Below are 144,179 nucleotides of genomic sequence, written 5' to 3' on the forward strand. Positions count from 1 at the left end.
CAGCTGAAGCATCACGAGCAGAAATTGTTGAAGAAAGTTGATTTTATCAACTGGGAGATTGACAATAATGAACACATTCTCAAAATAATGCGTAGGTACAACCTTAGAAAACGCGAAGAGTACATAGCCTACAAGCAACTGGTAGCTGAAGTTAGAAAATTAGCCGAAAAGTTAAAAGAGCTTGACACGAATGACAAATTCAGAAATGTGAACGTCATCCGATTAGTTCAGAAATTGTACTTGATGGGAGCTATTCCTTCTGACAGGAGTTTTGCAGCTGTTGATAAGTTAACTGTGTCCTCGTTTTGCCGCCGAAGACTGCCAGTAGTGATGACAAAACTGAAAATGGCCCAAGATGTTCAAGTCGCTACTCAAATGATAGAACATGGTCATGTCAAAGTCGGAACTGAACTGGTAACTGATCCTGCATTTTTGGTGACCCGAAGGAGTGAGGATTTGGTCATGTGGACTGAGAATTCCAAATACAAGCGTCACATTGCAACATACAATGAGCAAGTTGATGACTTCGATTTAATGGACTGAGGACGATGCAAGGCTAACTAATTTTTTAAACTCGGCAGAATGTCTCCTGTAGAGAATTATGAAGTTATGAACCTCTTTTCGAAAATGATGTGTTCGAGATGATCGCTGGAAGAAATTGAGACTTGTGTCTTTCTTTAAACTAAGTAGATTGGCGATTTTATTATTTTAGCTTTAAATCTTTTCCTTGAAGTTCCAGTTTGTTTAACATTACGTTGCAAAAACTTACATTTGCTTCTAGTAAATATACTCAAAAGTGTCGCTGTTAGGCACAACCATGTTTTAAGATTGGAGATGTAAGCGTGTGGGTGGACATTTTGGACATTTGTGACATTATGCAAATTTAGTTCAAATTTCCTCAAAGTGTGGAAATATCCGTCACAATTGTCCAGGATACCTGCTTATAGCGTTGTGTAGGAGATGGTTTTAGACCTTCAAAATGGCATGATTCAACGAAGTTGTTGGAAAGGTAACAAATTGCGGTCCCAAAAACTTTACGGGAAACTTTTACGCCCTTGACGTTTTGCGTGATCTAAATTTGTCTCATTCACAATTGTAAACAGCTAAACTCATTTGACTTAACTACTAAAAGCCAACTGAAAAGAGAATGGCAATTGGTGTCACCTTTTCAACTTAAAATCGTTTGAGAGTAATTCTTCCGACCTTAGTCGGATATGTTTATCGAATGTTCAATTCTAAAATCGGTTTCTGGTTTTTGCCGCTATGTACTTCTTTTATGTTTTAATTGAATGCATGTTCCTTGTAGCAATAATTGTAACAGAAAATTTTGATTTTTTCTCGACTTTTTTGGCTCCGGTTTTTTCTCATTGGCTATCGTGTTTTTGCTTCTCTCTCTTGCTCGTTCAGTAGTCCAGCAAGATTTTTATCGAAAGACAAATCTCTTCAGTGGACTTCAATCACCAGTTGGGATATGTCGTTTGAGTCTCATTGTGAGGTTGAAGCCCATTTTTGCTTATAAAAAGCAACCATTTAGCAGAGGGCGATGTTTTCACCTTTTAAAGAAAACTAATCTATTGTGTTAAAAATTGAGTAAAATAATTGGTAAACCTCTTAGAAAAGTCAAGAGAATTGCATGAATATTTTCAAGTAGGGAAGTTTTATCACGCTCAGCAAGTCGACGTAAAATTTTATTTTTCTTGTTTCATATTACAATGGTTTGCTTACTTTTTCAAGATTTTTTCTTCACAAGATTGTGTGCCTCACGAAGTAGCAAATTCGGGGTCTGAATAAGATAGAATATAATTCGAGGAACCTTTCAGCAGTTCGAGCCCAGCCATAGTCGCGACTGTCCTCGGCTCTAAAATTTGCCAGCCCTAATATTGTAACACATTGGAATCACCGTTTTAAGCAGTCTTAAGATTATATTTGCCGCTTTATGTTCAAAAGATGAGGGATCACATGTTCACCACAAAAGTGCATCATTTTAATTGATATTCATCCTCGGTCGGTTTTACCATTAGATGTCACAATGTTTGTACACTCATGAAAACTTGGATCACTCATGAGATGACAGAACATCTCCAGGAAAAGCAGGGTCATTTCTTAAGTTGTACACTGAACGTCAAAAGTGATTCAGCTCGATTATTATTCTCCCAAGCAATCATTCATAGATTTTGTCTCTCTTACATTTCTGACTGCTCCTCCACACCAGCCACAGCCATAATTTGTAAACGTGTGTGTCTTTTAATGCAAAATTTTTGCTTGACCGTTTTGACTTTTCGAGTGACTTTTACGCCCGTGACTTTTTGTGTTTCTCGTGATCTAAAATTCTCTCTCAATCACAATTTCAAGCAGCTGAATTCAATTAACGACAATTTAATACTCAAAGTCAAATGAAAAGTGCTCCGAAACTGGTGCCATTTTTCAATTTAAATCTTAGTGGTATTTGTTAACCTCTAATGTGGCGATTTGCAGCCCACTATTGAACTTCTTAGTCCCATTTAGGCTCCCCGACTGAAACAGGCTGCAATTGATTAGAGCTCCCACTAGTCGTTCCAGAGCAATTCTTCTGACGTTTAGTCGGTTATGTTCATTTACTACGTTATACTACGGGCCCTGTAATAGGGTGTATAAATGATAGTTGATCGTGGGGGATTCGAACTGAGATCTAAAGTTGAAGAACGTAGCAGCAGAGATGAGAAATGATAAACATATCTGTTGTGATTGGTTATCAGAGTGCTCAGTTGATAATAGTATCGTAATACTCGTTAAAACACACGTGCACATTTTAAAATGCCGAAAGTCTGCAGTGCCAGAAGTCGCTACCTCATTCCGTCATTCTTAAACGTGCGCGTTTAGTGCTTTAAGCATGGTTACGTGACACTGCAGAAGTCACTTCGATATTCTGACTTAATATTTCGAACCGCTTCGCGGTTTTTGGTAATCGCCAGAAGTTCTCAGTGACTTCAAGCAGAGTCACGTAGCCATTTCTTTTAACTAAAAACAGGGATACTCATGTGAGCGTTAGTTTAGGCTGAACGTAAAATCATCAATTTTATGCGAGTATATTATTAGTCCCCCCCCCCCCCCCCTCAGATGGTTGTACCATATTTTTACATAATGATTTACTATGTAATGGCACGTTCTCTGCAACGGGTGGAGGTGCATAACGTACTGGGGCGCACAAAAGGAAAAGATCCGAGTTCTGTCAAAACGCCGGTGAACAGTCCTTTAACCTACTCTGCTAATATTTTTATAAAAATGATTTACTTGAATGGCCCGTGATCAGTAACGGGGGGGGGGGGGGGCTGCGGAGTGGAAAAGATGCAATCAATTACAGATGGTCATATTCGACGCGGGGAAAAGGGGACAGTTCCAAAGGCGTTACATGTCTAGAGAATCGCATCTAAGTAATCTTTTTGGTACAACTTGGGCATTGGTTTGGGCGGAGAATTTTTGGCTGCTGTTTGACTTTCTCCATTGGTACCTCTTAATTAGCCAAAGGATTACGTACATGATGAATTATCAGCACTGCTTAGTGAATCTGAAAAAAATCTATTAATTGTGGGTTATGTGATTTCAGATGTAGTTTATGGAAATGGACTGTAAATGTGTACAGAATGTAAAAATTTCAATTTTATGAGCCTTCTTCATCAGATAATAGTTTACAAGGCCCATTTTCTTCATTAAATCATATCTTCGTCATCCTTGGCATCAAGCTGCTGTCATATCTGGTCTGTCATGGGAAACTGCTGCGATCCGGAAGTCCAGGAAACAAGGGAAGAAGCGGTGAGAACTATGCATTAACTATGTACGGTGTTAATCTTAAGTGTTCTTTGCCCATAGATTCCCCACAGCTCAATTGTAGCCCATTTTAGTCAACTACGGTAATTGATGAGGTCCTATATATCAGTATACAGTTTTCAGTATAAGTGGCAAAGCTTTAGTGTTGGGGGGGGGATGCTGTAACAGAAAACATTGTTTCTTCATGGATCATATGTTTCATAGACTAGAATTTACTCCAGTGGCAGATCCTATATATACACCAATTACTGTTTCAATCAAGGTTACGTTACTGCTAAAATCGTTTTCAAATTTTGACTTAGACACGCTACGGGGTCACGCTGAGTTATGTCACATTTTCGCATTGACTTCATCAGAGTCAGGTCAGGTAACAAATATTTAAAACACTCACGTGCACATCAAATGCCGAATGTCTGCAGTGCCGGAAGTTAAAATGCCAGAAGTTGCTACTTAGCCAGAAGTTGAATTTCGTTGACTTTCGTCATATTAAAACGTGCGAGTTTCGTGTTTTAAGCATGGTTAAGTGACTCTGCAGAAGTCACTTCGAAATTCTGGCTTAAAATCTCGAGCCGCTTCGCAGTTCTCGATAAACGCCAGAAGTTCTCAGTGACTTCAAGCAGAGTCACTTAACCATTACTTAAAACATGCGCGTGCAAGTTTTCAAATGCAGAAAGTCGGCCAGAAGGTCCTAAATGCGTTGCCAGAAGTTAACTTTAAGTATGTGTTGAGTGACTCTGATTAAATAACTGAGAAAAGCTGGCGTTAATCGAGAACCGCGTAATGGTATTAGATATCAGCCAGAATTTCAAAGTGATCTTGGCTGAATTATGCAATTTGAAATCTTCAAAATGCCGACAGTTTTAAAACTGGCATTGCAGCCGTCTGGCATCAAACTGGCACTGCAGAGATCTGGCAGCAAATTGGCATTGCACAGATGTGGCATCAAACGCATTGCAGAGATCTAAAATTTTAAACTTTTTTCATTTTGGAGAGGCAATAGTGGAAAATAGCCAATTTATTTGTTGAACTTTTGCATATATCCAGTTATTAAATTAACGGATCTATTCTTTCGGCCCCCGTAGCGTAGTGAGCATAAATCTTTTATGGCCCCCAGGCGCACGTGCTATTTGATTGCATAGTAACGTGCTATATAACAACATATAATTTGTAACGGGGTAAAAAGAACACTGGGGGGGGGGGGGCGAAGCAGAATAGATCCAAGTCAACTTTGGTAATGTTGAGTACCCAAACGTCTGTTTAAAATTGAGATTTATCACTTTTTCTTTTCAATAAATTGAAACAAGGAAGTGCCAGTTTCAAAATGCGAGATCTCCGTATTGCCAGATTCTATAATGCAAGATTTTCCTATACAGATTGCCAAATTTTAAAACTTTGCCCAATGCTTGTTTAATTGCTCTCAAACGAAGTTTGTTGCAATTATAAAATTGCTCTCAAACGAAGTTTAGCAATTATATTAGTCCTGTCGGTCTTTTTTATGCAATTTTTCGCTTGACCAATTTTTTGTCTGACGCATTTGACTTTTCGTCCTCAAAAACGGGATAAACAGATAACCCCCAGCGGGCATTAAGTGCTCTTAGAGCCTTTCAGCTCACTAGTCTTCAATTATGCTATTCACAGAATCTGTTTTCGAGACTTATACTCGTGGTATGAAGGGCGGTTTTTAGAGATTGACCCCCCCCCCCCCCAATGTTGCCACCCCCCATCAGCCCCCTCACCCACCCGGTGCACCCCCCCTGCCGCTGCGCTCACTTACGCCCCTTCAATTTAAGCTAAAGCTAGCCTCACTAAATTGTACCTAGCTACTGACAAAGCTAACCGCTCTCCGGTCGTTAGAGAGCTTTTCGCCCGACGTTAGTCGGTTATGTTACTTAGCTTGGCATGTTACAACTTGCCAAGTGCGTCTTTGAAGCTAGGGTAAGTCACTCTGCTAAATTTTATTTGAAATTCAGGCTCATATATTTAACTGCTACGTGTTTCTCAGCTTTTCTCAGTGACTTATCAGAATCACGCAACCTATACTTAAAACACCCACGTGCATATTTTAAAATTCCGAAAGTCGGCAGTGCCAGAAATTAAAATTTCAGATGCCAGAAGTTGCTACTTAGCCAGAAATTGGCTTCCCTTGGCTTTCGTCATTTTAAAACGTGCGCGTTTCGTGTTTAAGCATGGTTAAGTGACTCTGCAGAAGTCACTTTGAAATTCTGACTTAATGTCTCGAACCGCTTCGGAGTTCTCGATAAACGCTAGAAGTTCTCAGTGACTGCAAGCAGAGTCACTTAACCTTTACTTGAAGCGATGGCGTTCCAAATAACATAATTTAGTAGCCAAACGTTTGTAGCTGGAATTTTAATCTTAGTTCTTGAGATATATGTTGATTCGTTCCAATCGGTTCTGATTACGTGACATTATACGGATCTATCCGGTTTCGGCTCCCCTGTGTACTTGCGTTTTTAGTTCATTCTCTATTCGGTTTCACCTCACACTTAACAATTATGAGGTGGTATAGACAATCGGCACGGGCATCTCGTAAAGTTTATGTGCCCTATAACTAAGGGCGGAGCAGAATTGATCAATTATGGAATTCGGTTGGGGCTTAATGATTTTAAGTGTTTCCTTGCAAAACTTCTTTCATCGACCCATTAAGCTGGGGTAACAAACTGAAAAGATCCTATATGACTTTTGAAGCGACTGCACGCTTGTCTCTTAAAGTTGCATATTATTTATTTTTAGTGAAAAGATGACACGGGCGTTCGGGGGTTGCGCGTAATATGAACCCACTGAGCTGGTTGAAGGTACGGAACAGATGAGAACACCAAAATCTCAATATAATTAAGTTGCCAATGATCCGGGAAGCCGAAGGCAATTAGAGCTGGGAACCGAGAGTACTCGGGTTAATGAAGTATTTCCGAAAGTGTTTTGCTAGTTTTTTAACGTACTGCTTGTAACGTGTAATGGCAATCATGGTTTTTTTCAATAGGAACCGACTCTTTTATAAAAGATTCCAGCCTTACCAGATAAGGAGACAATTCTTTTTTTTTTTACATAGCAGGCAGATTTTTGAACAGTAATTTGTTATCGGCTAAAATTAGAGATCTAGAGTTTAATTAGGTACTCGTTAATCCAGCCTAATTGGATCTTTTTCACTGGTAATGGTCATTGTTAGACGGTCTTCATGTTAAGTGTTGTGCAGAACGATCGGAGGAGACGTACAGCGGAGGCAGCTGAGAGTCGTCGCAATTTGGAAGAGGCGAGGGGCTTGAAGGATCCTGAGAAGGTGAAGAGAGATCAACAGAGAAAACAGGAGATAAAGAGAGCGGCTGAGGAAAGGGAGAGACAAGCGGATGGACAGAAAGACGGCAATATCGTTAAGGACGTTAGTACCGATTAAATTATAGCCAATATACATAAGTGCATATACGCAATCTCTTGGTTTAGACACTCAAAAAGTTCGTATTATTTCTATTGTTGGGGATTCCATTATGCGGATTCTGGATATGCAGACAGAGAGCAATTTTTTTCGCCCCCTTTTTCAATTTTTCAAGTTAGATCACTTCCAATAAACAGGCAAAATTAATTTCTCGAATAGGTTTAAGATAAATACTCAGACTTATAATAGCCAATTGATGGCTGAGACGCCCATTTATAAGTATAAGCAAAGTTGTTACCTTCACTCAGCTTGAGCTCTTCAATTTTTCGTAATGAATGGCTTTTTAATACTGCAGGTCTATGAAGATAGCGGATCTGTTCTGTTTCGCCTCCCAGTGGTTTTTATGACCCCAGTTAGAAATTATATGTTGTTATATTGCACGTTACTATGTAAGAAAATAGTACGTGCGCCTGGGGGTCATAAAAAATTTATGCTCACTAAGCTGGGGGGAGGGAACAGAATAGATCCAAGATATCACAGCTCGCAAACGGCGATGGCGGCTATATTTTTAGATTGATTTGGTTGATTGGTTACGTACCGTGTACCTAATGTCCAACCATCTATGTTGTGTATTATAGTGGCAGTCTTGATCAATGGAATTGAAGACGCTGCAATGGATCTCTAGCCTAATTATCAGCAGGACATCAACCTTCCTCGATCACCTCCATATCAATCACCTTTTGCGTCAATCAGTGGAAGGAAGGATAAATCGGCAATAATTGTTTGTTCGCGGGCATTTGATGATTTTGTATTGTTTATAAATTATAACTCTTGTTGCTACTTGAATTTAATCGTCTAAACCTTTTTAATGTAATAGAAAAACCTAGATTTATTTATTTTCTCTGCTCTCAGACGAATTTTGTAGCAATTATGTTAGTCTAATGGTCTTTTTAATATAATCTGTCGACTGTCGCTTCCATTCGTCGTCTTTAAAAATGGGCTAAACACGTAAAATCAAGAAGACAATGCCGCTAAGCAACTATCTTAGAGCTCTAATACTCTCCCCGAATGCTAGACTCTCTAAGAACAAGTTGGTTACTACATAAGCCAACCACTCGTTGGTCGTGCAACCGTTTGATCACACGTAAGAAGAACTCAAAATGCAAATTTTCTAGGTGACTTCTATCACTCTGCAACTTAAATTTTGTTCATGACGCCATTTTTGGTTGCTTCTTCCTTACGTGGTCTTATTGTAGCTGTCTAATGTGTGTTCTCTCCTGTCAGAAGTAGCTCACCATATACCACAGGGTACACTGGGAATAAGTGTTGGGAAGTCGCAATTTTTGGTAAAAATTTTTAGAAATGTGTGAAGACTCGGAATTTTGTTCTTTACTTCCATTTATCGTTTCCTCATTTCTCACGTATCGTTCTTTAGCATCACTGTGTGTGTGTGTGTGTGTTGTTCCCTCCAATTGTCGGGCTTCTTAGTCAATATTTGCGGCGATGACGCCGACCCTGCGAAGAAACTTCAGTAGTCCGATTTTGTCGTTGAACACTTGTTGGGGTGTTGGGTTTATTCCGAAAATGTCGACACGATATTTCGTCCATTTGGGACAGCTCAACAGGAGGTGCTCTGCTGTTTCTTCTCCTTCAAGCCAGTTTGGACAGATAGGGGAGTCTTCGATCTTCATTTCGCATCTTGTTCTTGCTAGTACTAGGCTTCTCCCCATTCTTAGTTGTTCAATGAGGCGTGACTCTTTCCTTGTAAGTTTGCCTTGTAGCAGCCGCCGTGGCTTCCAGTTCGTGATGCTCAGGTACCAATTCAACGTCGATGAGGGGTTGTGTGCTGCACGTTGGTGTACTTCTTTGATCCATTCCTCTGTGCAGTGGCGATAGATTGTGCTTTCGGCTGCTCCCTGGGGTACTTTGGCTGATCTCTGGTCTTCTCGGGTGGCTTCCTTGGCGATTTTGTAAACTTTCTCATTTCCTTCTAGGCCTGCATGTCCCGTCACCCAGTCAATGATCACCTGTTTCCCGCTTTCATCGATACGTTGCATCAGACGCCATACGTTGGCGACCGTTTCCGTTCTTGCATCTTCTGGGCCGTTTTCTAGGTGTTTCACTGCACTTTGGGAGTCAGTAAAGATGGTGCAAGTTCTCGCCTCATCTTCTTGTACCGCGCGAATTGCTCCTTCTAGGGCTACTAGCTCTGCATGGAATGAAGATGTCCGTTTTCACACTGGGAGGCGTATCCTTTTCTCTCCGGACCCCTTGTAGATCAGGATTCCGCTTCCTCCGTCTTCCGTACCGCTGTTGGCTGATCCGTCCGTCCAGATCTGTAGTTCCGTTTGAGGCAGCTTTTTGATGGTATGTTCCGCGGCATTCCTTCTTTCAGTGGGGTCCGTTCTTTTCGTACAGTCTTTGTGGCTGCGGATGAATCTTATGTTGGTGAGAGATGTCCATGGTGGAAGAGGGCTGATGGGTGACATCCCTTCACGTGGGTATTCATTGAGGTGAAGTTGCGTTGTGACCTGTTCTCATTCTGAGCGCCAATCACGAGTGCTTTTTAGCCGTCTTTGTATGCTTCTGGCGGTGACCTGTCTGATTGGATGTTGGGGGTTGCCTCTTACACCTTTCGAATAACTTGCCTGCTGTGCTTCTGGTTCTGGCAGGTGGTGCTCTGATTTGGAGATGCAGGATGTCTCCATTGGTATTTCTCGTTTCTCCGGTGATACATCTTGACGCTGTCCTCTGGAGGACGTCCAGGTGGTTGAGGGCCGTTTGACATGCTGCTGGCATCCATCTTTCCCCTGAGTTATTGGTTCGGGATCTGATGTATGTCTTTTCGAGCAGTACTAGGTCCTCCATTCTTCCACCGTAGTCTGTTCCGGCGAGTCGCGCCAGTTGCCGTAGGCCGGCAATAGCTCTGTTTTTCCGCTGTTTGGCATCCTCAGTGTACCCGAACAAGCGGTCCATAGTCACACCAAGGAACTTCGGGTGTTTCACCGTTTCCACCTCTGTGTCCTCTAGTCCGACTTTCAGCTTGGTGTTCGCTTCTTTGGGTGAGGTGGTGAACAGGGTGGCCGTGGTCTTTTCCGGGGCCCGCTGCATCCTCCAGTCTTTGGTCCATTCGGAGACGAGGGTTGATACCCGTTCTGCCCGTTTTTCATACTCTTCGACACTGTTCCCCTCTACAGAGGTCGCCAAGTCGTCGGCGAACAGGAAGGTGTGTACTCCCTCTCCCTGCAGCTTCTTGGGCAAATCATCTACATACATGATAAATAGGAGTGGGGCAATGACGCTCCCTTGTGGGACTCCATCTTTCAAGGTTCGATACCTGCCCTCGGTTCCATTGATCCTCACGCGTGCTTGGCAGTCATCGAAGAAGGCCTGACTCCATTTTACCATGCAGTTACTGAGCTCTTTGTCTAGCATCTTCTTGATCAACCCGTTTCTCCAGACGGTGTGGAAGGCTCTGCTCATGTCGAATACTGACAAGCACACTGACAAGACGCGTGATCAATGGGTCTAGCTTCTGGTTTGTTTCTAGCCACCAGTACATGCGGCGGTTTTTGACCATCCGTTCAGTCAGTTTCGCAACACAGGAGGTTAGAGATATAGGTCTATGACTTCCGATGTTCGCGGCTGGTTTGCCTGGCTTCTTTATTGGAATTATCGTGGCTCTTCTCCATGCATGAGGGACCCTCATTTGCTTCCAGCTTAGGTTGATTAGGTCCAAGAGCACCGAATACCCCTTCTCTCCGAGATGTCTCGTGGAACCATATACCGCACCAGGCGCACTGGATCGCCCAGCTGCTCTCCGTATTTCTGCTACATTTTCCGCACGGGTACTTTGCTGGTCCAGGGTTGGGCTCCACGTCCCCAGCTCTCATCAATTTAGAGCGAACCAGGTAGGCTGGGGTGCCTGGTTCACCTCGCCAAACCGCAGTCTCGCAGGGTGAAGGTAGATTGACTTCCATTTCGCTTGACAGGGGACATCTCGGGTAGGCGGAAAGTCGTTGTCCCAGTTCCCGTTTGGGAACCCTTCCCAGTTGCTCCAGGAAGCCTTCCCAGTTAACATCACTCGTCTTTTTATTGTAGTGTAACAAAATTTTTGAAGACAGACGGTGTACAACAGTATGAATAAACTTTATTCTTCCGTCTTATCTATTTTTCTTACGACCATTGATCACGCGTCTTGTCAAAATGCGACTTTTTGGTGACGCCAACCACTCCTCACGCACACAAATTTGTTTGCGTGAAGGCATTCTTTCTGCTTTCTGTCTAGGCTCCTAAGTGAGCGTTGTAATAAATTTATAATCATACATACCTCACTGAATCAAACGACTTATCATCATAACACAAAAAAAAACAAATCTGTTACGATTTACAATGACCTTTGATACAATGACCTTCAGTGCAATCCGAGCAAGATGAGGAAAACAATGATAATTAACCACGTGCTGAAACCAAATATTCATAATTTCAAACGATATCACATTCACTTGGTCTTTTCGAGCTTGAGATTCTTAAGCAGAAAGCGTTATAATAAAGCATTTCTAAGCAAGTGATTCAATTAATGTTGCACCGCAACTTTTGGTCCGCGACAAATAGGTTAAGGATAAAATAGTCAGAGCATTAGACACCAAAAGCATTAACTCTCTCAAAAATTTTAGCAAAAAATCTAAAAGGGGAAACTTAAAGGGGGAGTTAAAAGCGGACCCCCCACTAGATAACACATCCCCCCTCATGTTATACAAGAGGGGGGATTAACTTGCATAACAAGGTTGATTAACCTAATTCTGAGACCCGGTTAAGTTATCTAGTGGGAGAACTATATCTCAAGGGTTACAAAATTTTATTTGAAACTTCGGGGAAAACAATCTCTCTCTCAGATCTCGCAAAGAAATTTTTAGTATAGGTTTGCTCCCCCGAAGTAATAACAATAAGTTCGCGCGCAAAAATGGACCGCATTTTTTGAAAGGGGGATCAAGTGAAACCCGATTTACCATCTTTTGCGTTCTTTTAGTGTGTTTTTAGCTTTCAGCACAGCAAAGTCCACGAAAAAGACAAACGAAAAAGATACGAATAAAGACCAACAACAAAGACAAGAAAAAGACGCCATCAAAGGCAACAGCAAGTCAAAATGTCCAATCTTGAAATGCATAAACAGTCGCGGGGATCACACCGCAGCGTTGCTACAAGGTTTAACAATGAGGCTGAAAATATGTCAAAAGATCGAGTGCTTTTTAGCCGTCTTTGTATGCTTCTGGCGGTGACCTGTCTGATTGGATGTTGGGGGTTGCCTCTTACACCTTTCGAATAACTTGCCTGCTTTGCTTCTGGTTCTGGCAGGTGGTGCTCTGATTTGGAGATGCAGGATGTCTCCATTGGTATTTCTCGTTTCTCCGGTGATACATCTTGACGCTGTCCTCTGGAGGACGTCCAGGTGGTTGAGGGCCGTTTGACATGCTGCTGGCATCCATCTTTCCCCTGAGTTATTGGTTCGGGATCTGATGTATGTCTTTTCGAGCAGTACTAGGTCCTCCATTCTTCCACCGTAGTCTGTTCCGGCGAGTCGCGCCAGTTGCCGTAGGCCGGCAATAGCTCTGTTTTTCCGCTGTTTGGCATCCTCAGTGTACCCGAACAAGCGGTCCATAGTCACACCAAGGAACTTCGGGTGTTTCACCGTTTCCACCTCTGTGTCCTCTAGTCCGACTTTCAGCTTGGTGTTCGCTTCTTTGGGTGAGGTGGTGAACAGGGTGGCCGTGGTCTTTTCCGGGGCCCGCTGCATCCTCCAGTCTTTGGTCCATTCGGAGACGAGGGCTGATACCCGTTCTGCCCGTTTTTCATACTCTTCGACACTGTTCCCCTCTACAGAGGTCGCCAAGTCGTCGGCGAACAGGAAGGTGTGTACTCCCTCTCCCTGCAGCTTCTTGGGCAAATCATCTACATACATGATAAATAGGAGTGGGGCAATGACGCTCCCTTGTGGGACTCCATCTTTCAAGGTTCGATACCTGCCCTCGGTTCCATTGATCCTCACGCGTGCTTGGCAGTCATCGAAGAAGGCCTGACTCCATTTTACCATGCAGTTACTGAGCTCTTTGTCTAGCATCTTCTTGATCAACCCGTTTCTCCAGACGGTGTGGAAGGCTCTGCGCATGTCGAATACTGACAAGCACACTGACAAGACGCGTGGTCAATGGGTCTAGCTTCTGGTTTGTTTCTAGCCACCAGTACATGCGGCGGTTTTTGACCATCCGTTCAGTCAGTTTCGCAACACAGGAGGTTAGAGATATAGGTCTATGACTTCCGATGTTCGCGGCTGGTTTGCCTGGCTTCTTTATTGGAATTATCGTGGCTCTTCTCCATGCATGAGGGACCCTCATTTGCTTCCAGCTTAGGTTGATTAGGTCCAAGAGCACCGAATACCCCTTCTCTCCGAGATGTCTCGTGGAACCATATACCGCACCAGGCGCACTGGATCGCCCAGCTGTTCTCCGTATTTCTGCTACATTTTCCGCACGGGTACTTTGCTGGTCCAGGGTTGGGCTCCACGTCCCCAGCTCTCATCAATTTAGAGCGAACCAGGTGGGCTGGGGTGCCTGGTTCACCTCGCCAAACCGCAGTCTCGCAGGGTGAAGGTAGATTGACTTCCATTTCGCTTGACAGGGGACATCTCGGGTAGGCGGAAAGTCGTTGTCCCAGTTCCCGTTTGGGAACCCTTCCCAGTTGCTCCAGGAAGCCTTCCCAGTTAACATCACTCGTCTTTTTATTGTAGTGTAACAAAATTTTTGAAGACAGACGGTGTACAACAGTATGAATAAACTTTATTCTTCCGTCTTATCTATTTTTCTTACGACCATTGATCACGCGTCTTGTCAAAATGCGACTTTTTGGTGACGCCAACCACTCCTCACGCACACAAATTTGTTTGCGTGAAGGCATTCTTTCTGCTTTCTGTCTAGGCTCCTAAGTGAGCGTTGTAATAAATTTATAATCATACATACCTCACTGAATCAAACGACTTATCATCATAACACAAAAAAAACAAATCTGTTACGATTTACAATGACCTTTGATACAATGACCTTCAGTGCAATCCGAGCAAGATGAGGAAAACAATGATAATTAACCACGTGCTGAAACCAAATATTCATAATTTCAAACGATATCACATTCACTTGGTCTTTTCGAGCTTGAGATTCTTCAGCAGAAAGCGTTATAATAAAGCATTTCTAAGCAAGTGATTCAATTAATGTTGCACCGCAACTTTTGGTCCTCGACAAATAGGTTAAGGATAAAATAGTCAGAGCATTAGACACCAAAAGCATTATTTCTCTCAAAAATTTTAGCAAAAAATCTAAAAGGGGAAACTTAAAGGGGGAGTTAAAAGCGGACCCCCCACTAGATAACACATCCCCCCTCATGTTATACAAGAGGGGGGATTAGCTTGCATAACAAGGTTGATTAACCTAATTCTGAGACCCGGTTAAGTTATCTAGTGGGAGAACTATATCTCAAGGGTTACAAAATTTTTTTTGAAACTTCGGGGAAAACAATCTCTCTCTCAGATCTCGCAAAGAAATTTTTAGTATAGGTTTGCTCCCCCGAAGTAATAACAATAAGTTCGCGCGCAAAAATGGACCGCATTTTTTGAAAGGGGGATCAAGTGAAACCCGATTTACCATCTTTTGCGTTCTTTTAGTGTGTTTTTAGCTTTCAGCACAGCAAAGTCCACGAAAAAGACAAACGAAAAAGATACGAATAAAGACCAACAACAAAGACAAGAAAAAGACGCCATCAAAGGCAACAGCAAGTCAAAATGTCCAAACTTGAAATGCATAAACAGTCGCGGGGATCACACCGCAGCGTTGCTACAAGGTTTAACAATGAGGCTGAAAATATGTCAAAAGATCTGAACACCATTTCAGAAGCAGACAAAAAGTTAAATCGGGCAGCGACACTTCTCAACCAAAAGCAGAATTTTCTGGTAACTTTGAACCAAGAACTTCAACAGAACTTGACGGAGGCGGAAGCACTGGACAATGATGTTCTGGAGTCCGAGGAAGTTGATGACAAGTTGACACAGAACATTGATGCAATCAAACGCTTCACGAAACGTTTTCAGGGACCTTCAACAGCAGCAGATACTTCAACGCCATCTACTTCCACGCTCTCCGTTGCTATGAGGAACTCAGCCAACATCAAGTTACCAAAACTCAATCTGCCAGTATTTTCGGGTAATTATATGGAATGGACTTCGTTCTTTGATTTGTTCAAAGGAGCAGTCATCGACAACAGTTCTCTTCAAGGAAGTCAGAAGTTGCAGTATCTGAAAGCATCTGTAAGAGGTGATGCCGCCAAACTGCTTGCCTCGATACCAGTTACCGATCACAACTTCGACATTGCTATGAACACTCGGATAAACAGATACGAGAACAAGAGGATCATCATTCGCACACACCTGCATTCAATTGTTTCGTATCGATCACTGACAACCGATAATGCCAGAGGCTTAAGAAATTTAATTGAAGCAATGGACGAACATCGACTTGCCTTGCAGAATTTGGGAGAAACAGTCAACATCTTTTTTGTTTACTTGATCAGTGAGAAGCTGCCTACAGAGACAAGAAAACAATGGGAGCTGTCTTCAAAAGGCAAGGAACCTCAAAAGTAGGCAGAGCTCAGACTTTTCTTAGAGGAACGCGCACAAGCACTCAAGGCAAATGCGCCAAATAGATTAGGAGCGGCAAAAACTGAAGTGAACGGGAATCCGCGACATTTGCACACACATTTGGCGACTTCCGAGCAACAATGCGAATGTTGTGAAGAAACGCACAAAATTTTCAATTGCGGAAAGTTAAAGAAGCTTTCAGTAAGGGAACTTGCAGAGCTGATAAAGGTTAGAAAACTCTGTTTCAATTGTCTGCGACCGGGACACAGATCAGAAGATTGTGTCGGATCGAAATGCAAGCAATGTGGTAGAAAGCATCATACTCTTCTTCATCGTGAAAATATTCACAACAGAAACACCAATCAGCAAACAACTAGCGGAACAAGCAGCACTCAAGCAAATGACAAACAGAAGAACAACGCAAAATTGCAAAATTTTAGGATGAACAACGCAAAATTGAAGAACAACGCAAAATTGCAAAATTACAGCAACAACAGCAATCGCAAAATCTAAGGATGAAAACAAGTTCACAGGAGCTATGACTCAATGAGCTTCACAAAACAACCTTATAACTGAATCAGCAGTACAACGGTTACAATTGAAGAAGAAAAGCAGCAACACAATTTTTTGGACTAGGTGGGACGGTTCAAGACAACTAAGGTCGCGTGGACCTTATCTCAACAGATCGTCAACTGTCAAAGTTAGTGCGTCCGTTTTGACAAATGACTGATAATCTGCCATCACGGTTCATTGACACCAGCCAATGGGAAACAGTAAAGGAGTTGGAGCTTGCTGACCCAGACTTCAACACGCCGTCATCAATTGACCTCTTGATCGGTGCATCTCATTATGAAGACATAATGATTTGCAACAATCGACTAAAGGAGCCTAACTGTGGAATAACATATAGGCTATCAATGTTCGGTTGTGTCGTTATTGGAAGGGAACAGACAGACAAAACCTATACAAACGATCTGCAGGCTTTCTTTGTTTCTTCAGAGCCAGAACATTTTGCAGCGTTTTTGGGAAATAGAAGAAGTTCCAGCAGCGCAGCTTTGGACAGCCGAAGAAAAACGCTGCGATAATCACTTCAAGAAAACAACTAGAAGAAGCCCTGAAGGTCGCTTCATAGTGAAACTTCCCTTCAAGAACGAGACAAAAGCATTGGGAGATTCAATTCAAGCCAAAAAACGACTCCGCAGTTTTCTCTTCAGATTGGAAAGACAACCCGACCGTTATAAAAGATACGCAGAATTCATTGGAGAGTTCTTTCATCTTGGACACATGGAGAAAGTTTCAACATCAGAACTTATCAAGCCTGTCGAAAACTGCTACTTTCTTTCTCATCATTGTGTGTTTAAAGAGTCAAGCACTACCACCAAGCTGAGGGTCGTTTTCGACGGATCCGCAAAGACGACAACAGGAGTATCTCTTAACGACAGACTCATGGTTGGACCAAAAATTCAGAAAGACCTTTTCAGCATTCTTGTTCGATTTCGACTACACCAAGTAGCACTTTCTGCTGATATTGCAAAAATGTACAGGCAAGTGGAATTGGACAAGGAAGACAAAGGTTATCACCGATTATTGTGGAAAGATCCAAATTCAGAGGCGATTGAAACCTATCGTATGACTCGGGTGACATACGGCATTGCTTCTTCGTCTTTTCATTCAATTCGACCACTGCAAGTTCTTGCCGAAGAAACAACAATCACTAAACTTCGTTTGTCACTAACAAGTGATATGTATGTAGATGATCTACTTACAGGATGCAAAGTTTCAAAAGCCACAGAGAAGCTCCAGGACGCCATTATTACGCTTCTTGCTTCAGCAGGTTTTGATATACGGAAATGGGTATCTAGCGACTCAAAACTTGTATCAAGACTAGCTGCCACTTTCAGAGAAACGGAGGACGAGAAGATAATTGAATGCGAAGACTATGCCATTAAGACGCTTGGGATAAGGTGGAATCCAAATACTGATCAATTTGGTTTCACAGTAAAACTTGACAAGGGAGCTCCATTTACTAAACGGCAAATCCTCTCAGAAGTTTCACGTTTATTTGACCCACTCGGATGGCTATCACCAACGACTGTTCAACATAAATCCTTTGTTCAACTGTTGTTGTGCTTGGACAAGCTTAGCTGGGATCAACCTTTATCGGACCCAATTCTACAGCAGTACCTGCGACTTCGAGCACAACTGAAGGATCTTGAAAAAATTAGTCTTCAACGGAAGGTTCTCAAGCCAGCCAAGAAATCAGATTTGCAGTTGCACGTCTTTTGCGACTGTCGTTTTCTCAGACAGGCGACAGACAATTTCATTGGAACAAAAATGCAAAGAATAGAGTTGCACCAATCAAATCAGTTTGTGTGCCAAGGTTGGAACTTTGTGCTGTCCTGCTAGGAGCTAAGCTTGTCGAGGCACTGACAAATGCTATTAGCGATGAACGGTTTCCAAATCTGAAGGTTTTTGCGTGGTCAGATTTTACGGTTACAATTGCCTGGCTACAAGATTATCCGAGGAAATGGAAAACATTTGTCGCCAACCGAGTAGCGAAAATACAAGAAATTATTCCAGCCTGTAGTTAGAAAATTGTTCCAACAGAAGACAATCCAGCGGATTGTGCTTCAAGAGGATTATCAGTAGCTGATTTGTTGAACCATAAGCTTTGGTGGATTGGACCAGAGTGGTTGCGGCAACCTGAAAACGCCTGGCCTTCACTTGACATTTTGTCATCTACAGGAGAAGAGACCGAAAAAGAAGTAAAAGTGCAATCTGAAAACGTGACGATGATTTCATCAAAAGAAGATAACGCAATTTTATTGATGATAAAACGGCATTCGTCAATAGATAAAGTTACAAGGATATTTACGTATGTCCAAAGGTTCATCAGTATCAAGAGAAGAATTCAATCTTCAAAAGTGAAACAGCGGTCAACAAAAATGTCGAAAAGCATAAAAGCATTTTCTTCAACGCCAAACGAAAGGACTGATAGTAATGATTTTACGTCTCAACCAATGATCAGGACTTATAATTCAGTCTCCTTACAAGGGAAAGATTTATACGAAGGAAGATTTCAACTGTACAGCTTTATACAGCGAAACTTTCTTCATGAATACAAGATCATCAGGAATCAGCCCACTGAAGATGCAAGCAACAGCAGCAGAGATGAGACAAAACAAAACGTTCAGCAACGTAACAAATTCACTGGACCAGAGGGTGTTGGTGGTATAGGTAGGGCCGGGGGCCCAGATGCTTACATCAACACCAGGATTGTTAAGGGCACGGGGATCTCTTTACTTACCAATGCTCCATAACGTTTAGGTAGGGCCGGGGGCCCAGGTAGTCTTGTCAGCGCCGTTGGCGCAGATGAAGACACGTGCTCTTTTTCTACTGGTTCCCTAGGTATAGGTAGGGCCGGGAGCCCAGGTAGTCTTGTCAGCGCCGGGGGTCTAGATGAAGATACGAGCTCTTTTTCTACTAGTTCCCTAGGTATAGGTAGGGCCGGAACCCAGGTAGTCTTTTCATCGCCGGGGGCGAAGATAAAGATACGAGCTCTGTTTCTACTAGTTCCCTAGGTATGGGTAGGGCCGGGGGCCCAGGCAGTCTTGTCAGCGCCGGGGGCGCAGGTGAAAATGCGAGCTCAGTTTCCACTGCCAATTCCTTAGCTACATATAGGGCCGGGGGCCCAAGTAGTCTTGTCAGCGCCGGGGGCGCAGGTGAAAATGCGAGCTCAGTTTCTACTGCCAATTCCTTAGGTACAGGTAGGGCCTGGGGCCCAGGTAGTCTTGTCAGCGCTGGGGGGCGCAGGTGAAAATGCGAGCTGAGTTTCTACTATCAATTCCTTAGGTACAGGTATGGCCGGGGGCTCAGGTAGCCTTTTCATCGCCGGGGGCGAAGATAAAGATACGAGCTATTTTTCTACTAGTTCCCTAGGTATAGGCAGGGCCGGGGGCCCAGGCAGTCTTGTCAGCGCCGGGGGCGCAAGTGAAAATGCGAGCTCAGTTTCCACTGCCAATTCCTTAGCTACATATAGGGCCGGGGGCCCAGGTAGTCTTGTCAGCGCCGGGGACGCAGGTGAAAATGCGAGCTCAGTTTCTACTGCCAATTCCTTAGGTACAGGTAGGGCCTGGGGCCCAGGTAGTCTTGTCAGCGCCGGGGGGCGCAGGTGAAAATGCGAGCTGAGTTTCTACTATCAATTCCTTAGGTACAAGTATGGCCGGGGGCTCAGGTAGTCTTTTCAGCGCCGGGGGCGCAGATGAAAATGCGAGCTCAGTTTATGCTACGAATTCCTTAGGTACAGGTAGGGCCGGGGGCTCCGGATGTCTTGTCAGCGTAGATGGTGTCGGGGTCTCAAAGGATGATGTCAGCCATGGTATAGGTTGGGCCGGGGGCCCTGGGGATCAGCTGTACATCGTGTCTACCGGGAATACAGACAATTCTAGCGAAACAGTGCATCAATTCAACAAAGATGAAACCAGAGAACGAAAATGTTTTGTTAACGCCTATGGAGCAGCCACTAAGGGGAGACACAGAAGACAAAAATTTCCTAGAAGCAGCAGTCTCAACAGCCTTTCACCATTTTTTGATGAAGAAAATAAGGTGATTCGAGTTGGAGGACGCCTAGCCAATTCAACTTACACAATAGACCGAAATTTTCCTGTTCTTATTCCAAGAAAATCACATATCACTGAAATGCTTATTCGAGAAGCACACGAGAAAAATCTTCACGGAGGACCTCAACTGACGTTATACACGCTTCGACGAACTATTTGAATGCCTGGAGGGCTTTCTGTAGTGAAGGCTATCTTAAACAGATGCAAGCCATGTATCCGATTTGATGCCAAATTGTTACAGCCTCAGATGGGAGATCTACATCGAGAACAAGTAGTGCCGTCATTTGCGTTCAGTCACTGCGGACTCGGCTATTGTGGACCGTTCTACACAAAAAATGGAACTCGAACGCTTTTGAAAACATACGTTGCAATTTTCATTTGCTTCAGTACGAAGGCAATTCACATAGAGCCAGTTATGTCTCTGACCAAGGACGACTGTCTTGAAGCCATTAAAAGATTTGTATCTCGTCGAGGTATTCCTGATGAAATATACAGCGACAACTCAAAAACTTTCATTGGGACCAAGGGAGAGTTGTAGTTTCGACAAGCCTTAGCTACTCACGAGTTTGAATATTTGATATCAACATTCGGCAAGGAGAATAATATTACTTGGCTTACTATTCCGCCGAGAACACCAAATTTTGGAGGACTATGGGAGGCCGCTGTCAAATCTTTGGAACGCCACATGTACCGCAGCATTGGAAGAACAAAACTGTTTTTTGAAGACTTCACAACACTGTTGACACAAATTGAAGCAATCTTAAATTCAAGGCCTATTACGTCCGTTTTAAATGATCCCAATTATGCCTTAGCACTTACACCAGGACACTTTTTGATAGGACGACCAATCACAGCATTGCCTGAACCAAAAACAACAGGAAAAGAAACAATTTCATTGACATGGCAGAGGAAGAGGATGGACAATCTTATCAGAGACTTTTGGAAGAAGTGGTCAACAGAATATTTGTCAAATTTACAACAACGGAAAAAAATGGCAAACGGGACAAACAAATATTGACATCAATGATGTAGTAATAATCAAGGAAGAGAACACACCACCCACTCTGTGGCCAATGGGACGAATAACAAAGGTCTTTGATGGAAATGATAAAATAGTTCGAGTTGTTGAATTGAAGACATCATCTGGACTATTTATACGACCAGTCAAGAAGCTTGTCTTGTTAATGAAAAACGATATTGACATGCCGTCATTAAGATCTGACATGGAAGATGAAACAGATGAAGAATGAACAACAGAGGCTACAGACGAGGAATGATAGCAAGGAAATGTAAATTACAACTGTAGAAAACTGGCAATCAAGAATTGATTGATTTTAAAAGAGTATTAATAAACTTTTGATGGGTTGTTGAGAAATACTATATAACGCAATTGACCACAAAACCGAAAAGCCAGTTTCATTGATACATTAGTTAAGTTGAACCAGATCAAGGAGGCCGGTATGTTACGATTTACAATGACCTTTGATACAATGACCTTCAATGCAATCCGTGCAAGATGAGGAAAACAATGGTAATTAACCACTTGCTGAAACCAAGTATTCATAATTTCAAACGATATTATCACATTCACTTGGTCTTTTCGAGCTTGAGATTTTTAAGCATAAAGCGTTATAATAAAGCATTTCGAAGCAAGTGATTCAATTAATGTTGAACCGCAACAAAATCTAAATTCAAAATGTGCACTCTAAATTGAGAAGAGGTCGCCAAGCTTGATAAATGTAAGGGTATATTACTTGAAAGACGTAAGTGCTTGAAATTTAATTTGAAAAAAGGGTAAATTGGAACCATATTTTCAACCAAAGTTTTTTTCTTTAGTATTGGTGATTTTATTAAACATGTGGTCTCAGTGGTCTATTTCGCGGCTGTTGTCCGGCAGTCTGCTGGCTATGTCCATAATCATGTGTGAATAAAGTAATGAGTCTAGTATAACCTGAATAATAGATTGGACTTAATAATAAAAGTTACCTATGCCACTCAATTTTAAGGTGTAGGTGTAAAAAAATTTGAATTGCTGTGGGTTGAAGTTTGAAGCTTTCATTGTGTTTGAGTGTATTTCTTGAGACAAATTTTCTGTTGACCGTCTTTGAGGTTTGGTTGTAGAGCATTCTTTCGATAGCCCTTCGCGTTTGACTTTGCACGCTTGATTTCTTGATTTTCGCGTGATCTAAATTGCTCTTATTCAGAAATCAATTCTGTTGCTAGAACGAAAGCGGTTACAAGATAGCACTTTTTGAAGAAACTTAACGCTTTAGTCTAGCACGCCGGAGGTTGCTGGTTCGAGCTCTTCCCTTGTCGGAATTTTTTTGAACTCATAGGAATTAAACTGCCCCGCCTGTCGCTTGAGAGTAATTTGTCCGACGTTAGCCGGCTTATATTTATAGTTGCGCATCTAAAAGCTGAGTGAAGTTATATTTTGGCTCTTGGTTTGGTGTGTTGTCTAGTGTGTTCTCTCTTGTCAGTATTCGCTGAACAAATACCTCAGCGTACTCTGGGGTACAATTTTTGGGACCTCGCAATTTCTGCAGAATTTTACAGAAATTTGTGAACAGCTTTTAAGTTTTTCATTTTTTTCCTGTTTCCTCGATTTTCGCGTATGTATCGTCATTCTTCAACGTCAATCGTCTTGTTTTAAGCATAATGTAAGCCAGTAATTGAACACAAGGTGACCCTCAGTAAGTTACGATTAACTGTTTTGGGGTCGCTACTTGTGAGAATTTCCAAAGTCCTAATTTCCTGTTTTTCCGCACTGATTTTAATTAAGAGTGAGGAAACGACATGGAGCAAATTGTTGAATGAGTTTTTGTTCACGTGGGGGCAGTTTGACTTCTGTTTTTCTGTTTTTTATTAAGTTTTTTGATCAAATCTTTTTTAAGGTTTTTAAATGGGTGTTTGTTGCATCAGCTTAATTAGATATCTGTTATTTTATATATTCTACAGCGCGTACGTCTTTCGTAGCTAATCAGGCAATCTGCGATTGTTGATGAAATTGTACATAGTTAAACCTATTCTAAAGAACCGATTATTCAATGTTAAGGCATTGAAAGAGTTTTCTAGATGCGCATAAATGGTCGCAGTTGCATAAATCTAACTCTGGAAATGTGTACTTCGTCTAGACGACAGGTGTCCATCAATTATTTGTCAATTAAAGAGAAGGCAATTGTGTTCAGAAAAGACGGACATTTGCCCGTGTTTGTCGTAACCAAAGACACCTGGGAGCTTATTGGGCAAGGCTGTTTAAATATAAATTCATACACAGTCTCAAATATCGTATCAAACAGGCGTATTTTGTGTCGAAAGCGCACGTGTACTGATCATAGTGCCAGTGCAGAACAAAATAATCAAAAGAAAATCAAATGTTTTGGGGTCGTCAAAGTTCCCTTCAAGTGGTATGAGTCATGTTTAGACATGGTTAACAGAGCCGACCAGTTGACGTATCAAGAGGAACGATTGACCTCAAAACTTCCCTTTCTAAATTGTTACAGACCAAATAGCAGGCCACATTCTGCAAACCAAAGTGAGGTCGGGTTCGTAGTGGAACCGAGCAAATGTTTCAAGTCTAAGTTTAACAAGTTAGGCAGATGTCGGAAGGCATCCGAGACTGATGTGAGTAGCGAAACTGAATCCCAAGTCTCTCAGTGGAGTGGATTTAGAGAATCGATGATCGATACTAATAGTATAGAGTCGTTCAGTACGTTAGAGAAGGTGTTAGATTTAGAAACGAGTGCTGTTTCAACTTCAAGCTGTGCGAATGGGGGCAAAGCTGATGTTTGTTGCAAATCAAAATCAAAGTACCTGTCCAAGAAATGTGAACGCCAGTTTTCAGATTGTTCTTTTTCAATCGACTTTTCCACCCTTGAGGAATCTAGAAAACTTGAAAACGATGATTTAACTGATGAAATTTTGTGTATACGAGATAGCCTGCGTGAATTCGTGAACGGTTTCGAAGAAAAAGGGTGTGAAATTGTTACACAAGGCTTAGATAAATCAATATGTGAAGAAAAGGAGAGCAATAAATTGATGAATGCTAGCTGTCAAAAATTTGCAGTAAGCTCCGCTGTGATGGAGGCTTTGCCTAGTTTAGACTACAATCCTTTCGAAAGCGAAGACTTTGTTTCTTGGGAGACTAAAGTGCTGCATTGTTTTAAAGAGAGTGATGATGTTTATGAGTTTATTGACAGTCTTTAAAAATTAGAAATTGGTGCAGTTAATCTGACCGGCTGGGCTCATCGTAAGAGCTCTGCATAGAATGATTTTTCTTAAGTTCCAATCTTCTCGGTGTTTAATGTTTCGAAGGAGAAAGTTGAAATTGCAGCTCATTAATTTGAGAGAGTTAGAAGAGTTGATGAGAGTTTTTGGTGTTCATGGTTAATTGCGCTGAAGCTAAACCTTATTTTCCACATAGAAATTTAAGCGGTTTATTAAAAATCTATGATATTTTGAAATAATGTGATTTTCATTGAACTCTAATATAGCTGATAAGTGTCATTACTGTGATGGAGGTAAAAATTGAACACAGTGTCTGGAAAATTTTACCACATATAGATTGAAATTGTAACTGTTTGTATTTAGAAATTTAACGTTGATTGATTTGCCATTTTACAGGATTAGGCCTTTACCTTTTGTCAATTGGACACTTATGACCTGCTACCTTGTTATATAAACACTGTGTTTGGAATAGTGTATAAGTATTAGATGTAAATTTTCTGTTCCTTACATTATGTTGGTGGTCAGAAATCCAAAATGACTAGCTTTACTAGTCAGTCTAAAAATCGGCCGAATGACCGAGATCTATTCCGTTTTAGCTCCCCTCCTCCTCCCCCCCCCCCCCCCCCCCCACTCTTTGGGTGCATATCTTTGGGTGCCGAAACTTAGGTGCTATAATAAATAAGTCAACGATTTGCGGTGTAAGGAGGCATAAGTTATTGGGTTCACATGACGTACTGGAGGGCATTAACTAGAAAGATCGAACGCTTCTCACGGAAATAATTGAATCATATGTTTTTCAGAGCTAGCATGGGCAGCATAAAGAACCTTTACAAGAAGGTTCGCCTGGCTAAGAAGATGAAGCAGAATCGTCCTCTGCCTCAGTGGGTGCGAATGAAGACCAACAACACCATCAGGTACAATGCAAAGAGGAGACACTGGAGACGAACCAAGATCAAGATTTAAACTCCTCGTGTTCGATGATAGCACACATGTAGAACATTAGACGATGCACGTTCATTTACAGACATTGAGGACATTTTGGAAGTTTGCTATCGGTTCTGCGTTATATTAACGACTCTATTTTCAGACTGAAATCCGAAAGGACTCAAACCGCAGTCTGATTAGATACTGAGTGTGAACAGATAAATTTGCCCCCAGTTATCACTGTAAATGATATTCGTATATGTGTTATATGTAAATCGAAGATGTGAGTTTAGTGTTGAAGGTCAATTTTGGCACCCAGATTTTTACAAAGTTAGAAGGAAGGCTCATTAATGTGAATGCATTCTTGTATCAAGATAGGTACTTGTGGAGATCAATTGGAAGTACAATTACAAGCCTTCAGTTTTGGGCGAAAAGATGAAAAAATTGCTGGGTTGCTTTTGGAGTGGATTCTCAATATTCACTGATTACACAGTGGTTGCTCAAAATTAAAAACTAAAATTTGTTATTCACCAAAATTTGTTGAGTCAAACAAATGAAAAAAAAGCATTCACTCAATCCAAAAGGGAGCAAAAGTGTCACAGCGATTTGACAAATATTTCCAGGCATGCCTTGCGCTCGAGTGCGCCTCGCTTCCGAACAAAAAGTTTCGGTCAAAGTTCAATGTTTGAATATTATCACTTTTTTTCCCAGGCAGTATACATTACTTGTGAAAACAACATAACTGTCTTTTTTAGGTCTTTTCACAGATTTTCATGATTTTTGAAGTCAAATTGGAGTAATTTTTTTCACGCCGAAACAGAACAGAGCGAAAAAGCGAGTGGTTTGTTGCGTGAAATTTTTTCCCTATAATTTCAAAGTAGTGTGAGGAAACGATATTTGAAGAAAAAGTTAGTTTTCTCGCTAGTGGATTTTTGTTCACATGCGGCACTTTGACTTAGATTTTCTGTGTTTGTTTTTCAATTTTTATTGGATTTTTTTCTAAATGGTATTCCAAATCCATTCATAGTCCAATCTAGGTCTAATTTTTGTTCAGTCAATAAAAATTCTTTGAATTGTAGACCAGGACTTGTCCTGCTTTGTTTTTTATTTCGGGATTTATAATCAGGATTTTTGTTCATTCGTTCATGCAATTTCAATTGATATGCTTGTGTGACGTCAGTTTTCCATCTTTGTGTTGCAATTTTTTTGCATTCGCGGGAATAAGTTTTTGGTTATACGTAACTTAACTCACTCTCAACAATGAGACTCTAATTGAAGTTTATTTGAGAGCAGCTAATGGAAGCAGCAGTGAATTATACAGTGATAGTTAATCAAAATCTAACATCTTATCATTTAAAAAGAATTTTTTGGTCTGTTTCACTGTATTTTTGCGACTGCAGATCCACAAAGCTATTGCCGGCTAATTTCTGAAAATCTGCCAGATATGTTGCAATTTTGTGATGATTTTATCTTCCGTTCAGTTTCATGAATTTGATCTGAACTTGTCAAACAATTACGTTCGAAAAATGTTTATTTTGTTATCGCTAATTGCTCTCGAACGAAGTTTCGTTCAACCAAAAAATTTTCTCTTAAACATTCTTTCGATTTCACATCTTGCGTGACTTTCACGCTTCACCTTCTGGTCTTTTGGATCGATTTGAATTGCACGCATTCAGAAATTAAGTCTGTTGCTAAACCATTGTGACTGGTGACCGTGCATAGACGTGTTGCGTAGAGGTCAATGTCCCCGGCTCTAATGCGAGAGGTTGTGGGTTAGAACCCTTCCTTAGTCAGAAGTTTTTGCACCTTAAAATTCTATTTTCTAGCGTATTCCCCCTTCTCTATTGCTTACTTCGCCAGTCGTTCGAGAATAATCTTCCGACGTTTATGTTGAGTTTTATCTGCAGAACCAAAGTGTGAATCCGATTTTTCTTAAATAAATCTGATTGAGTGCATACAATTCTGGTTAAACTTATTTAAGCAACATTTATCAGAAGGCTTTATCTCTAATTATAATCAAACTCTGTTTTTCTCGTTCAAGTTTTATCGTTAATTTGCATGATACTTATAATAGCAATAATAGCAATGTAACGCTAGTTTGTTTTTTTTTTCAAATTGGCTGCTAGTTTTATAGCATAGCAGCCGAAAATTAATAATCGGGTGCTACGTCTTTCAAAAGCTAACCAAGTGATATTTGTTTTATGTTACTTATTTTTCAAGGCAAAAATAGACTGATAAAGCGTCCTCGTTGCGTAGATCTCCTAATATAGTGTTTGCTTTGAAAGCGCGTGGACCTTCTTGTACTTCAATCAAATCCTTCTGTGCATAGAAAATTCAGTACACCGATAAGCAGTCAAAAAATTTCTCTCCATGATAAGATACTGGACAGAGAGTGTGAATTTGTGTTCGCTGTGATAGAACGTTGGTTAAACTGTTAGTCAGGGTAAGATCTAAAAAAATCACGTTTTATGTTTAAATTATATTAAATTAGAGCCGTTTTTGGAGCGCTATATATAGTGCTATGTTTTGAGCGTCTGATTTATTGATGTACGAAGTTTGACTGCGCGTGAAGAGTAGTAGTTCACAGAAATTTTGGTCCATGTTATAAAAGTTATCTCCGCCAGAACATTGGTAGGTTTGAATAGTATCACAAAAACTTACAAGGCGGCTTGTTAATGTGCGTTCGCACATGATGATCCGACCCGAGCTCATCTACATTTTTGACTTAATTGTCAACCAAATGAAGAGATTACAAAAATAGATGTTTGAATTTAAAAAAAATGCTACATTTTAAGTTAATTAAACACACTAAATTCTGCCTCGATGAAATAGCAATCATAGGTTTCATGCATGTGACATCAATAACTCATCACAATAAGTCGTATGACAAAGAAAAATACATCAAAACCACGAAATTTTTGAGAAAACCCATAGTATCAAAGTCAAAAATTCTACAGTTTTCAACGGAAGGCATTTAATACGCTAAATTATGCCTAGATGATGTGACGACTAGGATTTTTTTCATTCAAAATTTATCAATAAAACATTACAACAAGTCTTTGACTATGAAAACAACAACAAAAACAGGCAAAATCCAAAAGTTCGGTAGAAAATTGAGAGAAGAAAGTGTCGAAGCTATTTAAACCATAAGCTTTTTCTCTGATAACTTTTTCAATGATCCATTGAACGTCTTCACTAAGCCAATGGGAGCTATCAATATTAGGATAATGTAATACGACTTCAAAAGGAACCAAAATTACTAAAAAAAATCCAAAAATTATAAAAACTCGTTCACCGAAGTAAAAAAAACATTAGTTAGAAGACAAAACCGCTAACTAGATAAATTGTTGCTGATGTAGAAAAAAAGCGGTTCTGTCATTACCAAGACTGACTTACAATCCAGCTAATAAGCTTAAGATTGATTTATGTTCAAAAAAAAATAAAAAATTATTTTTAAAGTCTTAACAGCCATTAAAATCAAAAGCTTTCATAGAAATTCAATGAATACGCTCAGCTATGCCACGATGTGAAAACAAGGATGTTTATGACGCCTAGGTAATCAATAGGACATCACAATATGTCTTGTGACAATGAAAAAAAAACAACAAATACAGGCAAAAACCAAAATTTCTTTAGAAAAATGGGAGAAGAAAGTGTTGAAGCCATTTAAACCGAATTTTTTTTCTCAGAAAAAATTATCTATGATCCTTTGGACGTCTTCACTAAAGGAAGATGTAGCCATCAATATTAGGATGATGTGATAAGATTTCAAAATGAACCAATAAAACGAAATGTCCAAAAAAATTTTTTAAAAATTTAAAATCTTGTGGCATTGAAGACGTATAACCAATAGTTATTTGATAAAGCCGCCAACGAGATTAACTTATGTTGAAGTGGTATGAAGGAGTTCAGTCCTGTTTTTACTGAGACGAACTTACAGTTCACAAAAATAAGTTTATGATTTACTTATTTTAAAAAACTTTCGAAAGTTTATTTTCAAAGTCTTAACAGCCACTATCTGTCCACTCACAGCACTAGATAGGTTCACTTAATGCTCTTTAGCAAATCTATTGCACTTTTAGTCAACAAGTTTAGGCCATAGGATCATAAAACTTTAGTAAAACCTCAAAAAAAAAATCAAAATTTCATTTGAAATTACGAAATTTGAGGTACGAGTCCAAAAAAAACATGAGCGATCCCTTCGAAACAAATTTTTTGTTCATTGGGCTTCATTTGATCGTAAAAAAGGTTTGTCATTAACGAAACTTTGATATTAAAAGTGTCTAGTAGTCTCTAGGTGACTTGAAAAAACAAAAAAATTGCAAAATTTTCTAAAAAAGAGCTCCCAAACCTAATTCGAATTTTTTTTATATATATTAAACTTCCCTCTAAGACTAGAACTAGTCTTTATTATCTCCTTTCGTCTATTAAAAACCTAAAATTGATTTACTTTTTGGCGTGAAATCTAGTTATGAATTAAATTTTTCGTAGAAAAAACGTAAATTCGAACGAAAATTACGGTAAAAGTGAACAAAGTGAACCAAATATCCAGTGTTCACATGAAACTTTAAACCTCGATAACTCCTCGAAAAAAACGAAATTCAAAAAAATCTTTTTAATTTCCAATTCTACGCTGGACGAGCTTTTTAATGATTCCACGCACATTTCTCTACGATGAATATATCGGTCGGCCAAAATTCACGGAACAAAAATGAACCCATTTGAGTATATAGTTCCTTCCCCCTCAAGAGCGGTCGGAACAATGATAACTACCGCGCAGTATCCCAGACGATTAACGACCCCAGCTTTCTAAGCACTAAATATATATTAGAGAAACTTTGTTCTGAGAAACCTAAGCCTATTAGGATTCAGAGCCGATGGTGCGTGCGCCGATGCTGCGCCCGAATCGCCAAAGAATTCCCGGAAATCTAAATCATTTCACAAGTGGGGTCGGAACAATTAATCAACGCACAATTCTACGCTATATTGTTCTTAGCTCAATCAAATTGCGCAACTTTTCCTCTACTACATTTCTTTGTAACAAGGACTAGGAGCAGTCATCCGCCTGGAGAACTCGCCCCAACTCAATTTTGAATTTTCAGAACGGCAGATCTGAGCAACCTAAGTTCGACAAAATAAAACCTATCTGTTTTCATGGATGACTTCTAAGACAATAGAAAAGTTTGGAAACAGATTGAGTATGTTAGGCCAGCATTTAGAAACAACGGGAAATAGTTTTTCATAGTAAATCGGAGAGTTTTCTTCAGTATATCCTGAAAAAAATATTCAATAAATTTTGCTTGTCAAAGTTTTTTTGTGAAAATACGACCTCCAGAGGTTATTTGGTAGTTTTTGAGCTTTGGTTGACAAATGCGAAAGATGAAGGCTAATAGAACAAATTTGTTATTTTACTGTTGTGTTAGCAACCTTTTGAATATATCAAAAAAGTCAATGTATTGAGTTTTAGCAAACATTTGAGATTTTTTGTTACAATTTTTTGTCTATTAAACGGAAAAGATTCAAAAGCAGACAACATTAAGTGTGCTTCACAAAAAGAATGCATTCCAAAAGACCTAATTTAGCCGTTCTGTATTACTTGAGTGATCATGATTGATATATTAGCTCATTCTCAAACTTCTTTATAATTGTAGGAAGACCTTTGTCATTTTTTAAAAATCTACCCTTTTAAAACTTTTTATCTTATAATGAAAATGTCTTTGAGTTTTCTGACTGCTTAGAAATAACATTGTGATTTTAATAAACTCTTCACAAAGAAGTTTTCTTCTTCGAATTTGTGCGTTTTCTGCTGGTTCTATTTAGTTACACCGAAAACAGATTGTTTCGGAACTATCCCATACTGGAATTATTTTTGTCAGAAATTTATTATTCTGGCAATATTTCGCCTTAATTTTTGTGGCAGAAAAAGTTTTTAAATACTTGGATTCTGAACTTAACTATGGAAAAATTTTGGTGCATCATTTCTCCGTCGTGATAAAACATATTGGTTATCTTTTGCCATATTGGTAATCTTTTGTAAACGTATAAGTAAACATTTTTATTAAATGTGCATTAACTCTAAGAGGTCAAAGCTCAAATTTGATTAAAAAGTCTTCTTCGGATTTTTTATTTTAATATCATTGTATTGACATTAACTGATCAAAAAGTGTATCACTGTCAAAAATATATTTGAGCAATTTCATGAATGTGAACATTATAATCTCAAATTCTCGAACTCATGAAACGTCAGTTTATGTGAGAAAAAAAACCTCGATTTTCTTTAAAATTCTGCTTAAAAAATTTTTTGACCATCGGAAAAACGTAATCAATTTTCATTAACTTCTGGCGAAAAAAAAACATTTTGGTTAGGTTTTAATTTCTTTTCGAGTTCATCTGAATTGGAATAAATTTATTGGTTTCTCAGGTGAGTTAACTTCCTTCGTTTTTGATCGCTTATTTTCAAAGTTTCCCTATAGTTAGGGTCTCGGGAAATCATTTTTTTATTAGCAGTCTAACATCTCTTCAAAGTTAAATTGATGATTTTTTATACCTCCATCGTCATTGTATTCTTTGAAACTCCGTTTGCTTCATTCTTTGCTCAAGGCTCTCTAACGGAACATTTCTACAGTTTTCTGTGAGATTCATTCAGCCAAATCAACGTGCTCTTAATGGCGATTTGCGATGTTTTGATTAATCTACGAATAAACCGACAGGTTTTGCCGACATAGTTGAAAAAGTTGACCATTAGCTAATATATAAAATTGTGTTTCTCAAGTTATGATTGACCGATTTCAAAAGCTACTCCATAAACAGCGAAATATATAAAAATCGACTAGCGTTACATGCGCGTATCTGTGTTTCCAACCAGCCACCCCCCCCACACCGTGGGGGGGGGGGGGGGGGGGGGGGACTGTGTGGAGGCTATAAAAAGGGGTAAGTTGAGAGCAACCTGATCGCACACCAAAACTAGTGGACAGACAAACTAGTGATTATTTTGTTAACCAATCAATATCTATCTATCGGCTAATTTTTCATTGTCTGCTGAACTCCTAGCCGGTCAATTTCTCCTGAAATATAACCGATTTTTCCATAGGATTGATCCACCGCTTTTATCACAGCTTAACTATCTATGTTTCCTTTAGAAAAAAACCAATAACCTATACATCTTAAAATCTACATTTTTTTGGTTATTCGCCATCTTTTGATGCTCAGTTTCGGTTAAAATCCTCATTCTGAGACGCTTCGAATTGTCACTGTTATTTTGCTGTGAATTTTTCTTTAAAAAACAGATTCAGCGCCACAAACGCATGAAAAAGTGAAGTCTTCAGCTTATTTGTGTAATAGTAAAAAAAATTCATACGCATGCTCGTCTGTTCATACGAATGAATGTGAATTTTATAACTAATTATACACCGTCTGTAGAATAAATCTTTTTGTTGTAATAGCACAGGCTATCTATCTCCTGTACACGATAAGAAAAAGAACAAAGAACTTGTCAAAATTTTGTCAAACTTTAGTGGCGAGTTAAACTGTCTTAAATTATGGAGTGGAATTCAGCGTCTTTACAATTGAACATAATTGAACAATTGTATATTTACCTCAAGGAATTAAACCTTCAAATCTTTAGTTGTTTTTAAATTTTTATCATTCGTTACTAGATTTTTTAATTCGATGAGTTGTTAATCTGTTCCCTTTACCATTCAGCAGTGATATTGTAACTATATATTTATGTCTTATAATTATTTAGATTTTTAGGCATTTCATTTTTATTATAACTTGTGCGTTATCGAGAAATAGTTTTTGGTGCACGGCTTTTAAGAGATTGACAATTTAGGCCTTGACAATGTTAGATATCGAACATGACCTCTAACGAGAAACGTATGCTGTAGAACCAGAAATCAAAAAGGCAAAAAATTGTTTTTCCCATATAATTCTAACATGTCAAAAACGTCAAGAAAAAATTCAGTGGCTTTGCTTGGTTATTTTTTTCTGTTTCATTCAAAAAAAAATGTGCTGGATTTTATTATTTCTTCGGAATAATTAAGTCCCTAATTAAGTATTTAAGGCAAATTTTTTAAATGAATGAAGTGTAAATAAATGGCCCAATGAATACGTTTTTTTTTGAAATATGACCAAAACTCTGTCAAAACTATTGTTAATTTTTTTCCTGGAAGAGGGGGAACAGATTGGAAAAACCTTATAAGAACACAATGATTCCGGCAGCTGTGCAAACATTCGCAGCCATGGCACCCTCTTTTGCCAGAGCGGAGGAACAAACCAGTCCCGAAACGACAGCTGAGAATCCAAAATTTAACGCATGGTCAGAGAACAACAATACTGAAACAGATCCTGCCAGAGACGGTGACACGCCCATTAGATGGAGGGTGAATGTGGGCCAGGGCGACAGAGGTGTGGAACAGAAGAGAGCGGACAAGAAAATGTCGACAGCTATTCTGAAGGAACTGAAAGAGCAGGATGCTGCATCTGCGAGAAGATTAGTGTCAAGGTAGGCCATCAAAAAGACGTTGTAGACATTTCCACACAAAAATGAAACTTTTTCAAACTTTCCTTTTTAATAGCCGCCCTCATCTTCTCAGCCGGCTATTATAGCGCTCCTATTTTTTTTTACAATTCAAAGAATTTGAATTGTATTGGGGCGCTGTCTTTTTACGACTCGAAGAGGAGTATTGGAGAAGTCCTTTTTTTATTTAATCAGTTTTATTGGAGTGATTTTTGAAGCGGGAAATGAAACGCGTGAAAAAATTTAGAGTGATTTTGGTGCTGAACAAAAGTGAAGAGCGGAGCGAAAAGAGAGTGGTTTTTGTTCATACCGCTGGTTTTGAGAGAGCGAGAAATTGATGTGTGAAAAAATTTTCTAAGCGAGCGAAATTTTTTTGTTCACGTGCGGCATTTTAAAGCAGTTTTTTTCATTTATTTTGGTTAAGAGGTTTGGTTATGATTTTGTTTTAATTTTAGGCTGGTTTTGGTAGTGCTTTGAAGGTTTTTGGAAATTCATGTGAATTTTATGATAATTCGGAGGTTTTTAATGTATTTTGCTGATTTTCGGTCTAATTTTTGCGGTTTTTTGACGATTAATTTGTGTTACTGGCTCAAATGGGTATTGAAGAAACCCCTTCTACTTGAGCAAACTTATGATAACATTTGGTTACAGTTTTGTGGGTAAGAATCATTTTTTTGTTGAGAAATATGACAAAAAAATGGCGAAAATTGGAACTATTTTTCTTAATTTTTTTGCAGTTTTTCGTTTTTTGTTCTGTTTTTAGCTACGTTTCTTAGCCTATTATAGCTTGCCTATTGTTTTGCGAGCTACTGGATACCCTATTGGCTGATGGGAATTTTTTTTAAGGTTTATATGCTTTTGAAATTTTAAAAAATTTGATAACCTATTCCAGATTTTCAGTGAAAGTTGTTTTTAAGAGCTTTCTTTTCATAATTTAGCCTAAAGTATTTTTTCAAAATTCACATCAGTGATTTTAGTGGGTACTATTTGTTTTGATGAAGTTATTTTGGCAGAAATAGTTTTTTCGGGATCTCAATTCATAACAAAACTTGATCAGATTTTTTATCATATTTTAAAAGATTTGTTTTTATTGTCTTTACTTTTTGTTTCATGGTTTTGCTTCCAGATAATCATAAATTAGTGAAGGCACGTTTTGTTTGATGAGTAGTTGGATGGCGTTAAAATGGGTTTTTACTTCGAGTCGTTTCCGGAATTTCTTCCGGCTATGTTTTTTTTTTAATATCTGTTCACACATTTTCATGATTTTTGAAGTCAAATTGGAGTAGTGATTTTGGTCACGCTGAAACAGGAAGTGGAGCGAAAAAGCGAGTGGTTTTGCGGCGTGAATTTTTCTCGCTCCAAATTTAAAGTAGAGTGAGAAAACGGTGTTTGAACAAAAATTCGCTTTATCGCTAGTGGTTTTTTGTTCACATGCGGCAATTTCACTTTGATTTTTACTGTTTTTTCGATTTTTTAGATCAGATTTTTTTCTAAATGGTTTTTCCAATCCATTCATAGTCCTTTCTAGGTCTAGTTTTCTGTTTAGTGAATGAAAATTCTTTGAATTGTACGTCAGGACTTGTCCTGCTATGTTTTTTTACTTCGTCGAATAAAAAAATGTTTCGCTTTACCTCATTTTGCCGCCTTTTCAACATTTTGCGTGAAATCTTTTTGACTTCTCTAGGCTAGTTTCTCTCTTCTCTCATTCTGCTAAAAGTGATTTTGAACATCAGTTGCTCAGCAAAGCAATTCAAAATGAACAGAGTCAGTATAAAAAATTGAAGTCAGAAATAGAAACGGGATAAACCCATAAAGCCCTATTTTAGATGCCCGCTATTTGAACGTCGTTCCTATAAATATTAGTTACCTCTCTCTTATGCTTATTGTTATTGATAGTAGCCCCTGTATCCGCTCTCTAAGAAACAGAAGTATGTTCAACTACGAAATGCCATCAAAATAAATTGGACTTAAAAAAATGTTTTTGTACAAAAATCTTTTTTTTTTCAATATCTTCTGTGATTTCAATCCCAATCATGCTTATTGGAATCAATGGCGGCTATTTTCCGGCAATCTGCCGGGTATGTTTTGGTATTTGAATAGCTACATATCAGAATTGTCTTAGTTTTGCATTAAATACATTGATTCGTAGTCGCCAATCTATGCGTATTATCTGTTCAAATTAACACAAAATACAAAGAAAAACTTGGCACTTTTGTGAATTTAAACGTCAGCTTTTTTAATTTGATTATTTGCAGTCGAAAATGGCATTAACCGATCATGCTCATATATATCTAAATCGTCTAAATCGAAAGGCGATGATTTGATCTATCAAATTTTGCTCAAAGAAAACTCGAAAATTCAAATAACTGCACTACCAAAAATGTGTTTAAACAGAAATTCAAGCCAAGATATCAGTGTCAGAGATTTTTGTTGAGATACGATCATCAAATGGTCAAAACCTACAAAAATAACATCGACCATGCTTATTTGCTGATGTAACTTAAATTGACGCATGTTTCTTCACCACATAATTATTCTTAAGACGGGATTAAATTCACGCGCATCGTGATCATGATGATTTTGCATGTGCAATCGTGGTTGCTTTTCCTCAATATTGAAAACCAATACATAAGTCAATTCATACGCATTAGTATTGCGAATTTCACCTTTTGAGTTTAAGTTGTATATATATATTCTTTAACGAAAAAACTAATCGTGGTCAATTTTTGCAAATATGAGATGGCTGCAGAAAACAATGGAATTTTGAAATTAGAGTGATGGTCCTTGCAGTTTCATGGTTGTTTCAATTCAGCAATACATTATAGTCCGAAAAAAAGTAATATACTTTTGTCAATGAATCCGGTTGAAAAAGAGAAACTAGTCTCAAAAATCCTTCAATCACGAGTTTTTATTCTTACCTGACCAAAATGGGGAGAATATAAACGAACATTTCACGCGTGCAAATTTGAAATGGACATTTGAATTTAGAATTATTGAACCGCTGATCTGTTGAATTAATTACCATAGTTATGATAAGCAAGTTAATTATAATTTAATTATTAAAAAAATCTCAAAAATTTTTAAATAAAAACGGTCTGCTTGACATGCATATTTGTAAGAACAATATCTTTTACAGCGTCATTAATTTATCGCAGGTGTTTTGTGACGAAAACAGGGAGGCTCGATAATGTGCGTTTGCACAATGTTCCGACCCCGCTCATCCACGTTTTGACTTGATTTTCTACCAAATGAAGAAGAGATTGAAAACTTGCCAAAAATTGACATATCGTTCAACAAACAACTAAGTAAACAAAACTGGATTAGAGGACCGATGAGACTTGCCGTTTATGGGAGTACTGGACAAGACAAACCAAAAATCAAATAGTACCAAGTATTAACTCCGACCAAAATTCAATCTCCTTAATAAAAAACTTAACAAAAGAAAATGGAATCAGCTAAAATCTGAAATAAACGACGTATTTTTCATTAGATAGGATATGAGACCTGTCGATAACGAGACGCGGTAGCAGGTCTCATTGAGTATCGGTAAAAAAAAGTTATGATAAAAAGTGAACCACAACAATTCCGGCCTGGCTACTAAAAAGATGTTGAAAGTTTGATCGCACCAAAGCTTACAATATATATTGACCAGTGCATCGCCAGAAAAAAATTTCCACAGGAACTTAAACATGCGTTTCTGTACCCTATATTAGACTATCCTGAAAACTGTGAGCAATATCTGTTACAAGTGCGTTCTCCAGGTTTTGTGGAAAATTGATTTTGAGATAAGTAAGACCAATTTCCAACAACGAAGCAGTTTGGTTTTAAGAGCTCCTTCTCATTACAGTGTGCTCTTAAGTTTTTCACAGAAACTGTAGACTTCTAAGTTGATAGCGATTGAGTTGTCTCTGCTTTGTCAGATCTATCTAATAGCTTTGACTCAATTAAACATATAATTTAACAAAAGTTTCTCTCATTTTGTTTTAAAAGGAGTTCTGTTCAATTGATACTGAAATTTACTCAACATTGGTTGCAGAAATTTTTGGTGAAATAAGGGATCTGACCAAATTGAACTCTAACATGGTGTCCCCCAAGTAACTGTGCTCGGAGTTTAACCTTTCAATGTTTACACTGACAATTTGCAGTCAAATGAATAATTAATGCAACGTTGTTAAATGCGTAGATGGTTCCGTAGTTTACGCTCACAACGCTTCTTAGAACAGCGATACATATCAAAGACCCTGTTGAAATAGTTTGTTGTAAAACGATCAAAAAGAGACTTCTTTGTAGACTTCAACAAAGTCAAGAAATTATTTAAACAACACATGCTCTATAACCGTTAGCTGTGAAATGATAACAATGCCATAATGAAGTGAAATATTAGTTTTTCTTGGTGATTATTTTTTGCCAGGGGGAACTAAAAAATATATTCGAAAAATGGCGTGTGTAATGTTAGTAGTGTATGCAGTCAAGAGCGCGTTCCCATTCCAAACAAGAATTAAATTTTTTAATGCACTAGTTCCCAGTCATTTTCGCTATAGGGCTTTCTAATCGAGTGGTATAAAGTGTTCTCTTCAATTTCACTTGAGACACAATTAAGCTGGGCAAATTTAATTTTGGCAGAACAGTCTTGCTCCAGCAGAAGAAGATATGACACATCTCATGACAAATTTATAATATCAAGGTCTTCCATTTAAAAGCTTTTTGAATTTTAAGGATGACTTTTACTGGCACAAAGTTTTGTCGAACAGAGCTCCATTTTCTCTATTTCTACGTGAAAGACAAATCACATTACCTTGACTGTTTTGTCGCAACAGGTGTAGAATAGTGGAATGATTTCTTCATATCCAATCGACTTATTAATAATCTTAAATTTGAAACTGTGAAAAAAATCAGGGCCCATTTCTTTGAGACATTTCAAACTTCTCAAAGTTTCTTGTTATGGGAGTCTATAGTGGAGACACTTTAAATTAAGTTATTTTTAACCATCTTTGTTACAATAAATACCCTAATATTATGCATTCCCACCCCCCCCCCCCCTTCATTTTTAATTATATTATACATTTACTCTACACTCCCGTTGTCAATGTTCCTATATCTGTTTTTGTAATTATGTAATTTTTTTTAAAGAAGAGAGCCGTCAATTTTTCTCTTTTTATTACTGGTCTTGCCTCAAAAACAACACACTGATCGAACTGCAATTAAGCTGTATATGATCAACATTAATTTTAAATCCTTAATTCGATACAACTGAGAAAAATCACTTCAAATTAAAAATTCAAATTGTTTTCATGGTTTTTGTTCAGTCCGTTTTCAATGGTGGTGAAGTTTCTGCTCTTCATTAACCTCTTTTAATTCAGAATGGGTCAAGTGGCTACTATCATTGAATATTGACTGCAAGTCGGGTGAATTATGAAATGGTTGCCAATTTTCTTGACATCGTTGCCACATTTTGCTACCCGACTCTGTATAATACATTATGTACAGGTTGCACATTTCGTCTTCTTTTGTACCCCCAATATAAACGGTGTGATTGGTCGGGTTTTTATACGAACACCTGGCTGCTATTTGGTCCATATTACGGATTGTGATGTTCTCTCTCAGAATCGGGTAAAATGTTTGTCGCAATTGGGGTGACTTCCTGGCTATCAATTTCCAATCGCTGGTATTTGTTTGGTTTATTACATAACCGGATATCAGTCTGCCCAAGGAGTGGGCGTGGGTCCTAAAAGAGGTTCCTGTTTCCTTTTCTCCCGTGAACAAAATTTGAAGTTTCTGTATAGAAAGTAAACCTACTTGTTTTCCGCTGATAGTTGTTTGTATCGCCTGATAACAGGCGGGGGATCATTTCCATTTGTGTCCCCCCCCCCCCCCCCCAGCTTAGTGGGTGCATATTATTTGCGCCCCCCCCCCCCCCAGACGCACGTGGCATATTTTTACATAATGATTTACTATGTAATGGCACGTGCTCTGTAACTGGGGGGAGGGGACACAAACGGAAACGATATTATATTATAGCATGTTACAACCACCCCCCCCCCCCCCCCCCTAGATGTCATAGCCCTCCTCCGCCACCCAACCCTGTTACAAAATGTGTGTTGTTAAATGGCAAACTATTTTGTAATGATATCAGGGGCTCTTGGGAGTTGCAAATAATACGCACCCACTGTTGGGTGTCGCAAACGGGAAAGATGCGAAATTCTTTATACGATTAGTAAGTTGTAAAAATATCAAATACAGAAAGTTTAGATACTCGGGGGTAGAAAAGGAAACCATTCCTGAAAGCGAAGGGTTTCATGCTGATTTTCTCGTTTGGGGCTAAAATTGTGCATAGGATGTCCAGATTTGTTATATTGCTATTCTTTGGGATCCATCCACCACCTGTTGCCAGTAACATTACGTGAGCTGTGTAATTTGTCGGTTTTTGCGCTAAATTCAGCTTCAAACCGGAATTGTCGAAGAGATTTCGATTCTTCGTAAATTTGTCAACATTTGCATAATGGATTTGAAGCGTTAAATACTTGAATTTTGAATCATGTCCGAGTTTGAAAGATACACCCTTGGGCATTGAATAGGAGCCAGCTTGCATTGCTTCTGCGAATATGATTTCGGAATCACCCCCACCGCAAACTGACCCCTTGGGCAACTTTTTAGCTCCTGTTGGATCTTTTTCGTTTAAACGCCTGTGCGATTTGTGACACCCACTGTATGTTAAAAGCTATATGTAAGCATCCCACCGTATATGGAATCCCCGGATCTATTCTGTTTTGCCCCCCCCCCAGTGTTTTTTACGCCCTCCAGTTACAATTTATATGTTGTTATATAGCACGTTACTATGTAAAAAAATAGCACATACGCCTGGGGGGCGTAAAAAATATACGCTCACTAAGGTGGGGGGGGGGGCTAAAACAGAATAGATCCGAGTCCCCCCTCTCAATTTCAGATAAGCCTAACAGTGAGGTGACTCTGTCGCCCTGAAAATCAATCCCTTATTTTAAACCAAAGATTTTTAACCTTGTAGCAAGCGCTACCTTGTAAATCTAAGTCACTCTGCCTGTCTTGGACGCTGTTTTTACTCTATATTGTATAAAAAATGAAAAAAAAACAAGAAATATACTTGCACTATCATGGGAAGAATATTTTTATGACAACTTATAACAGTAAATACTAATATTAGGACAAAGAACGTAGATCGCTTCCGAGAAGCAACTCAGTTCAAGTGCTGACAATATCCCAAACAGTCTTGCATTCAGATAGTTCTTCATAATTTTCACAAAATGTTTTAAACAAATGTCACAAATTGTTTAGTCACACATGCAACCCCTCAAAGTGAAAATTACCAAAGACACCATCTATATATTAATTCTAACTCGAATGCTGTACCACCATCATTAGGCTCCAATCCTCGCATTTTTTAACGGCCCTGAAGCATTCAGCCTGACGTAATGATTTCGTTTTGAGACGAGCTATATTGCCATATTTAAGCTCCTATTTTGATCATTTTTTGGACTCATAAAGCTTGCAGCATAGAAAAAACAGGCCACTAACCAGAAAATTGCTCATTAGAAAGGTCAACAGGCGTAAGCAATAGTCATCAGTAGCGAAGAGAATGAGAACAAGGACCGTCAGGCGGGGGACTGGGGTCCGAGTCTAATTAAAGGCTTTTGTCATATTTTAGCTCTTAATCTAAACATGTTTTGCGCTCATTAAGCTTGCCAAAGTAGGCGAGCCATTGAAGCCATTGATAAAAATTTAACTGATTTCAAATAGGAATAGACTACTGTGTTACCCTCTTTCTCCCTTTTTTTTTATTTTTCTTCGATCTTTCTTTGTTATATTTTTCTATAATTTTTTTCTAACTCGAGTGATATGTCACATTGTTTAAGTGCCTAATCAGCGCATTTTTTGAGGTTTTTTGTTTAACGTAGTACAGGCCTTTTGAAACGCTCAATACCACCAAGTATAAGCTCGTTCTCTGTACAAATTTAGTGCTCCTTAAACATGCAACCCAACAATGCCGAAAATGTCGCTTAACAGAAACTTTCCTCTACATAGGGTAAGAAGACGTAAAAATACGTGTCGGTAGCGTAGGCGTTAAAACCTATGCCTGGTAAACGAGGGGCATATGGGCTAGAGCCGGAGTTGGTACAATTTCCTTTAAACCTATTCCCTTGAAAGATTTTTCTTGTGATGCGTTTGCGGGCCTGCTAATAGTTTCTAAGAGCACTATTGTTTCTAAAAGCACAAAAACTGAATGACAAAGTAAACGAAAAGTTATAAACGATTGTCACACCTTGTTTAGTCCCGTTCTGTTTACCAACTTCTCAATTTATCTCTGGGTCCCCTTTGTCTCTCGTTTTCCTGTCTCTCGGTGCTTTAATTGTACCTCCACGGCTGTCTATACTAACCCAAACCGCTTTTATCTTTAGCAACGAAACCTTGATCTCTTAAGTAAACATTACGAACTGCTCTCAACATTTTTACATTCCCAAAGACGGCTCTGTTTGCTATTCAAACAAATCAGTGCCATTCTTATGCTGCTTCATTCAACTGTGTCAATCATTATTCAAATGCCACTTTATTGTGGTTAAGCGACCTTTGCACTCGTAAACCATTTCCTGCAATCCCTCATAATTGAAATTGACGGAAACACCAGATTTCCTAAAAGCACAAAATTGGACCTTTCTTATCCTGGAGTCGCCAGGTAAAGTGTGATCCGAATTGCGAAAGTTGGCGCGAGTTAAGCTGAGCATAATATTTTTCATCCAGTAAATTTTACTGAAAAATCAACACTGGCCCGTGTAAATTGGGACATGAACAGAGTACTGGCCATCCTAAAAACCAGATGTCTTATACTGATTCAGCGCTGATTTACTCTGCCACCAACCTCCGGGGGGGGCAAAACAGGATAGAACCGAAATGTGTTTGAAAAGCAACAGAACCGGGCAGTCATAACCGGGAACAGCCAGTGGAAACAAAGTTATTCTATTTATCCTAAATTAAATAGCGCGATAACTCTCAGTTAAGACTATTGATTTGCAGTTTCCACCAAGAAACTCAGTAGAGTGATTCCTGTTTTTCACAAAAAAGAGAGTCTTTCCCATTATAGCCCCCCATGAAATTATAGCCCCCCATTATGGTATATTTACAATGATTGGGGGGGGGGGGCTATAGTTTATCTGATCACTAAGCTGGGGAGCTATCATGGGAAAGACCCAAAATAGCATTGTTGGCTACCGGGATTAAGGGGGAAGGGAGTTGCAATGAGAATGTGCGATCACTAAGATCCAGGGATTGACGGAAAAGATCTCTCCTTTTCTGACAGCTTTTTCCTCTGCCATGTGCCCGCATGACCAAATTTTATCATGCTCAAATGCCGGTTTTTCACATGCATACAATAGCATGTGATGAGCAGCGGCATTTTTGTCTGAAGTTTCGAATTTGGTGACGTAATAGCTCTCGTTCGGGTCTAAGTGATGTGAAACACAAACATACTGGTCGTTAACGTAGGGTCTAAACAAGCTGATAGCAACGCTTATAGACTTCTCGTGCGAAAGGAGTTTGGGGTAAAAGTGGGTTCCAGCAAAAAACAATACCGGGACTATAACTAGAAGCAAAACTAGAACCTTGACAATAACATCCACATAACATTTACTTTCTTGATCTGGTTCGTAAAATATCGATTCGTCTCGTTTGTACAATTCGTAGTCGTCCTGCGTTGGAAAGATTTTGTACTTAATCGAAGCTCGCGAGTCGATATTTCGCATTTTTCCACAATACGAATTTCTGCAGAATTGATAAACAGTTCGGATCTATTCTGTTTCGGCCCCCCAGCTTAGTGGGCTTATATTTTTTACGCCCCCAGGCACACGTGCTATTTTTTACATAGTAATGTGCTATATAACAACATATAATTTGTAACTGAGGGGCGCAAAAAACACTGGGGGGGGGGGGGGCAAAACAGAATAGATCCAACAGTTCTTTAGATCAGGCAAAATGCGACATTAAAGTATAGCTTTTCCGTTTGTTCACATTTGGCGGCTTGACAGTTTTGACTTTTCAAAAATCAAATTTGATTTGTGACTTTAAATGAAACATTGTATGCAGCATAAACGTTGAAAGGAAGAAACAAGAAGTAGGGAATTAAGATTGGGTATACCTACTAAATTTTTGAAGGACAACAGAAATAATTTTCGCCCAACAAAGCGAAGTCCTGAGGTCGTACTTTAATTGATGGGGTTAAAATATATTCCATTGGTTCTTATTTTTCTAGATAGTCTATGATCGCGGGACATTTTGAACATTAGTAAGCGTTGCTTCAAACAGCATATAATTGAAAGGGAAATAATATTTTTAGGCCTCAATTTATTTGAAGTGTTTCGAGGGTTTGTTCAAAATGCGTATCTAAATAAACTAAATATCATACTCGTCAAATAAATAATATTTCTGTGAACAAAAATAACTTGTTCTAAGATTTTTCAAAACAAAACAAAAAGTCTGAGACAAACTGTGAATATTATTGGAATTGGGGAGTAATGTTTTCGCTGTTTTTGTATCCCATCGCGTGCGCTGTTTCCTTAATGGCAATAATGGCACGGAAGAAATAACGGTAAAAAAAAAGAGAAAGAGAGTTAGAATATTGCAGAGGCAATAAATTTTTAATGCAGGGAAGCCTTTTCAGTACACACGCAAAATATGCTCAAGTTTCCAAATATGCGAAGGCCCCTTTTGTGTTTATAAAAAATATGTTAAGTTTGTTCTTTTATGTCTTTTTAAGTGCTGTATTGCTCTTTTAACTGATCAACCAGCAAATATTACAAAAATAATGGCATTTAAGTGTATTAAAGCTAGGTTTGGTTTACCATATGTTCCTATAAAGTCAATCTCTTTTCGTAATGAGCTGGTATTAAAAAACCGGTTTAAAATGAAACAGTGGGTACATTTTACAAGGAAGTATCATTCAAGGGGCGGATGTATCAATTAAGATCAATTCAGCCCATCGAAAAAAATCGGCATTTTTTCTCGGTTCAATTCGGTTCTTGGTTCAATTCAATTTGTTCACTTTTTTCCTGTGACATGTATCTTTATACTATTTAGCTATAAACGTTGCAGCTCAATGACTAACAATGTCTTTATCGTGTTATTTATGGTCTGTAAAGAGGCTTTAAGGCCAGTTTTATAAAACGAAGTCAACTGAAATTGAGTCAAGTTGAGACTTAAGTTGAGACAATGTTTTCTACAGTGTTTCAGAGGTGCATATGGGTTACACAGCTAAAAAACGAAAAAAAATGCTGGCATTATTGCTTGGTCCGCAAAAATTTGGGAAAAAATAATTGCAGAGAACGGGCTGAACTATAGTTCCATCATTGGTTTATTCTAAATGCATTGCTACTAACTTTCCATATTGAGCACTACAATAGTCGCTGTTGTACAAAAACAAAGTACGAACTATTTCATGTTTTTTTTCTCTTTGCAGTCTCGTATATGCAAGAAGTGCAAGAACTAAGTTTTAAAGAAAAGATTTCAAAATAGTTTTTATTAACACAATTTCCAGTTTTAACGTCTCAATACAGTTTACAAAAATCAGTCATTTTTGTCACGTTGAAATTATTTAGCCATTGTTGAAAGGGATAGGGCCTAGCTTGAAAAAAACGGGATTAGTAGTTCAAGTTCACACTAAAAAAAGTTCAGGTAAATTTACCTGAAAAAATACCTTAACTTACCTGAAACGTTCAGGTAGTTTTGCCTTACCTGAACTTATCTTAACTTACCTCAACTTTACCTGAAAAATACCTGAAAAATTAAGGGGGCACCACCTGAACTTTTACCTGAACATACCTTAAATTTACCTGAAAAACACACCTGAACAGTTAAGGTAACATTACCTGAACTTACCTGAAAAACGCGCAAAAATTACCTTAAAATTTAAGGTAAAAAGACCTGAATAAATACCTGAAATTTACTTTAAAATTTCAGGTAATTTCAGGTAATTTTACTTTAAAATATCTTAAATTTAACCTGAACTTTTAAGGTAAATTATATTAGTTAAGGTAAATTTACCTTAAAAATAATGATAAAAAATTAAAGTGTTTTTAAGGTAAGTTAGGGTATGTTCAGGTAAAAGTTCAGGTGGTGCCCCCTTAATTTTTCAGGTAAATTTCAGGTAAAAACTAACGAATTTAAGGTAAAATTAAGGTGCGTTAAGGTGTGTTAAGGTAAAGTTCAGGCAGGGCAAAACTACCTGAACCGGTTCAGGTAAAAAAATTTCAGGTAAAATTACCTGAAAAATTAAGGTAAATTATATGTACACAGTCGAATGGGGGAAAAAGTCTTAGCTTGTTCATGAGAATCTTTAGTTTTTTTGATGACTAGAAAGGGTGCATTGCTGAGGCCCACGAGGGAGCAGCACGTAAACCAGAAGGCAGTCTAGACGTCAAAGAAAAGAAATAGACCCAAAACGCTAAGGCAAAAACAGGATGGGAGCAGGTAAAAAATTTTCAGGTAAAATTATCTGAAAAATTAAGGTAAATTCTATGTACACAGTCGAATGGGGAAAAAGTCTTAGCTTGTTAATGGGAATCTTTAGTTTTTTTGATGACTAGAAAGGGTGCATTGCTGAGGCCCACGAGGGAGCAGCACCTAAACCAGAAGGCAGTCTAGACGTCAATGAAAAGAAAGAGACCCAAAACGCTAAGACAAAAACAGGATGGGAGCAGGTAAAAAATTTTCAGGTAAAATTATCCGAAAAATTAAGGTAAATTCTATGTACACAATCGAATGGGGAAAATGTCTTAGCTTGTTCATGAGAATCTTTAGTTTCTTTGATGACTAGAAAGGGTGCATTGCTGACGCCCACGAGGGAGCAGCACCTAAACCAGAAGACAGTCTAGACGTCAAAGAAAAGAAAGAGACCCAAAACGCTAAGACAAAAACAGGATGTGAGCAGGTAAAAAATTTTCAGGTAAAATTATCTGAAAAATTAAGGTAAAATCTATGTACACAGTCGAATGGGGAAAAAGTCTTAGCTTGTTCATGAGAATTCTTAGTTTCTTTGATGACTAGAAAGGGTGCATTATTGAGGCCCACGAGGGACCAGCACCTAAACCAGAAGGCAGTCTAGACGTCAAAGAAAAGAAGGAGACCCAAAAAAGCTAAGACAAAAGCAGGAAGGGAGCAGGAAAAGAGGAGCGCAGACGGCAAAAAAAAAACGAAAAAAGAGCGAACAACGGGCGAGGCAGGCGAAACAGAAAAACAAAACTGTTTAAAACCAAACCGCGTTTCAGGTTGTTTTGATTTTAAAGAAATCATTGTTGCTTGAAACCGTTATGTTGAGACTTCACTTTTGGTGTTAACCTCTAAAACCATTAAAGTTTCCAACAATACTTGGTCAAGCTAGAAACATCAGTCGGTTAGTGGATTTTAGTGTAATCCAGTTTAACAGAGATTTTTTTATGCAGGAATAATAGTTTTTGATTTAATATATAAGGAAGAGTGATTGGATTCAAGTTGATACACTTTAAAACCACTTTTAAACTTTCTTTAAACCGTTTTTCTGAAACCAGTTTTTTCGGTACCACTCGGAATCGATTTGTGAGCATCCAATACATAAACAGAGGCGAGTGAAAAATAAAAATACCAATTTTTGCAAAATTGGTGCGTTACTGCCTTTTTGAATTTTTTTGAGCACTCACTGAAAGTATTTTTGGTGTTTGATGTAGTGTAGGTGAACAAATATTTGCTCAAATTGCTTCATATAAATATCATTGTAATGCTCTTGTAATAAACTTCAACATTTCGTTTGATAATTTTACTAAATATGAACAATTATGTACTGCAGAAAGTTATTTAAAAAGTTAAGATAAGTTAAAGTAATTTTACCTTAACACATTTCAGGTAATTTTTTACCTTAACTCAAGTTAAGGTGAAGTTAAGATAATTGTTACCTTAATTTGACCTTAACAAAGGTTTACGTTAACTCCGTTAAGGTAAATTTAATGGAACTTTTTTTAGTGTGTTACTTTAGATTAGAATAAATGAGCTATATGCAAAAAATTATGGAAATTGAGAAATCACGACGGATTATCAATATTTTGATGGATATAATAACTCTGAGAGGTTTTTTAATTACTCATTAAAGTTGCGGTTAAACAAACAATAGGTTTAAGATTTTTACAAAAAAAAGCATTTGAAAAAATTATCTGTTCACCATCTCAAATAATTGTGCTGGAATTTCTTAACCAACAAATATAGAAATATAAGTTAATCACGGACAATTTGGGCAAAGAACAAGAACTTAAAAGAACACGTTTTGTTGTTATATCTACGTTTGTAGGGAAAATAAATGCATTTTTTAATGACAGCTACTTCAACAGCCGCAATTTGAAGTAAAGTAGTATTAGTTTCACTCTCGGTCATATTTTTTGGTTTTTTTTTCAAAAGTTCATAAAAAACTTGAGTCAATGAGGTGAGTAGATAAATCAATCCCATATCGACTTCTGTTTTTTTTCAAACAGAGTGTAGATTTCTGAACACTCTGAAATAATTGAAACAATGAAAACTCGGAATAACAAGATTTTTCTTGTACGAACAGTTCTCAAAAATTGGTTTTTCAACAACCAAAACCCTGACAAATTATCATTCTTTCATATCAGGCATTCAATCACATACATAGCTACTCCTTTAGTGTCGTTAAGCTAAAAGGTTCGTTTTTGATATTTTGATGCCAAACTGTAGATTTTAATCTGTTATATTTGGCCAAATTTTGTGTCACGAGATAATATTGAATGATAATTTTTCTCAATACTACTCAGTGATTTGACAGCGACATATGAACCTGTCATTTTACGACGTGTTTGGGTGATGTTGTACGCTAAATGTTTTTGGTTTTCTGTAGCAATTCGAAGTAGAATTGTTATTTTCTGGACGTTTTTGATCATCTAAAAAATGTTGGCTTGCACATTTTCAATTTTGAGAGAGCAAACGAATTTCAAATAACATTAAGGAAAGTGACTAATGCTTAGCTTTAAAAAAAATTAGAAAACCCGTTCTTCGATTTCTTCAAATAAATCTTCTGTAAAATCACTTTTAAAAAGAAGTATTACAGAAAACCGCAATTTGCTCGTCAATATTGTGTTTTTGTTTGTCTGTCGCTAAAAGCGTTGTGTACGTTCATTTCATTTCTTTCCCATTTGCCATGCTAAGATTCAACATTTCGAATAGTTAGTTGCTTCTTTTTAATGGAAGTTATTATGAAAACGAAAAATGTTTACTAGTTTTTCCGGGTCCTTCCCATTTTAGCCTCCCCCATGAAATTATAGCCCCCCATTATGGCATAATTACCACGATGTGATATCCCTGACCGCAGAGATACGTTTCGTGTCACAAATCCACTTAGAATTTGTAGAGTGGATTCGAGGTGCGAATCCAAGTTTTAATAAGTTGTGGGATTACCACTTTTAGATTTATTTGCAATCGTGATGCGATTACAGACAAAATTATTGAGTGTGGAATTCCTCTTCGAATCCGATAGGATCGCTCTTAGTGTAAAACAGAGTAGATTAAAGCAACTGAATTCAATGATGAGATTCTAGAGAATGAATAAATAATCAAAAGTAGGAGATATGAACAAAACTGAAAAGTTGACTTATTAGTCAGCGGTAAATTAATTATATGTGAAATATGACTTTTAGCCTGACAAGGGCAAACTTAAATTAATTTAGTACTAAGTAATCAAACATGAACTTAATATGGTACAACCGTACCACATATCCTCTGCTCGAGAGAAATTTTTAAACTGCAATAGTGTAAAAATTTGGAATAATAGTAACATATGTACTGGTTAGTAAAAACAGTAAATAATGTCAGTAACTGCAAATGAATGATGAAATAGCAATGGAAATGAGGGGCTTATGCTTGAAGAATAAAATTAATGTAAACGCTCAAAATTTACTTGAAATCTTAAACATAAAACATAAACTAAGGCACAATCGAAGTGCGAATCCCCGAAAGTAAAAACATACAGAAGATTGATACATAAGCAGCATCAAATTTAACTGAAGAAAATGAGACACAAACGCAAATAAATAGTGAACATTAACACAAAATGAGCGCACAAGTGGTACGAATCCATATTTAAATTAAGAATGGACAATTAAATAATTCAGAATTAACACAAGCAACAATTTAACAAATTGAACATAATCGTTTGTATTTTAAATTTGATTTTCGGCGTCAAAGATGCTCATGCTTATCTCTCTGGTATAATCCTCATAGTCATAGCTCTCGGGTGACCATGTTCCAACTGGAGGGGGTGCAGGAGGACTCACTACTTGTAACTCATAATAGGTCGCTGGTGCAGAAGGTTGAGCTGCCTCTTCTTGGATTATTGTCGCAATTACTGGATTGTCAGGCTTTTGTTTCTTATATGCAGGGGCGGCAGAGTCATCGCCTACTGAGTACACAGAACTTTCGAAACCGAAATATTCGGGGGCGCGTCGAGTTCTTTTATTTCTGGATGTTGAAGGTGAAACGGCGGAAGATGTTACTGAGGACGCAGCAACAGAAGAAGCATTTGATGTGTTGAGGGTTGCAGAAGTATTTCTGGAACGTTTGCCTCCTGCTTGTGGTTTTTTAGGTTTACGAGATGCCATCGCCTTTGAAATATTGCTATTAGCAGACGACACTCCCGAGGCCGCGTCTGATTAGGTCGGGCGGTGACGAGTTTCGATTTCCCCACTGAATTTCTTTTAGAGCTCTTTTGTGTGCTGCGAAATCTTTTCCTCCGTGGTTTTCTCATAGGGGAGAGGAAGTCGTTTTGCATACACCCAAAGGTCTGTGTTGCGTTCAGCGTGAGTGCCAAATTTGGCGATGTCACTATTTCGTACGCAAACTTCGGGTACTCCAGGTTCTTTAATAACTGTAGTAGTATCAGATGTTCGTACGACTGTACTATCCGGTGCCAAAGTTTCCTATAATCCATGAAGGTCCCGTTTTGATCGCTTCGTTACTTTGCGTGCCAATTTGAGATCAGGTGACGGTTCGGTCCGAGGAATTGGGTTATTCAGTTTGGGATGCACAATGAAACGGGAAATGGACTTATTGTGATCCCATTGTAGCGGCGTCCCGCATCCACTTGTGCTTTCTGCATTGCCTCTTGTATGAGGATATCACTACGATCACCTGTTACCCAACCGTTTTCGTCAAGGTAATCTTCTACTGGGACGGTATCGGCATCTAAATAGTAGTGAAGAATATTTTCATATGAGAGATTAGATGACTTTGGTACTGTACTTAAATTAGGTTTGGCTTTCTTCCAAAATGTGCTTGGAAAGGTGTTACGTTTGTTGTTTTTTGCTTGCAAATACGTAATTGATAGACTATTGACTTTATTGCTTCTTCAATTGTAAATGATTTATTTATATTATCTAATTTCATTAAGCTTAAGCGTCTTTTAATTGCTTGTATCAAACGCTCTACTAATCCTATAGCTCTATGATCATTAGCAGGGGCAGTGAGTAGGTTAATGTTATGTTGTTTACAGAACGTTTTTACTTTGTTACCGATTAAGCAACGTGCTTGATCTAGTCTAATATTTCGGGGGACACCGTGTATGTGAATGTAGTCATCTAAGAATTTAAGAACGTTTTGTCCGTTAGCTTTTTCAAATACTTCTACAGTGGGGAATTTTGAAAAACGATCAATACATGCAAGAAAATAAATATCTTGATCTTTTTCATTTGTAATGAGTCATCCAAAATCAATGTGTATTTCTTCATTAGGCTCTGTACATGTCTGCAATGGTTTCCATTTAGACGCCGGAACAACGGGCTTAAGATTCTTACAAATATCAGTAAAAGGCTTGCACTGAGCCGCCTTGTCGAGGATTTCTCGGTGCATATACGGTCAGAACGCGTACTGACCGAGTGTTATCATTCCCCAACTACCAGGGTGTGCTAGATGAAGGCTTTCCAAAACTGCGTCCTGAATAGAATGGGGAATTGCCACCCGTTCATCTATACAGACACAACCCGAGCGGACATGTAGATCTCTCCAATAAAAGAACATGTATGGATTCGCTTCCTTACATCTTTGGGGGTTGTTCTGGAGGATGCAATCACACACCTTTTTAAGGACGGCATCTTTGCTTGTTAGAACAGCCAAGAAGCCTTTAGTAAATAACTGTGTTAAGTTATTTTCAAAGACTTCTTCTTTCGACAAGTCCAAGTTTGGGGAATTTTGACCCTCGTTAGATGATCTCGTCGTGTTCACTGCTGAATTTGGGGTAGATTGAAACGTGACTCGGCTGTGTGTAGGAGGAGTTTGTGGGTTGGATGTTATGTTGCTCATTGTGTGAGTGGAAATTGTATGGAAATGTGATGCGTTTGTAGGGATTTCTGAATGAGTAGGGATTGAAGTTGAGTTTAAAGTATTATTTGAACTCGATTGGAATGGTGCTGTGCTTGCAGAATTCTCAAGAAGCAACTGAGTTGTATGACGATTTAGGGCAGAAAGCAAATTGGAATAGTTTGTTAAGCGAGGATGCGAGGCACGTGTGGAATGTGTGTGAGTGACGCTGTTAAAGTGCTGTGATTGGCAGTTTTGTGGTGTGGTATTTACGAAAATTGCAGCAATAGCGTCAAGAATGCGGGTAATTGTTGCTACCGCAAATTCCTCATCATATTTGTTTGTAACTTTTGCTTCTTGATTTGGTTGACGGGAAATGTAATCTACCAGCCCCATTTTTGCACCCGGTATATGTTCGATGTTAAAATCAAAAGGTTAAAGACGATCTATCCAACGTGTAAATCTACTATGGTAGGATTTGTTTGATCGATGTTCTTTCATAATTGAAAGTAGTGCTCGATGATCAGTAATGATTGTGAATGATTTGCCAAACAAATAATATTTAAAATATTCTACAGACCACACAACCCCTAACAATTCAAGTTCATTAACACTATAACGTTCCTCGTTTGAATTGAGGAAACGAGACGCGAATGCAACTGTATCCTAACCTGTAGGTGAGCGTGGTTCTAAAGCTGCTCCTAGTCCCGCTCTAGAAGCATCGCATTTGATTCGCGTTTCCAAGTGCGGATTATAGTGTGTATTTTCTGTTGCATTTGCGACTTTATTTTTAATTGCTTGGAAATGAGTTTAATGTTCAGCATTCCAAACAAATTTTGTATTCTTTTTTAGTAATGGTCGAAGAGGGTGGCACAATTGTGATAGATTAGGAATGAATTTTCCTAAGTAATGAACAGAACCTAAAAATGAAAGTAATTGTTTGTGGTTTTTAGGTGCTGATAGAGAAGCGATTGCCGCTGTTTTTGACTCAAGTGGTGCAATTCCTGATTAATTAAATTTATGTCCTAGCCATTCAATTCCTGTTTTTGCGAAATGACATTAAGGTAAGTTTATTCGTAAATTATCCTCATCTAATTTTTTTAAGCATTTATAGACTACGTTTAAGTGGTCTTCTTTAGAACCACGGCTAACCACTATAATGTCATCCAGAAAACAATAGGTATTTTGGAGCCCGACTAAAGTATAATCCATTACTTTCTGGAATGCTGCTGGCATATCAGTTAATCCGTATAAACCGGTAATAAAGCGATATGTTCCAATTCTCTCACCGCTAATGATATTGAAGTTACAATGCCGAGCCGTTTCCGGGTCTAATTTGAGTTGACTGTATGCGTACTTCAAATTCAAGGTTGAAAAATATGCTGTTTCTTGTGATTCATATGTGTTCAAATTTTGTTGAATCGTGTCAATTAAATTATCAATATTTGGCATTTGGTATTTATTTTTATGGATAGATTTATTTAAAATTTTGGAATCTAGAGCTAGTTCAACTGTTTTATCCCTTTTTACTGTAATTACTATAGGTGAAACAAAATTTTTATCTGAGCAACTGTTTAGTTTTATGATGTGTTTTTCGTCAAGTAGTTTTTTTTAGTTCTATATTAACTAGTGGTTGTAAGTTAATTGGGACTCGTCGTCCTTTTTGATGTGTAGGTGTAAATTCTTTGTGAAATGTTGATTTCACTGAATGTTTTAAAGATTTACTGATTCGGGTGACGAGATCTGGAAAATCAAATGCAATCTGATTCTTGATTAGGCATTGGTTTTGATCAATATTTGCAACTTGTTTCAACTGAGTAAGAGAAAAACCTAGCTTTTGAAAAAGATCTCGTCCAATGATGGGTCTGTGACCGTCTTCCACCACTGTTACATCAACGCCCGTGGCTATCCAATCATTACATTTGATTGATGTATTGATCACGCCAACAATCTTGATTATATCGTAAGAGTTTCAAATCATCTATTTCTGGTGACTGTACCCAATAGCTTTCATTGCACTCGGACACTACTGTGTCTGCTAGACTTTTGTTTAAAATAGTACACACGCTTCCCGAATCCACCAATGCCTTTGTTTTTGTATTCGCAACACAAATTTCTTAATTTACTGGTTCCACCTCACGAACGTTATTTTGAATTGAAATCGCCGCTACACAATTATCATCGTAATCATCGTAGTCCGAGTCATAGTTCGCGTCGTAGATGCTCTGCTGTGGTAGAAGTTTATTTATATTGTTGACTTGGTCGGCCGCTGTTGCTGACGTACCTACTGTTGCCGCCTCTGAAATTGAGTCATCTACATAATTTACTCTGCGTTTGGGTTTAATAGGTTCTTTGGATTTTCGACAAACTTTTGCAAAGTGGTTAGCGATTCCGCAGTTTTTACAGTTCTTTCCACGGGCAAAACATTTTTGTCTATGAGATGGGGACCAACCATAGCCACAATTTGGACAAATTGTTGGCTTGACAAACTGGTTTGTCGACGCTCGCGACCTATTCCTCGATCCCTGAACATTATTTATCGTCTGACTTGTAATTTCATTTGTAGGTGTCGAAGCTGGAGATCCAGATATTTTAAGTTGATTTTGTATTCCCATTTGAATGTTCATAGCAATTTCAAGAGCGTTTTTAGCCGTTCGTGTTTCTTTTAACAATTCCCTTTGGATTTCGCCATCTTGCATATTAGCTATGAAGACGTCACGAATGATCGACTCCTCGTGGCTTCCTGAATCGCAATTCAAAGATAATTCCCGAAGGCAAGCGTAAAACTTTTCCACAGGCTCTCCCTTCATTTGCTTTCTAGTGAGAAAAGTGTAACGATCAAATGTGATGTTTCGTTGTTTAGTAAACACTCTATCAAGATTTTCCCAGAGAGCCTTTGTTGTTACTCGATCAATCTGGATATTTGGTTCTTGGGAACCAAATATTCGTCTACCCTCCATCCCCAAACTGAGATACGTTAAGGAGACGGCTTTGTTATCACACTATTTCCAGGGTTTTTCACCACATAGTATACCTAAGAGTTCTATTTTCTGACAATGGTTTAACCACGAGTTCTTCAACTGCTCATTACGGATTCAACGATCTCGTTCGCTTTGAGCTGTGCTGTTTTCAACGTCAGCCTCATATATGGGCTCTGGAGGTAGAATAACTTTGTCTGGCGGATCTCAAAGAAGAATATCAACCGAAATGCCTTCTTTAGCCATTATAGCTAATTTCAGCATGATCTGCCATCGATCCCATCGCAATGCAGGTTCAAGTGTTGGTTTTTCCCAAAAGGGCTCGATTCCAAGGAGTGCACGTTCTTTAGTTGCTGACTGCGCCATGTGATATCCCTGACCGTAGAGATACGTTTCGTGTCACAAATCCACTTAGAATTTGTAGAGTGGATTCGAGGTGCGAATCCAAGTTTTACTAAATTGTGGGATTACCACTTTTAGATTTACTTTGCAATCGTGATGCAATTACAGACTTAATTATTGAGTGTGGAATTCCTCCTCGAATCCGATAGGATCGCTCTTAGTGTAAAACAGAGTAGATTAAAGCAACTGAATTCAATGATGAGATTCTAGAGAATGAATAAATAATCAAAAGTAGGAGATATGAACAAAACTGGAAAGTTAACTTATTAGTCGGCGGTAAATTAATTATATGTGAAATATGACTTTTAGCCTGACAAGGGCAAACTTAAATTAATTTAGTACTAAGTAATCAAACATGAACTAAATATGGTACAACCGTACCACACACGATATGGGGCTATAGGTTATCTAACCACTAAGCTGGTGGGCTATAATGGGAAAGACCCGTTTTTTCTACGATTCAGCCTCCACTTTATCCACTACGCGCGCTCATAGTTTTCCCTGGTCACCTTGAGATCTTATTTCATGTTGCATTAAATTAAATTTTATGGTACGTAGTGACGCAAAAAGTTACAATCTCTCGCAGTCCTTGAAAGAATTGTGAATTTAAAACAAAGTTGACCTTTTTGGTTTTCTTCGATGGTTGTCAACCAGATTGCAGAATTAACCATAACAGGTGCTGTTCACTACGAAAAATGGGTATGTTAATCGTGAACATAACTGAGTGAAAACATGACTTTTTTCACTCGTTTTCGCGGATAAAAGTGACCCATGTTCATGATTTTGAGCATTTATTTAGCCTGAAACCGTGTTGCTTGAATATATTTAGTAAACAATTGAGACCAAATTCAGAGTTCTAATTGTTTTTGTGAACAGGGATATTAGTAGTTGCAAAACTGCTGACTGTTTTCTTAACCGACAATTAGTTTTGCGACAGACTTTTTTTTGAAATTGATAACAGGTAGGGGCCAACGAGGCTCTCTTTCACTTCTCTCTAATTGATAATTTGTAACTATCGCGGTTGGTGACCGCTGGCAACAGTGACGGCGTGGACAAATGTAATGACGAGAGTAGATCTTAAACCATGGTCGTGGAAAATAATGACAAGTTCGATTAAAATATCTCTAAAAATGGACTTTTGTCGCGTAATTTTAGTAGATCCGAGCAATATGTTAATCACTTAATTAAGACACCAGGATTACTGCGAACGGACTCAGGCAATCGGGTCTTCAAATTATGAGTTAATAATATATTCAGTCTTGGTTTCCCTATACTGTTTATTTCTATGTCCACTTAAAGGCATGGTTGTACGAGCTTCGATAAAATCTCTACACGAGGCTAGGGGTCTGTGAACAAAACTTACGAATTCTTGAACACTTACACATAAACTTATTTGTAAGAAATTTTTCACATTGTAAGAAATTTTTCACATCTTTTGCATTTTTCTCGCGTTGAAAAAGTTGAAATAATTTGAATTTCAGGTATTCAGTGGTCGAAGAACTGAACACAGATTCCAACAAAGATGGACAAGGAGATAGCGGCATCTGGCACGACTCACTGGACGGCAACAAGCCAGCGGACCAGGAAGACGACGACTCTTCCAGCAGTGACTCAGACGTCGGCGACGAAGCCAGTCACTTCCCAATTCTGGATCCCTCACAAGATGCAAAAATGTCAGTCAACGAGATCTCTGTATATGCACACTTCATAAAAATCGGGGACATTGACACGAAGAACCAGAGGTTCTCGGCTTTTGTGGAGTTAATTGCCAGATGGGTTCCGGAGAAGAATAAACTGTTCAATGACTTCTTCAAAATGTGTATGGAGCATCCTTATGTTGATGTAAGTTGATTAGTGCAAATATTTATAAGCTTATAAAAAAATACCTTTTTATAAGTGCTGGATCAGACTTTCCCCGAAAACATTTTTTGATTTTCTAACTACAAATGAAGCCATTTAGATTTCAATAGGTAATGGCATGTGTGGCCCAATTATAGGGCAGGACTAGTTATTACTATTATAATCAACCAATGTTTAGTAACATGTCATAAGTAGTTCAATGAAGAGTTCAATGAAGACTGAAACGAGAAGAATTCTGAAACTTAAGGAGAACAGGACTGATGTTATAAAGAGTGATTGAGAAGAATGAAGAATTCTTCAACCAAAAACACACTTATTTGAACCTTTAATGAGCAAAAACTTTTGATTCCGAACAAAGATTTGTATTAATTCACGATCTTGTTGTAAAAAAAAATGTCATAAGGATAATACATGATATTGGTGGAATTTTAATGCATTGATTCTCCATGTGAAATGTAACAACAAATTTGTCCCTGTTGAAATTAACTTGGAGTATAAAGCTCTCACAAAACTTAAACAATTGCAGTTTGTCATTAGAAGGCAACATATCAATTTTTGATTGTCCTAAGTAAGAGATACAAATTTTTTGCAACGTTGAAACAAATATGCGCTTATTTATTATTTGGTGAATACATGGTGTGTGATTCTAGTCAAAATTTGTCCGGTACAAGGTAAGAAAACAGCTGCGATTCAACTAAAATAAAGAAATTAAACAATTATTTCATTGCAGAGATTATGATGGAGCATTACAAGTTCAATATGTAATATTCTTGACCGCTTCCTAGACACTTCTGTTTGATGCTGTGTTGTCGCTTATTAGTTTCTACTGGCTATTACTTGATCTGTTTCTAAATCTGTAAGTCTATGATCAGCTCTCTAACTAAACGCAAATTAAAATATCCGACGGAAAATTTCCAAAAAAGAGGGGAAATTCCGTTTTTTCCTCAAAAATTTGTCGAAAAGAAACTTCTATCCGTCTTTCTGTTTTCTGCTGGATAGAACCTACTGTACAAAAAGTTTTTTCTCTGTTTCAAAAATTATTTTTGAGAAGTGGAAGACTTCAGGCAATTTAGAGCTTGCAAAATAAAAAAATCAATTTTGAAATTGTAAAACTAAAAGCGAAAAATTATTCTTTTCTACTTCTAGATTTGTTTTGCAAAAAGTATTTTTCATTCAATCAGAGCTAACCATATGAGTATTTTCAAAACCTCAGAAACAAAAAAATAAATTTAAAAAAGCAGTATCATAAAAACGAACACCAAATCAACTAAACTCATTATTGAAAAAGAAGGAAATCTTATCTTTTTCATTTATTTTCTTTATAATGTCTGAGCAGATAGTTCGAACTAATCTTCTCTAGTATAAGTAAAAACAGTTGATATTTGAAGTTACAGAGTTTTTGGTTTGTCAAGATTGGAAAATTAATAGAAGTTCACTATTTTTTTTAAATGAGGAGATTTTTTTTCAATTCTTTTTGTTTCGAAATTGCTCTTCGAACTGATCATTTCCAGGCTTTCGGCGTTTCTGTAAGTTTAAAAACTTCATAATTCATTGATGGCAAAACTCTTCATATGAAGAACAAATATTTCTTGTGAAAGAAAATGAAATAGTTTTTTTTTCAGCACTCAATTTTATTGCGTTTTCCTATTTCGTTAAAAATACTCTCACTTAAAACTTTTTTTTGGAAAAAAGCCGAAAAATTAAAATTAATGATAACCAATGTTTCTCAAAGCTACTAGATAGGAAGTTTAACAAACAGCTTTCAACGTTCCTATACATGAAAGCTACTAGAGGCAGAGAGCAAAAGTTTTAAAAAGTCAGAAAATTAATTAAATTGGAAAGTTCAGCTCAACCTTTCAGTTTTTAAAATAATCAGAAACAAAACTATGTCTATTTAATCTGGCTTGTATGGGTGTGCATGTTTTTAGTGTGCGGGGTATGTGCGTAAGTGAGAGAGAGAGAGAGAGAGAGAGAGAGAGATAGAGAGACAGAGGCAGATAGAGACAGTGTGAGAGAAATATTTCCGTTAAATGTTACATAATTAAAGGCAGAAAACAAAAACTGGCAGTTTTCATAACCATTTAAAAAATTTGCTTGAAGTTCTCAAAAAGTTTTGGTTGTAAATATGTCCAAAGCCAAGCCTGTGTGTTTTCAAATGTCAATGATATCACATCTGCAAGGTTTGGAAAAATTAATAATGCCCTTATGCTCATTAAACAATAAAATTTTTAACTCCTTCGAAAAGTCATTTTCAGACTTTACTGTCAATTTTTCTATTAGCGATGCAATTGCATAAAGAAGTCCAGTTCTAGTTTTCTGGAAAAAGGCAGTCAAGTCATATATGAGCGTTGACGAGTGTTGAGTAAAAATGATATGACAAAGCAAAAATTTTACAAAAGATTTCTTTCTGGCAGTGCTTTTGTATGTGTTTGTGTGGTTGTACGCTTGTGTGGGTGTTTTTATCGGTGTGCGCTTTTTTATGTTTTTATGTGTGTGGTATGTGTGAACGAGAGACTGAGAGAGGGATAGTTTGTGTGAGAGAAATAGTGCATTCACATGTTAGACACAAATAGAAGCCGAGTGCACATGTCAGAAAGAAAAAAGAACAAAAAAACTGTTTAAATGTTCCTACAAACTGCTGCTTTAAGTGTGCCCAACACAAAAACTCTTAATTCAAATCTCGCTGACGACACATCAGTGTGAGACTTCAAAATTTTAATTGTGCAATTTTGCTCAATTGAAAAAAAAATTTCAAAACTTTCAAATATTACGTTTCAACGCCTAATGTCAAAATTACAGTTACCGACAAAATTGCCTCAAAAAGTCCAACCCTATTTTTTTAGAAGAAACAACAAAGAAGATCTAGATGAACAGTGACGAACCTTGTCTAGTGACCAATTGACAAAGAAATTTTAAATATATATTTCTCTTTGGTGTTGGGCATTGTATATGGGTGTTGGTGTTCTTTTTTTAATTATTGATGTGTGTGTGTGTGTGTTTGTATACTTTGTGTTTGTATACTTTGAGGTGTGTGTTTGTATACTTTTTCAATCTCTGAGGTTGTACTACATTTATCTTTCTACAGTTTTTCTTTTGAGAAAAGACGGCATATTTTTTTTTGTTTCAAACAGTACCACTAATTTTTTTTTCTGAAGTTGTTTTCCTATCGGGGCTTCATTTAAAAAATTTCAATTGTTTCTACCGCTCATTGATGTTATCGGAATGAATTACCACGAGCTAGTAGATTTTTGTTTCCTTATCTAGAAGCGCCATCTGTGACCAGACGGACTGAAAGTTGTAGTAAATTTTTTCTAATATAGCAGATTTGACCTTCGGTTTTTGCAAATTTGCAAATTTAAGTTGAACAATTAAAATTAGAAAAAATTGTGAGAAAAAACTTGTGTAAATTTGAAATTTTGATATGACAACTGGAAAGGGTAATTCCAAAGTAATTTTTAAAAACTCTTTAAGAGCAGCTTTAAGATCAGAGCAGCTGATGAAATGTATATTTGAGCAAATTGAGAATACCTTCTAAACTGGAATATTTTGAAAGTTTAATTTGTTGTTCGATCATAAATGAAATAAACAAACCAGAAAAAAGGTTTTCTTTCAGTGTGATGTTGTGTTTCTCTATTCTTATGTTTTTATTTCTCATTTCTGTTTTCATAAAATTCTTCAACTGAGTTCATACATTTTTGGTGCTATTTGAGAATTTTCCTGAAACTACATCCAACCGAATTCTAAAGAATCAATGTGGTCACAAAACGTAAAGGTAATGTGGGGGAATTTCCGCTGAAAATCCCGCTCAACTTTGGCTCTTGTTTCTTATCCGTTGCCAAACTACAGCTCATGATAAATTTGGCGTGCAGAACAACTTTTTACCGGGAATACCACTATAGCGTACTACTGTCTGTGTAAACTAAGTGATGAGTGTTTGTTGAGTTTTCAGTTCAAATCATAGTAAGTTGAGTTGACACAGCTTTCTATCTGGCGGTCTGATCAGAACCTCTTCGGTAGCATACAAGGGGGTGCTGTTCAACCCAAGAACATGACGTGAACAGATCTTCCATCACTCCAGGGGGGGGGGGGGCTGGCTACAACAAATTTTACTCTACTTAGCTTCTTTGTCTTATAAGAACCAATTCTGTCATTACTAAGCTTCTTAATGTACAATTATGTGCTAGGCTGACGATGGTCGCAACGGAATCCGCAAAATAATTCCAAAAGTGCTCATAAACAACCTGGAGAGTTCTTCCCTGGAGAAGACGACCTTTTCCATGAGACCTGCAGGTGCTACAGACTACACGTGTGTGAGCTATGTTGAGATGCACAAGATGGTGAGAGGAGTTTTCTACGAGAGATTGGAATTGCAGAGCTTCCCTTTTGATGTACAGGTGACGTCACTTTTGAACCTTTAATCTTTTGAGCTCTCTTCTCTCTTGTCGAATTGATGGCTGAAGCTGACACTGATCAGACATTATGCCTCTTTTATTATTACCTGACTAGGGTCCTCATCATTGTGAGAACGCACAAACTCCCCCTCACGTGCTTTGTAACTGGGGGTGTATAACTTACTGGGGGGGGGGGGGGGGGGGCACAAACGGAAACGATCCAATATTATCCTCATTGTGAGGTTTCTCATATTTGTTTTCTCGAATAGGACATCTGTCTGCGTATATCTCTGGACCACTCCTCCCAGAGCCACTTCCGACTCTTTGTGCCGGAGATGGACTCTCCTGCTGGACTACTCGGTGACTCAACCACTTTCCAGGATGACCAGGAGTGGGTGTTACGCAGACTAGTGGCCGTAAGTAGATCCAAACAATCACCATTCAGCGAAACTATTGGCAAACCTAGCCTAACCAGTGTAACCAAATTTGAACCAATAGAGTATTGTTGTGCAGTTTGAGGAGTTCGCTGCTGAAATTTGTCGGAAAGGGAAAAATGGAAAAAGTGACTAAAATGTGGCTCGGGTGATAATATTTCTATTAATGAATGGCTCGGGTGATAATAAATCTAGCCAAAGAATCTGTTGAATCTTCAATATAAGGACATAAATTTAAGATTTTTCTAGAAGAGTGGATGATTACATGAAGATTTTAATGCCTATGAATCAAATGCTGTGCTCCAAATTGTAGATGTTCAATAGCCGCGAAGAAAAATTAAGTCTTTAATAGTCACACAGCGTTAGCTGGGGCTATTGTTGGCCTTCTCTTGGTTTTTTTACAATTCAAAAAATTTTAATTGTATTGGGGCGCTGTCTTTTTACGACTCGAAGACGAGTATTGGAGAAGTCCTTTTTTTAAATCAATTTTATTGGAGTGATTTTTGAAGCGGGAAATGAAACGCGTGAAAAAATTTGGAGTGATTTTGGTGCTGAACAAAAGTGAAGAGCGGAGCGAAAAGAGAGTGGTTTTTGTTCATACCCCTGTTTTTGAGAGAGCGAGAAATTGATGTGTGAAAAAATTTTCTCTAATCGAGCGAAATTTTTTTTTTTCACGTGCGGCATTTTAAAGCAGTTTTTTTCATTTCTTTGGTTAAGAGGTCTGGTTATGATTTTGATTTAATTTTAGGCTGGTTTCGGTAGTGGTTTGAAGGTTTCTGGAAATCCATATGAATTTTATGATAATTCGGAGGTTTTTAATGTATTTTGCTGATTTTCGGGCTAATTTTTGCGTTTTTTTGACAATTATTTTGTTTTACTGGCTCAAATGGGTATTGAAGAAACCCCTTCTACTTGAGCAAATTTATGATAACAATTGGTTACAGTTTTGTGGGTAAGAAGCATTTTTTTGTTGAGAAATATGACAAAAAAATGGCGAAAATTGGAACTATTTTTCTTAATTTTTTGCAGTTATTCCTTTTTTCCTTTTTTAGCTAAGTTTCTTTGCCTATTATGACTTTCTATTGTTTTGCGAACATCTGGATACCCTATTGGTTGAAAGGAATTTTTCTTTGGATTTATATGTTTTTGGAATATTAAAAATTTAGTCATTTTTTCCTTTTTTTCAGTGAAAGTTGTTTTTAAGAGCTTTTTTTTCATAATTTTAGCCTAAAGTATTTTTTCATAATTCACATAAGTGGTTTTTGTAAGTACTGGTTGTTTTGATGGAATTATTTTGGCAGAGATAGTTTTTTCGGGATCTCAATTTTGATCAGATTTAGAACAAAATTTGATCAGATTTTTTATCTTATTTTAACAGATTTGATTTTATTGTTTTTACTTTTTTGTTTCATGGTTTTGTTTCAAGATAATCATAAATTAGTGAAGGCACGTTTTGTTTGATGGGTAGTTGGATGGCGTTTAAATGGATTTTTACTTCGAGTCGTTTCCGGAATTCTTCCGGCTATGTTTTTTAAGTTCTGTTCACACATTTTCATGATTTTTGAAGTCAAATTCGAGTAGTGATTTGGTCACGCCGAAACAGGAAGTGGAGCGAAAAAGCGAGATATCATTGCACCAAAGCTTAGATAATGCAGCAGCTTTGTTAGCTTAACATACCACAAGCTGGGTTATTACAGTATGTTTACTCGATTTTTCGAAGACATTAGCCGCGTTATGTCCGCTTATACTATTGATATAAAAATTAGACAGAATTTTTCTGAATATTTTTCATGCCATGTGCACAAAATCTTTAGTTTATAAAATCGTTTGTTTAATCATCCTTTGTCAATTGGAAGTAAGTGTTTTCCTTAGTTAAATAACGCACTCAGTTATGAAAAATCTATCAGCAAAACGTTCCGATGCAGTCAAATAAACCATTCTAGATTAACCTTCTCTAATTTCATAATCAGAGTTTGACTGTAATAATTAGATTTGCTAGTTTATGCTTGGTTTATTAAATAAATATTCATCGCTACGTTTTTTTTAGCGATTCCTATATTCTACTTCTACAAATTTTTGCCTTTTTCATTTTTAGTTTCTTAAGAAAGTTACTTTTTTGTAAATCAATCTGGTTTTACCTACTGCTGATCACATCTCGAAACTTTTATAATTTTTGAAGCAATCATTAAAAGATAGTGCTATTGATTAACCCATATTTCAGTCTATTCTAATTTGTGGAGATTTTTTTTAAAAAATTCTACGATGAAGGAATAAATATCGATATATGTTATTCTACAGTCAACAAAACAGTCAACAATCTTTTTACAGTCAATAAAATCTTTTTGAGTGCTTTTCACTCGTTTGAAACATTACAAGTAAATCATTCTTTACCACAATTGTAAGTGGAAAAATAAAAGATTTTTGTTTAGAGGCAAATGCTAAAACTTTTTTAATAGCCGCACAGCGATAGCTGGGGCTATTATTGGCCTTCTCTTGGTTTTTTTTATTTCGTCGTCATGATTTTTGTTACGACCATATGACGTCACAGCCACTTTTTGTTCATTCGTTCATGCAATTTCAACTGAATTGCATGCGTGACATCATTTTTCGCTATTAGTGGAGCGAGTTTTTTTTGTTCATTCGCGTGATTAAATTTTTGGTCACACTTGACTTACCTCACTCTCAAAAATGACTTCCTCACTTTGAAATTGACTTTTATTTACTTTTATTCAAAGAGATAAGGTCAAATGGGTCTGTGTCACTCTAAATGAAGGTTATTTGAGATCAGCTAATAGAGGCAGCAATAACTTATACAGATTTTTAATCAAAATATACCAGATCAGCCTTCTATGAAAAGACAATTTTTTTTGGTCTGTCTTTTTTACTGTTTTTTAGACTGCCGATCTACGAATCTATTGCGGCTATTTTCTGGCAATCTGCCAGCTATGTTCTAAAGTTTCTACACACCTCCGTCTCCATTGTTCTTCAGTGACTGGGTATAATTTTGTGCAGCTCATTTTGACATCACAAAATTTCCTCTGTTATTCATGCAGTTGTCAGCTGAATTTTGTTCTATTGTTCCAAAAAATGTGTTCATAATTTGTTTCATACTGCCGCCAATGACAGGACTCTGCTCGAATTTTTCCACCGCCTGAGTCATTTTTTTGTTATTTCTATCTGACACTTTGAGAAATCTTTTTGTTTAAATTAACAAAATATGCATAACAGGCGCCATAGAGCAACTTGGTAAAAGAAACAACGAAAAGGGGGTATAGAGCGAATTACGTCGGTTACTTTATGCCTATTGTTTACAATTGATTTCAATGCATGAAAGCAAGCTCTTTGTTTGATTCCTTCTATTGGCAAAAATATGAAATATAATGAATATTGTTTTACTATTGATCAGCAAAAGAAAGTTTTTGTGAGGAAAATTGATTTGAGAAAAATTTCTTAGCAGAGAACTTTAAAATTTTCATATATTTAAAATAATTTATTGCTTTATTCCTTTAAGGTTTCGATTAGTATGCTTCAAAAAAAAATTGGCGCTGATAAACGTGAATGGTAGAAAGTTTAAAAGTATTCTATTAAAAAATGCCAAAAAAGGAGAATTTGATTGCGAAAATATAATAAAAGTCAGAAGAATGAAAGATTTCTTTTTTGTCGTAGAATTTCATTCTAACAATTATCTTCACTGATTTCAAAAAGATAAACTGAGAATTTAGAGAAACATCGGGAAACTTAGACTTGTAATTGTTTAAGTTCTATAAACCAAGAAGAGTTAATCTGATGAACTTGAATGCTAATCTAATGAAAAATAAGTTAGCATCCCCTAGTTTTTCGTTATAAAATCTGTTGTTGACCCAATATCAATCAACCCTATGTTCCAAATTCGAAAACGTTTTTTTTTACACAATTGGTCCCATAGGCTAGTGGTCTTGCCTACTAAAAAATTTCTGACAAAATGTAACGGTAACTTGCCACATAAACTAAATGTATAGTTGATGAACTCCATCCAAGTCTCGTACGAAAAAAGTTGCCATCAAGTCATTGGCATCTTTTCTTCTTTTTTGTTAACGCCAAAAGAAATTTCAATCATAGCTGAAAAATTTTGAAAGCATATCACATTTTTAGAGAACTTTTTTGACCATGAAACCTGGAATGCGTTTTGTCGATAATAAATTGGGGTATCTAGCAAATTTAAGTTACGTAATATTGGATTGTTAAATATATGCAAGAGCATTAGCCAATGGCTCTTTGCTGTCTGTTTTTTTTGAGAAAATTTGATTGCAAGATAGAGTAACAATGCGTCAAAAATTAAATTTTTGCTTTGTAAAACTATAGATTGATGACTCACTTTTGACGTTAAATATAATAACGGTGACTAAATTGAACTCACTTCTGTTTCTTCAAAGCAAAATCAAACTGTTATATTTATTTTTATGTTTTTTATTTCGGAAAAACTAAGAATCTACTGTATTCAATCTAATGTCTCAGTCTGAACATTTCTTGACTGATCTGACTTATAAATTTTCATATTTCGCAGATTTTAAGTAAAAAACAGAGTTCACAAGAAAGGGGCCCCAAATTGCAAACCCTTAAAAAGAACCTTGTACCTATAGGTAACTATAGTCACATTTGTGAGTTTAATTCAATTTTTAGTTTTTTGAGTTATTGACCCATGTCAGATCATGAACAAAATAAGTTAACTCGGAAATTTTAATATTTCATTATTTAGTGGAACAACATGTTTATTTGATTGCCGTAGAAAATTTTCGGCAAATGGTTTATGCCACAAATCTAAATCAAACCAGATTTTAACATTTCCCAACTTTTTTCTTTGAGACTAACCAAATTATAACTGAGTTAATAACACCGCTATATCTCAAATTTATTAGCAATAAAACATTAATAATTGGGACACTTCTATCAAGGGCATGCAGTAAACCTTTGAAAGCGTTCTCTGACGTTTTTAAAATGGGGTCGGCTCGGATGATTCTGGTTTGAACTGCGTTATTTTTTGAATGCTTGATTATTACAGAATTTTTAAGTCTCGAAAAAGTTAAGTCACGAAAGAAGCTGCGTGGAGCGCTATAATGGACTGGAGTTCTCATTTAACCCATCCTTCTTTTGGTAATTTTTTGGAATAATGTTCTGCTAGTCTTGTATATGCCAAATGGAATTATATTTCTCGTTGAGCATAATTACTAGGTGGAAAAACCATATTTGGAAATTATGAAATATAATTTTTTCCAGCTAGTTCCTTTTTTTGTGATGTGATTATAGAGGACCAATGAAATTGTTGTTTAGGTTGCACATATACTTTCAGTTTTGCTTTTATATAAGCAAAATTGAGTTCGAAGTCGTTAACTCGATTTTTTTTTAAAATTTATGCTAATATCTCTATTTCTTGAATTTAGAGACGAGCCAAAATTTTTGGTTCCAAAAAAAAATTAAGTACAAGGGGTTGAAATTTTCGACGATGCTTACGGCAAAATTATCCAAAAGTTTATCTTCCCATCTTGTTTTTCACATTTTGGCATCTTCGCAAGAGTGTGAAATTTTTAAGTGTTTTCAAGGATTTTGATAATTTGTTACATCGGAGCCACAATTTTCTCAGTTAATTCGAAACGGGCCTAAACTATATATCAGTCCTTAATTGTCAGATATTTTTTGCTAGGGGACTCATTAGTCACAAAGAAAAAACCGTTTTTACTTTTGAAAAATATTACTGTTGCTTGTATTCTCAAACACAATTTTGTCAATGCAAGTTTGCTGCAAAAAAAAAACTTTATTTTGGCTTGAGAAGTCGATGAAAAAAAAGTAGGCTGATTTCCAGACTATATGTGCTAAAAAAAATTGTTGCAAATCCTGATGCAAAGAGGCCCGTATGTTGGAAAACGAAAACAAAAACGAAATAATTACTAGGTGGAAAGGCCATATTGGAAATTTTGAAATCTTATTTTTTCCAGTTAGTTGCTTTTTTGTGATGTGATTATAGCAGACTAATGTTGTCAAATTTTCCCAGGCTGGCGAGAACAATTCGGACGCTGATCCGCCCAGAAAAAGACGCTGCGCATCTAATACACAATCGGATGCTGCCGGTGGTGGAGGTGGCAATAATAGTGGGAACCCTGAGACATCGGATGGTCAGCAGATACTCATAATTCGTACCAATGTCCAAAGGAAATTCAACTATTTCATATATAATTGCTTCTTAGGTAATTAAATGCCGTTCAAATATACTCGTTAACAAAATTAAAACGTTCAAAAATTAGCGCAAAATTAGATAGTAAACTGCCGGTTATAGAGACGCACTTTCATAGTAACATTACTTTTACCACTTTCCTCGAAGAGTCGACAGTAAATTGCTAGAATTTTAGGATCTATTCTGTTTGGCCCCCCAGTGTTTTTTATGACCCCCAGTTACAAATTATATGTTGTTATATGGCACAATACTATGCAAGAAAATAGCACGTGCTTGGGGATAAGCTGGGGGGGGGGGGGGTGAAACAGAATAGATTCGATTTTTAATTGCCCCAAATCCTACAAAATTGGCAAAAGTACACGTAAGGAGAAAATGTGTTTGGAAAATTGACAGTTTTTGTCAAAAAAGTAGTAAATTGAGTTCCATTCGAAATCTCTTCATCTTGATCATGATGCCATTGTTTAAGCAAGGTTTGACATTGTAAGTTTAAAACTTCGTGATCAACATGAACTGATTTGAAATGGACTCAACATACTGCATTTTACCGAAAATTCGGAAACTTCCTTCCTCCGGTGTTTCAAAGTAAAAACTGTTGTCATTTTTATTGAACAATTGTTTAGTCAACTATAGAAGAACTATGTTTTTGAACTATATAATAGTAAAAATGCGCTTCTAAAACTTGAATTATTTTATATTAAAAAAGTATGTATAGCAGTTCACTGAAATCCTGTCAATTGTTTATTGACTCGCGTTTGACTAAAAAAATACAATTTCAAATTAAAATCAAATTGATTATAAAATATCTTAAAATTTTCACATGCATGAAGTTTGATCATGAGCATAGCTAAAGATCTAGCATAATTGAATTTTAGAGAATTTTGTTTTTTTTTGTAGAATGAAGGAAAATCGTTCTAATGCCCGATCAGAGTCCATTAATTGTCTTTGATCTCTCCAACAACATAGTTTCAGAGTTTTTTCAGAGTTTCGTAATTTCGAATTTGGTAATAAATTGTAATTTACTGACCTATTATTGACTTCGTAGAAGTTAGCTTTAAATACTATCACAATTGACCAGCTTTCTTATTTTGAGCAGTTTTACTATGTTTGCTAACCATAACGCCAACCCGTTTTTGTGCGTTTCCTCAACCGACAGTTCTAAATTATTTCCATTAGAGCAATTGATAAGTATTTTAACCATTCACTATTTTTCCCTGTCAATTGTTTTTTGATAATCAACCATATCATTGGCCGTGATGACGCTGAGTAATGTGAAAGAGATTCGAAACGTTGAAAACAATGATGCATTTGGCATATGCTTTTTAATGAGACATTTGAATCTAAAAACAACTGTTAGGGACACTGGACAATTTCCATAGCATCAAGTGGATTTTGAATTAATGTGTTTCAATTGCTATTCTCCCAATATCTGTAAAATTTTAGCTCCGGATTTTTGCCTAATAGCTACAAAAAGTTTTTTTGCCTAATCGAGTTTTCGCCTACTTTACTATCTCCAGCTTAAAGATTAAACCCGTTGGCTACTAACGTCGTTTAGAAGTTAAAAAATTCAAATTCAATTTTCATCGATCACCTCTCTACATTTGGCAACAACTTCGTTTGCTCAATGTCCCGCTTAATAACTTAACTCGTTGGCTGTTAACGTCCTTTAGAAGCTAATAAAAAGTAAATTCAATTTTCTTCGATCAGCTTTTTACACTTGGCAACAACTTCGTTTGCTCATAAGTTGCAAACGGCTTTGTATATTAAACAGGAGATAGCGCGGGAGATAGTGCGGGAGAAAAAATAAACGGTCAACCAACAAGTTTAATCTTTAGACGCACAAAAATAATTTCTCTGTTTATTCAGTGACTGAAGATATACCTTATTGTTTCACATATATCTATAGATTGTTGATACCTTTCATCCAATATTTCAAAATTATAGAATGAATGAGATGATTTGCATTGCGATTCATCTGTTAGACTTGATTCAAAACTTTTGCTAAACAATTGACGCTTGAACTCAGTACTTCTCTTATAGGGTTTCCGGAGACAAAATCAGACTAATTCAGTCTAATTTCGGCATTTTTAGGTAAAAATTCTATCAAGCAAAATCATTTTATGTATCCATTAGGCAAAAATTTGAACTTAAGTTTTGTGGACATTAGGCGAATACCAGTTGAAGCACTCGAAAATGGTACTTCAAAATCTACTTGACGCTATAAAATATTTAAAAGTCCCTAACAATGGTCATTATATTATTGTGAGTAAACAGAGCACATGTAATTTTTTAAACCAAATTTGAAAGCTGTTTTTGCTCCTCACTAAAATTTGGACAAAGCAAAGGTGTTTGGGGAAAAATACAATTGGGCATGGGAGTGGAAATCATGTAGAATTTTATTGTGCTTTTTTTCGCTTAGAATTATGGACAATCCCAGAAAACTCTTGCCATAAACGCTGGATAAACATAAAAAATGCAAATGCTGCAAATGCTCAATATTAAAAAATGAGACCATTTTTGTAAGTAATTATCGTGTAAAGACATTTTAGGGACACTTGAGTACTTTGTAGCGTCAAGTTGATTTTGAAGTACAGCTTTGAGTGTTGTAATTGGTTGTCGCCTATATTCACAAAATTTACCAACGAATGCAAAAAATTGTCACATAATCAAGTTCTCGCCTAATATCGCGCCCCCTCCCATCGAATGATCAAAACTGTAGAGCAAAAAGCATTTAAGTAATTCAACTTATTTTCAGATGAATGCTAATAAAATGAGGGGTATGGGCTATTAGGCGAAAACTCAATGAGGTGAACGAAATTTTTGTAGCAATTAGGCGAAAAACCTTAACCAAACTTTTGTGGAATTTAGTAGAATAGCAATTAAGACACTTCAACAACGCTGTACTTCAATATCAACTTGATGTCATAAAGTTGTCAGGTGTCTCTAAGAGACATCGTTACATGCAAAAAAGTTGTTAAAAGTACATGCTAATTTTATTATTGTTTTCAATGTTTCGGATCTCTTTTAGTGAACTCAATGTCATCACGGCCAATGATTTTGATTTTTTTTAAAGTAACAGGGACAGAATGGTGGATCTTTTTAAAAAATTTATCAATAGCTTTAATGTGAATCATTTAAAGCTACCGGTTGAAAAAACGCACAAGAAAATGGGCAATTGAGGTTGAACTACATCGCGAAAATGCTCAAAATTCGAAAACTCTGGTCAATTTCTGATTTTTTTAAAATTTTTTTCTTCGAAGTCAATTGTTATAGTCACTTAATTACATTATACTACCAAGCGGATATTGCAGTACCTCTTCTGAGTGTTTTAATTGCTGTTCGACGAAATTTAATTTCCACGGAATTTTAGCTCAGGATTTTCGCCTAATAGCTACAAAAAATTCTTTTGCCTAATCGAGTTTTCGCCTAGTATCCTACGCCCCTAAAATAAACCTGAAATGTGAAAAAATTGTATCTGCTATACAAATGGGTTGGAAAGTGTGGCCTTGAAAACCACATCTTAACGCGAGATTTTTTTGTTTAGTGATGGTGTTTTTCTCCATAATGTCGTATGGCAATTTTGCCAACAAGCCAGAGAATGTCCAGTTCCGACTGGGGGGTGCTCTGACTCTGGTGCTGACGGCTGTCACTTACAAACTCATGCTATCGAACTCTCTTCCCACCATATCCTACCTCACTCTCATCGTAAGCCATCCTTATTTATGGTCACTCGCATAGTGATATAATTCCGGCTGTTAATTTTTTTAACGGAGTAAACAAAAAGTATTTTTTATGTTGCTGCTTTTCAAGGTGTTGTCTTATTAGTAGATAGACACGTTGACAGCTTGCAATCGTTAATTACAATTACTGAAAAACAGTCGTCTAATATACCTAATTAACAAAAGTAGAATATTTTGCAGCCCGACCGCACTTCCAATCTATTATTGAAAAGTGTCTTAAGAGGCTTGTTCTCTTCGACAATTTTGCTTAATGAATTCAAGATTTTTCAGATCATCGAATTTAAATTTAGATTAATGAATTTTTGTGTTCCATTTATGAACTATGCTGATTATGAATACTTTTGTTTTCGAAAAAGAAAACCTTTTCCAGGTACGCACATATGACGTCAAGCATTGCTGACAGCATAGTGAACGGACTTAAAACAGACAAAATGTGTTTATTAGTAAATTGAAGTAAACCAACCTATCATATCGAACAGATTACGATGAGATGTTTCTTAATCTCAAAAACCATTGAAAATACATTACATTAAAAAATATACGCATTGTTTTTTTTTCAGTTTGATTGTAATTTTTCTACTCATTAAAATTTTTATGCGTGTATAGTGTTTATATTTTCAATGTGAAATAAATAGTTGATTAATTCGCAAAGGTGCTTGACACAGAACTCAGCTAGACAATTTTGTGTGGAATAATTAGAGTTAAAAATAAAGAAATGGTAAACAATTAGAATTAGATTTTCAGCTTTTCTTTTGTTCAAATTTTGCCCCAAAAAACATAAGAAATGTTGTTTTTTGATCGGCATTTTTAGGGAAAACGGTCAAATCCGTTAAGTTTTTTTGTTCGCCTTGAATAGTTTTGATAGTTTTTTCGACATAGGAGGTTATCGTTTCTAAGCGTTATGTTCAGGAGAGGACCGTTTTTGATCATTTTTAAATACTATGAAATCACCGTTTGTGACCGTTATTTTTGGTACAAGACCATTTTTGACCGTTGTTTATTCAGGAAACGACAGTTTATTGATCGTTTTTTATACGTAAGAAATGAGTTTTTAACCGTTCTTTTAGGAGATAACCGTTGTTAAACGTTAGTTTTTTTAAAAGAAAATGAACGTTTTGAACCGTTATTTTATTAAGAGATAGCCGTTTTTGACCGTTAATTTTTAGGATCTAACCTTTTTTGAACCGTTATTTTTTAGGAGAATATTTGAGCGCAACCGTTGTTTCTCATACCAGCTATCAGAAACTTGCTTATTTAGAAACTAAACAAGGAATTTTTTAGTGCAAATTTGGACAATTAAGAAAGTATATTTCTCCTTCACCAACTTTATCGTCCTAAATTTGACAAAAAGTCAAATTGGTCGGACGCAAAATTACTCAAGCGAAAAATCGCTTAAAAAAGAAAAGACCACAGGACTTATGTAAATGCTACAAACTTCGTTTCAGATCACCTAAACAGAGAATCAGTTTAAAAAGGGTTAACCTTGATTAAAACCACCTTAACTATGGTTACATAATCCATTGTGGTGATTTTATACGCGGACTTTTGCTTGCGTTGATATCAAACATAAAAACTGTCAAAAACGTTCAAAAACGGTATTTTCCTAAACAAACTATCAGAAACGATAATCTCCTAAAAACAACGGTCAAAAGCAATCATTTCCTAAAATTACCCATCAAAAACGATTGAAAACAATCAAAAAACAATCATTTCCTAAAATTACCGATCAAAAACGGTCATTTCCCACACTAATTTGAACGTTTTTGATCGAATTGGTCAACAGGAGTTTTAGCTTGTTAATTTTTGCCAATAATTTTAAAATGTGCAAATAATTTTCAGACGTAACGGAAAAATGTCAGACGCAACACTTTTGCTTTTAATCTGAATTGTTTTTTGCTTATGAAACGGTCGCATCAATTTCTTTATCGGTGTATACAGAATCTTTTTTTTTCAGATTTGGCTATCTCATTTTTGTTATAAAACTAAACTTGGTAAACTGAGACTAAAAATTTCATCTCGTCAAAAACATATTAAATTGCCATTAATACGACCTACAACCCATTAGTTCTAGTTTCTTTGTCCATCCTTAACTTTGTAGCATATATTATATGGGAAATGAATGTGTGTATTATTGTTAAGGACATCTACGTGCTGTTCCAAATCTTCATGATGACTCTGTTGGCAGTGACATTTGCAGTGTTGCACTGGGTGTGGAGGTGGTATGCAGACGATATCGATTTAGAGGAACAATTCCAACATTGTGAAAAAAGGTATGGGGTCTTTCCTATTAAATGTAATTTTTTATTTCCAGATCATTCTGGGGTGAATTCATTTGTACAATTAACTTTTTCCTGCCCTTTTTTTCCAATTTTTTTCCAGATCCGTAAGAATCGGCTGATTTTTTCGTTGTCCTTTTTTTTCTCAGTCTGTGAGATTCGGTGATAAGGCTTTTTTACAGAATGAAAAAATTGCACTGCGCATGATAAAATAATCTGGTCTTTTCGGCTGTTCAGAGACTTTTCACAGATGCAAAATTTTTTGTCTGGTTTTTTGTCTTGACATAGCAAAAAGTGACATGATCAGACTATGGCAATTATAAAAATACAGAATTGAGATTTCATGATTCATTGCTGATTTACTCTGGTACTATGATCCGGGCCCTCATGAAATTATTGCCCCATTATGGTATATTTTCACCCCAAAACGCCAGCATCTCTTAGCGAGCCATGTATTATTTTTTGGTTAGATTTGATGTAAGTTTAGCAGTGAATTTTTGAAGATTTGTTGTGATGTTAGCGGTAAATTTTGTGCACCAATTTCTACATTGAATGCTACGGATATTCCCCGTATTCCTCGCAATTCCTTCCCGGGAAGACCAAACATATTTCGGTTTGAATGGTGCGCTAAACCTGTGCGCAACCCAAAATCCGGGATTGAACACCATAAAATAATCTAAGTCATATTTGATTCTTGATACTAATACTAAGTCATATATGGTTTTATGGAATATTAGCAAACATGCATGATCATAAATGGGTATATTAGTAAGCTTACAAGGATCATAAATGGTTCTTACCAATCATAATAAGAATTTTTGTCTTTTATGAAACCATATATATGTTTTTTGAATTATTTTCAAAATTGATCATTTCAGGTGCGCCTCAATCTGAGATTAACATAATTGACAACCCGTACCTAACTCTAAGGGAAATTCAGCACTGAGTCAGAGTCTAACTCAGGTCACATTTTGCACTGAATTTGTCTGATTCAGAGCTAATTCAGTGATTCAATCTGAAATATCTTCTGATTCAGAAGAATACAGAATAATTTCTCTGAATTTTGCTCTGATTCAGAGAAATTCAGAAATCAATTCCCAGTTGGTTCTGAAATCCTCCTGAATCAGTACTGAAACTTGAAATTTCTCTGAAACTGCTCTGAACAGGTACAGATTCTCACTGAGATTAACGTAAACTGCAGGGTTCCCTGTTGTGTAGATTTCAGTTCGTGACTCCAGAGACCAAGTGTGAATTGACAGCATTGGCCAATCTTTTAGACGTCATCTGTGTGTCAGTGCACGGGACCATCCAAATACTCTTCAACATCACATTCACAACTTACGTATACAAAAAGGTAATTCCAAGAATAATTCCAAGGTTAATACTTCCCAATCTGGGAACAGTCCGGGGCAGAACAGTTTTTATGGAATTGCAAAGTAACGTACAACCTGCTGTATAACAACACATAATTTAAAAGCGGGTCATGAAAATACCCATTGATATATTATGATGATTACCTTTATGAGGCGCAAAGCGAATTTCTATCCAGCATATAACCAGTGGTGTACGTCCCCTTTGGCTGGAGCCTTAGGTATTTAGTCATTAGATCTTTAGAGGAATGAATTCAAAGCCATGAAGACCAGGGCATCGGTGCGAAGACCATCCGGGGTCTAGCTCTTTAACGAATTGATCTCCATGAGCCTCAAGTCTCCTCAAAACCATCTTTGGGGAAATAGCAGAGCACGTGTTGTCTGGACCAAACATGTAGTGTAGCCGCCACTCTTTATCATTTTAGCTCTGCGATAACAGTTGCAACACTAGTCTGTTACTAAATTTCTGTGACTATCACTACATCTTGCTTATCTGGACCTTACACAGAATTTCCTACCAAACGACTTTTTTTTCAGATGCTAATTGTGCACAAGGATCACACACCTTTTCACTAGTCATCAACTTTCAATAAATACAGTGTAGCAATCATTCTAAGCTCCCATATATTTAGCACGTACTAGCCCTGCGTTCGTTGTTTACTAACAAGGATCTCAGGCAGATTAGAGTTCACAGGTGACATTAATTGGCGTCTAGCCAAATCAATGCTAAAGGTAAAAATTCATTTACTAGTCTCGTTCTCACTTTCGATACTTTGTTGATTTTCGAGTCAGTAAAGATCTTTCGAAGACATTTCCTACGTTGAAGACATTTCCAACATGTATAAATTGGCGAGACATGCCTGCAAGAGCCACTTTTATAACAGGGCCTCACCAACAACCACTTTTCATCCCGGCTTTCGAGAGCGGTATTCCAAGCTCTGCCTCAACTCCTTCATCTTGGGGAGTATCGGACTGGAAGGAATTCCGGCAAAGTTTGTTTTGGGTCCTCCCTGGCTTGCTCAGTTCACACTCCTCCGTCTATCCGCTTCGCTAACTACCGCAAAATGAGCTTGTACTAGTTAACCAGGGGCACCCCGTGGAGGTTGCGGATCACGTCCACACCTTTGTTTACTTACCCTCCTCGAAAAGTGTTCGTCTTATCTGTGTGTTTCCATTTTCCACAACCAGTGGTAAACAAACTTACACTATGAGACAAAAACTCAGCAATCTTCAGCAGATCAAAAATTGTGGAAGCCAGCGTTAGCAGTAAAACAAAGAAAAAGCGAAATGCTATTAAAAGACCAACGTGTTTTTCACCGGAATTGATTGGTGTTTTGATGTCTTCTTCTTTTACTAGCATTCTTTGTGGCCATATTTTCAATATTTTACAACTTGCTGTACAATCAATTTGTTGTTCAAAGGTCTAATTGTACAAATTGTTTTTCCCGTCTTTTTGTTTTACTTGTCATAAAGTTTTTGCCTAGTCGCATTTATCATTATGCGTAAGAAGTTCAGATTAATTTGTTTGTCTGGAAGATAGCGTGGCAACATGTTGTAGATCGCAACTAGATTGTAGATTGAAAATTGAGTTTGTCACATGCGCACTTCGTAAAAAAAACAAAAAGCATGTTCTGTGTGCTTAATTGTACCAATATTTAAATATTTCTCAAAGGTGCTCTTTTACTTGTTAAGTTTGCGAAAATTTAGCTGTATATTTTCTGTTTGCTCAACTTCATCTGTTTCTTCTGGCAGTGTTGTCAACAATAATTTTTCAATTGATTACTAAAGTTTCATTTTACAATGTGTTTGAAAAACGTATACTATATGTTCAATTTAGCTCAAATACGAATTACGTGGTCATTCACGTCTCCATAGTTTTAATACTCTTGTAAATTCAACAAAAATGTCTATCGATTCTCAAATTGAGATGACAAAATATGTGATGTAACACGGGAGCTCCTGTTAGGCTCTGCGTAGAATGTAAGACTCAGTTTTGTTTTTTAAAAAATCTATTCTGGGAGTAAAAGCTCGTTTGACTAACAGTTGGACGAATTTTTTTCGGATTAACCTTAAATTCTACTTAACTTGAATCGGAAACCGGAAAACATAGAAATATCATCTTGAAGTAGTTTTGACATATTTAAGCACATTCATTCTAAAACAGCTTTTCGCAGATGCCTAAAGTACAACAAGAGCAATTAGTTGCAAAGAAAATCAAGCTTAAACAATCACAGGTAGTGTTTTGCAATCAAACTGTTGTTGTAAATTGATACACTAGAGGTTGCAATCAAATAAGTTACCAGATGTGGTTGGCTCATGAAGTCACAAAATGAAACTAAAAACTTGATTTCAGATTCCTCAATAGATTTCGCACTTTTCAATTTCATCTTGCTTCTAATATTTCTGTCACTTTCAAAAAAGGGTGTGATGCAGGATCCAGTCAACACGTTTTTCAAAATTTTTACGGAAAAAGAAATCATCAAAAAAAAAGAGTTGGAGATTATGTCAAATTCTGTCGGCTTGGCGCGACTTTTATTCCAACTTATTATTAAATCATGCATCAGCAGCCATCTTTTCCAAAACTCCTATATAGGATTCTTTTGCAATTTAAATAAAACCTCACAAAATGTTTTTTTTTAAAATGTTTTCATGACAAAGCAAAGAAAAAGTAAAAAGTTGATATTTTTTTAAACATTTAACTCAAATATTGCATGTTTAGTATATCAGTTAACTAATGCTGATGCAGAGATAAAAAGGAAAAATTTTATTTTTTGAGAAGATGTATTGCATATGTTTGCTTTTTTTTCGGTTACAGATAACTAAGTTTCTAAAATAGGTACTAAGAGTGAGAGAAGGCTGAGTGAGAGTGAATTTGTTTTACAGTTGTTCTTTTTGTAGTTTTTGTCCTTGGAATCTTTTTTTGAAAGTAGGTTGTGAATATTTGTAATTATAAGATGCCGCCTCCCCCAACCATTAAACTACCGATGATTTTGCGGTTTTCTTTTATTTATGTTCCTTTAATTTTTTTAACAGCTCTTTTTTAACCCGGAATAAAATTTGTAGGTTTTTGAAATAAAAGTTAAGGGCTCCAAAAAGAATGTTTCTATACGATTCGTAAACAAAAAAAGCGAAAAAAGTTTTTTTTTTGAAAAAAAAACGCTTTTTTGAAAGAAGCGTTTTTTTTTCTAAAAGTTCACTTTTGAAGTGGTTTAACCTGAAAAGTGAAAAACTAGAAGCGGGGCTCTTTCACAACTGTTGTTTTGGTTTCTTGTCAACTATAGCATCTTATGCCTTGACAACCAAAAGTGTAGTCCTCTTACCTCAGAAAATGAGTAAAATCGAAAAAAATCCGATGCGAAAAAAAACACCATAATGTCGCCAATTAGGACCTCACTCCTCTCAAGGCACCCTCACTCCCTCGCTTAGGCACCACAAAACTTCTTTTTTAAAAAATAAATTGGAATAGTGCTGGACTGAATTTATTTTTAGTGAGCAATTGTTTAGGTGAAAAGGGAGAGTGATCACTTTGTGGAGCAGGAGTCAGACTACAGGAAGTTCCTCGATTCCAACCCAGAGATGACTCATATGTGGAAACGAATGAGCTACTCCAAAAGGGGAGCCAGAAATGCAATCAAACCCATTGGACTACAGGTTAATTTCTGTTCTGTGGTTATAATAAGTAATAACAAATTCGTTTTCAAGTGAATCACATTATATTAAAAGGAGTATATTTACAATCCGAAAAGCAATACCCACTTGAAGAAAGGTCTTCAAGAACAGTGCAAAAACAGTGTTTTTTAAGCTGACAATCAGAGCTGAAACAAGTTAAAAACAGAATGGTTGTAGGCTGACAAGAGTCATACAATAATGTTAATTAGGCTGATAATTGCATGATAATAGTTATGATCAGATCAAGATCAGGATAAAATCGGAAGTACAATTAAACTCTGAAAAATTTTCTGATCAGTGTAGATTCTGACATGAACAGAATCTGTACAAGTATAAAACAGTATATATACAGTCTCTGGATATACATTGGTTCAGTACTGCAATGCTCTGGGTGGTCGGCCCGGGAGGCAGAGTCCTTCAAGTGATGCCTTTTAGTTTATAGGTTATCTCTATTCCATTTATTGACAATAACAAAAACTTCAATCAACAAATAAATAAAAAACAGCTGTAATATTTGTTAACCCAATTTTTGTGTACCTTTTGCACCATAGAAAGGTTCAAAAGTTAAAAGTTACTAAGTTATGGTTGTTATAGGAGTCTGTAATGTCAGAAAGTTCTTCAAAACTTACATTCTGATAAGGTAGGCCGACGTTGAATTCAACGTTAAACACGCCTAATTTCGCCCTACTGACTAAATCAAGGAATAAATCAATTTCGTCGTACTTGTGAATGCATCAAGAAGCAAAAAAGGTTTATGGTTACAACTTCTTAATTTCCTATCGTCACATTCTTGTCACCCGGGTCGAGGTTTTAAGGTGAATTTTTGTAAGAAATGCGGTGAATGCGGTGAATTTTTGTAAGAAATGCGGTGATTGCGGTGAATGCGGTGAAAAAAAATAATTCACCGCTTTTCACCGCATTTCTTACAAAAATTCACTACCAAATTCACCGCATTTCTTACAAAAATTCACCGCATAGAATATTATGGCAAATTAATGTAAGAAATGCGGTGAATGCGGTGAAAAAAAATAAGTAAAGAAAACATTAAAGAAAGACAATGACAATAGATGTAATGAATTTTACGAACAAGGTTGTTGTCGCCATCCAGAACTTATCAAACTCCGAGGCTAGGCCGAGTTGTTGCATAACTTCAAGAGGGTGATAACCACCGTGTGGTAATATTTTCAATCAACTCTCGTCGCGATTAGACTATTTTTTCTGCTTTTTTTCTCTTCGCTTCATTTAGCGACAGGGGCGAGAAAAATTTAGGGGAAAGATAGTTAATATCAAAGCGGATTTTCGTCACAGATTCAGATTTTTGTAGTTTTCATCTGGCGCTAACAATTAATTTCATCACTAAGCTATGCAACTGATGGCCTGTTGCTATGACAACGAGAGTTAATTAAATAATATGACGATAACAGAAAGTTGTAGCTGAGATATATATTTATACTTTAATTTATGAATTAATTTATGAAAATTATTTACTACTAGTCAACAGGAAAAGGTAAAGTACTTAATTGTTAGATTCCCTTAGATTTTGCAAGTTCCCTTAAATTGCTCAATTTTGTCTGTGCTTGTCCGCAAAGGACGATGACCAATTGCTCTTTTAACATGCAAAAGACGACAGAACTATACTGTTTACATGCTTCCTTTTTGTTTTCTTGCTTTAAACAGCGTTAGCCAAAAACCAGAGGGGCCAAGTTTTATTTGAATTGTTTTAATTTGCATCTAATTTTTGTTACATTTATTTTAAACAATTTTCAACTTTTGTGGTATATTTTATTTTAACGGAGAATAGTTTTTACAGTGATTGCATGACCTAAGTAAGTACATAATCATTATTTTTTATCAGTGAAATTTTTTATCCGGAAAAAAACATACGAATACAACTGCCACAGACACATATTGATCATAACAGATTAGGAACGTGAAAGGAATAATACCCCGCATGATAAAGCAGTGAGTAGAGTCTGGGAAATGATAACCTGGCCACGAGATAAGTCCGGTTTGAGATAATTCCGGGAACTCCTAAAGCAACTCAGCGGCGACCCCTAACAAGGTCCTAAAACCAACAAGGAGGCTCGGTAATGTGCGTACGCACATAATGTTCCGACCCCACTCATCCACATTCTTGACCTAATTGGCTACCAAATGATGAAGAGGTAGAAAACTTACCAAATCATAAATATCGTTCAATAAACAACCAATGAAATACATTAATGTCATGCCAGAGGGCCGATAAAAGTTGTTGATAATAGGAAGACTAGAAAGGAAAATAATAAAAATTAAACAACACACATTATTTACGACCAACTCGATGTCTATTAAAAAACCATAACAAAATCACAAACTATTAAAAAACCATAACAACTCGCTTCAGATAAAACCTAAACAAAACAATTTAAACTGTATTTCAATAGAAAAGATATGGCACCTGTCCTCAATGCGACTGGTTAATAGGTGGCCAAAAGATCAAAGAGGTGCGAAGTTCGAAATTATGTTTCTATTTTTGAAAAAAATGGATTTCACAGTTATTAATGTCATTAGATATCAATTTAAATCACTAAAATGTTCATTTATTTCTCCATAGGAAACAATTGAGTCATGTCAATAACCAAAAATCAATTGCGCAAATTTTCAAAGCCAATGGGACCTACGATTATTGCTATAAATTAAAGAAAACAAAAATCCTCTAAAATGTACAAATTTATCATAATCTATAACATTTTATGAAATCTAGTAGTAGCAGTAGTAATAAAGCCTTGAAACAAATTTTTGAACCTAAAATGCTTATAAAGATTAAATTATAGCTCAGTGGAACCGGGTAGTAACCTATGTTTACAGAGACTGAGCTACGAATTGACCGAAAATCCTCGAAAAAATGACGAAGCTCAAAATCCCAAATACATTTTCGAAAACAAATGTTTTCTAAATTCAAAATTCATAAGAGATTTTTAAAAAGACACGAAATAGGTGGCAACACCTCAGGAAGCCAATTGGGCCTGCTGGTAATGAGACTAAGTCACGACCCCACAAAACAGCAACAAATACATAAAGAAGCCAAAACTTCAAACAATTTTACGACATCACACTGTTCATGGCATTATAATTTGAAATACTAACTGCAAAAACTGTAAATCGTCGCTTTCTTTTGAGTTTATCATCATTGAGTCTTCCTTATAAAAGGACTATGTAAACATGACAACAAAAAGACAACCAAAAATTGAACAATTTAGACATCTTGAAAACTTTTTTATGAGATCGAAGCAAGCAGTCTGGGCGTATAACAGAGCCCAAAACAGTGTTTGAGTCAACAAAAGTAAGTGAGACTTGTAATTAGTGAGATTGAGTCACTTGCCGAAGAAAATGAAAGCAAAAAGAAGACAGTTGAAATTTTTTTAAAAGTTATTCAACAGAAAGAATTCACATGTCCAAATACGCCTTTTTCAACACTGCACATTTTCCCTACCTATGCTTTCTTTTAATTGGATTTGTCAAAAATGTGATAATTTGACAAGGAAACAAAATAAACTCATAGATTATGAGATTCGGCTCAAAAATAAAAAAAAATGAAAACGCGTAGTATCAAAAAAGAAACCATTAGTTGAATATAAAAAGTTTATTACATTAATTTAAACTCTCAGGAATTATGTTTTCGCCTGTTTTGTACTGAGATTGTGCTTGAAGTTAAGAGAGATAAGATAAAATAGTGGCAAAATTAAAAAACTCATCAATATTCTCTCAAAAAATATAAAATCGAAATCATGACAGACCTTAGGTAACAACTGAAAGAAGTATCTAGGTTCATTTATACGTCCCAAAAAGCTAAATGGGTTTTTCATTGAAGATAATAAGTCATTGGGCTATGCATTGAGCCATAAAAACCATGAGCTTAACTCTGAATGCAAAATATAATCTGCTGAACCTCGTTTATTGTAAATAGAATCTGTTCTTAATTGAACCCTGATTCGAAATTATCATCAGTAATTTACAAAAAACATTTACATAGAAATCTTTTGAAAAAAATGTCGCGCCCCAATAAAATCTGTATCGTTTTATCATAAGGACCCATGGTAAGATCAAAACCAGCCCAGATATTGTTGAGCTCGTAAAAAAGCACTCAATTGTTCAAATGGTTGTGAAATAGATCAACTTTTAAATAAAGTTTCGGAGTATATCAAAAAACAAATAAAGCATTTTGTGTAATTATTGAGTTTAAATTTGCAAAAACTGGCAAAACTATAATTCCAGAAGACTCTTAATGCCAGCGGGAGTACAACGAGCTGTTTTTTGAGTTTAAACAGAATGTGGCCACAGTTTTAAGGTGTATACTTTTAGCAAATTTAAAGCAAGTTAGCTAAAAATTCAAAATTGCGCAAAAAGTTTGAAATTTTCAAAAATTTAGTTGCATAAACTCTAGCCAAAAAACTCGGAGGGAATAATTCAGCAACCCTCCTCTATCTTTAAGGGTAATAACATAACACTACAGTTAACAATATTGACATGTTTTTCGCCAAATTGACGAAAATATGGTCAAAATACCGAAATAAAGACCGCTGAATTACATCTAATATTCACAAAACTAAGCACCGATAACTCCCTATAAAAGATGAAAAACGAAAAAAAAAGTTAATTCCATATTATACGATGCACGGGCTATCTAGTGATACCACTCGTAGCTCTCTACGATGATTATACCAATCGGCCAAAATTGTCTGATGAAAAAAAACAACATTTGAGTATATAATTCCTCCCCCACTGAAGTGGGTCGGAACAATGAAGATCAGATATTGCATCTTCAGGAGTTTCTCAGTTGCAATTTCGTAAACGTCATTAATTGCAAGAGGAATTAATTCAAAAATGAAAGTCGATCTAGTAAGATATTAAATGCATCCTTATTCCCTATAGTTTTACCTATACTTGATTTAAAAACAAAAAACTGTTGCAAGATGCCGGGTTGCTTTGATTCTATACAAGGATCTTATATGAATTTTGAATGTTCCTACTTCTTACTACGATCCCATTATGAAACCAAAGAAATCATATAAGATCCTTGTATGATTACCAAGAAATCATATATGATCCTACTATGATTACCAAGAATCGTACAGCTTTTTCCTCCAATTTCGTTTTCAATTTTATCGAAAAGGTAACACTTATGTGATTCCCAGGCATCACGTTCAGATTCGGTACCCCATTCACTACTTTGAAGAACCATGAATTGCAAAATTGGGTGCAAAATGAAAGCTTAAGTCTATCTAGCTATATCTAACTTTTATATCATTGCGCATGAAATCCAAAAGTTATTCTTTTTACTGCACCCAAATAGTCAAATGACGCAACCAAACTGCACATACGGCATATTAAGTTTAAATGCCCTCTGACTACATTATAGGGGAGTTTTTGACATCAGTCAATGTTCTATGTACAACATAGGACCTTGTATGATTTCAAGAAATTTTTTCGATTTCTACCGAAAATGGAATATTTACAACAGTCTTTAAGCTCCCAAATTTCTATATGATTTCAAAGAGTTCATACATAATCTCTGGATAACTACTAGGAATTCATTCAAATCATATATGACCTAGTATGTTTATTAAGAATCATAAATGATCTAGAACTACTGCTAAGATTCCTATATGACCCAGTATGAAATCAAAGAACGCTGTATGATCGGTGACCCGGGAATAGGCACATACTTTTGACATTGCAAAAAAGGGCGGAAAATGAAAATATGAATGAAATATGAATGAAAAGCAACAAAAATCTGTCCTATATTTCCTGGATCTGCATTTTTAGATTTTGTTCAGTTTTTTTGTTATACATGTTTATCGCAACTGTTGTGTCCTGGTATTAAGTATTTTCATTGAAAAAAATTGGATGGTTGCGTTGATCCATTTGTTAGTTTAATTTGATTTTTCTTATCCAAAATTTCATTTAATTGAATTTTTTTTCTTCTCAAATGAAATTTTAATATTTTGTCTACGAATGCGCCCCAATTCGACCATACCGTTTATGACTTGAATTGGTTTTTTAATTTTTATCGCACAAAAGGCCATCGGATTAGTATTTCCTGGTGCTACATTTAACTGCTCATTAGTTTAACTCATATTTCTGTTCAACAGAAAAATTGGCAACTCAATAATGTGACATCCTAAGTGCGCAATAAGAGTTTTTGAAAAAAGCTACTTTATTTGACTAAGTCGAAAAGAGTGGAAAAAATTAATTCCAATTTAAATTTGAATGAGGTCTTTCGTAGGGAACGAGAAAACTATGAACAGTCAACATCTAATCAAGATTGCTCTAGAATAGTCATGCTATCAAATTTGGTCTATCGTGATTAAGAACAATTCCAATTCAGAAATATTGTCGAGGATAGATTGTCAAGCATGTCACAAATACATGGGTTTGCTTTTCCGGGCATCTTTTTTTGTTTTTGAAACTGAGGAACAATATATAGTTTCGGCTTGTGCAAACCTTGTTGTTGCCCTCGGTGGATCTATTTAATTATTTTTGTTTTTATAATATAGCTTTTTTAACATATCAATAATGCACTCGTAAAAGCTTCACGAAATAACTATGGCTTTCAAACAATAATATAATCCCGCGTTGGCCTTTCTCGGAAAACATACACAAGAACCATATATGGTCCTATAAAGTCCATACAAAGTTTTCTTATATGATCGTGCTATGGTTGCCAAGATTTCCATATATGATTCTTATATCGTATCCAAGAATCCGGTATGCACATTTGTGCGTTCTTTCAACTCCCATACAAAGCTTATACTGAAGTCTCAGCTTTAAGCGCTTTACACAACTCATGGCATATTGGTACCATATATGGTTCTTAAATTGTTCTTACATGGTTCTTCAATGGCCTCTACACCGTTTTTTCATGAATCTATTCTTTTGTGGTACATGGTTCTCGCATGGCTCCTACATGGCTCTTTAATGATTTTTTATGGTATTTAAGATTGCAATATGTGTTATATGCTTGTTTTCAACGCCCAAGCATTGTTTATGCAGTACCTTAAAGTCTCCGCATATTTAAAGAATTTGTGGCTTCGATATGATTCTCAAGAAAAGATTATGGTGGTCAACCCGGGATTAGACATCATTCAATCTCTTATGTTTTTGTTATGTTATAGCTTGATGACTCGACACAGAGCAACCTCAAGGTGAAAAATAGCATCGAGAAAGGGAAGATGACGTCAACAGGGGAGAGTCCCTCTGCTATGAAAACAGCTCAGATGATTGTTTGAAATTCAAATTTTGTAGCCTGATTCTTATCACCCTAGATTTTCATTTATCCAATATTTGTATAAAATATTTTCTTAAAATTTCAGTTATTTACGACAGAAAGTAAGTTGTTGTGCTAGTTATTGACATAAGCATACCCGTGTTGAGAATTTTGTCGGATCCAAACATAAGGAATTGTCGCTTTCTTTTCGTCGGTTTAGCTTAGCAAAAAGCGAGCGAATTGTTTACGTTTTTTGTCGGTTTGATCGGTTGTCGATTTTATACATGAAATGGCGGTTTTTGTCGATTTCAATGTTAGAAAGTGTCGGTTTTCGTCGATTTTGAAAAGTAAGAATTGTCGGTTTTAAACGTATGAAAAATCGTTTTTGACCTAAATTATCTGAGATAGTTTTGGAAATATATCAAGTCAAGTTGAGGAGCCAATTTGTGATATTTTCCAGTATGATCTGGTTTTTTTTACCCTCCCCTTTTTTCATTTCGGACAGTTGCGGGGCTAATAAAATAAACTATAGGAAAATCGATTTAGCATGGTGAAAACCATACATGTACAGTTTTCAAAAACAAAAACAAAACATGATTAAACATCAAAACGATGGACAAAAACGATGGCAACAACAACTTTTGAATAACTTTCTCGGCGTCCATTGTACGACACTGTTCGTAACTCCATGTATTATTTGTGTACATCTAAAAATCTTTGAAAAATCAAAATCTTTAGTGACTTGCTGGAGTCAAGCTAAATTTCAGCAGGTCACTAAAATCAAGTTAGTCTTTTCATTGCTCATTTGAATCGAGTATGGTCTCTCATAGTACATTTTGACCGAGCATCGTCTTTTCATAAGTCTGAATTTAAACCTGGGTCTGAGGACGTATCTCGCATGGTAACCTATTGCGAGCCGGATTAATGAACAGAAATACGAATAAAATGAAAATAAACAGTGTCGGGAATATTTTATGCTCAATTAAAACATGGGCACACCTTCTGTCAATCATATTCATCAAAAAGTTTACATTTCCTTAATATGTTGACTAATAGCTCCGCGAGTCGGGAACGAGAACAACGATAACAACAAAAACTACAATTATCGACTTTTTTATTACGATGATACCGACAAAAACGACAATAATCGACAGTTCCTACAAAAAAGCTTCTTGCGTCGGTTTTGTCGCTGTTTCTCAACACGGGTAGACATTTGCAAACATTATATTTTTTCCATGCGCATTTTTGTCACGAAAAATGTTAGACCTAGTAGAAGTTGTACGGTAATCTTGTACGCAACTGGCATTGTTTGGCTTAAAATGGCTCTAATTTCTGATAGAAAAATGATCATCGTGCAAGATTTTGAAAAAACAAAGTTGTCTGGAAGATTCTGTTCGAAGAAATGCTTATTTGGTTATTATAATTGTGTTTCAGGTTTTCCCTCATAAAATTGTCATTCCAAAAATCTTTATACCTGAAAAATCATTCATATTTCAGAGTAAGTTGCAGATATGAATTTCAAATACGATTTACAAAACACAATAGAAGGAGCTCATCATCAGTTCTTTTATTAATAGCCGCACAGCGATAGCTGGGGCTACTTTTGGCCTTCTTTTGGTTTTTACGACTCGAAGAGGAGTAATGAGATTCTACAGGTTTTTTTTTATAGCTAAAGCAAGTTTGTTCATGACTTGAATTTTGACTTCTTTTGTTTCGAGAGTTTACCTCCGTTTTCGATTCTTGACTTCTGTTTTCGAACATTGGGCTTTAACAATAGCTTAGTGTGTAATATATAGCATTTGCTAAATGTCTAATATTCAAGGTTAAGAGGTCATTTTGAGAATTTTTGATCCCGTTTAACTACCTCCTACCCCCCCCCCCCAAAAAAAATATCCGCGCACGTACCTACCCCCTCCCCCACGTACCTACCCCCCCCACTCCATCCCAAGTACCTACCCCCCCCCCCCCCCCAACGTACCTACACCCCCCACGTACCTACACCCCCCCACGTACCTACCCCCCCCACGTACCTACCCCCCACCTGCCTACAACCCTCCCCCACCTACCTACCCCTCCCCCCACCTACCTATCCCCAGGCCTACCAACCCCATCTACCAACCCCCCCCCCCCACACACACACAAAGCAAACCGCACCCCTGAACTGAAAAGTGTATTCATTTAAAACTTTTTTGTGTTTTTGGGCTAGTAGTTTTGTTGTTTTTCGTCTTTTTTGATATTTTGATTTCGGTAAGGTTAGGGTAGATATTATATTGCACGACGATTCGAGTCGTTTCCGGTATTCTACCGGCTATGTTTTTTATTTCGTCGTCATGATTTTTGTTACGACCATATGACGTCACAGCCACTTTTTGTTCATTTCGTTCATGCAATTTCAACTGAATTGCATGCGTGACGTCATTTTTCGCTCTTAGTGGAGCGATTTTTTTTGTTCATTCGCGTGATTAAATTTTTGGTCACACTTGACTTACCTCACTCTCAAAAATGACTTCCTCAGTTTGAAATTGACTTTTTTTTACTTTAATTCAAAGAGATAAGGTCAAATGGGTTTGTGTCACTCTAAATGAAGGTTAATTGAGATCAGCTAATAGATGCAGCAATAAATTATACAGATTTTTAATCAAAATATAACAGATCAGCCTTCAATGAAAAGATTTTTTTGTCTGTCTTTTTTACTGTTTTTCTAGACGGCCGATCTACGAATCTATTGCGGCTATTTTCTGGCAATCTGCCAGCTATGTTATTGATGTTGGATTTTTGTGGGCTCAGTTGAAACAGATCTCGAAATTATTTATACAGTATTTCCAGTCATTTAGTCAACTATTTTTAGTCCATAGTGCTGCACTGGGTAAGATATCAGAAAATTGATTTTAAATTGATACTACAAATCCATTATACCCAATGCCATTATACCCACAGCAATTTGATATATATATTATCATTAAGTACATCAACTTCAAATTAGCAGTCGCTATTACGCGTATGCTTTAACATACTCAATGGCCATGGTCATGCCTCAGCGGCCCGTGGTACTTGATATGAAATTATCACGACCAGACATAGAATTAAATCACCCGCCTGCGTATGTTAAATAACTACATATGTGTAATAACGACTGCTTACTTGTAGTTGAATTATTGAACGAAACTCTTAAAGTGCATTGGGTATAATAGCATTGGGTGAATGGTCATTTAACCGTCAAAAACTTTTTTTTTCAGAATGTTCCTCAAAAAGCCGGAAAATGGAAAAGATGTGAATTTTCAGATTAAGCAAATGCAATTGTAACAAAATCAGAGAAGCGCAGGAAAGCTGTCAAAATTTGCAAAAAGATTTAAAATTAATCAAAATGATGATTAAGCCCGGAAATTATGCCTCATCTTGGTTTTCGAAAAGTAGAATTTTGATTTAAAAATCTTTGGGGATGCTGTCAAGAAACGGTGCCAACTTTTTGTTTAAAATTGATAAAACAAATATAAAGAAGCATGAAGCCGTATAATCAGCGTTTCATTAAGAAGATTATGGAATTTTTTCTATCTCTCACCCTCTCCTAAAATTGTTAAAACTAGGTTGGATCATTTTCTTAGCACTTGCTTGTATTATTTTTGTACGGTTTGTTCTGCGTAAATGTTCACAAAATTTTCACCAAGATGAGATACACTTTTTGTGAATTTAAACAAGAATCTTGCATTTAAAATTGGATAAAAACCCAAGGAAAAGGAAAAAGAACCATTTCAACGATTTTTTTACTCGTTTTTAACATACTCTTCTTTAATACATTCAGACCTTTTTTCTGTCAGGCAGAGTTTCAACGATTGATAACTTTTATTTGCTGAACAATTTGTTGTATTACTATAATTTAAGGTTCTCTGCCTTGGACGAAAACAGGAATAATATTTTGCCTCAATGCATAATTGTTACTGCTCAATAGTAAAATTGAGGTGTATGTCTGTCATGTTCTTTTTGGTTATAAATGTACCAAATTCCCGTTTTACTCGCTTTCAAGTTTATATTTTTTGTTTAAATTAAAAGTTTCTGAACTTCAGTTATTGAGACTCATTCAATATCTTAAAATATTTTTCAAGCTATTATTTTTCTGCCATTTTGAAACACAGAATGCGGCTGATGGATTTTTGGGCAAAAATGATATGAAACACCGAAAAATTGATAAATAATAATGAGACTTCACCTTAACATTTAAAACTTATTTTCTAAAATCTGTAGGAGTTTTTTTTATAGTACATCATTAGCGAGCCGATATGTAATTGTTATCCGATATATGTTTGTTGTCTGAGCTTGCTGTTTAATCTGGCTTGCCTGGTTTGAAGTCTCACAGACCTAAATGATCTGTACCAAACAGTCCCAGGAAAAAGCGACCTGCTATCAGGCCGTCCCAGACCAAATTATCATTTGATAAAATTGACAAAGAATGAAAAAAAACATCTTCTCAGAACGAAAATAACTAACTTGACTAGAACATGCCCAAGTGAATTTTTTTTATCAGAAGGTCACAGACTGGAGTGACCTCTGAAGAGACTTTTTGCGCGCCTTTTTTCCCAAACTGACTAATTTTAACGCAGGGCTCGTAATCTTGAACAGAAGACGCTTCCTTCTGGAACACTATCCTCGGCACAGCAAATCTGCTATAACGTTATTCTAACTGATTTTAACCAAAATGAACCATAACCAATTGCATACTTTCAAGGAAAACTTTTGGAAAAAGAATAAAAACAATTAGATTGAAGTGCAAATTATCTTCTAGAGAAAACTTTACAATTCTTCACTGATTGGATTGTTTGTATACAATATCTGTTTTTTTTTATTGTTTTTTAAATGCTTTTCATGTGTTTTTATGATTTTTCATGACTTACAATTGGTGAAGAAGTTATCAATTTTGTTGAAATTCATAGTCATCCAAGCCTCTTACACCTGCTAAAGTTTCTTGACTTTGAACTAATGAATACAAATCTTATGACTTACTAATTTTTTTTAAAAGGCTAAACAAGAGGTGTTTTATTTATTTGAGCAACTACATGATTGCCAAGATTTTGGAGCTGCATTTCTGACTAGCATTTCAATTTTACCCCATTAGTCCATTAGTCATCAGTTCAATTGAAATTTGAGAAAAAAGAGAAATTCATTACAAATAATGCATTTTGCAAATTTACTTGAATTGGGAAGTATCGTCGGTTCATTCGCTTAGAACTTCGTTTGATTAGGCCAGTCCAGCAAAACAACAGGAGAAATTTATGGACAATTCACTCAAGGCACTAAAACAATTTTCCTGAAATTGGTATAGCAAAAAAGTTGACGCTTGATGATAAGAATTTATTGAGACAAAACGACTACTAAGATTTACTCAGAATTTAGATTATAAAATCTATGCCATTTTTTGTGGATTTTTTTCCTCTCACATCATTATCTAGGCGACATTTTTAGAATTAATAATAGTTGGCATTATTTCGATGTTTGATCTGTCTCGACCAGTTTGAGGTCTCAGACAAAATCTGTTACAGACCGTCCCATTCCAAAGTAACCTCTGACGAGTTTGTTTTAGAAAAATGTGACCTCTGAGCACGCCACCCTAGACCAAATTCACTTTTGATCACATGACATCTGATCAGATTCTTTTTCTCGCATTTTTTTCTCAGACTACCTAATTTGGCGTGATGAGAGTGTTAGTAACTAAATAAATCTAAGCGAGAAATATACCAAAATGCGTCATTTTTCTTAGCCAATCATAATCGAGTATTTAAATTACGTATAGAATTGCGTCTAATATACACAAAAGGTTCCGGAAAAGTTCGTATAACCTAATTTTAAGTAAATAATACCATGATATGTATCGAATAAGGCGGTTTTCGGCTTAATTTTTTTAGGTTCTTTAGACGATTGTTGATCGATTATGAACCGATTCTGACGTCAATAACATCAGACAAAAAACCAGTAAAAGAGCATCAAAAAAAACCTTGCCGTCTAAACTCTCACTTGTTGCTATCACCAATACGAATACGTTGCTTTATACGATCTTACTACGTTGATTTATAGCACTATATGTTGCTTATACATTGTTTAGACTGAATTGACTCGATACGAATGTGTTTTACACCTTTATATTGGCGCCGCTCCTTCACACTGAGCCACCTTTAGTTTCAGAAACAGAAACCATTGTCTTGTGCAACCATTGGAGGCAAGGTATTTATACATACCCCCCGGTGGAATTAAGAGGGCTGGAAGTAGCACCGATTACTCTTGTCAAGTGACTTACAGCTGGAAAGCTCGATCCGAATGAAACGTGCGATCTCTTGTTTGTCGGGATTCGAACTCATCTGCAAGTTTAAGTTATTTATGACAATGCAGATTGTTTTATTCCACCGGACATCGGAGAGCGTAGACGGTTGTTGTGTGGGCAGGGTCGGAAGATGTCCGGAACCCCTGAACAGGACAGATGATGGTCTCTTCTGGAGGGACTAACTTCTTCATGCCATCGCTCCCAAACAATTACGAGAAGTCTCACATTCCAATACCCTTTCCAATAACAGGGATACATCCAGCAAACATGCAAAGATGAGTGTGCGCAATGCTCATGTCCTTAGATGAGCCAAACAGAGGGTGATTTTATGCAACTGATGCAACAAAAAACTGTAAGACAGAACATTAATGAATTTTTGTTGCTGTTTTGAGTGAATTAATTAGATTTATCACTTAGACGGCAAGAAACCCAACTCGTGAATTTTTTGACATTGGTGTAGTAAAATTAAATTGTTCTTTATAGAAATTATTGGTAAGGCCCCCCCCCCCCGCAAACATAATTTTTGAGACGAAAAACATCGATTTCGAAAATTTTTGGTCGAATTGTCAAAAATTTGTAAAAAGTGATCAAGTCGGTTCGAATATCAAAAAATACTCCTGATATGGAGAAAATAGAGAAAACATTATGCTAAATTGTTCATTTTTGAAAAATTTTGGTCAATTTTGATGCAATTCTAAAAACTTTAGAAAATCAAAACCGAATAAAGATAAACCGTATTTTCGAGCTTAAATCCGTCCAGTTTACTGGATTACCGTTCCGTAATCAAGAATTTGCAGAAAAAATTGACTAGAATTTTGAAAAAAAAGACTAAAGCATAAAATTTTGACAAATTCGTCAAAATTATTTCCGTTTTTTCTCAATAACGTCGCTCTCCCAAAACTTTGCTTTTCGTTTTCTTCGCTACTTTTCCGATTTTCGATGTAGTATGTCATATGTGATGAAGTATGTTGTTGTTTTTGCTGTAGTATGTTGAGTATGCTAGTATGCTGGTTTGTTGTTTAGGTCTTATAGCTTTTTAGGGTGTGACTTAAGTTTATTCTCGAGTTACGGCTGAATTGTCCTTTGACTTTTCAACTTTACTAATTTACTAGCCTTCCTGCTGTAGTATATTATTTTTTGCTGCTCTATGTTTGCGTGTAACTGTATGATTGTTAGTTGGTTTGGTTTTTTGTCTTTTGGGGTGTGACTTAAATTTATTCTGGAGTTACGGCTAGATTGTTTCTTAACTTTTCCAGCTTTCATAGACTACAGAAGCACTGCGTATTACTTAACTTTTGCTGTAGTTTGTTTAATTTTGTTGGTATGCTGATCGGTTGTTTAGGTTTGAATATTGCTAGGGTGTGACTTAAGTTCATTCTAGAATTACGGCTAGTAAATTTTTTGCTCTTTTCTTCCATTTAGTATACTACTGCTTTGCCGTAAATTAGTTCGTTATTTGTATACATTAAGCCCCATAATGACTTGTGCTAGTTTGTCTCTTGCAGTAGCATCTCTCCTCCTTCCTAGGGTGTGACTTAAGTTTGTTCTGGAGTTACGGCTAGTTTGTTTGGTTGAGTTTGTTGCTGCGGTCTGCTAGCATAGTGGTTCCCGACCTCCCCGCTCGCTGCGTAATCGTCTCCCGCCCGTTCCGACCCGCCTTTCTGTTTCGTTGCGCGCTACTCGCTCAACGCCTCCGTTCCGTCCGTCTTGTTTCCCGTTTCTTCGTGCGTTGCTCGTTCAGCGTTTCCGTCCCGTCCGTTGCGTCGCCCGTTTACTACCCGCGTTTTCGCCAGTTCCGTTCCGTTCCCTGTTGCGTTACGCGTCGTTCGCCCGTCCTTCCCGCCCCGTCTGCTTCGTTTCCCGTTTCGTCGTGCTTCGTCCACCCAGTCCTCTTTCCCCGGTTGCCTGTGTTCCTGTTTAGTCTCACGTTGCTTTCAAGCACGTTAGACGCCCTCTCTAATTTTTCACTCACTTTTGCCGAGTAATTCCTTACTCGGTAACTTCTTTTCTGCTCTTCGACGTCTTGATTACCAAGTCGTCGTCATTTGAGTTCGGTTTAACCCTCATTCCACGTGTTTGGTTGAAAGTTACTCTTCATTGATAAATTAGCCATTTCAATATCATGGCCGAACAGCAAGAAAAATTGAAAAAGCTCTTTAGTGCAAGATCTAATCTAGAATCTGAGTTATGTAACATCCATAAGGACATCACAGATGCCATAGATCGTGAAGACAGGAGGATTAAAGTTGAACGCTTGGTTTCTAAGTTGAAGGATGTCTTCAGTAAACTGGTGGAGAAGAATGAAGAACTATTTGACTTGGCCAGCAAAGCAGAGAACCCAGAATCAATTTACCCTGTCCTTGAGCAATGGTTGGATGATGTAACTAAGAACAATGATGAATTCATGCTTGCGGCTAGAAGCTATATTGACTCAGTTGCTCACCGAGACACCGTATATAAGAGCGTTAACCCTCAAGGTCAGTCTAAGAGAAGTTCACGTCGAACAGCATCATCAATGTCTAGCCAGCGTAAACATGACTTTCTCATGGCAAAACTAAAACGCGAAGAGGCCGAGAAACAAGAACAAGCTTCCATGCGCTTCGCTAAACAAAAACACGAAATTGCCATGAGAAAAAAGGAGCTTGAAATACAAATGGAGCAGATTGCACTTCAAGGATCAGAGGAAGACCACCGCCAGCGTGTTGCCGCAGCTAAATTAGATGAGGCTGAATTAATGGATAACCATTCATTGTTTAGTCACCACTCAAGTGAACTGAATTTGCTTAAAGATAGGGGATCAGATAGAAGTCAGAGACTTGTTCAGGATTGGGTAAATTCTTTTCCAGCAGGTAATTCATTGACTGCTGCAAGTGAGTTAAATTTTTCTCGTCCTGTTTCAGCAACCGCTGACCCTCCTGTTCAAGATATTGCCCCTAGTAATCCTCCAGAAAACACAAGAAATGTTGCCGGTAACTTAAACCGTCTTGAAATGCTTTCTCAGTACACACGGCAAGGAGTTGCAATTTCTGTCGCTCAGCAAGAAGCGTTGTATCGGGAATACCTCCAGGCTCAACTACAGCAATCACTCAGTGATCAAAGGGTTGAGCGGGCACATAGTCCCTCAGGCATTAGTAAGGTGAACCAAGTGAACCAAGTATCAGTCGACGCACAAAATGTCGCACTCCCACCACCTCAGCCACCTACGCAACCTCCCCGGCCACCGACACCCGTTATGGCACCAACGAACTCCATTTTTGTACCTGATCTTTCAACCAACCCACAAGCAAATCAGTTCTTGGGTCCAACAAGCTCCAGTGTGCCTTGCCAATTATATATGTCGATGCCTCATGTTCCGCAACAACAGAAACCACCTCTGAGTAACATTCCACACCAAACACAAGTCCCTATTGCCCATTCCCCGCATAATGTCCCTCCTAGTTTAAACCCACTCTTGAACCCGCCTCCCGTATTCCCGCCTCAACAATTATTTAATCTTCAGCCTCAAGTGATCTCGTCGTCAATTCCAATGAACGCAACAACCTACCTACCCGTCCCACACATTCCACAACTAAACATTGTCCAATCGCCTCAAGCCCGCCTGGTACCGTGTCTTACCGCACCGAAGCCTCCAATGAACTGTAACTCTGATCTGAACTTGTGGCGATTTCCTGAGAATAACCCCACAAACATAAATCAGGCGACAAATAATGCAACCGTCTTCAAAAAAATTCAACCGAACCTACCCCAAACCCCAGCTAACCCCACCATCAGCCATCCCATCTTGCAATTGAATGCACTACAAAATCCTAATAGCAACCACGCAGCAAACTGTAGCACCCCTGTTAACCCCTTTAGTACAACTACTAACATCGCGCCACCTTTTGTCAAGCCGGTTATACATCCAACATACGGGCATACTGCGCCGATACCATTGTGCTGGGGTGGCCCACCGCATCCCACGCCTCCAGCGCCAGTATCTGAAAATGCAAGCTTGATTAAGGCCTTCACTGACGCCTTAACTAGCAAGAGGAATGACCCGCTACCCGAATGGAAGTTGTCCCAATACAACGGGGATCCCCTACAGTGGCACGAATGGTATGGTCAATTTAAAAGCGCAATTGACTCTCAGTCCTTAACTGATGATGTAAAATTGAAATACCTTAAGACCCTCGTAACAGGTAAAGCTAACTAAAACAGCTATAGCTGAGTTCGCCTACTGCGGCGCAATGTACAAAGACGCACTGAGGACCTTAGAACGTTAATTTGGCTAACCACAGGCGGTCGTAAGTGCCCATTTGAACAAACTCAGCAGCTTTCCACCATTGAATATGCACAATAGCGACAAAATCGTTAACAATTCAGGGTGCATTTCAAGTCTTGTCAGGGTATTTAAATCGCTCTCATACGATTCAGATTTAAAAGAGTGCTGCGCTTCTCAACACCGCCGTACAGAAGCTTCCACCCAATGTGAAGGAATCGTGGTCACTTTTCACGGTCAAAAAGCATAGGGTGAAACCTACTCTTCTGGATTTCAATGACTGTTTAAAGGAGAAGGCTGAAGCGCACAATTTAATGAAGAATACCGCAACTAAAACAAGGACTGAGGATACCACCAACCCAGTAACAAAGTCAAAAGTTGCATCAAAGGCATTTGCTGCAATTACGCAACACACGAGCAATCTTAAGCCGCAACAGAGATCTCCGTTAACATCAATCTCTATTTGCATTGTATGCAAAGGCAGCCACCGGTTGTGGGAATGCCGTGTCTTCAAAGAAAAGACCCCCACGCAGAAAGCCAAGGTCGTGGCTGAGGCAAAGCTCTGTTTCTCTTGTTTGCGTGATAAACACATGTTTAGGCAATGCCCAAGTCCCCGTAAGTGTAGGAAAGACGGCTGCAACAGCTCCCATAACACCTTACTTCATGGAGCTGAAAGGTTTTTTCCAGCTAAACCCTCAACAAACAACAACATCGATACTTCGAAGTCGAACGCAGGTACTGGTAGGCCATCTACTGGTCAACAGCAGCCAAGCAAAACAACCACTCTGTCTTCCGTGACGGATGTCAAAGGCCTCCTTCAGGTCACGGAATTAAAACTTACTAACTCTTTTGATACTAGTACTACGGCGTTGGTTTTATGCGATACCGCGTGCAGTAAGTCTTGGGTGTCCGATAGTCTCGCAGCTAGACTCGGTTTGCAAGGTACCGCATTAAAACTTACCGTCAAGGGTATAAACACGGAAGAACTCATAGACACAAAGTTGGTTCAATTGACTGTGACAACTCACAAAGATCAAGACTTCGAAGCATTTACTGTACGTCCCTACGTGAGGGAAACATTAAACGTAGGTTCCGATATCATTGACGTGAAGTCCATGCAAGAAACGTACACACATTTGGCAGTTATAGATCCAGTAAAATATAGCTATGGAGAAATTGAGATGATACTTGGACAGGATGTCTACCATGCCATCCGCCCGTTAGAGTATTTTTCAGCCGACGAAAAGTGCTCACCATTCGCTGTCCGCTTGCCCATAGGTTGGGTTTTAAGTGGCCCACTCCCGTCAAGCTCAAGTTTAGGCTCCACGTGTTTCAAAGCCAATATTGAACAGGATTTTGAATTAGCTTGTCAGGTTAAATCTTGGTATGATATGGAATCGTACGGCGCGTTCAAGCAAGTTGACCCAAGATCCGCAGCGGATGCTCGCGCGCAGGAAATACTTGAAACAACAACTTTCCATAACGGCCAAATGTACGATGTCGGTTGTTATGGGCTGATGACAACATCCAGCTCCCGAATAACTACTTTTCGTCACTGGTACAGCTCAAGTCTCTCGAAAAGCGGCTCTCGAGAGATACATCATTGAAAGAAACTTATGCTAATACCATCCGTGAAGACTTGGAAAAAGGTTACTTGATTACAGTCCCTGATGCTCACAAACTCGAGCAGTGGTCGGATAGAGAGTGGTACCTACCACATCACCCCGTAACCAATCCGAACAAGCCGGGGAAAGTGCGTAGGGTATTAAATGGTGCAGCAAAGTTCCACGGTACTTCTTTGAATAAATCTTTGCTCACTGGCCCCGACTTGCTCCAAAACCTAATCCATGTACTACTAAGGTTCCGTCAACATCAATTTGGCGTGTCCGCAGATATCGAGGGTATGTTCCTCCAAGTGGTTGTCCCTGACTGTGACCAGCCATCACTGCGTTTTCTGTGGCGGGAGGACCCCACAACAAATGTTGTAGTGTATCAATACACGCGCCATATATTCGGGGCTAAAGACTCGCCCACATGCGCTAATTATGTACTGCAACAAACGGCCCGAGAAAATGTTAATCAGTTCCCGGAAGCAACCAAAGCCGTCCTAGAAAACTTCTACATGGACGATTACTTGGATTCGGTGGAGTCACCTGAGAGGGCTCTCAAGAGATCGAAGGAGTTGGTGCATCTTCCCCATCTAGGTGGGTTCAAGCTTACTAAGTTTGTAAGCAATGTACCAAATCTGGCTGATCGAATTGATGGGTCAACTCAGTCTACCGAACCAAAGTAATTGCATCATCTAGGGAGGATCCTTCGCACGTGCTTGGGTTGAAATGGGATCACAACAATGATACTCTAGTTGTGAGTCGGGGTACCTCCAGTACAGTAACTAAGTCTTTAACACAGCGCTTGGTATTGAGCCTAGTATCTAAGCTGTTTGATCCCATTGGCCTAATGGCACCATTTACTGTTGGTGCCCGATTGTTACTGAAGGATATCTGGCGTGTCAGCGGGCAGCACTGGGATGAAGAATTACCAAAGACACTTTCAAAAAGTTCCTCGAATGGAGTGTAGAACTACCCAAGCTTGCCGAAATCACCATACCAAGGAGTTACTTTTCGCGAAACTTTGATCACCTGGAACTCCACATGTTTGGCGATAGTTCACAAGAGGTTTTCAGTGCCGTTGCATTTCTCCGAGCTCGAGTAACTACTTCGAGTGGGATTCAAACGGAGCTTGCGTTTGTCCTGGGTAAAGCTCGCGTAGCACCTATGAATGTCATGACTGTTCCAAAGCTAGAGCTGCAAGCTGCTTTACTGGCCGCTCGGTTGAAACAAGATATCTGTCGAGCCCTTACTGTGCATGTCAACAAAGTTTATATGTGGACTGACAGCACTACTGTCTTGCAGTGGCTCAACTCCACAAGCAAGCAGCCAATATTTGTTGCAAACCGCGTATGCGAGATTTTAGAACACACTAGCGTTGACGAATGGAACCACGTTGCCTCAAGCGATAATCCAGCAGATGCCGGTACTCGTGGTATGTCCGCTGAGGTTTTGCAATCAAGTAGCTGGGTAAAGGGTCCAGATTTCTTAAGAACCAAGGAATTCCCGTTCGAACCAAGCATCGAAGTAGTTAAAAACATCAAACTTGGTATAGTAACTAAGGAAACTGACGAAACCAATACATCATTGGCCGCATCCGTAACCAAGTCAACTAAGGAACCACCCCCGCAACTATTTCCCTTCGATAAGTACAGTTCTTATCAGAAGTTGCTTCGAATAACAGCATACATACTCCGGCTGTTACCCTCACATGAATGCTACCGCAATATCGATGGTAGTACAATAGATCCCACTGAGCTTGACGAAGCCGAGCGTCATCTTCAGTATCTCGTTCAAGGAGAATCTTTTACTTCCAAACAAAAAGATCTCTTCGAAAACAAATACGTTAAACAGAGTAGCCGTATTGCCTCGTTTTCACCCTTCATCGGACCAAATGGTCTAATTCGTTCGGCTGGCCGCATCAAACGGTTGGTCGAAGTTGATTTTGATGTAAAACATCCTATCCTATCGTTCTTGACGCACGCCATGCATTTGTAAAATTGTTCCTCAGGCACACCCACGTTAAACATCCTCATCAAGGTATTGACTACCTGAGGGCTAAAATGCAAGAACTTTATACCATCCTTAAGTTACGATCCTCACTGCGTTCAATTAAATCCAACTGCGTCACGTGCAGAATGTTCCGCGCTGCCACTATTCAACCCATTATGGCTGACCTCCCAGTAGAAAGACTCGCATACCAGTCTCCTCCCTTCACGAACACCGGGCTCGACTACTTCGGCCCGTTTTATGTTACTGTACGTAGGACTACCGAGAAGAAGTGGGGTTTCCTCTTCACATGCTTAACTACTCGTGCCGTTCATGTCGAAATTGTTCCTTCCATGGACGCCAGTTCGTGTGTAATGGGAGTGGAGCGTTTTGTCTCCCGTCGAGGTACACCTGCCATCATTTGGTCAGACAATGGCACTATCTTTGTTGGCGCGGAAAAAGAACTACGCGAGAATATCGAGAATTGGAATACCATCAACATCACCGTCGAACTTGCCCACAAAGGCATTAAGTGGAGGTTCAATCCGCCCAGTGCGCCACACCAAGGTGGCATCTGGGAGAGGCTAGTACGTAGTTTCAAGCGCGTACTTTACACAATCCTTGGAACGCGTCGCTTCACAGATGAGATTTTAAGTACCACTTTTTGTCTGGTCGAACATGCACTTAATTCACGTCCGCTAACGCCCGTAAGTGCCGACCCGTCCGACCTAGGCGCATTAACACCTAATCACTTTCTCCTCGGTAACCAAGCACGTAGTCTTCCTTCCATCATTGGTGTAGATGAGTTTGATCATCGTAAGCGTTACGCCCGCGCGCAGTCTTACGCTAACGCTATATGGTCTCGTTGGATCAGAGAATACGTACCAGCGCTGAACCGACGTTCCAAGTGGCAGACGCCTGCCGAGCTTGACCTAAAGACCGGTGATTTGGTATGGGTAGTTGAAGAGACCAACCCAAGGGGTTACTACCCCACTGCTCGGATCACTGAACTCCGTTACGGTTCCGACAGCGTCGCCCGCTCCGCCGTCCTGCGCACGTCTACCGGATCGCTCGTTCGCCCGCTTGTAACATTAGTACCCATTCTCCCAGCATCTTCTTCTGGTCCGGAGGATGTTAGTAACTAAATAAATCTAAGCGAGAAATATACCAAATTGCGTCATTTTTCTTAGCCAATCAGAATGGAGTATTTAAATTACGTATAGAATTGCGTCTAATATACACAAAAGCTTCCGGAAAAGTTCGTATAACCTAATTTTAAGTAAATAATACCATATGTATCGAATAAGGCGGTTTTCGGCTTAATATTTTTAGGTTCTTTAGACGATTGTTGATCGATTCTGACGTCAATAACATCAGACAAAAAACCAGTAAAAGAGCATCAAAAAAAACCTTGCCGTCTAAACCCTCACTTGTTGCTATCATCGATGAGCTAATACGTTGCTATGACCAATGCTATGTACTTTGTCTACTTATATGTTGCCTTGTTGATAAAACGTTGCTATATATAGCGAAAAAAGATTGAATTGGATATTAACGAAAGAGTGTTTTCACCTTTAATTTGGTCTGCCCACACAACAACCGTTCTCTCACATCATTATCTAGGCGACATTTTTAGAATTAATATTAGTTGGCATTATTTCGATGTTTGATCTGTCTCGACCAGTTTGAGGTCTCAGACAAAATCTGTTACAGACCGTTTCATTCCAAAGTAACCTCTGACGAGTTTTTTTTAGAAAAATGTGACCTCTGAGCACGCCACCCTAGACCAAATTCACTTTTGATCACATGACATCTGATCAGATTCTTTTTCTCGCATTTTTTTCTCAGACTACCTAATTTGGCGTGTTGAGAGGGCGTGTCGTCTTCGCACCTCAACCTGAGCACTGTTGATCAGGTATAGAGTTGTTTCTTGAAATGAACCACAGCCGGTTGCGTTCGGCAAATTAAAAATCTCGAGAAAATAACGACAAGAATTAAATTGAAGACCAAATTATTGACTAGAAAAAAACTTTCCAGCATTGTACTGATTGGATAATCTTACAAAATCTGGCTAAAATATGGTTTTTTATGACTTATGAATGGCAAAACTTCATCAATTTTGACAAAATCTTTTAACAATATTTCGGTCCTTTGAATGTATAGGTTTGTACACATGTAAACGTTTCTTCAATTTGAACTAATGAATACCTAATCAAGATTACAATTTATTACTAACACTTTAATTACTTTTATCTCATTATTCATCAGGTTAAATGAAATCTGAAAAATTTTTATGAAGGCCCATTTTATTACAAATCTTACATTTTAGCAAAAAAAAGTATTTAAATCGGTCGACTTCGTTTTGAATTATAGTTTAATTTTTACTAAGTGTTTATTTCGAAGCTTTAGTGACTGTTTCAGTCGCGTTAATAGTAACAGATGAAGCGGTTAAAAATTTTGCACTATCGTCCACAGTTTGGGTTGAAGATTTCACGTCTCCTGCTGCGGTGACGTCTCCTGCTGCGGTGACGTCTCCTGCTGCGGTGACGTCTCCTACTGCGGTGACGTCTCCTGCTGCGGTGACGTCTCTTGCTGCGGTGACGTATTCATTTACATCTCCAGTTTCGGTGACGTTTACATTTCCAGCTTCGGTGACAGCATTTACATCTCCGGTTTCGGTGACGTTTACATCTCCGGTTTGGGTTAAGTCATCGTCGTCTCCAGTTTGGGTTCCACCGTCGCCAGCACCATCATCACCAGCACCGGCACCACCATTATCAAGGCTGGGATCCGTAGTCGTGGTTGTGGTGGTAGTGGTGGTCGTACCCTGGTTCAAAATGCTCTCTCCGACGGACACTTCGAAGAACAGCAAGTAGTACGTGGACAGACATATCGGGCACCCTAGCATGATTGCCAAGTAGATGACGGCTACAATTATTTTCTGCTTTGTGTTTTCTTTGGGTCGCAGTTGGGCTTTCTGTGCCAGAGCAAGCCTAGCTCCGTATGGTCCATATTTGTCGTATTTTTGTCTGAATAGAAAATTAACAGTTCGATTAGACTCTATCAATTTCTACACTTGTCCAGAAAAAAAATAAAAACGAAGTAAGAAATGTTCGGTGTGTATGGTTTCCCAGATAAGAAATTGTCGGTAGTTTGTTTGGTTTGTTTGGTATGTCTCTTCTCAAAAATAAGAATCATCGGTATGCGCAGTCAGTCTCTTGCATTCGACATGATAGGTTTCTTTGACTCGGTATGTTCGATTTTAAACATCGGTTTTTTTCAATAAAAATTAGAGTTTTTCCTTTATGAATTCAATTTTCGTGATACCTTTTTAATCGCAGGAGTTTCAAACGTACCTCTTGGAGACCATTTTTTTGAAATTAAAATAAAAATTTGTAAACTTTCTTCCTTAGCTCATTAATAAAACTGGTTGAACAAATATAAACGCTTTGCTTGTTTTTCATTTTAACTTTTTAAAAGACTCGTTGAATATTGGTGGAGATTCAGTCCATTAATTCACACACCCTGAGTCCTGATATGGTCATCAAAAATTAAATACAGAAGATAAGTCAAAGTCATCTTTTCATGGTTTCTTGTTGTTTGAACCCGAACATACCGAATCTAAGAAACGGAACAAACCGAAACTAAGAAATCGAACATACGGACGGTTATGATGCGTTTAAAACCGAACAAACATACCAACTCTAAGTAACCTGCTTTTGTCAATTTTGTCTGACTAATAACGAACAAAATGGTCATTCTTTTACGTTTACAAACGATGAATTGCGATCTAGGTTAATTAGCCTTTTTGCTCAGACATTATTGGCGCATTGAGCCAAAAAATGCAGTAGAAGTTCTGATGTTTCAATTAATTATCAAATTTTATAACTAGCGCAGGTTTAGGCCTTGACAAATGAAAAAAAGCCCGGCCAACAATTGGAGTGAAGAAGCACAACTCAAATCAAATATCCCATATTTGAATAAATTTGTATAAATGATTCATAATGGTCTTTGTTCCAGAAAATTGCACATTTAGGTCCACAATCTTTTGAGTTCTAAAAACTTCAAGATCGTACAAGAAGACGGCTATCTTCTAAGAACGTTTAAAACGTCTTCTACGATAATCCCGACGCTGGAATATCGCTTTATCTAAAAGATCTGATTGTAAAATCATACCGTTCCGTTGCACATTGTCAAAGTCAAAAAATACCAAAATTAGTTACAATTTTGGTTCTAGTTAATCAAAAATGCACTTAAAAACTATTACCTTTCGTAAAAGGATACAAAACTTGAAAGGCGTAAAAGAAGCAAAAACTGGAAAATTTTTACCGAATCGTGCAAAAAGAGAATTCCGCAGAACCTGATAATTTTTTAAAAACCTGTCACTAAAAATATAAGTAACCTAAGTGATAACATTCTCGTTCAACTACCGTCTTCAATGATTCTTATATCTGTTTCAACTAGTTTGAAATTGGTTTTGAATTCGCTAATAGAATCCACTGCGGCAATAAGGTTTTTCAAGATCAAACAAATAATAGAAAACTGATTAAAAATGAAGAGATATCTAACCCTAATAAGAAATACATATTTGTTTAGTATTCGGATTTCATTTTCTCTTTTTAGTTATTCTTATGAGTTTTGTAATACGCCTTTATTTGTTCAGTATAAAAAAGAGCTCGGTTACCACGAAGTACATAGATTTTTGTATTACATTTTTCAATTTTTCTATTTTTGCTCATTTTTGGGGTATCAATATTGGACGTGTTTTTGGCTCCTTTTTGCTGAATCTCTTTGCTCTTGAGGTAATAAAAAGTGTTCACGATATGAATTCCTTTAGCTTAATTATTAGCCGTAATTTTTCTCAAGGAGAGAATTTCAATATTAACGAACTAATATTATTTTGTAAGATAACAAAGGCGTAAGACAGCAGATTTCCAACTTGAGCTTTCCGAACTCGAAATTAAATGGCCCCTATTTTTGCACAAAAGAGAACTTCTTCGCTATTTTTTAATTGCCATTTGTCATTTTTATAAGATATTTAAGTTCTTCCACATTGCTTCATTAAATTTTATTTTTTTAGAGTTGTGTTAAACAATGTGTATTTGGAACTGATAAATTTGACTCAGACAATAACAGCAAAGTTTTGATAATGAACACAAGGGTAAATTGCAATACTATATTGCATCAAATCTTAAAATCAATTGCCTCGTGTTTTTATAATCTCTCAGTTCAAATTTGGACAAAAATTTAGGCTCATTAAGATAAGTTGCGCTCATGAAAATGATGGTCCCTAAACAGCCGATCTAAGAGCACTTGGTCAACCAACGATTAACATACTTTAGAAAAAGTGCTTGATCTGAATAAGTGCAATCTATCAAAATAATTGATAATGGGTGACAAAAACAGCATTCAACCAATTTTGTAATTCATGTATTCTAGCTACATTTAGTCAAAAATGTTAAGAAAAAAAGGTTGATTTGGATCATGTTCACACCAAAATTCAAGCGAGAGAGAGAGACTGAAATGGGTTATTTAGGTACAGATCTCAGCTAAATTTCACGATAAGACTAATCGGAATGAAACATTTGCTTTGAAAAGTTTGTTTGAGCAAAATCAGTAATCACGATGAGCAAAACTTATTATAAACGAAACTAGCTTCTTGTTTGACTCAAAACTAGGATTGACATCAGAATTTGCAAAATTAAAGTTTATATGGCATCAAAGAAAAAATGGCGCCAACTTTTAAAAGTTACAATTTTTGAGTAGTCCAATTAATTTTTTGAAAGAACTTGTTCTGCTTGAAACTAGGAGAAGTTTTTCAGTTCATGGTCTGAAGCGGAGTTCCTTTCGTACAAAAACTACTGAATAGAATAAAAAATACAAGTTTTGATGCTACTAAGTCTTTTATGTAATCTTCAGCTGGTTTTTTCCGGTCTCTGTCTCCAACTCATAGATGCACTATGAATTAAAACGTGAGGTTGCATAATTAAGATTCTGACAAACATTTATCCAAAAAGCATGGATCTCTCATCCTGGTTTTGCAATTAACTGATTTATACACTTTGTCGACAATAACAAATTTAAAAAAAACAGTGGACCCACCCAATCATTATAATCCTAGATTTCCCGAGTAATAGAGTAATAGAGAAAGTTCTAGATTTATCGGTTTCTGAAAAATCGGTTCCCTCAAACTTTATGGGAATAACAATGAAGAAAAAGAAAACAAATGCAAAAATGGGGTCTTTCCCATTATAGCCCCCATGAATTTATAGCCCCACGTTATGGTATGATTACCATGATGGGGGGGGGGGGCTAGGTTATCTGACCACTAAGATGGGGGTGGGGCTATAATGGGAAAGACCCCAAAAATAAGTACCTTGCAACTGGGTTGTTTGCAGCATTTGTTGAGTTCGGAAATGCCATTCTAGTTACTTATAAATGCGTTTATAACTCAATGACACGTTTTAGTTCATACCATTCAAACAAGCCAGAGCAACGATCAACAATCAACTCGTTACAAAATTTAAGTCTAATAAAAACTGAATTTGTTTTAATGCGTTTAAACATATTCTTTTTATATCATGTATATTCTTATCATGATCACTGCTGAACATTTGCATCAAATACAACCAAAACTATTTTATCAAATAAAACCAAACACGCAAAACGTGAAAATTTGACGAGTTCAATACGGCCAATACAGTCAAGTTTGATTACCTAAACAAGTGAATAATAATTCCCTTTTTCGATAGTAAGAACTGCTCAACTAATCAATATAAAATTTATTGCATCAGTATAGGTGAGAAATTTTGTTAAGTAAACAGAAAAGTGCCAATGGAGTATCGGATTTATCCGATCATTTTAATAATTCTCATTTTAATTTTTAATCATTTCAAAAAATATTAAAAATCTAAAAACTAATATAAATCAGCCTCATTGGCCAACATCTCTATGCAATATAAATATATAAATCTGCAGTCGAATTGAAGCTTTCCGTTAATGTGCTTTAACCCCCTTTTGGGGCAACAATTGTCCAGAGCTTGGTCTCTGATCAGACTTTCGTGCGACGCTTGCCCAGATTCTATGCGACCATTGTCCAGATTACGTCCAGTAATTGTTATCTGATCAACCCTTGTCCATATTGTCGTGAAATTATTTTCCAGATTATGCTCAGACTTTGGTTCCTGATTAGACATTTGTTCGGCCGTTGTCCAAATTATTGTGCGACTATAACACTTTCCAGACCCTGTAATTTGGGTCGCGCAATGTTTCCCGTGTGCGACCCAAGTCGGTTTGATCATAGGTGGCTGCGGTCTTAGACCTTAAACTGGGTATATTGAGAATTTTTTATATTGATATTTGGGCTTTCCTAAGTTTCTACTTGAGCTTATGACAGTTTGAAAAGCTAATCAATTTTTTTTATTCAGTCGTGCAAAGTAACATTGTTTATAGTTTTGGGAGTGTGTTTGTGTGTATGTGTGTGTGCGTGTGTGTGTGTGTGTGTGTGTGTGCGTGTGTGTGCGCGCGCGTGTGTGTGTGTGTGTGTGTTTGGAATTTGGGCGGGATGATGAAAGAATTCTGCACAACGTAGACATCAGTGGAATTAACAAAACGGTTGGGAAAAACAAGCAGAATGAGCTTAAACAATTATTTAAAACGAGTTGAATGTTAGCCGAGGATCACATGCGTTTCAATAGACAGAAGACTTCTTTCGGTAAATTGTAATGACAACCACAGTTTTATATATATGCCAGTTTTATATATATGCCAGCTGGGGGCGTAAAATTTATATGCCCATTAAGCTCAATTAAATCCAATACCGAAGTGTTCGGACTATCCTTGAGAGTACATCGAGGGAATTAACGCTCGAACTAATGAATGGAGAAAAATTCAACCACACGAAATTCTGGAAGGTGGTCACTAGAGTAGTAGTGAAAATGCCTGGTTTGTAACGGGGGGGGACCTGTCCCCCCCCCGTTACAATACAGGCATGGTCTTTTTTAGGTATCCTCTTAGAATTTCTCTGACTTAGAGTGGAATAAAACTTAGGTGTTTCATTTAGTTCTTCGAACAGTTTCATGTTTTGACTTGAAATTTGTTTTCCCCTTTCTAACCGGGAAAGTTGGTTGGTGTTTGTACAAACAATTTCTACTTTCTTGTCTCAGCAAAAATTTAGAGAAATCAAATTAAAGAAAAAATTTTTTGATATAAAATTATAATGTAACTAACCTGGTACATCCGGAACATTGAAGACGGGGTCGAGAAAGTAATCGATAATAAAATGTAGAAATAAGGTAAAAGCTATGAAACAAATGAGCTTTCTCTTATGAATTAACATTACTCGTTCAATAAAAAAAAACGAAAACTGGCAAAACTAGAAACATTGAAGTTAATAATCATTACAAGGTACCAAAAAAGAAACAAAACCAAACCTACATCAAACAGTTTCAAACTCTAAACAGTTTTTGAGTTTCTCATTTTCTAATCAGTTGACTCCAATTTTTTTGTTAAATGCATTTTAACCACCCAACTGTTGCTAGCAAAGATATACCCATTATTCACAAAAACTATTTAACAGTAGCGCAAAAATTCCCACAAAACTCAATTTGCCTAAATTACTTTTTATCAGCATGTGAGTTCTTTAACGATCAAGAAAATTTTGATCACGATATTGCGCTTAAACTTAGACCGTACGGTGGTCTTATTGGAATTGACAACTCGTCTTTAGATCATCAACTTAAAAGTTTTAAAGTCCTTCGGTTACATGCAGTTTTGCACGACGCTGGGGGTTTTATATACGAAAGATACAAACAAGGACCTGGTTACTCTTATATGCTTCCGTGGAAAAGCAGCAACTGTTTTAGTGGTCATTTGTCGGGAACATTGTTTTGCCTATATATAAAGATTTTTAATCCGTCAATTTTTCATTTATTGGAATGCTGAGCAGCAAAACAGTTGTGTTAGACGTTGAAGGGTTCCGTCACAGAAAAGAAAAATTTATTGTTAAAGAACTTGGTGTTTGCACTGAGGACTATCTCGACTGCGTGTCATTTTTACCTCCAACAAGTTATAGTGAGTTAACAACTCAACAAAAGCAATCTTTCAGTTGGTTGACTAGAAATTTGCACGGCATTGAGTGGGAAACAGGAAACTATCCCTATATTTATCTCACACAAATGATTCAAAGCGTTCGTTTGAGGAATCCGGGTTCAATATTCTACGCTAAGGGAGAGGAAAAAGTAAAATTTTTGTCAGATTTGCTTGAGTGCTCTATTATTGATCTGAATTCACTCGCGTGTCCTTCAATATCTGTGAACTATTTAACCCAAAACTGTCAAAATCATTCAAAGGGCAAAAACATTTTCAACAAACATTGTGCGAAAGAAAAACCCATTTTGTATTTCATCTGGTTAACAAATGAGAGAGGAATTGACGAAAGTGGAAGCACCCTTGTCACCGAGTTCAACAATTTGCGCCTTGATTACGGGGGACGGGAATCTGAGTCTTTCAATTTCCAAAGACGAAACCATAAAAACCGGAAACCAGTTTTTACAGAGAAAAGTTAAATTGTTGCTGACTGAGGACGAAATTCGCTCATTTACTCATTTAGTATATTATATTGAACCTTTTCTTCAGTGGAGAAAGCAAAATGTCAAAAACTCAACCCAGAGTCTGTCCTCCGAGACTCTTACTGATGTCGAAACACCCGGTTGGTGAAGAAGTAGACAAGAACGATCCTTCACTGCCGAAGGAGATTCAACACTTGGTGAGGGAAGAAAGAGTACACAAAATTGTTCATTATGACAAAACTGAGAGACTCCCGGAGTGCTTTATGGTTCATATGAAAGACTTTCTAACTGAGTTCAATTGCTATGAATTGTTTTATGTAGAGTGACTTTTTCTCAATACATTTTTTTAAAAAAATTATTTTTGTCTCGAGATGGAGGGGGTAACAGTTGATCAAGTTGACGCTGTTGTTGAAGAAAGTTTCTTTGAAAAAGAAAGTAGCAGCAAATCTTCATGGAAATTTTGTAATCAAACAACGTTGCCACGGTCAGAAGTTGTATTTTTTGTTCAAATGTTTGTTATTTTACTGCTGATATCACTTTGTATTGTTAAATTAACCATTTTAAAACCAAATTGTGAAGAAACTTCAGTTTGGATATCAAAATTGTCAAGTTTAGTTGGATACATTTTACCAAATCCAAGACTATGAATAAAATTATATCTACGCAAGATAGGGTCTTCATGGCCGTTGTAGGGCCTTCAGGTTGTGGCAAAACAGAGTTAATTTTCAAAATGTTGATTGGAAACACATTTTACCCAAAATTTAACAACATTAGTTTTTTATACCGAGAAATGCAACAAATGTACATCAAAATGGAGAAAACACTTGGTGTTACGTTTAAAAAGTACGCCAATTTAGAATTTTTAATAGTCTTGCAAACTGTCTTCTGATAATAGACGACTCGTGCGAAGAAATTTACAATGACAAAGAATTTGTTAAATTGGCCACTGCAGGGCGTCACAAAAACATTAATGTTATTTATATCAAGCACAACCTTTACCAACAGAGCAAGTGGTCTCGTACAATAGATTTGAACACGACACACATCATTTTGTTCAAATCAGCCCGTGATATTCAACAAGTCGAATTTTTAGGTAAACAATTGAACCTCGTTAAATTTTTAAAATACTGCTATCAATTGGCAACGAAAGAACTGTTTGGGCATTTGCTTATCGATCTTGATCCAAAAACTTCTGATTGTTTACGATACTGTTCAAATATCAATGAGCCAGGTCAATCAATTTTCTATCTTCCATCTGATAAAGCAGAAACAACTCCACTAAACAATGAAAGAGAAAAAATTATCTATACTGAAGCAAATGGTGCTTTTGCAGCCAAAACAGTTAAGGAAATATTTGCGTAGTTGTTATAGTGATGCTATACTGGTTTTGTGTGAATGTCTTCACAATGTTTTACTGGGCCATATTAGAGTGAAAGTAAGAGACTTAGAAAATCACAGACACATATATGAAGGTGTTCTCAAGAAAAAGTCATCAATGGATAAACGGCGAGCACTATTACTAACAAAAGCCGGTTTGGAACTCATTCAACTCATTATTAAATTTTGTTTCATCCATTTGAGTTAAGCAATGTCAACTGCTGAAGAGTTTATTTTGATTCCCAAAAATCAGTTTATGAAGGAGCAACCATATTCCTCACAAATTCTAAATGATCCCAGAGTTCAGCATAGAGGTGCTCAATTTTCGTTTTTGAACCGCATATGACCAAATGAAAACCCTGACAAAGAGCACCAAGAAATTTTGGATACAAGGGAAACAACTGATCCTACTGAGTTGTCAAAAGTACATGCAGACAAAATTCTTCAAAATCTCAACATGCTAGCGCCAGCAAAACTTACCAGGACGGAAAAAATAGTTAACCTCATTAAAGAATCAAAAAAAGTTGTTATAGACGAAAAAGAAAATTTCATTGTTGACGGAGCCGAGACAGGAATAAATGTCCCTATTTTTCTCTATGATTTGCAGCAACCAATTAAAAAAATAAATAATCCAGATTATTTCAAGATTTTAGAGGCTTTAAACATAAAAGAAGACCTGGTGATCAACAGTAATGCTAAAATTGCGATACGGAAAAGTACTCATAGAGTTACCAAACAAAAAGAGAAAAAGAAAACTTTTGCGCCAAAAAGAATCAAGCACAAACAAACCAGCCAATTACTTGCAGAGGAATCCTCAGAAGCCGGAAGTGGTTTCGAAACCTCAAAGGAAGACAGAACTCAGCAAGAGGAGAAGGACTGGGAGTCTTTCGACGAATGAGAAAAAATTGCTTGAGCTAAAATATACGAAAGGCCCTACAGCATACGGAAGCATAAAAAATCTACAAAAAAGCACAAAGTTGAAACCAAGTAAAGTGAAATTGTTTCTAGAGGGTAAAAATGCCCACACAAAGAATAAGAAATATAGAAAAAGATTTCCAACACTGAAAGTTATTGCTTATGACATAAACGAGATTTGGTCGCTAGACTTGGCTTATGTGGATAAATTAGCAAAAGAGAACAAAGATGTAAAATATTTGTTGGTTGCGGTGGACTGTCTCTCACGTTATCTACGAGTTGAACCCTTAAAATCGAAGTACGCCACAACTACAGCAGATGCGTTTAAGAAAATGATAAAGAACAAGCAACCTAAAAAAGTGTGGGTAGATGCTGGTACAGAATTTAAGGGCTCATTCAGCACTCTTTGTCAGAAAAATGACATTGAAGTTTATAAAACTTTCAGCGAGAAAAAATCAGCATTTGCGGAAAGAAATATACGTTCGCTCAAGAATTTGATATACAAGTGTTTAGAAGACAAATGGACATACTCGTATATTAATCAATTGCAGAGCTTTGTACAAACCATTAACTCTAGAGTCAACAGAGTAACGAAATTGGCGCCGAATAAAGTAACAAAAAAAGACGTTCCTTACTTGATATCATTAATTTTTAATGATTCATCAAAACTAGTTCGCCGACCAAAGTTTTACGTTGGGGACTTTGTGCGAATATCAAAAGCGGATCTTCCTTTTAGAAAAGGATACAAGCAAACATTTACCAACGAAGTTTTTGAGATTTACGATATACCTACAACAAATCCCCCTACTTATAGTCTCATTGACGCATCCCAGGAGCCAGTAAAAGGAAAATTTTATGAATTAGAGTTGGTCAAAGTTAGAGACAACAGTAGTGAAATAACAAAACATGAATGAATTCACCGTTCACTTAGTTTCATCAGCCTCTATGAATATTTTTCCTCAAAACACCTTGTCTTCTTTCAAAAACTATTTCAATGAAGAAATTAATTTGGAAGGGGATTGGCGAGTTGCTCTAAGTGAAATTATCTTCCCAGCAAAAATAAATCAAGTGAACAAGAGTGATTTAAAGATTTTTTCCTCTGAAGGCCTCAAGTTTTATGAGAAAAGTATTCCATTTGATGCTGTCTCCAGACCATACGGAGGAGAACGAGCTATCATTGGAACTGGTTCCTATGAAAACCGTGATCATCTTTTGAGATCCTTAAAAACAGCTACCGGATTGCCTCATTTTGACTTTCAATTTAACAAAATCAATGAAGTTTTGTTTCTCTTTTTGGTAAAAACGAAGGAATTACTTTTCCGGACAACGAAATTCCAAGCATCCTAGGTTTCAACGGTATTCATGATGGGTCTGGTTATCATATTGGATACAAGATGTTGGACACTTTTGAAAATCTGACCATCACAGAAGACGAAGAAAAAACGTTTGTTGGTGATTATCCTTTTGATTTGTCTGCAGGGAAGCAACTGATTTTTATTTATGTTAACATAATTGAGTATCAATACGTAGGTGATACTAAAGCTCCTCTTATTCGAGTCATTGATTCAAAACAACGCCTGAAAAACGGTAGCCCCTGTGAAATAGAGCCAACACACAGAATTGTCTTCAGCAACTTGGAATACAAAAAGTTATTATCAAAAAATTTTCAGTCAATTGAAATTCAATTGCGGACAGAAACCGGACAATTAGTTCCATTCGCTGGAACGGGAAAAGTTATTTTGACATTAAATTTTTAAAAAAATCGATTAAATGGAAGCCTACTATCATCAACAATCGGTATCACCATACTTTTCAGGACACTATCGCCAACGAGGAAGTGGTTTTGGGGCTTTAGCAGCAGGTATTGGCAGAGCCGCATTACCGATTGCAAGAAAGTTTCTTTGGCCTGTAGCCAAAAAGATTGGACGTGAATTAATTGTTCAAGCAGCTCCTGAGTTGGTAGAGGTTGTTACAAAGAAAAAGTCTCCAAAACAAGCAATAAAATCGACTGTGCAAAAGACTGTAAGAAAACAAGTTGGAGGATCATTGGTCAAAAAGAAGAACATCCAGAAAAAACAGACAAAAAGCCGTTCAAAGACCATTCACAGAAAACAACCCCTGTCGAGAAGTCGGTCTCAATTCTTCTCTAAAGTTCAAAATGTTTACTAATTTACTGCCCGCTGAGGCAACACACACCACACTTGATTTATTTGAAAAACAACCTCTGCTAGTTACTTTTGATAATGCTTTTACTCAAAAAGTTGGACCTTCCTATTCCCCGGATGGTCCAATGCTTGAGTTTGAAGTTATGGGAGACAGGAACAATTTCATAGATTTGCAAAAACTTCTCCTTGAAATTAAATGCAAAATCTCCCGAAACAATGACGGTGATTTAAGGACAGGAACTGATGCTACAAATACAGACTCGCCATACTTAAGCAACAACGCACTGCATTCTTTATTTTCGGAATGCACTGTATCTGCTAACGGTGTTAAAATTTCCAACACAAACGGAAATTATGCACACAAAGCATTCATTGAAACAGAATTTTAGTCAGGAAAAACTGCAAAAAACACATGGCTAGTTTGTCAAGGATATTATTACGAGGATGAGCCAGCTAAAATTGATGGCACCGACGGACGGTCGCGCCGAGGATGTTACAGCAAGAAATGCCCTCGTAGCCAACTCCAATGAAAACTATTTTATTGGAAAACCATCAAGTGACATTCTAACGTGTGATAAACACCTGCTTAGTGGTATTACTCTAAGAATTTCATTCAGAAGATCAACAAATGATTTTGCTGTTATTTCGGAGTCAAACAAACATTACAAAGTAAAAATAATTGAAGCAAATCTGTATGTTAGAAAAATGACAGTATCGGATCATGTTTTGACGGCAATTGAGAAGACTGTACTAAAAACACCTGCAGTGTATCGCTATACAGAGGTTTTACCAAGAACATTTTTAGCTACAACTGGTGTTCAAAGTTGGAGACAAGAAGATGTCTTCTCAAAGGAACCAATTCGAAGAATGATTATCGCAATGACAACAAACCGCGCGTACCTTGGAACAAATCGAACAACACCTTTTCATTATCAGAAGTTTGATTTGAGTCAAATTGTTATTTATCGTAACGGCCTTCCAATAGTTGGCACGCCCATTTCAACCGCCTCTAATCAAAGGCTTTATTTTAATACGCTTGAGGCTTTGGATTTTCTTGATAAGGGTGGTCCTGGTAAATCTCTATCAGATTATCCCAACCATTTTATTATGGCCTTTGACTTAACTTCAACACAGGAAGCATCACATGATTTTATTCACCCTGAATTGACAAACTGTTCAATTTCAGTTGAGCTAACGTTTTCGAGAGCACTGACAGATAACATTGAAATTTTGTTTTTGGGAGAACGAAGTTCAACATTTTACGTGTCATCTGAGAGAAAAGTCACAAAAAACACTCTTATTACATACCCAGTGACTAATGGATAATATTGATAATGTTAAAATTGCCAAATTGATCAACAAATGTGTTCATTTAAATTTTCTGTTTTGCGGAGTATTCCCAGCTGATAGTTTTCCTAAGCTATTTGCAGACTCTTTTATTGTGGTCAATGCATCGAAAGCTGGAACTATAGGAACTCATTGGCTACTCATCTGTAAAAAAAACGACAAAATTTATTTTGCTGATCCATTGGGAAATTCGCTGGAATTCTACTTTGCAGTTTACAGACGGCTAAACAGTTTCTATGGAGAAGTAATTCAACTGTGTACATTGATGCCAATTCAAAAAACTAACTCAAAACTATGTGGTCTGTTTTGTATTTATATTGCTCATGTTATTTTTAGCAATAAATACCCTTACACAATGTACATGAATGATGATGACCTACTACGATTTGCAAAGCATATGCTATAATTCATTTTTTTTACTCCTCTGTTTTCAGTTAAAAAAACGATCGCAAAGAAAATTTAATTTTTGTATTTTTGTTCAAATACAAGTTTTACAAACAACGTTTCACTGCCAACATTAAGCGAACAATAGCCACTAAGTATAATATCAATAATTTTTGAAAATTCAGCGTAGTGTTCATTGTAATATATCTCCACAAAGCGTTGATTAGTCAAAAGTGGTACAAAGTCAGTTTGAGTTTGAACTTTTTGCTTTACAGCATGGCAAATGCTGGGTAGTTTCTTCATAGAAAAGAAGTTTCTGTGCAGATTCTGTTGTTGTAGACAGTAGTCAACTGCGTCAATAAGTTTTTCCAAAATTGGCCCGTGAACAACGAACCCGTCCAAATCCTAAATGAGACATTTAAAGCAGGTAAATAAACAAGGTATTGCATAAGCTTTTGAGCTGTCGGTTCCTTCTAAGCTTGATAGATTTTCAGATGAAATTAGAACATGGTGATGAACAGAAGAGTTGTGACAAAATGAACTTTTTTGGTGGTATGCAAACGCAAAATTAGCAATTTATCTTTGTCCAAGTTTGGTTTACAAAAGAAAAGAAGAAAGCGAAATGATTTTTGAAATTGTCGAAAATAATCTGGAGAACGTTTGTACATTGCTTCAGCCATTGTATTTTTCTATCTTGTAGGCTAAATTCTTTTTGTGTGCTAGATTTTTCTTGACTTTCGATAGGGGTTGACTCTCGTCTTCCGAATTCGTATCGTTGGTTGAACGAATATGTTGTAAAAATTTATCGTTCTCGCCTTCTTTTCTTTTAATTGCCTTCGATGTAACTTTTGGAGGCTCAGTTTGTACTGATAAAGGAACCTCTGTGTCTTTTGTATCGATCAGATCTCTGATTCTGTGGATATGTTCCACTAGTCTATCAAATTCTGAAAGAGAAAGGTTTACTCTTTGGGAGAATTTGTAATCATCATCACTTTGGTTGTTCCTTCTGAACAGCTTTATTGCAACATAGGTACCAGAAGTTTCATAGGTTTTAGTTGAGACCCTTACAATTCTTTCTGCAGTTTCTGAGATATCAATAAACTGATCGCAGAATTCTATGTCTTTCTTGAGAGTTTCAGATTTTTCCATTTTAATGCACTCAGGTGATATACTGTTTATTATAAGAGAATAAAATCAAATGAATGGTTGGAAAAGGAAATAAAATTGAAGTACTACAAAACACATACTCACAGAGCTGCTAGACTTTGATCACTATAAAAATGTGATTGGTCGATAATAATTCCTCAAAACCTAAATCATTTTAATATAAAAGCATTATTGCAAAGAAACTCTAGCGTCTTTTAACTATAGCCTACAGTACATAGCTTTCAAGACACCCAATTACAATAAAATAAAAGCAAATGTTAGAAATTGAACTTTGATCGAGGAGTGATAATACCAAGACCAAATACCATAAAAACCTTATGCATTTTATCCAACATATTGAACAGAATACACCTTATCTCTGGGGTCCTTGTCAAAACTTTAAGATAATAAAATATACTATGTTAAGTTGTTTGCCAAAAGCAAACGCTTATCAGTCTGGGTTTACGCCTGTTCTGAATTTCACTTAGTGCAAAACTTTGTACAAACAAATAAAACTTTACGACATATAGTTAAATGTCTCAACCACTCAGCCACTCAACCACAATACGCAAGTGTTGAAAAGTGAACATATTCCTTATTTATATTCCTTGAGCACTTTGTCGTTTTCAACAGTTAAATTTTCGTTGCAGTTCTTGAAATAAGAAACAAAATGTCTCCAGTAGCTATTATTCTGAAAAGCGAGAAAAGCTTAGAGAAAAGAACAATAGCTTACGAAACATAAAGGAAAGAAACAATCGTTATTATTGAACAAGGATGGACAAACGATACCTGGGTTACATCAAATCACATGTCTCTTCCGGTAGTTATGTTAGATTTCATCCAGTCATTTCGTTTCGAAAAAGCATTACTAAAAGGCTCCCAGTACACATTGGATTTTATAACAAATTACACCAGAGAGTTTATATTTGACACCTCTGTTCTTGAAGCAAATGTTCGGAAGATCTTCTACGACTACGACTTGAAAGAAATACCTTTATACGAAAATCAAGAAGGATATTGGAGAGATCTCGAAAGAACCGAGGCTCTCTGGAAAATTCCCAATATTGATAGCCCTGACTGTGAATTTAATTACAGTGAAAACTATCTGAATTTCCCACCAGAGACACCTACTACACCAGTGTTTCAATCAGTAGATGATCTCAACTGCTCGGACAGTCAAGTGAATCCACCCGCATGCCGATGTCTTGCACCCAAAAAACGAAAACTTGTCAGTAATTCTAACAAAGATTGAAGAAATCGGATCCAGAGAAAAACTTGATAAACAGAATGAAACTATACTGAAGGGAAAAAACTGCTATAAAGTTCAATTTATTCAATCTTACTAACTCTCTAACCTAATATAAAAACGAATGAAATTGTACATTCTTTTGAATTTTTTGCAGCTAACTCTTGAGAATAAACAATACAATAAATGTTTTGGATCGCAACAGGGTGATACTACTGGGACTAGCACTTGGTAAATTTTTATGGGAAACATTAAAAAAAAGAGAAAGATCAAAGAAATCGAACAAATTTAACATTTATCACAAAACCATAGTAGGTGCTCAGTTGAGAAAATGACAAAATCTTTGCAAAATTCAGAAAAAATTTAACAGAAAATCTTCTCTTGTGTGAGCGGGTGTCTGTAAAACATACTGCATATACTGTTGCTCTATTGTTGAAATACATTCAACATTTCTTTAAACAAAATGTGAACAAAATTTATAAAATGAAAAAAATTTCGATAATTTTGCACAGTAAACAAATCAAAATTTCCGAAGTTATTTTCCTTTTTGAGGAAAATTTGTTCCCCAGGTTGTTCCACAGACGCAGTGCAACAATTAACGTCTGAATAATGACCCAGTGGAATCAATGTTTTTCATTTTATTTTGAAAAAACATCAGTTCAACAGAAAACAACTTTTAAAAAATCAGAAAATTTTTCAAAATTTTTCAAAAATGAAAAAATTCCATCAAAAAACAACCCTATAGCTGCAACCTACCCACCCTACGGGGTTACGAGCCAGAAAATGAACACTCAAAACTAAATTTTTGACAATTTCAAAAAAACGCATAAGTGTTGATACAAACCCGAAACCTTAAGAAATAGGTGAAGCCGAGGTCCTACAGAGCTGAAAACATGATTTTTGGAATCAGCGACCTCAAAAACAAGGCGTAGCCGCCGTTTTCGACCCGTTTTTAATGTATTTTGTTAATGTTTTTAAAGATTTTTGGACCCCCAAATTCTCCTCTATAGGCTACCGCATTGTACTCCTCTGAAAGAAAAAGAAAAACAAAAAAGAAAGCTTAAAAAGGGGGTTTTTCCCTCTTTCAATGAGGTCCTAAATCTTGAGCACCATATATCTCTAGTATATATTCTAATCAGAGTGTAAGAGAAAGCTCACATTTTTTTCGAAGTTGAAAAAAGCGAAGCATTTTTAATGAAGAATGAAAAAAAACTAAACTAAAATAAGGGGAGCGGATTGAACTTAGCAAGTACCGAAGAAGTACTCGCGGTGGATTGGTGCTGACACAAGATGGAATAGTTTTTCCAGTCTTGTGTCCCTCTTTTCTTCAGGGGTAACGAATATTTGGTACTTTATAAGATCAACCAGGCGGAAGTGCTCATTTCCACCAATGTCGAGAAACATTACCAGCCCCTCAATATTTTTCAGAAGAATTCCTGTATAGTTTTTTTTTGTGGAGGGTGGATTCATTGAATGTGACCGTTATTTCTTTGATGATATGTTTTCTGTAGGGGAAGATATAGGGGCACGAGAAAGATTTTTGTTCAGAATCCATTTTTAACTTAGAATTTGGAATTGCGATTAGAATTTTAAAGAGAGTTAATAGACTAAAGAGACTGAAAAGTGTGACTTAAATGCGAAATTTGGAAAATGAGGGTAGGTGGTCTTCCGGTTGTCAGCTACTAATAAACATTTACTACCAATATTTAACACATATAACCAAAACCCAAACAAAAATAAATTTTCCTAGCGAAAAGGGTTCCAACCAGACTCGATACAGAAAACCACTTGTTACCGCTGGCTTTGATCCTGTGGAACATCAATCGAGCGGTAGGCCGCACCTTGGCACCCCAGAGTTTGATCTCGTAAAACATAAACTGGCGGTACTTCTGATCAAAAGATTGTTTAACAATTGAATTAGGAATAAGGAGTGGTGACCATTCAACTCAAATTGATTTTAAGTAGGTTGTGTCTGAGCTCCATTCCCTTTGGGTACCGAATCAATCGTAAAAACTTCGAGTGAGGTCCTAGAGGTTTCCGAAAACTAAAGGAACACAGATTATAGCCAAATGTTAAGGTTAAATTTAAAGAACTGATAAGAACAAAATGTTTAAAGAAAAGAGGGTGTGACTGAAGTCTACGTAAGTTCTTCTCAAGCTAGAACACCGTTAGGATTGGGCGTAGTGGTTTTATTCAATCATTCGTTTGGATACGAAACACTCATTTTCAAAATTTGGTTGCTATCAGAAAGTTGATCAAACTCAAACTTTGCCTACTGTTTGCTTAAAGCTATTTGCGGAAATGAGCTGCCCTGGTGATATCTGCCAGAAAACTTTTTCAAGTTTGCTCAGCTTAAGGAGACATCGAAAGGCAATACACAACATCAAAACCCAGAACAAGCCACTTCAGTGCAATGAGTGCAACTTCGAATCACCATCGCTAGTCGGAATGATCCACCACACAAAGCAGCTGCATGGATCCGAAACCATTCATCATTGTGTTTATTGCAGCAAAACTTTCTTACTGAAATCAGTGTTCGAAGATCATATGAAACTAAATCACGGAATGCCCCAGTGGAGAAACAATGGATACAGTGGTGACCTACCCGTGATGTCATCAATAAGTGGAAACTTACGGTCGATTCAATTGCACACGTCAGGCAACGAAAACGACATGCTTGAATATCTCATGAACCAAAAACATGAGATTCAACAGATCGTCAGAAGTGAGACTGAAGCGGGACCGAAAAAAATTCAATTTGCAGCAAAAATAAAATTGTTGAAAGACGTATCTGAACAAGAAGAACCAGAACACTTCGATTTTTTCATAAACTCAGAAATGACCATCGTCTACCCAGGGGAGAATCTGACAGATGAAATGTTCTGGAATAAAGTTGAACAAATAATAAACAGTATCTCGACAAAAACAACAAATGGAAGCGGATGGCGCTTCGAAAAGCTTCTGTCATTCGAGATAAAATTGTCAAGGTTCTCCCCAATTCGTGCTGGCTCCTACATTGCTTTGCCAGTGAAGTACCAATCAGAGCAATCGCTACTGAACATCAGGAACTACGAAGATCCAAACTGCTTTCTGTATTGCTACACGGCTGCTTTCCACTTATTCTATGGACCCCCACTGGTGAACGAAGACACCACTTGGAGAACAAAGCGAAGTCCTTCTCTGTACGGATCAAAAAACCCAAGGGCTCATCAACCGTATGGTAATCACCAGATGCCAATGCCTGTGGACGAAATCGGTATATTCGAGAACGAAAACGATGTCCAAATAAACGTTTTTCGGTGAGTCAATCTTTCTTAAATTTATTTCATGATTTAGCAACCTCTGTACCAATGTCAACTCATTCTTCTACGATCCAAAAAACATTTTTTTTCTTTGTTTCAGAGTTAACGAGAAGGATGAACTCATACCGTATCGAGTTTCCAAGAGGTGGGATCAGGAATTTGTGGTGGATCTTCTGCTACTAAGCGACGGTAAAATTTTCCACTACGTCCTCATCACCGAGTTGGTAAATTTAGAACAGAAAATTCGTGGTAGAAAACATCATTCACGTTCTCAAATTTGCCGAAATTGTTTTCATGTAAATTCGAACATTGAAGTAATGGAAAGACACAAAAAACTTTGTAGCAGCTATGAAGCGGTTCACATCAAAATGACGAAAGAGAATGCGTGCATTCTAAAATTCAAAAATTTCAAGCCAGGTTCTTTGCACCGATTGTGTTATATTTCGATCTAGAGTCTCTTCTACTACCTGTGCACACAGCATTCAATAACCCAAAAATAAGTTCAAGTAACAACATTGAAAAACATGTTCCGTCGGGCTTTTGTATAACTGCAATTGAACAGTCCACACAAAAACAGCTAATGTTCAAATTGGTACGCTCACCAAACTGTATGTCCGACTTTATCAAAACAATAGAAAGTCTAGCATATGATATTCACAACAGAAAACAACAACATAAAATCTTCACTGGTCAGCTCGATCAAACCAAAAGTGAAGTTAAAGCCTGCTGGATCTGTGGTTTGGACTTCAATGCACAAGATATCAAAGTGTTAGATCATTGCCACTACTCGGGTGAGTTCCTCGGATGGGCGCACAACACATGCAACTTGAAGCGTAGAAGTCTAAATTTCACCCCTGTGGTTGCCCACAACCTATCAAACTATGACTTGCATCATATATGTCAAGCCATTCAATATTGTAGCTCTAATAGTAAACTACAAGTTATCCCTCAAACAGACGAAAAATATATATGTCTGATAATCAGAGTAAAGGTTGGCGAGTACAAAACAAAAAAGGAGAAGTGATTGAACTTTTCGAAAATATGCGCTTTCTCGACTCTTTCCGTTTCATGGGAATGTCACTTGAAAAATTGGTGTCTTTTTTGCCCACAGATGGATTTAAAATTATTGATAACCTTTTCGAAGAGAAATTTGCGAAAAAGCAAATAAAATTGTTGCATCAAAAAAGTTTCTACCCATACAGTTACTTTGACAATTTTGAAAGATTCAGTGAAAAACGTTTGCCTCCCCTAAACAAGTGGAAAAACACGTTAGCTGGTGGTGAAGTTTCTATAACACTCGAAAACCTGGCACATGCTAACCAAGTTTTTCGAACATTTAAGTGCAAAACATTAGGCGATTACCACGATTTGTATCTGACAACTGACACCCTACTGCTGGCTTGTGTGTTTGAAAAATTTCGCAAAGTGTGCTATGAAACTTATGGCCTTGATTGCGCTCAGTATTTCTCTGCAGCAAACTTAGCGGGTGATGCATACCTTAAAACAAGTAACATTAACGTTAGGCTGCTTGAAGAGAGAGAACATCTTGATATGGCAGAAAATCTTATGCGCGGTGGCATGTTCTCAGTTTACTCGAGTAAACTTTTCAAAGCTAACAACAAATATTTGCAGGATTTTGATAAAACAGTTGAGAGTTCCTTCGGTTTCACAATCGACGCAAATAATCTCTATGGGGGCATAATGCAAACCTGTTGTCTACCAATTGGTGATTTTGAACTCGTTGAGATGCCACTGAGTGAGCTGTTGCAAACCCCAGAAGACTCACCATACGGCTTCATCGTGGAGGTGGACCTGGAATATCCCCCGGAATTGCACGACATTCAGAGTGACTATCCACTTGCTCCAACCAGAGAGTCTGTCGAAGTTATCTGGTTGAGTCAATATCAGGAGAATCTGAGAGAGAAAATGAATGTAAGGGTTAGTACGAAGAGCAAAAAACTGCTTCAAACTATGTTTGCCAAGCCCCACTATACCTTACACTATTTGACTTTACAGCTGTATTCGGAGCTCGGTCTGAAAGTGACTAAAGTTCACCGAGTGCTCAGATTCTTGCAAGGATTTTGGTTAGCTCCCTATATAGAGTTAAATAGCAGAAAGAGAGAGCAGGCTACAAACAAATTTGACGAGAATTTCTTCAAATTAATGATAAATAGTGTGTACAGGAAAATGTGTGAAAATCCGAGAAAACGTACCAACGTCATGCTAGTAAGATCTGAGAAAGAGCTGCTAGAACAAAGTTCAAAGTTTAACTTTAAGTCGTTCAAAATCTTTAACCCGAACCTGGCTGCAGTAACTCTTCGTCGCACTGAGTTCACTTGGTCAAAGCCGTTGATCATTGGAGCCACAATACTGGATCTCTCCAAAATGTTTATGTTCAGGTTTCATTATAAAATAATGAAAGAAAACTTTGCTTGCAAACTTTTGTACAGTGATACAGACTCCCTGACGAATGCAATTATGACAGAAGACCTCTACACTGACCTAAAAACAATCCCACTCTCTCTAAAGAATTCGATTTTTCGAACTACCCAAAGGAATCAAGCCTCTACAACCCGACCAATAAAAAGAAAGTCCTCAAATTCAAAGATGAACTGGCAGGATCAGTAATGACAGAATTTGTTGGAATCAAATCCAAGATGTACTCCATAATCACAGCAGGTATGTTTTTCCAGTTGTTTTACTTTTCCAAAAAAACTTTGCAATTATGTTCTTTAAAATTCTGAGACTTCTAGATATGTTTAATCCAAGCAAACAACTCAAAATTCTTTAATATAAAACCAAAGGGCATAGAAAATTCCAGGAAAAACGGCGAAAAATGTTTGTTTTCCTCATTTAGATACCCAGAAAAAGAGCATGAAGGGCATATCCCTCTCCACACAACGCTTATTCAATCACCAGTCTTTCAAAAATGTCCTTGAGCAACAATCAACTGAACGTGCACCGAACTACCGCATAGCGTCAGAAAAACATAACATTTTTGCAGTACGCACGATCAAAATTTGTTTGTCCGCCTACGATGATAAACGCTTTATTTTTGAGGACGGTATAACAAGCTTACCTTTTGGCCACTACAAAATTGTAGACGACATTTTCATGCGTGAAATTCTGGATAACTGGGACGTAAATATGGACAACACCAACAATTCTGAAGGGGCAGAAACTACTCTTGGTAACGGCGACGAACGCCCGGAAATACAAAGTTTGAATTCAAGCACGCTGGGTGATAGGTCAGACAACAGTTTCAAGGAGACAGATTGGGGTTTCCTTCAACGCACGTACAATGAAAGTGAGTTGGATGTAAATAGCTGTGAAGTGAGCGAGGAACCACGCGCACCCAGTCATAACGAATTCATTTTATTTGAAGCCGAAGAGAGCGACGAGGAAACCCCAGTTGTTCCTCACAAGCGTGCACGGCGTGCAATTTTATATGAATCTAGTACTGACTCCAATTAAAAGCAATCAAAAACTTTAGTGAACAGAACTGGTAAAATTTATGGAATAAAAGTTTTGTATGTGTGCTGATAATATGCCGGGCAAAATTTAGCCCGTATTTCCTTTATTCCTAACGGTTATTGATTAGAAGCTAAAGTTTGGACTAACGTCTTGAAGCTAATTAAACTCACTTGTACTTTTATCTTTGATAAGCTGAGACAAGAAAGCAGAAATTGTTTATACAAACACCAACCAACTTTCCCGGTTAGAAAGGGGAAAGCAAATTTCAAGTCAAAGCATGAAACTGTTCGAAGAACTAAATGAAACACCTAAGTTTTATTCCACTCTAAGTCAGAGAAATTCTAAGAGGATACCTAAAAAAGACCATGCCTGTATTGTAACGGGGGGGACAGTTCCCCCTTACAAACCAGGCATTTTTACTACTACTCACTAGAACTGGTCTGGTCAGAAGTTACTTCAGTCTGGGACGTTCCGATCATTAGTTATTTCAGCTTCTGACTTCAAATTGATCTATGGTTAGTGTGTGTATGTGTGTGCGTGTGTGTCTGTCTCTGTGTGTGTTTGTGTGTGTGTGTGTGTTTGTGTGCGTTTGCGTGTGTGTGTATGCGCGTGTGTTTGTGTTTCTGTGTGTGTGTGTGTTTGTCTGTGTATGTGTGTGTGCGTGCGCGAGCGTGTATGTTTGCGAGTGCGTTTGTGTCTATATGCGTGTTTCTGTGTTTGCTTGTGTGCTTGTGCGTGTAGATGTGTTTGTATGTGTGTGTGCGTGTGTTTGTGTTTGTGTGTGTGTGTTTGAGTGTTTGTGTGTGTGTTTGTTTTTTTTGTGTGTATATGTGTGCGAGCGTGTGTGTGTGTGTGTGTGTGTGTGTGTATGTTATGTGCGTGTGTGAGCGTGTGTGTGTGTGCGCGCGTGTGTGTGTATGTGTGCGTGTGTGTTTGTGTTTGTTTGTAGGTGTGTGTATGAGTGCGTGTATGTGTATGCGTGCGTGTGTGTTTATTTGTGTGTGTTTGTGTGTTTGTGTGTAGGTGTGTGTGTATATGTTATTATGCGTTTATGTATTTGTGTGTGTTTTTGTGTATGTTTGTGTTTTTTTTGAGTGTTTGTGCGTGTGTGTTTGTTTTTTTTTTGTGTGTGTATATGTGTGTGAATGTGTTTGTGTTCATGTGTGTGTGTTTGTCTGTGTATGTGTGTGTGCGTGCGCGAGCGTGTATGTTTGCGAGTGCGTTTGTGTCTATATGTGTGTTTCTGTGTTTGTTTGTGTGCTTGTGTGTGTAGATGTGTATGTATGTGTGTGTGTGCGTGTGTTTGTGTTTGTGTGTGTGTGTGTGTTTGAGTGTTTGTGTGTGTGTTTGTTTTTTTTGTGTGTATATGTGTGCGATTGTGTGTGTGTATGTATGTTATGTGCGTGTGTGAGCGCGTGTGTGTGTGCGTGCGTGTGCTTGTATGTTTGCGAGCGCGTTTGTGTCTAGGTGTGTGTGTTTCTGTGTTTGTTTGTGTGCTTGTGTGTGTAGATGTGTATGTGTGTATGTTTGTGTGTGTGCGTGTTTGTGTTTGTAGTGTGTTTTTGTGTGTATGTGTGCTAATGTGTGGGTGTGTACTTTCTAGTGTGTCTATATGTGTGTGTATGTGTTTGTTTGTTTTTGTTTGTATAATTGAGTGAGTAAGTGTGTATGTGTGTGTATATTTGTGAGCACGCGTGCGTATATATATATATATATATATATATATATATATATATTTTTATATATATATATATATATATATATATATATATATATATATATGTGTGTGTGTGTGTGTGTGTATCTGTATCCGTGTGTGCGTTTGCGCGTTTGGTTGTGTTTATTTTTATGTGTGTGTTTGTAAGTGTGTGTGTGAATATATGTGTATGAGTCTGTTTGTGTGTGTGTATGCTTGTGTGTGTTTGTCTCTATGTGTGTGTGTCTTTATGTTTGTGTGTGCATGTCTGTGTTTTTTTTTGTGTGTGTGTGTGCGTGTTTAGGTGTTTCTGTGTGTGTTTGTGTGTGTGCGTGCGAGCGTATGTGTATGCCTGTTTGCGTGAGTGCGTTTGTGTGTGTGTGTGAGTCTGCGCGGGTGGTGTAATTTGGGAAAGTTGCTGAGGGAATCTTGCACAGTTATTTACAGGAGCTCAGTAATGCACAGTTTGGAGCTCAGTAATACACCGTCCCTAGTAGCCAAAAACGCGGCAGGGACTTAAAAAAATCTAAGACCTTTTCGCGAGCCTCACAGCGTTGCCTATGGCATCGAATGTTTCGATAAAAAAGACCTATGATCAGACTTCAAGTTGACCGAACTGAATATGAATAGATCATTGGTCGAATTATGACAAGACTTCAGGTTGACTGTATCAGATATGAAAAGACTTTGAATCGACCGATAATGGTAGCGGTCGACTTTAGAAAACCCTTTAAACTTGTTAAAAGAAGACCTATAGGTCGACTTGGTAAACTTGGTAAAAGAAGACTCATACTGTAGGTCGACTGTACCGGATATGAACAGACCGTGGTCGACCGACATCGGGTATAAAAAGACCGTTGGTCGACCGACGTGGAATATGAAAAGACGTTTGGTTCATTTATGGAAACACAGTGATCGAGCAATATTTGGCATGGAAAGACCGTTGGTTGACTTTTAAAAAGACTTCACGTCGACCGTTACAAGGCGGTGGGCCGTGTATTAATGGTAGGGAAATACCTCCCCCCCTCCAAGTCGACTTTATAAGTCTTTTCATAAAGTCGACCTCTCGACTAGAAAACGTTAGACTTCAGTGTATGTGTGTGTGTTTGTGTGTTTGTGTGCGTGAATATATGTGTTTGTGTATGTATGTGTGTCTGTGTCTATGTTTGTGTCTGCAAGTGTGTGTTTGTTTGTATCTGTGTATGTGTGTGTGTGTGCACGTGCGTTGGTGTGTGTTTGTGTGAGTGTGTGCGTGCGTGCATGTGTGCATGTATGTCTCCGTGCGTGGGTGTGTGTGGATATATGTTTGTATGTGTACGTGCGTGCGTGTATGTGTATGTATGTGTGTGTGTGCGTTCATGTGTGTGTGTCTGTGTGTCTGTGCGGGTGATGGAATTTGGGCGGGTTGCTGAAGCAATCCCGCACAGTGATGTACAGCTCAGTGATTCACAGTTTGGAGCTCAGTAAGGCAAAGGCACCGTCCCTATTCGTTAAAGAAGCTGAAGAGACCTATATAATCTACGACAGTTTTGCGAGCTCCACACCGTTGCCTGTGGCATCGAATATTTCGATAAAAAGTCTTATGATCGGAATTCAGGTTAACCGTACTGAATATAAATTTACCGTTGGCCAAATTATGAAAAGACCTTAGGTCGACTGTATCAGATATGAAAAGGCTTGAGTCGACCAATAATGGTAGCAGTCGACCATTAAAAAACCTATTAATTTGGTAAACGCTGACATATGATCATACTTTAGATCGACTGTACCGGATGTGAGAAGACGGTTGTTCGACTTATTAAAAGACTTTAGTTCGACCGTTATTAGGAGGTGGACCGTGTGTTTAAGGTAAGGAAATAACCCCACAAGGTCGACTTTATAAGTCTTTTTCATAAAGTCGACCTCTCAACTAGGGAACGATAGACATCAATTGAAAGAACACTTAAATGGTTGGAAAAAATAGGCAGAATGAGTTGAGGCAAATATTCGAAAAGAATTGAATGTTAGCTAACGATCACAGGTATAGAAGACTAACTAGATAGACGACTAACTTTTGTTTTCGGTAAATTCTATTGACAACTTCTGTTTATTGAATTATAAATGAGACAAAACCCGTAATGGCTGTACACCACACTTTTTTCTGCAACTGTTTCAATATCAACTGTCTAAAAATGTACTTATATGTATATCTTTTTTTCAGAGAATTGTCAAAAACTGCTAGAAAATTTTTCAAAAATGAAACAACAAAATGTGGGGCTTATTTTCACCCTGACTGAGGTTCCCGGCTGAATCGATTCCCGATCAGACTCTATTGAGCGCACTCTTGCAACTTCTGCGCGGGAAATTTTATAGTCTGGCGATCCTAAGAAAGTGGAAGGTTTTGGAAGCAAGCAGTACATTTAGATAAAAGTCAAAACAAAATTTCAGTTATCTAACTTGATTTATATTAGTTTTGCAGATGTTCTTATTTCAAGAAATTTTAAAAAAATCTAGTTGCATGTTAATATTAACCATAATTACACAATTAAGCACTCAAAATTGAGCAAAAACAGTTACACGGGTCGAGTATAAACATTTGCATACGCATTTTGCGTCGAATATTGTCTTTTCATAGGCCTTCTGAGTCGAGCAGGTTCCATGATTCGTTGAATAGTATTTCAATAGACCAGCCAAAAAAATCATCATTCGGGTATGGTCTTTGCATGGGTCGAGCAAAGGTTTTCTCATAGCTGCTTTTTGGCTAAATCTGGATTCTTTAAAAAACATATTATCGCTTCTTTACATACAGAAGACCCAACGGAGCAAGACTCCCCAGCAATGCACCACTGCAGTCCAACTTACAAACAACCAAAAGACTTGAGAATTTTTGCAATTCTTAAGATGAACCAATTATTGAAGCTGAACTATAGTGCCGCATTATTTAATTGAATGAAACTGTGTAATTTAATTGTGTTGGCCTTCTTCCCATTAACCGTGATCAAAATGCGGCGCCATTAAGTTGTTTTTCAAACTTCTTCTTCCAAGTTGTTCTTCCAAACTTATAAATTATCATTTAAAGAAAAAGACAATGCAGATTTTTGATAGATTTGTTGTTCTTCTGAACACAAGTTCAAGTAGCATGGATGCTGATCACGTTATAAACAAAAGTGAGCAATGAAATTGCACGTAGCATTTAGATATGTAGGGACTCTTCGTGCAAAAATGCAGAAACATAAAAAGACTGCGTCTCAACTTGTGATTTGACAATTGTTCAACCCAATTTTTGTACTTCATTATTTTGAGTCGAGCAAAAGTCTGGCAGATTATTTGAGTCCAGCTAAATATCAATTTAGTTAATTTGAGTCCAGTGAAAATCAGGTTATAGTTGTCTTTTGAGTCGAGTTATAGTCGAGCATCAAAAATTTGGGTCGAGGCGAAATGCAGAAGCAAAAAAATTGTTCGAGCTAAAGTCGAGATGACAATTAAAGTCGAGTTTAAGTCTTTTGATAGCAATTTGGATTCAGCATTGTCTTTCCATACCCTTTTTTGGGTCGATCACGGTCTTTTCATGAGTGGAGGCCTAAGCATGGGTTATTTTATCCATGAAGTGGAGACCGGCAGGGGTCCAGTCACTATTTCGGTAACAGAAAAAATCTGTCATTTTGATTTTAGTTTTGTAAGGAAATGTTATCAAATGGTTGTTAGTGCACGTAAATCTGATACGAGATGGCTTCCGACTGGGACCTCAGTGTGGGCCATTTGAGGAGGTATACTTTGAAATGTCACATTGTTGACCACTGCGAAGATAAAATCATTCCTTTAATACAACTTCAGTCAAACTCTTCATTAGATTTTCAAAAATGAATTGGAATAATAATAAGTATCACAGATTTACACAGTACAATGGAGCAGGCATTCTAGTTAATTTGATAGAACAAAACCACTTGTTTTTCAGCTCAATTCTTAAAAAGTTTCAGCGCATTTTAGCACATTTCAGCGCATTATTATGTAAGGTTTTTGCGCTGAACTTTTCGAAAAATCAGCGCATTTGAGCGCATTTCTTTCATAATTTTGGAAAAATTTCTCCACACGGGTACCTATTCTCGACCTTGAACATCAATCATGATTCGTGTAAACTAAGCAGATATATAATTTATTTTAAAATTCATTTATCTAGTTCACTGATTATAGATATTGAAAAAGTGTGTAGACATTCTGTACCTCCAACCGGGATCTTTCCTCCATTTAACCCCATTCTTGTCAACTGCCACTAGGCAATTCATCAATCCTAGCTCAAGATGAATAGAAGGAAAGGAACATAATGTACAAAACCACGTGACTTAGTTTCAATAGAGCCCATTAATGGAACAGCCAAGGGCTGAAAAATCGGGACAGTAGACCAATTAGATGAATAAACGGGTACGTGTCAAGTGTTCCCTGGGAAAATTTGGGCTATTATAAGCAAAAAGAGTAACCCTACTTATGTAACAATTATTACCCATGGCGACTGCTTCAAAATAGAGCACTATTCAAAATAAATTGATACTTGTAATAAATTATAATGGCATTTTGGGTACCAATTGAGGTCTACAAAAGAAAAGCGATTATAGAATTGCTCCCAAGCAAAGATTTTATGGGCTTAGAAGATTTACTATAATTAATTCGAAATACGAAAGCGACACTGTCGTTTAATTCAATTTTCTAAATGGCGGCACTGAATGATAAAGGTCGGAAATTATAAATCAGTCATTTTTGTAGAATGCTTAGATGAAAGTTCCAAATCAATATGGAATCATTTTTGAAACCGTCAATAATAAGATTTTCATGCTTTCGAATTTTCAGGAGATTCTCATGCATTGCAACTTTGTTCTTGATTTTTCTTTAAAAAAAAAGAGCATGTTAATTGGGGACGCGAATTCGAAAAATTCTAACAACAAAGGATAGCTTTTATTTCGAGCTGGCTGTTTATCTGCAAATGGTTATCCAGCCATATTCTGTTCAGCAAATCAGTGCAACTTATTCTTATATCATCTGTGGCCAATAATTTCAGGGAAAAACAGCAGTAGAAGATGAATTGATTTCTCATTCCCTTGCTAAAAAAAGACAGTGGTAAACTGTTAAAATTTTGTTCTGGACTGGTTGACATCAAAAGAGAATTCAAGTTCAAAATTCTCCCTTCAAATTATTGAAGTAATGTGAGTAAGGATAGTGTCTCGTAATGAGAAAAAAAATAGATTTTAAGAATAACATATATTTTCCAGGATATGTTGACAGAAGTTTAATTGATTTGTTGATTTTCTGTAATTATCAAAGGTTATTATTCATTTTTGATCAGATGATGTCGATCTGTTGAAATGAACGGCCAAAAAATTTATCGGGAAATTTCATATTAAATTTAATATGCAATTTTTTGATCATCTTTAATTACTAAATTGCGGGCATCAACCAGCACCAAATTTTAGAGCAAATTTACTCGGTTTTTAACCAAATTTCACTTTTCCTGTTTATAGATTGTGCTTGTGAAACATACGTACAAACGAAACTTCGCGGACAAAAAAGCGGCGCCCTATTTGGAAATTTCAGTCAGTGTTTTTCATTTTAAACTGGAGGTTGAAGCTTGAAAACTGCTTTCCACCGCAAAATATGTCTGACGAAAGCGCGGTCCGCAAAGAATTGTGGGTGCGTCAGATTGATTGCACTGTAATCCCTCATTTTTGAAAGCCTTAAGCACTAAATTTTGAAACTGAGCGGCAAAACTATTAAAAGGATTAAAATTTTGTGAAATGCTCTTACAGCCTAACGTAACTACTCTTCACTTTTATTTGATCCTATTTTTGACTTTCAGGCTTTTAATTGCTCCGTGGCAACCATTTTCACAATATTTAAGCGCTTTCCCAATTGAATGAAAATTGACGCCGGAAAGCGCCAGCCTCTTTGTAGAATCAAGAATAAGTCTGAAATAAAGTTCCAGTTTTTTTTCATTTTTGAGAGTTTTTCCTAAAGGTTTGCAATTATCACATGGTGATCTAATGTAAACGAAGATGCTTGTGTCAGAACAAAATGTAGATTTTTAACCAAATGAATTCAAGTTTAATTTTACATATTTACTCAATCGGATAATCGGAATGAAAATTTAACTGAAATCACATTACTTTTAGCTTTTGTAAACGATTTTTTTTAAATCTTAAGTTTTTTCTCTTAAAAAAAATTTGTTTTCAGTTTATCGCCAAAGTACGATTATTGGATTCAGAAAAATGAGTTGCTCATATTGTTGGGGTTGTGGATGACAGCATGAAGATAATTTAAATTATAGTAAAGCAGTTCTATAATTTTATAGAAACAAAAATAATTTATAATTTTTGGATAACTTTTCTGCAGCACAATCTTCTCATGTCTGGTTATTTATCTAGAACGCAAGATAATTTGATTTAGAAGTTTGCTATGAAACTTTTTTTGCAACGAGAATGCAAACATGAAGGCACAAAACGTTTTTTTTTTGGTTTCAGAAAAAAAGTCAATTTCCTTCTGATCTCTGATATTTTAAATCTTGATTCTCTTAATGATTGTCTCACTTATTTTTGGTTGAAACGACCAACACCGCGGCATCTTAAATTTTTGTTTATGTTTATGACGACATTATTTCTGAATGAATGTGAAGAGACTGGGGGAAGCAAACTTTATTTTAAAAATTTACAGGACGAGAATAATTTAATTTTAATTTAACAAAAGATATGAGTATTTATAGTCAGAATGGGACCAAGTCATTTAGTTTATTTATCACAACAATTGCGCAATTTTTAATTAAAATTATTTAAAAGCAAATTTATGTAGTAGCTTTTGATAAATAAATGGGCATAGCTAGTCTGCCCCCCCCCCCGTACTGCATATAACTTACGCCCTTACGTGATATTTTTTTTAAAAAAAAACATGCATATACTTTGATAATTTACATCATGTGGGGGGTCATAAAAACCCTGGGTTGGGGGGAGGGGGCAGAATAGATCCATAAATGAACACAATCCAAATGAGGGCTGCGGGCTGCATTGAATACTTTAAATAAGATTTTAAATTAGTTTTTGTTAACCAATATCAGCGACAGTTTTTGTTACTGAATGCATTTGAACTAGGCTTCACTCTCATACCAAAGTCAATAAAAATTGAATAAATTCAACTTCCCACACCAACCCCTGTTTTGAAATCAAAAATTAACTGAAAATTGAAAAAAAAATCAGACAAAAATCAAAAGCGTGTAAAAAACAGAAGGGCCGAAGATTTCTTTTTCATCAGCTTTTTACCATGAATATTGTGAAAATACAAATTTTGTAGGGTCATCACGAAAGGCGACCGCGATTTTTTCGATAACAGCATTTCATGCACGAATTTAAAAATTATCAAGAATCTTGCAATTCTTACAAAAGTATAAATAGCATTATCTTCGATCGTATTCGCAAATTTTGAAAAACCACTAATAGCTGGGACAAGTACATCTCGATTAGGCCTGGGTCGAGGTGTCAACGCTAAAAATCGCTAAAAAAAATGTAAGATTTGCGGTGAATGCGGTGAAAAGATGTAAGAATTGCCATTTTTAGCGCTGAATGCGGTGGAAAAAAAGGAAAGATTTCGCAAATCTTAGAATCGCAAATCTTACAAAAACTCACCGCTAAAAACCGCAATTCTTACATAAATTCAGCGTTTTCATCGCTAAAAGATGAGGGCGTTTTGCGGTCAAAAATTTTTTTTCACCGCAATTCTTACATTATTTTTTCCTCAAAACCTCGACCAGGATGAGAGTAAAACGTGCACGTGCGCCTGGGGTCGCAAATTATGCACAAGATAAACTCGTGGAGGGGGAGGGGGTAACGGGAAGTATTGAAGTCTCTTTAGTTAAATAGTAGACATTAGAGCCACATGCGTCGCCGGTTCCTCCTCCTCCTTGCCAGTTGTGGGTCTAAGTTGGAAGTTGTTGGGGTTGGCCGAGACATCTTCATTATCTCTGGGTTGTCCACAGCAACTGGCCTGTTTGCAGAGTATGACACAACAGCCACAGTGTTTCAGACACTGACACATTGTATTCAGTCGCTTCTTCAGGGGAGGGGACATGACAATGAAGACTATGGGGTTAGTACACGATGCTATGATTGTCATCTCTGCGCAGAAATAGTCCGCTATCAACTCCCCCTCTGATCTCTGTCAAAAAAGCGAGCAAAGTATAGCAAACTGAAGCATTTCTTTAAGATTCAATGCACAAAAAGTCAACAAAATTGATTTTAAAAAATTGTAACAAAGTCGTGAAATTGTTCCTCTCAAACATTCTAAAAACACAGAACCTAAAATCGGTATTTTCAATCGCGGCGCTATCTCTCCAGTCAAGCTTGTTTTGAATAAATAGACTTTTAATTCGAGCAAAGCAAATTATTCATATAAAATAGTCGGTCAAACATTTAACCAAAATCTGAATAATTTTTATGAACAGTTTTTCGGGCCTCTGTCATTATACAACCCCCGTTTAGTGAGCAAATAATGTATAGCCACCTTCTGCCCAATTAACATAAAAAATATACTATGAGTGAAATATACTAAATTAATATCATTTTGTGTATGTGAATGGGGGGGGGGGGCTATTAAAAAAGCTGTATCAATTTTGGTGTCGTTAACCTGAATTTCGTGGTTATTCTGAAAACGGAAGCTTTCTTTATTAATAATCATGAAACAGAGTTTGTATTTACAGCTAAAAGCTGTGGAAATTCAATAATACATAACTCAAACGAAATTACGAAATTTCATTTTTAATGATGAACATTTCGTGCAGGTCGTCTAAATAATATTTTTATTGCTGCTCATCGGCGGCAAATTTTAGTTGCCGAATACATCTGATCTTTGAGCGGGAGGTGGGCGTATACTTTAAATAGTCCTTCGACACAAGGCGCGAAATGTGAAATCAAACTTACGAAAAAACGATTATTCAAAAGCGACGAAAATTTCTGGTCGAGAACAGCCTATCTCTATAATATTGTCAACAAACAGACAGACCTTACAGATAACAAAAATATAAAATATCGGATCAGCGACATTTGTTGGAAATTCTTTTTTAGAAGTTTTAACGAAATTGACATGTGCACTTGGAGAATTTGCTGCCTGTGCAAAAACTGTAACCCCATTTCAAAAATATCTCATTTATAACGATCAACAAGGGTGCTTCAACCCATGCATTGCAGAAGCCTGAACTACTACTACTACTACTAGATTTCATCACGCAAAAACGAATAAAAAATGCGGCGTGCAAAATTGATTAAAAAAAGAGTTGGATACATGAACCAGTTCAAAGCTAACGTCAATGACAATTAGCTCTAAAGTGTTCACTATAAATGAGTGAAGCAAATTTTCTAAATGTGAACAACAGACCTGTTAATCCAAATAGGCTTTTGAACTTAAATCACTTTTCACATTACGAATGATTCCTCCGATTTATTGAGAGCGCTTTGAGACGTCTTCTGATAAGAAGAAAGAATTCATTAACTGCCCTTATTTGCGCGCAATTTCAATTCTAGGAATCATTGAGTTTTACAGTTCACCGGTTTATTCAAATAATGCTGCACAAACGCAAAACGAACCTTATGATTGAGTTTTTTGCAAGTGAAAAAATTTAACAGAGGAAAATACGCTGACACGGATTGCCTTTAAACGTGAAGAACTATAACATAACCGACTAACGTCGGGCGAGTTTGCTTTCAACCAACTGGCGGAAACAGTTGGCTTTGTCACTAACTAGCTGAGGCGTAAAGAGGCTAGCGTAACCTTAATGAGAGGGGATGGGGCGTGAGCAGAGGTATCAGGTGGGGGGGGGGGATCGGGTCGGGTCGAGCGTGTTGGGTTACAGATGGAAGGTGGGGTCTGTGGTTGAGGGAGATTGAGTGGGTGGAGGTAGAGTGGGGGGGATTAGGGGTTGGTGCTGCAAAGTAGAGTGGGTGGGGGAATTTTTCGAGGTTTTCTTTTGTCTGTATAGGACGCAGATTAAAGTGTTTGATAGCTTAGATACTAGAGCCAGTTCATAGATAACACTTATGAGAATCACCTCTAAAATGTTCAATAAAAAAGAGCAAAGCAAATTTTCAAAGTGTGATCAACAAGCCTGTTAATAGGCTGTTGAACTTAAATCACTTCACAAATTACAAATGAGGGAAGTGATTTAGGTGAAATTGTAGCATTTTGTGATCAGAAATCTTTGAAAAATTAAATGTAAATGCAAATTACATTTTTTCCTTTATCTCAAATAATACTGCAAAACACCAAAAGGACGCCTAGGAGTTTTTTACTTTAGGATTTTTCCTCTGAAATGTTTGAGAAATAAAACGTTGGACACGACTTTAATCAAGCGTGAAAAACTATATAACTCAGGAACAATCTAAAATTTTATGCCATATGTCAGCTTGAAAATTACGCAAAACCAATACAGAGTAACTTTTCAGCGTTACTCAACTCTTTGGACTCTTTGGAGCTATTCAGGTAACCTCGGTAAAAAAAGCTCTGAAGTTGTTAATATCTTGTCTCTTTTTAAACAGAAAAGGAAACAATAATTTTACAGAATTTCAAGCTTAGAGAGACATGAAGGCTTGGTAAAGAGCGTTCGCAACTGAAATCCCGTCCCCACTCATCCGAATTTTTGGAATAACTGACTGCCAATTGAAGAAGAGATAGAAATTTTTCAAAAACTCAAACTTTGAGTAAAAAGAATTTTTGTGTAAATCTAAAAAAGTTTTAAAATCAAACCAATAAAGGAATTGTTTAGAGTCGCATTGAAGAGACCATGAGACCTGTCATTAACAAGACTACGAAAAAAGACAAACAAAAGATATCAAATAATTAAACATCAAAATCAAACAAACATTGATTTTTACAAAAACCCAAAATCTTATAAAGAGTCACTTAATAGAAATAAAAAATAACATAAGATTAAACCTAAACGAAGAAAAAGACTTGCGGTTCAGTTGAGAAGATACAGGTCCTGGCCTTAAGGAGACCAGGCAACGGGTAGACAAATAAGTAGAACAAAGAACAAATTTCAAAAAGGTTTAGAATTAGAATTCTTGTAAAGAAATAAATTTAACTTTGAGAAAACCATTTGGTATCAACTGAATTCGACAAAAAGGTTCGTCTATACCTCTACATTTTTTAGGACATTCAGTTACAATTAATACAAGAACGTTAAATAAAGTCAAAACCAAGAATTCGGTCAAATTTTGGAAGGAAATGGTGTCGAAGAAGATAAAGCCAGAATCTATTCTCTATAAACTTATATTTGTAGTTGTGCCATCTTCCAATGCACTTGTATGTGACTGGTCATTATTGTGACTTACTTCGCTGACACTAAGCTACGTGATGTCAGATATAAGATAAAATGTGACAGAGTTCAAAAAACCATTGCTTTCGCTCGAAAACAAAAAAAGTTAAAATTGTATTTATCATAATCTTTGAAGTAAAAAGCACTAAACCCATTAATCTGTAACTTCATAGGAGACAAATAGGACCTATCATTAGTGTCAATAGGTCATAAAAATACAAAACGACAATGAAAATAAGCGGAGCTCAAAATTTCACGAACAATTTTGTCTAAACACAGTGGTGAAGCCATGAAAACCATGAGTTCTTTAGTGAAAATATAAAACAATCTCATTGGGCCTAGTTTACACGTAAATGGATAACTGAGTGTCCCGGTCTTGATTTGAAATAAACCTGGTCAGTAAGTAACAAAAAAAAAACAAAAATAGCTTAAGATTTTGAAAATAAAGACAGCAAAAGTTCTCAATTAGACCAAATCTAGATGTACCGTTGCTGAATGACTTCAAAAATCACGATATTGTTCCAGTGGTTGGCGAAATATATATTTTGGCACCAAAGGCCAGTATAACAAAAAAGAAATTGTGACTCATGAATAATTATTGCATTGAATTAATAAAAACCGGCGTAAGAGTTACATGGGATTGTGTCAGCATTTTTTGGTGTACTCCGGTTTTAAACAAAAATGGGGTAAAGAAGCATATTTGGTGCCATTTTCGATATAAAAAAAGCTGAATTTTGAGAAAATTTTGTTAAAAATTTCCGCCAAATTTGTATTAAACAGTTCAGCAACAATCCTCTTTACAAAGGAAAATACAAAATTACTATCATTATCAATATTAACTTATTTTGAGTAAAGTTGACGAAAAACTTGAGAAAAAATACGGACGATGTGAACTGAAACAACGGAAATCATTCAAAGGGTCAAAACACTCTAAACGTTGCTTACACCTTGGGAAGAAGCGAAATAAAAAATTTATTACCTATAAATTCCGCGCTGGACGGGTTTTCTAATGATACCACTCACAATTCTGTACGATGAATATACTGGTCGGTCAAAACTGACCGAAGAAAAATCCCAGTTTAGTTCCTCCGCCACTAAGGTGGGCTTGAACAATAATATTTTGGCTTTGGAAGCTGCTCTGTAGATATGCATCCAGGTAAAAACATATTTTTACATTGTTATGATTTTAAAACTATTGGGGTTGGAACATTATGTTCAAGCGCACATTACCGGTTCGCCTTGTTTTTTTGCAGCAAATTAGGAAAAAAAGTTTATTCCTGCTCTCAGTTTTTGATTGAACGCACGAGATCATCAAACTAAAAATTTTTGAACAACCTTTCGCCGAGCTTAATCTGATAATGTCGCGATCAAAATTGACACGACACTTGACAAATAATGTCTTACGCTTTTTTTCCACCATAATTATTGAGCACCAATTTTTGTGCCTAAACGTTTATTTTGAACCACCATTGATGAATTGTCCTCAATTCCGGGTCTTTTTGCACTTAAGGACACCAGCCTTGCTTGAATGCTTTCATCAATACGCTTTCAGCTTCACGACCTGCTTGTGGTTCTAATGGAAAAACAGGAGCAGTCATCTCCCTATATTAACAAAGCAAGTGAACCGAATCGGGGAGAAAATCTCTAGCGCATACCATCGCACCCTTCATCCTCATCCTCGGGGGGGGGGGGGAGTAGTGAAAAAGGGATGAAACCTGTTATATATCTACTAAGCAAATGATATTTTTATGGAATGGGACGTCAAAATTAGATTGATTATCTATCCATGCATTCCACACACACCTCGTCTCAAGTTGATTTAGTTGTCACCCGAGAGGAGGGTGAAAACGGGGAATGGAAAAGGTAAGAAGGAAAAGTGTGACTGATGTGGGATAGAGTAGTTATAATCAGGTTGTCAGGAGGGAAATGGATTCCATCCCCAATTTCTCTCTTCCGTTTTAGCCCACCTACCACCCCACTTGTTAAGGTGTCATTAAGGTGTGTTATTGCTTTTCCTAAACTAATTCAACCCAATGCTAGCATTTTTCTACATCTATTAAATCTGGTAATGCCTGACACTTAAAATACAGTTCGCCTCATTAATGAGGTGAAAATTTCTCAATTTACCGTAAATTATTCCTGATTTTGAGCTCTTTTGAAACAACGTTCGCGAACTCAATTTTTAGGTACAATCTAAATTTAGACTGAATTAAAGGTAAATGCAATTTTTAATGGAAGTTATTAAACATAAAAATTACGGTTTCTGTTTGGGATGCAATTTTCCCAAACAATATAATAATCTCTGTTTTTTTGCCTTGATCGAAAAAAATGGATCTGAAAACAAGATTCCCTACGACGGTCACCTCTTCGTAAAATATCTCAAGACAAATATTCTCACATCATCGAGATTTGTTTTTCCCTACAGAACAATATTTTTAACAAGACTTTCAAATCGAGCGCTCTATTTTCCCAATTGATTGTTTTTTTAACACAAAATGGATTGTAAAATTGAATTTCGAGTGCAAATAGCTCAAAATGATAAGATCTATTCCAAGTAATTCTGAATCATCAACGGAAAAATTGCTATTGACTATTTGAAAAACAATCCCATGCTTTATTTAGATCAATTAGCGCTTCTGGTTAGCTTGACATTGCAAGCACATCTAGATAAATTTTGACTGCATTTGAACAAAGTTTAGTACAATAAAATTATACAAATATTCAATGTGTAAAAACCTAACAAAGACGCTTTTGGTGTATAGTTGGTCTTATTAGATCTTGCCAACGAAGCCCTGATGTTGCCAATATTTAAGTATTCATCACCAAAAAATAACCCCATTTTTGTGGATAAAAACTAAAGAGTAAGCTCACAGACCAATTTTCTTTGCAGTTTTTTGGTACAATCTTAGAATGACGGGAAAAAATTAGATTAATTTTCGGGTTTGAATTTTAAAACTTCATGTCTATACTTGTCACAAATTTATCGCTATAACTTTTTCCGTAGCATAGTTTCTCAAATGAAGTATTTGTTGCTTGTTTGGAACAGTCAACGAAAATTGTTATTTGATGACAAAATCGCCAATACATCAACCCTTAATTAGAATAGAACATGGAGTTCTAAATTATCCTACAAAACAGAAAAAAATTTAAAAACATTTCTTTTTAATAATAAGCATTGACTAGAACAAAATAATTGAGATCTCTAGAATAATTTGTAACAATGGAAAGACATTGATCGAGAGTCGCGGTCTGTTAGAAGGTTGAAAGAGAACAACCTAATGTAAATTGTGCATAAGATAAGCTTGACATAGCTTGACAAGAAGCTCTACTTGTTCAACGTATACTTGGCTAGAGAAATGAAGCCTTGAAGAACAAGAAAGAACGTAAGAACGGGTTATAAGAGATGCCCAAGTTCGAGAGCTTAAGACCAGTTGGTGTAATTGGGTAGCACACTAGGCTTGCAAGTAAGAGACGCTGGTTCAAATCCAGTACTGGTCCATTTTGACAGTAATTGCACCTGAATAGACCCCCTAACAGGTTATGGGCCCAGACCCTAGTCTCTGAGCTTAGCCGCAAAAGAGAGACAAGATAGTTAGAAACTGTGAAAGAGAGGATGCGCAATTTAAGGGGGAGTGTTAGAAGGTTGAAAGAGAACAACCTAATGTAAACTGTGCATAAGATAAGCTTGACATAGCTTGACAAGAAGCTCTACTTGTTCAACGTATACTTGGCTAGAGAAATGAAGCCTTGAGGAACAAGAAAGAACGTAAGAACGGGTTATAAGAGATGCCCAAGTTCGAGAGCTTAAGACCAGTTGGTGTAATTGGGTAGCACACTAGGCTTGCAAGTAAGAGACGCTGGTTCAAATCCAGTACTGGTCCATTTTGACAGTAATTGCACCTGAATAGACCCCCTAACAGGTTATGGGCCCAGACCCTAGTCTCTGAGCTTAGCCGCAAAAGAGAGACAAGATAGTTAGAAACTGTGAAAGAGAGGATGCGCAATTTAAGGGGGAGTGTTAGAAGGTTGAAAGAGAACAACCTAATGTAAACTGTGCATAAGATAAGCTTGACATAGCTTGACAAGAAGCTCTACTTGTTCAACGTATACTTGGCTAGAGAAATGAAGCCTTGAGGAACAAGAAAGAACGTAAGAACGGGTTATAAGAGATGCCCAAGTTCGAGAGCTTAAGACCAGTTGGTGTAATTGGGTAGCACACTAGGCTTGCAAGTAAGAGACGCTGGTTCGAATCCAGTACTGGTCCATTTTCACAGTAGTTGCACCTGAATAGACCCCCTAACACGGTCATTTTTTTATTTATTATATATAGAGATAAGAATAAATTTTTTGTAATTGCAAACATCTTTTGATAAAATCTTTTATGGCTCTATTATATGATTGAAATTAAGTCTCCACTAAAGGCATCGGTGCGTTTTTCAACAAAATTTATTTATCAAATCTCATAAATACTATCTAGAGAAATTATTTGTAGCTAGCTTTTGCAGAGTCAAGCAAAATTTGTATATGTTTTATGATTTAGGATTCAAGGTCAGGTTTATTGTCCGCAATCAAGTTCATAGTTTTTGACCTGTTGAATGTCTGAGACACAAAAACGCTAGGTCAGTTCGATAAGAATTTTCAAATTCTTGTTTTAAACAGAGAAGCAACAGCTTCAAGGAAAATCTAAATATATCTCAGCAATTAAAAAAAACTAATTTTTGAGTAACCGCTTTAACATTTGTTCTTTGAATAGATCCCTTATAATTTTCACACAAAGCAAAAGTTTTTGCAAAAAATAGAAACAGGTAAAATAGATATCAATAGATCGTAATGCACTGACCGAAACGAGAAGTAGGATCCAGAAAACAAAAAAACCTCAGTTTTTAAAGGCAAAATAAAGTGACCGCAGCTTCTCTCTTTTTTGTCAGTACTGCAGGGTTGAAAAAATGAATTCTTGCTAATCTTGCGTCTCAATTTTCATCTTAGGAAGAACTATTATAATTAACATTG

General features: G+C 37.1%; 6 protein-coding genes across 8 annotated transcripts in view; 3 read left to right on the forward strand and 3 right to left on the reverse strand.

Annotated features, from left to right (window-relative positions):
- The window catches only part of LOC142344624 (U3 small nucleolar ribonucleoprotein IMP3-like), an 867-nt gene extending 46 nt beyond the window's left edge, over positions 1 to 821 (forward strand). Inside the window, exon 1 of the mRNA XM_075396435.1 lies at positions 1 to 821. This exon is cut by the window's left edge and continues 46 nt beyond it. Coding sequence (XP_075252550.1) covers positions 1 to 543 — 543 coding nt within the window. The 3' untranslated portion in view covers positions 544 to 821.
- A 2,761-nt stretch (positions 822 to 3,582) lies between these two features.
- LOC142356530 (uncharacterized) lies at positions 3,583 to 8,088 on the forward strand. The gene is made up of 3 exons (XM_075408428.1): positions 3,583 to 3,789; positions 7,016 to 7,198; positions 7,831 to 8,088. The coding sequence occupies exons 1-3, from the start codon at positions 3,742 to 3,744 to the stop codon at positions 7,840 to 7,842; spliced, it is 243 nt and encodes an 80-aa protein (XP_075264543.1). The 5' UTR covers positions 3,583 to 3,741; the 3' UTR covers positions 7,843 to 8,088.
- A 25,016-nt stretch (positions 8,089 to 33,104) lies between these two features.
- LOC142344642 (uncharacterized) lies at positions 33,105 to 87,175 on the forward strand. Of its 3 annotated transcripts, none has more exons than XM_075396459.1 (12): positions 33,105 to 33,317; positions 33,844 to 34,145; positions 57,364 to 57,724; positions 58,393 to 58,413; positions 61,927 to 62,136; positions 62,403 to 62,549; positions 68,593 to 68,785; positions 72,314 to 72,474; positions 74,649 to 74,779; positions 76,004 to 76,139; positions 79,660 to 79,806; positions 86,979 to 87,175. In XM_075396459.1, exons 2-12 carry the CDS (start codon positions 33,850 to 33,852, stop codon positions 87,090 to 87,092), a joined length of 1,917 nt encoding a protein of 638 aa, XP_075252574.1. In that variant the 5' UTR covers positions 33,105 to 33,317; positions 33,844 to 33,849; the 3' UTR covers positions 87,093 to 87,175. The 3 variants fall into 3 exon arrangements, with proteins under 3 accessions (XP_075252574.1, XP_075252583.1, XP_075252592.1); XM_075396468.1 differs by having other exon boundaries at positions 33,105 to 33,314; XM_075396477.1 differs by lacking the exon at positions 58,393 to 58,413.
- On the reverse strand, positions 39,345 to 44,315 carry LOC142344632 (putative peptidylglycine alpha-hydroxylating monooxygenase 1). The gene is made up of 4 exons (XM_075396448.1): positions 44,137 to 44,315; positions 43,484 to 43,946; positions 40,434 to 40,806; positions 39,345 to 39,898 (listed from the first exon to the last, which is right to left on the reverse strand). Exons 2-4 carry the CDS (start codon positions 43,925 to 43,927, stop codon positions 39,474 to 39,476), a joined length of 1,242 nt encoding a protein of 413 aa, XP_075252563.1. The 5' UTR covers positions 43,928 to 43,946; positions 44,137 to 44,315; the 3' UTR covers positions 39,345 to 39,473.
- A 16,169-nt stretch (positions 87,176 to 103,344) lies between the features above and the next one.
- Positions 103,345 to 107,889, reverse strand: LOC142344659 (uncharacterized). The gene is made up of 2 exons (XM_075396490.1): positions 107,608 to 107,889; positions 103,345 to 104,260 (listed from the first exon to the last, which is right to left on the reverse strand). Exons 1-2 carry the CDS (start codon positions 107,652 to 107,654, stop codon positions 103,624 to 103,626), a joined length of 684 nt encoding a protein of 227 aa, XP_075252605.1. The 5' UTR covers positions 107,655 to 107,889; the 3' UTR covers positions 103,345 to 103,623.
- Positions 107,890 to 135,578: 27,689 nt separating this feature from the next.
- On the reverse strand, positions 135,579 to 136,017 carry LOC142344664 (uncharacterized). The gene has a single exon (XM_075396503.1). It carries the CDS (start codon positions 135,974 to 135,976, stop codon positions 135,716 to 135,718), a length of 261 nt encoding a protein of 86 aa, XP_075252618.1. The 5' UTR covers positions 135,977 to 136,017; the 3' UTR covers positions 135,579 to 135,715.
- Positions 136,018 to 144,179: the final 8,162 nt, after the last annotated feature.

This window comes from Convolutriloba macropyga, chromosome 1 (genome assembly GCF_964194025.1).
Source record: "Convolutriloba macropyga chromosome 1, txConMacr16.3, whole genome shotgun sequence".
Lineage (NCBI taxonomy): Eukaryota > Metazoa > Xenacoelomorpha > Acoela > Convolutidae > Convolutriloba > Convolutriloba macropyga.

Bases quoted from the DNA above. Each gene is read 5' to 3' on its own strand.
- LOC142344659 (XM_075396490.1), bottom strand. From the start codon at position 107,654: ATGGCATTTCCGAACTCAACAAATGCTGCAAACAACCCAGTTGCAAG. The intron at 104,261-107,607 runs GTACTTATTTTT...TTTTCTATTCAG, and splicing joins GCAAACAACCCAGTTGCAAG to ACAAAAATACGACAAATATG.
- LOC142356530 (XM_075408428.1), top strand. From the start codon at position 3,742: ATGGGAAACTGCTGCGATCCGGAAGTCCAGGAAACAAGGGAAGAAGCG. The intron at 3,790-7,015 runs GTGAGAACTATG...AGTGTTGTGCAG, and splicing joins AGGAAACAAGGGAAGAAGCG to AACGATCGGAGGAGACGTAC.
- LOC142344632 (XM_075396448.1), bottom strand. From the start codon at position 43,927: ATGCGAAATATCGACTCGCGAGCTTCGATTAAGTACAAAATCTTTCCA. The intron at 40,807-43,483 runs GTCAGAAAAGGA...GGAGCTAAAAAG, and splicing joins ACATGGCAGAGGAAAAAGCT to TTGCCCAAGGGGTCAGTTTG. The intron at 39,899-40,433 runs GTTTCCTTTTCT...AAAAGGAAACAG, and splicing joins ACCCTTCGCTTTCAGGAATG to GAACCTCTTTTAGGACCCAC.
- LOC142344664 (XM_075396503.1), bottom strand. From the start codon at position 135,976: ATGACAATCATAGCATCGTGTACTAACCCCATAGTCTTCATTGTCATG.
- LOC142344642 (XM_075396459.1), top strand. From the start codon at position 33,850: ATGATTCCGGCAGCTGTGCAAACATTCGCAGCCATGGCACCCTCTTTT. The intron at 57,725-58,392 runs GTAAGTTGATTA...GTGTGATTCTAG, and splicing joins TGGAGCATCCTTATGTTGAT to TCAAAATTTGTCCGGTACAA. The intron at 74,780-76,003 runs GTATGGGGTCTT...CCTGTTGTGTAG, and splicing joins TTCCAACATTGTGAAAAAAG to ATTTCAGTTCGTGACTCCAG.